Source organism: Hemibagrus wyckioides, linkage group LG11, assembly GCF_019097595.1.
Source record: "Hemibagrus wyckioides isolate EC202008001 linkage group LG11, SWU_Hwy_1.0, whole genome shotgun sequence".
NCBI classification, from domain to species: Eukaryota; Metazoa; Chordata; class Actinopteri; order Siluriformes; family Bagridae; genus Hemibagrus; species Hemibagrus wyckioides.
In genome coordinates, this window is record NC_080720.1 from 21,402,070 (window position 1) to 21,546,248 (window position 144,179).

General features: G+C 36.9%; 9 protein-coding genes across 10 annotated transcripts in view; 2 read left to right on the forward strand and 7 right to left on the reverse strand.

Annotated features, from left to right (window-relative positions):
- Positions 1-9,227: 9,227 nt before the first annotated feature.
- mst1ra (macrophage stimulating 1 receptor a) lies at positions 9,228-31,066 on the reverse strand. The gene is made up of 21 exons (XM_058403403.1): positions 30,677-31,066; positions 25,280-26,552; positions 21,873-22,043; positions 21,658-21,783; positions 21,040-21,210; positions 19,529-19,689; positions 19,303-19,438; positions 18,859-18,995; positions 18,598-18,774; positions 17,230-17,323; positions 16,945-17,154; positions 16,658-16,804; positions 15,906-16,059; positions 15,475-15,552; positions 15,000-15,206; positions 14,773-14,853; positions 14,260-14,441; positions 12,876-12,985; positions 10,821-10,986; positions 10,557-10,693; positions 9,228-10,192 (listed from the first exon to the last, which is right to left on the reverse strand). Exons 2-21 carry the CDS (start codon positions 26,471-26,473, stop codon positions 9,946-9,948), a joined length of 4,086 nt encoding a protein of 1,361 aa, XP_058259386.1. The 5' UTR covers positions 26,474-26,552; positions 30,677-31,066; the 3' UTR covers positions 9,228-9,945.
- A 2,860-nt stretch (positions 31,067-33,926) lies between these two features.
- On the forward strand, positions 33,927-37,343 carry gnat1 (guanine nucleotide binding protein (G protein), alpha transducing activity polypeptide 1). Its single transcript, XM_058402537.1, has 8 exons — positions 33,927-34,032; positions 34,861-34,903; positions 35,027-35,168; positions 35,303-35,460; positions 36,098-36,226; positions 36,411-36,540; positions 36,658-36,811; positions 37,153-37,343. Exons 1-8 carry the CDS (start codon positions 33,927-33,929, stop codon positions 37,341-37,343), a joined length of 1,053 nt encoding a protein of 350 aa, XP_058258520.1.
- A 3,717-nt stretch (positions 37,344-41,060) lies between these two features.
- Positions 41,061-55,465, reverse strand: edem1 (ER degradation enhancer, mannosidase alpha-like 1). Its single transcript, XM_058403547.1, has 12 exons — positions 54,839-55,465; positions 52,317-52,389; positions 51,948-52,051; positions 49,992-50,163; positions 49,436-49,619; positions 47,120-47,294; positions 46,501-46,621; positions 45,742-45,912; positions 44,748-44,821; positions 44,544-44,640; positions 43,894-44,049; positions 41,061-42,908 (listed from the first exon to the last, which is right to left on the reverse strand). Exons 1-12 carry the CDS (start codon positions 55,294-55,296, stop codon positions 42,819-42,821), a joined length of 1,875 nt encoding a protein of 624 aa, XP_058259530.1. The 5' UTR covers positions 55,297-55,465; the 3' UTR covers positions 41,061-42,818.
- A 5,269-nt stretch (positions 55,466-60,734) lies between these two features.
- arl8ba (ADP-ribosylation factor-like 8Ba) lies at positions 60,735-77,149 on the reverse strand. The gene is made up of 7 exons (XM_058403386.1): positions 76,922-77,149; positions 67,897-67,977; positions 67,709-67,782; positions 65,099-65,192; positions 64,939-65,006; positions 63,645-63,715; positions 60,735-62,947 (listed from the first exon to the last, which is right to left on the reverse strand). Exons 1-7 carry the CDS (start codon positions 77,042-77,044, stop codon positions 62,898-62,900), a joined length of 561 nt encoding a protein of 186 aa, XP_058259369.1. The 5' UTR covers positions 77,045-77,149; the 3' UTR covers positions 60,735-62,897.
- Positions 77,150-80,169: 3,020 nt separating this feature from the next.
- Positions 80,170-84,416, reverse strand: tnfrsf18 (tumor necrosis factor receptor superfamily, member 18). 2 transcript variants are annotated; one of them, XM_058403557.1, is made up of 6 exons: positions 84,223-84,416; positions 83,681-83,848; positions 83,328-83,415; positions 83,167-83,237; positions 81,617-81,644; positions 80,170-80,854 (listed from the first exon to the last, which is right to left on the reverse strand). In XM_058403557.1, exons 1-6 carry the CDS (start codon positions 84,347-84,349, stop codon positions 80,815-80,817), a joined length of 522 nt encoding a protein of 173 aa, XP_058259540.1. In that variant the 5' UTR covers positions 84,350-84,416; the 3' UTR covers positions 80,170-80,814. The 2 variants fall into 2 exon arrangements, with proteins under 2 accessions (XP_058259540.1, XP_058259539.1); XM_058403556.1 differs by having other exon boundaries at positions 81,617-81,751.
- Positions 84,417-92,213: 7,797 nt separating this feature from the next.
- si:ch73-361p23.3 (tumor necrosis factor receptor superfamily member 9) lies at positions 92,214-94,873 on the reverse strand. The gene is made up of 7 exons (XM_058403498.1): positions 94,716-94,873; positions 94,505-94,609; positions 94,057-94,191; positions 93,867-93,942; positions 93,541-93,743; positions 93,352-93,441; positions 92,214-93,263 (listed from the first exon to the last, which is right to left on the reverse strand). The coding sequence occupies exons 1-7, from the start codon at positions 94,807-94,809 to the stop codon at positions 93,205-93,207; spliced, it is 762 nt and encodes a 253-aa protein (XP_058259481.1). The 5' UTR covers positions 94,810-94,873; the 3' UTR covers positions 92,214-93,204.
- A 5,285-nt stretch (positions 94,874-100,158) lies between these two features.
- tcta (T cell leukemia translocation altered) lies at positions 100,159-103,147 on the forward strand. Its single transcript, XM_058403514.1, has 3 exons — positions 100,159-100,584; positions 101,904-101,958; positions 102,280-103,147. Exons 1-3 carry the CDS (start codon positions 100,374-100,376, stop codon positions 102,320-102,322), a joined length of 309 nt encoding a protein of 102 aa, XP_058259497.1. The 5' UTR covers positions 100,159-100,373; the 3' UTR covers positions 102,323-103,147.
- A 37-nt stretch (positions 103,148-103,184) lies between these two features.
- On the reverse strand, positions 103,185-106,314 carry glyctk (glycerate kinase). Its single transcript, XM_058403513.1, has 4 exons — positions 105,971-106,314; positions 105,491-105,642; positions 105,178-105,353; positions 103,185-104,321 (listed from the first exon to the last, which is right to left on the reverse strand). The coding sequence occupies exons 1-4, from the start codon at positions 106,312-106,314 to the stop codon at positions 103,440-103,442; spliced, it is 1,554 nt and encodes a 517-aa protein (XP_058259496.1). The 3' UTR covers positions 103,185-103,439.
- Positions 106,315-133,308: 26,994 nt separating this feature from the next.
- lrrn1 (leucine rich repeat neuronal 1) overlaps positions 133,309-144,179 on the reverse strand; it is a 16,964-nt gene continuing 6,093 nt past the window's right edge. Inside the window, exon 2 of the mRNA XM_058404178.1 lies at positions 133,309-140,189. Coding sequence (XP_058260161.1) covers positions 137,822-139,969 — 2,148 coding nt within the window. The 5' untranslated portion in view covers positions 139,970-140,189 and the 3' untranslated portion in view covers positions 133,309-137,821. The remainder of the gene's footprint in view (positions 140,190-144,179) is intronic.

The window sequence follows — 144,179 nt, forward strand, 5'->3', positions numbered from 1 at the left end:
TAGCTGCCACCAAAGTAAAAGGTCATGTATTGGATTAAGATATTTCAATATGACAGTGGTAAAAACATTTTAGTTTGAGTTACAGATCAAAAGGTTGTGAGCTCCAGCACTAGCAAGCTTCTTCTATTTGACCATTATGAAAGTGCTGTATCACTTCTGACCCTGTGCTTTGACCCCAACTATCTTACCAACAAGCTAGGATATGCAAAGAAAAAATATGAATTGTGAAGATTAAAACATAATGGCATGCACTGTTATTTGAATATAATCACCCAATCATCTCAGGTTACTTATGTCACCTGGTTCCCTGAGAAGGGAATGAGATGCTGCATCATGGCTTGACGCTATGGGAACGCGGAAGTGGTGTCTGAAGCCTGTGTGAACATGTGCCTATCTATTGGCTGAACAGGGTCAGATGACGTAGTGATGCACATAAGCAAGACCATAACAGGGCATCTTCATCACACACCTCCAGCTTTTAATTGTCTGAAGGAAGGCACTAGAAATGTCCGAGGTCTAGCAAGCAACACAGCATCTCGTTCCATTCTCAGGGAAACAAGTTACATAGGTAACATGAGACGTTCACTTTGAAGGGAACTCAACACTGCCTCATGGCTTGAGGCTGTGGAAACATCAATACCAACAGTGCTACAAGTGGGATGCCTGTCAGACAACTGATTAACCCAACCAATATTATCCATTGTTCCAGGCGCTGCTTGGTGACCAGATTACCCTAATTATGGTCACCAAAACAGACAAAGAGTAAAAAGGGGAGTTATGCCACTGGTCAGAGAGGTGGATGTAAGCAAAAAGGGTCCAAACCAGGCATAATAGGTGAAGTCTTTCCTGCTCCAGGGATTCATAAGGTCGAGGGCAGAAGTCATGCAAAATGACCAGCTGACCAGTTGCTGTGGGCACCTTGGGGTTATAACCTGCCCTGGGTTAGAGGACCATGGAAGGACCAGGGACTGGGAATTTAACCATCCAAGGTGCAAATTCCAGGCACAAGGAGGCTCCAGATAAGGCCTGCAAATCTCCCACATTCCTGAGGTCAGTTAAGGCTAGAAGAAGAGCTGTCTTTATTAGGATCAGAATATACAGAGCTTGAAGGGGGCTTCCTATAATCCCTTAAGGATGATTGAGAGATCCCAGGAAGGAATCTTTAGTCTGGAGTAAGGCCTCAGCTGTTTGGCACCATGCAGGAAGCAAGAGAACAGAGGGTGCCTCCCAAGGAAGGCCCCAAGGACAGGTGAATGGCTGGCCATGATAGCCGCCACATACAGCTTCTGAGTGGAGGGTGCTAGTCCCTCAGAGAGGTGCTCTTGTAAAAACTCCAGCACTTTACCAACTGACAAGTGGACTGGGTTTTGATGGCACTGTTCACACTATGAGCAGAAGAGCCTCCATTTCAGGGTGTATAGTTTTCTAGTGGAGGCAGGCCTAGTGAGAGATCACTCGCATGATTCTTTAGGCAGAGCCCCATTCACATGTTCATGCAGGCCCATTTGCCGAATAGTTGGATGGGGTAGGGGGTGAAAAGGCAAGCTGAGAATGGGTTATTCTAAGACCTACATACCTCAGTGTGAAAGTGCGGGGAAAACTCAGTACAAAGACATGATGTCCTATGATGGATTGGCACCCTGTCCAGAGTAATCCCCCATCTTGTGTGCTGAGTCCTCAAGAAAATGGATAGAAGGCAGAAAACATATCACTTAATTAATACAGGCAATCATTTCTATATAATAATGAATTCATTCATTAAATTACTACACTGGACATAATACAAGTTAAGTGTGATGTATAGACCTTGGGAAGGTCCACAAATTCACATTTGTCAGCTGTGTCCAACATGCCAATGTGCTTCTGTATTTATAAACTATATTCAAGCTTGTATGTCTTCTAATTTGGATATGAATATCATGGAAGTAAATGAATGCAGATTCATGGCTGACACATTTGCTTGTATTTAAACAGATATCCCAATTACCTACTCTTGTAGTTTTGCATTCATATTCTATTTTCATACACACGCACACACACACACACACACACACACACACACACACACACAAGCTTCAAACGTGAAGAAGAACACAGCATCCTATACATGACAGGTACCTGCAATTCCAAGCTCTGGGCTTAGAGTATTAAGTGCACTTGAAACTAAAATCATATTTGGTAGTTATTTCCCCTTGAATTCAGAGTACATTCAAAAAGGCAAAATGTCAAGCAAAAATACAAAAATTTACATATAAGTAACATCATATTAATACTAGATCGAAGCCTCAATTCTACTCAGCATGGATTTCTCAAGGTGTTGGAAACGTTTCTTGTCCATGTCGACATGATTACATTACATAACTGCTACAGATTTGACAGTTGTACTTTTATGCACTCTGTCTACCACATACCAAAGATACTAAGATTTAGATCGGGTAATTAGGGAGGTCACTGAAGTACGCTGAACTTATGGTCCTGTTTATGGAACCACTTATGGTTTGTGACATGGTGCATTATCATACTGGAAGTAGGTACTATAATATGGGAAAATAGCCATAATGGGGATGCAGATAGTCACTTACAGTTCTCAGATAAGCTTTGGCATTCAGACAGTGCTTAATTAGTATTAAGTGGCCCAATGAATACCAAGAAAACTTTCTCTACACTATTACACCACCTTCACCAGCTTGGAATGTTATTCATGCCATCCATTCATCTCCATTTACCTTTATCTTGGTCATGGTTGCAATCATAAAAAATTAAGGCCATAACCAAAAAGTCTGTAACTTCAGGCTCAGCATCAGAGCTGGCGATGTAATGAATGTGAATCCAAAAAGCTGACTACTTTCTGGGCTGCAAACTGGAGGTGCTGGTGGGTAAATTGGGACAATCATGGAGAATAACAAACACGCTTTGTTGGCACGTAAAGATGAGGGGGTGGGCATTCTGGGTTTGGGGGCTCACCACCCTGGGCTTGTTGAATCTCTACCATGTGATCATATGCTGAAAGATGAGGCATCAACTTCTATTACAAATGGCCATTCTGGGTCGGGGCGTCGCAGGATGGGTGCTTGAAACTCTCGTTGAACAGTTCAAATGCCTCCTTCGCATTTTGAGACCAGTGAAGTCTCCTGGGCTTGCCGCATAGTAGGGTAGTGAGTGGGGTGGCCACTGAGCTGTAGCCCTGAATGAAATGCCGGTAAAAGTTCGTGAAAAGTTAGTAAGCATTAAAAAGTTAGTAAGCATGATAACACTACTCAGACCTGGGTGATGTGTTGTCAATATACACAATCACATACACATTCAGCAAGTCTCTAAAGATTTCTGTGATGAATGATTGAAATACTGCTGGAGTGTTAGCAGTGGTGGGCCATGAATTTCACACCTAGGCCTTCACTGGTGTCCTTCCTGAATTAATACACCTCTATACCATCATTATAACGCCACGTCAATAGATACTAATCAACTGTTAAATAGCAAAGTACCGCTCGTAGTTACTGATTTGAAAGTGGCGGACAAACCCTTTCCCCAGCTGGGATAGGTTTGCTAGCCTTGAAAATGCATTTGTAAGGATGTCTGTGACCAAATCGATTTCTTCTGCTCTGTCAGCCATTATGAGTTGAAATATATATTTTTTATTTAGTTTGTGTGGTTTGCTGCCTCCAATTATCCAATCCAAGATTTGCTGATGTAATCATATGCCTGCTAGATGGCCCCAATGACACCAACTCGAAATCTGATTGGTTAATGTAACAATTTCATTGCCACTTATTTTACGCTACGGGCGGCTGCACTATTGACTCTGAAGGCCTTAAGGAAGATTTCTTTCACCCTGGCAACACATGATGTCAGGCACTAGCTGAAATATGATTGGATAAATACTCTTATCATAAATATACACTACTGGAAGCAGCACAACCAAGAGAAAAGCTATGAAATGTAGAGAATAGACTATTGGGAATAATTTAATACACATTCATGGAAAAATATATGAAATATATTAAAATGCAAGTCAGTGATACAGATCACTGACTTTTAGGTCAGCAGAGAAGGCCTTGCTGGCCCTGATGGCCCACCACTAAGCGTTAGTCATCCAAGTTATCTAAATAAAGATGATGGGATTGCTGGGTGAGAAGTAACATACTGTATAAGGTGAGCTCCTCCATATAGAACATGCTGCCCTGCAGGGTGATCAGTGTGGTATGGTGGGTAATGTATCCGTCCCTGATGGGTTGATTATCCACTGCAGTGATTTTTTAATGAGAAGGCACACAGTATGGTGGGGATCTGGAGGTCTTGGACCAATTGGCAGTGGATAATGTTGACCGCCGAACCGGAATCTATCAGTTCTGAGACAGAATAATCCTGATTAGCATGACGTATCTGAACGGGTAAGAGCAGATTAAATAGACAATTAAGGTATGAGGCTCACCTTAGTAGCCCGTGGGGGTTTCTCTGGCCAGGTAGTGCAATGGTGTCCTGATTGACCACAGTAGAAACATAACCGAAGAAAAAAGAAGGCAGTGTTACAAAAATCAAAATGTAGATTTAGGCATTTGACCTAATGAATAATTTATAGCTAAATTGAGCAATGATTGTCAGATTTTTAGCTGTTTTTCTGCTCAGAAAACACAACATACCACTAAGGTTCAACAACCCATGCTTTGACCATATTTCAGATATTTTTTACCAATATTTTAATAATCACTCCAACATTAATTTCTGTGGATTTATTTTATATCACTTTATCCAAACATATACAGTAGTATAACCACAAAATATATATAAATATATAAAACATTGAATGAACTACATTTCCAGTTCTGCAGTTCAGCAGCATCTGCAGAGTTGGCCATGTAAAGTCATTAAGTATGAATTAAGCAAAAGCTTACCCTGGAGAACTGCTGTCAGCAGTATCCTCGCCTGAGTCATTCTCAAAAGTTCACCACAGTACACAATAGAACCACAAAACAATTTCTGGCAAACACAGAATGTTGACAGTAAATGTAGCAAACAGTCTTTGGCAGAAAGCTCTCCTCATTCGGCTACCCAGGTTATAACAAAAAATGTAATAATAATAATAATAATAATAATAATAATAATAATATGAAACACCAGTAAAAGTTGGTGAATCCCAAAAACCTCTGCAATTGCTAAATGCAATTCCAGGAAGGTAACTGATGTTTGGTGGAAAGCAAAAATAATAATAATAATAATAATAATAATAATAATAATAATAATAATAATAATAATAATAATAATAATAATATGAAACACCAGTAAAAGTTGGTGAATCCCAAAAACCTCTGCAATTGCTAAATGCAATTCCAGGAAGGTAACTGATGTTTGGTGGAAAGCAAAAATAATAATAATAATAATAATAATAATAATAATAATAATAATAATAATAATAATAATAATAATAATAATAATAATATGAAACACCAGTAAAAGTTGGTGAATCCAAAAACCTCTGCAATTGCTAAATGCAATTCCAGGAAGGTAACTGATGTTTGGTGGAAAGCAAAAATAATAATAATAATAATAATAATAATAATAATAATAATAATAATAATAATAATAATAATAATAATAATAATAATAATAATAATAATAATATGAAACACCAGTAAAAGTTGGTGAATCCAAAAACCTCTGCAATTGCTAAATGCAATTCCAGGAAGGTAACTGATGTTTGGTGGAAAGCAAAAATAATAATAATAATAATAATAATAATAATAATAATAATAATAATAATAATAATAATAATAATAAGCATGTTCCTATAGTCACAACATGGTATACTGTAATTTTCTGGCCACACATTATTATCCTGGACATTTGAAAACATGGTCATTAAACATGATAACATTGTATATTGTAGATGTACAGAATTTACAAGCTTTTCACGATTTAAGTATTCACTAAGCTACACACTACACTCATTTGTCAGTGCAATGTTCATACTGCAGAGCTCACTACTGCACGAGTGCATTAATACTACATATCTCACTGTATTAATGCACCGCTACTTTATATCAAGTCAAGTATGAGACAATATTGAATCAGCATTTTTAAAAATAACCGATTTTACATGGACCGGAACCATTACAAAACCATTACTCACTACATTTTCTCTCACCCCCACATGACCCGGGTTCGATCCCTGGGCAGGAATGTGACCCAGCCACTGGTGGTTAACTCTCAGTGACGGTCCAACTGCCGGATCAGGTGATCAACTATGGCGACTCCGAACAGGAAACAGCCAAAGGACAACAACTTAATTTCATCTTGAAGTGATGCATGTAAACAAAAACTCACTCACAAATAAATAAACTCAGTTCTTATAATGTATAATTATAAACACAACACACTCAGCGGTACACACATTGTTTAGTCTTTACTGACCTCTGTTGGTGTACAGAACAAAGATATTAATAATAAAAAAAATCCTCAATGTCAATTACATCTGAAGAAAAAAATTGTTATTCCTGACATTATACAAATGTACATCAGATTCCATTTGGAATTTGTAAAAGGTCTTACAATTGCATTTACAGCTTTTATAGTAATCAAGCTAATCATGTTGCATCTACCTATTCAATAAATAAGTAGTCTTCTCTTCTCTATCACATTCATCAAACAATAATAAAGATCTTGAAGATCAATGAAGATCAGTAATGAAGGCTTATTCTATACATTGACTGGCAAAACTATATTTCTTTAGTTAAACACACAGGGCTGGTCTCTACAGGCAGGTCTCTACAGTTCCTTCCGAAAGTATTGGAGCGGCAAGGAAAATTCTTTTGTGCTTGCTATACACTGAAGATTTTTTGGGTTTGCCTTCAATAGACGAACATAAGACGATATAACAGAATTTTAACTGATGTTTACATCTTGGTAAGAATGATTTATAAAAACATTAAAAAAGAAGGCTGAACAAAGAGAAACCCCCTGAAACAAGAAAAGAATTAAAAGTAGCTGCAGTACAAGTCTGGAAAAACATCCCAGAAGAATGCAACAGGTCAGTGATGTCAATGGATTGCTGACTTCATGCAGTCATTAAAAGCATTAAAAAATCTGTTCCAATATATATATATATTTTTTTTTGCTAACTTAAGCTTTCCTACCAAAAGTCTGTTCTGAGTTGGTTAACACATGTGGATATCAGGAAATGAGAGTTGATATTCTGATCTATCATCTAATGGATTTTTTTATTTTATTTTTTTTTATCTCAAACCTAAACGTTTTCTGGTAATATGAGGACAAAACAACTAACATTGCTGGACATATACTTTTGGAGGGGGCTGTATAAATTTACTTTTCTGTTTGAGATGCCAACAGCACAGGTCAAAAGGTTTACATAAACTAGGCTAAAGAAATCCAACAAATCTTTTATTTTATTTTATTTTATTTATTTTTTGCACCTCCACATTTATCGTGTCACTAAACATTGTGTTCAACACAATTCAGCGTTAAGTCAAATTAGTATAGAACTCAGGCAGCTTTGTGGACCTCTTTACTTAAGACAAATCTTTGATGGGATTCCAATACTTTGTTTGTCTTTAACCCGTTTTACTTATTCAACCTATCTAACCTAATGTACATTTTCAATCAGAATAAACAAATGAATTATTTTATCACCATACCTCTGATGAACACGCACATGGGTTTGATATCACCGTTTACTTTGAACATGTGTGTGAAAATTGAACTTTTCCATTAATTCATTTCCCCTAGTAGTCTAGATAAAAATAGAAATACTTCGGAAAAAAAAGCCCAGAGATGAGCCATTAACTACCACTGTGACATGGCAAAAAAAAAATCAATGCTGAATATGAACAATATAAAAGAGGTACAAATTCCATTTTCTGGCCTCCGGTAAAAAAAATTAACTATTTAGTTACATACTGTATTTGGAGGTCTTCTCAGGATCATTGTCTTGCTGAAAGACTTTGGAAGAAGTCTTGCTGATACTAATGTTTTGTTTCAGCTTTTTAAGATAATTCTCCTTCAGTATGACACTGTCTATTTTCTGAAGTGCACTGGGCCCTTTCCCAACCCACACCATGCTTCAGTGTTGGGATGCTGTTCTTCAGCTGAAAATCCTCAGCCTTTATTCCTCTACACACTGCTGATCATGAAGCCAAACAGTTCAGTTTTTTGTCCTTGCATTTCAGTTTTTAAGCCATGACAATGATGTGATGCCTCCAACTCCTTTTTTCTTTTTTTCCGTTTTGTTCTTTGGGTTCAGATGAACCTTTTGGACAAAAGTTTGTTCATCCAAGGGAGTTCCTTTGTGCCACCTTCCAGAATAATGCAATGTCTGTATCATGCCAAGCTTTTTATATTTTCATACAGTCGTTTATATTGATGCTCTTGGTACCTTCAGTTATTGGGAAATTGCTCCTAAGAAGGATACAGACTAGTGAAGGACCACATTTTTTGCTGAGGTCCTAGCTTGGATTTTCCCACAAGGTCTCTAAAGGTAGGGCTTTTCAGTCATAGGTGCAAAGCTAATTAACTCCTAATCATGAAAATGACCAATTCATAGCCTCTAATTTTAATTCCATCAATTTCTGGAATCTCTCAGACTGTCAAATTAGTGTATGTTAACACTTGACCTTCTGATATAGTGAATTAAATCTGAAATGAATGTCTTTAATCAATTGTTTTAAAATGACCTCTGATTTGGGCATAGTAGATATCCTGAATAATTTTTCTAATTAAGAGTAACATATGGTAACATGAAATGCTTGCAGTTTTGAAAAATGGAAACTGCATACCTTTAGCCTAGGTCTATGTAAACTTCTGGTCTTGACTATAGCTCTTTCAAGGAATCCAAGTTTAGGAATAACCTCAAATAAGCATACAAAATTTTGAAAAGCTTATTTTAATTTGCTCATATTTTCACTGTATTATTTCGAACAATACGTAACAGATTTGATCATCAGATACTTAGAACTGGCCCAGGAGAAAAGTGAAGGTAAAAGACAGTGACATAGATGGTGTCATTGCCAAAACAGGACAGAACAGTAGTCTCATAATATTGTATTGTGAATAAAAATCAGGTTCATGTAATCACTGGCTATTTCAGTATGCTGTAATTGCACTGTGCTTTTACATTCAATAAACATAAAATCTCTTTTTATGATTTAGTCGCATGTGTGATAATGAAATGCATGAAGATGTTAATGTTAGGTATTTGTACAAACACAGTCAGAAAACAATGCTAACAATAACTTTATATATAATATACAATATAAAACAAATGAACTACCTGGTCAGTGCAGCACAAGATTATATACGTCTTCCGAACACAGTAAACATCTAGTCCAGACTGAGTAGCGCTAACCTGAGAATAAATGTGGTACCATATTGCAGTTTCAGTGTCAGTCTGGTGACTCAGGCATACGATGTTACTGTAAACTGTAGGGCGGAGTTAATCTTTGTTACAAAAATAAAACATGACAGCATGACAGCAAATTAAATACGGTCAAAATCATTACCATGAAAATCTTGCAAAATTCTACTAATAAGAATTTATTTAACTTACAAAAGAAAAGAAAATTATTAGAGCCCTCAACTATTGATTCTCTAATTTTCTTTTTTGTGCTTTTTTTTTTTTCTTGAATCATGTTTTTATATTTTGGCACATTTTCACAGATACGATTATCTATAAGCAAGACACAATAAATATCTAATGGTCAGTTTTTGGAGTGATTTGTCCTCTTAATCTTAGCCATGCCCACTCAAGGGACCGCTGCACCCAGCATGAATGATCAATCTGGATTTATTTAATACTTTTGGCACAACAGTAACTCCATACTGCAGACTGACACACTGCTGGATTCTTTAGTGCCGCAAACTCTGTCCAAATGACACTGTGTTTCATACATTCCTCAAGTGTCTTTAAATGAACCCCTCAGTGATGTTGGCTGAAGGTTAGGTTTCTCCGCTGGTCTCCAACCGATCCAGTGTTTCAGTGCTGTGGCTCTCAGGAAGTGATGGAGAGGCCCAAGCTATGGAGGGGTAAGGACGTCCTTGGTCCAGGTTCACATAAGTCAACTGCAGGTTCACATAGTGTTCTCCTTCCAGCATAGAGTGAATCTCCTGCAACTTCTTCACCAGAATGGAGAAGGTTGGCCTGAATTCAGGCTCGGGGTTCCAGCACTGCAAAAGGATACACCAGCTGCAAGGATCCAAGAAACAGTAATAACACTTAACATAGAGCCAGTAAAATGCACTTTACATAAACATATTGAAAGAATGTTATGCAGAGATATATAGCAACGAGTGCTGACGTTCTGAAAATTGAAGTAGTTTAATATCTTTCATATCCTGCCCTGATCTAAACAAAAGTCTTCTGATAGCTAAATAAAAGTTTTAGTTATTAATGTAACAATAACTGAAGAAAGCAATTTTATAAATTAGGATAAATGGCCATCCACTCAAACATTTGGACATGTGAAGATATCAAGATAGCTCATAAGAACAGCATTTGAGAGTTAAATTCTTATGAAAAATATTAACAGCAGATTGGAATTTTCTCTTACAGGGAGTCAAGGCAGTATTGAGGCTGTGGCAGTCGCCGTCCTTGTAATAGATACGGTGTCATATCATACGGGTCAACATCAGGATACGGACTTGCTCCTCTGGTCAGCATCTCCCACATTAACACACCGAATGACCACTAGAGAACACACCAGAGACAATTTATGAAAAATGAATCTTGTTTAAGAATAATAAAATGATCTAACTATAGAGTTAGCACTAATGTATTGCTCACAGTGACTTACAAAACTATTACATTGACTTACCACGTCAGATTTGGTGGTAAATTTTTGAGTCTGTAAACTCTCAATGGCCATCCATTTGATAGGTAGTTTGGCTCTTTTGTGGTCCTGAATACTGTAATACTCTTTATCCAAGATGTCCCGTGCCATGCCAAAGTCAGCCACCTTGACTGTAAACGTCTCATCCAGCCTAGAACAACAATTTTGAGAGACTTTAAATATACAGCTTTGTTTAATCTGTTTAGCATCAATCACATTACATGGGGTAATTCTAGGTCCAGCTTAGCCACATATTTTTCTTTTCCTTCTCTGAGAAAATTACACACTGAATTACTCAATTGTCTGAAAATTTGATAAGTATTTCTCCAAATACACATCTCTGACTTTCTATGCAGATGTTGGATCACTGGAAAAAAAAAGAGATTTTTTGGCTGCAGGAAGTCATTTAGCATGCTTATCAGTAACCATTCCCTAAACAATCCCCAACTGTGGAATGCTTTACATGAGGCACTCAATCATATAGGCTACTTCATCTTGGTCATAAAACCTGGACCACACAGACAAGCTGGGAAAGCATTTAAAAGTTTAAAGGCTAAAGCATTACAATATATTTACATATGCACAATATTATCAGCTTTTTGTTTACTATAAATAATGACAAGTTGTATCCTTTTCAGTTCCTGAAATATCTAATGTTAAATGCTGATAAATTAACACCGAATATTATGTGGCTCAAAAGTGTGGCTCATATGACCACATGATGCAAAGTTTTATTGCTGTCCATACACAAGTGTTGTATCACTGAAGAAAAGTACAATAAAAGAATTATTACAGATGTCCCCCTGATAAACTAACCCAATCCAAACAGGGCTAATTTTCTTTTTAAAGAAAAAACACGAAAGATAAAAATATAAAGTCACCACCATTGTAGACCATGGTGAGAAGTAAATACTGAAATTAAACACATCAATATTTAGACCTCAGCTGGAAATCCAGTGTGTTTAGTTATGCATGCAAGGTGGAGTCGATACAGAGGGGTATCGATTCTAACCTTCTAGTCTACTGCTATTGTCTGATAACTTGATGTAACCACAATATGTCACACTGAAAATGTTTTAAATTAAATAATAATACATTTTTTGGCCAGTGTAAATACATTTATAAATCTGTGAAATGCCATTTGAGGCCAAAATTAAATGCACAAATAGGGCACTACCAATAATTTTGTACTTTCATCATTTTAAAACACAGGAAAAGGTTTTTTTAAGAATGGAGGACACATCTGAAGAGACAGTATCTTTGTCAGACATTATTTTATGGACTGAATTTTTAATAACCAAACAATGTTATATTTTTAATGAATATGACAAATCAAAATAGAAAATTAAGCAACAGTACCATTTTGTGACTTATCTGTTATCAAAGTCCATAGTAGTGGTCAGGTTAAAACATACAAGGATAAACTGATATCAAAAACCAAGGATACTGGGACAAGGATCAATACCAGGAAGCAGCATTTTGAGAGAAGAAAAAAGTGCATAACTTAATAAGGCAACTAGACATGCCAACAGGCTAGACATAAACAAGCTAATCACTGACTAAACCGAGAACACGTGAGTAGAATCAGGAAACACACCAAGGATGACATGACCGGAGCAGAGACTCAAAACAAAAGCACATGGACAGACAAGCATATGAATTGAATGAAACCTCTTGACATAACTAAAAACATGAATGCACTGCTTGTCACACTCAGAGCTGCACTGCATGCTGTGATGCTGTGTGCATTTTAAATTGTTTCCCATTTTATGCTGCATTGTATCACATTTGAAAAAGCACAAAAAAGGTCCACATTTTCTATCCCTTAATTTTTTCTGCCTTATGAGCAAGTGCTCATGTTTAAAGACGAAGTTCTAGATTCTATAGAAACTATACATATCAATATTATTTTAACTTTGGGCTTGATTCACAAGTTTGTTTGTTTTTTCTTAAGCCTGAACAGCATCTCATTTGTACCGGTTACTCGTCAAGAAACAATCCATCTCGTTACCACATTGAGAAAAAAAAATAGCCACTCACATGCAGTTGCGTGCTGCCAGGTCTCTGTGCACAAACTTCTTCTGTGCTAAATATTCCATTCCCTTAGCAACCTGAAGCCCAAAACCAATCAGGTCCTTCACTGTTGGATTCTAAAAACAAAGCATATGAAAATAACGTGGATATATTTGCAGTATCAATCAACATATGATAAAATGTACATTTAAACCCCCATGTTCTCTTCACTACATAGTGGTGAGTGTCCATTTAACCCAGGTCACCTCTTTGGTTTTATAGCAATACAACTGTGCATATTGTATATATGTGGTAACCTGGAAACTATATTAAATACAGACTTTCCTGAACATACATTTCTTTCTCTTTTGCATGCATTTCTATTTACAGTTGAGCCCAGAGGTTGATATAGTAAAGACATCTACTTTATTTATACTAGAGATCATTTCAAAATATTTTATTAACCCTAACATTTTCAGTAGGTCAAATATTTATATACACTTTGTTAGTGTTTGGTGGCATTGCCTTTTAATTGCCTGAACTTGAATCAAGCCTTCCACAAGCTTCTCACAGTACATTGCTTGATGATTTTTAACTCAGTCAGGCATGTTAACTTCCTTGCTCAGCCTTGTTTTTTCCATACAGTCCACACATGTTTTATGCTATTAAAATCTGGGCTTTATAAAGACCACTCAAGTACTCCCACTTGTCTTAAACCATTTTGTTAGAACTTTGGAGGTATGCTTAAGATAGGCCTGGGTTTTTTTGCGGTGTTGCTTCAGTAATTATAGAGAAACCTCTTTCCTCATTGTGCCATATCCCTTTTCCAATAAAACACCCCCACAACCTGATGATGCTTTATACCTGGGATGGTGTTTTTTGTTTTGTTTTGTTTTTTAAGACTAAAAGCCTCAGTTTTTTCCTCCATATATACTGCTGATCAATTCTGCCAAACTAGTCTGACCAGAAAACATTCCTCCAATAAGCTAATAATCATCTGCAAACTTCAGTCTGTCTTTTAATGCTAGCCCTAGAACAGGGGCTTCTTACTTTCATAGCAGCCTTTCAAGCTCTGGCAATATAGGATTCTATTAATGGTGGATGTACATATGATGGTGCCTGATGCCTCTAGTTTTTTTTCACCAGTTCCTTTGTTGTTGTCTAAGAGTTCAGTTGAGCCTATTGTTCATCCATCTATTCATGTATGGCTTATCCTACACAAAGAAACCTGGAGTCTAAAGTGGGGAACATCCTGAACAGGCTGCCACCCCATCACAGGGCACAGCCGCACACACTCATTCACATAAGTCATGTATCGGCAATGTGTGGCTGCTCTTAATTTACATCCTTACTGTTAAAAAAAAAACAACAACAAAAAAATAAAATAAAATAAAAAGCTAGCCATACCTACCCTGTGTTTAGAGCGGATAAAGTGCCGGAGATCTCCGTGTTTCATGTATGGCAGGACAACAAATGGAAGACCATCAGCAGGTAGCAAGATTCCCAGCAGTGAGAGCACATGAGGGTGGTGAAAGGCTTTCATCAGAATCCCCTCTTTCAAGAAGAGCTCCACTTCCTCCACATCTGTAATCCCTGCCAGTACAGAGCAAAATCTGTTACAGCCCATACGTTTTCACTAAAACAATCAGCTATTAAAAAGTAAAAGGAACTTTTCCTTGGTTGATATTTAATAATGAATAATAGGTTTATTAGATTAAATTGTGCAATATTATTGTTACATTGGTAATTCATTGTTTTGTTTTGTTTTTAATTTTGTAATATTGAATAATCTGACATGCATTATACTGTATTGTAGTACAGAATAGCACAACAAACAATTTTGAAACCTAATGTAAAACTAAGACAGTAACACAGTAATAGTGTCTGTAAAGTATCTAATGACATAAGGTCTGAATTCACTCACTGTTTAATGACTTCACTGCACAGTGTATTTCATGGTTGTTGCTGTCTTTAAGGAAGCCATGATAGACTGTTCCAAAATGACCTGCAGATCAAAGAAATAAGGAAATGGGACAAGATTTCAAACAAAGATAAGGTTTCAGATAAGAAGAAAGAATGATGAATCAATATAACTAGATAAATTGGAGAGAAGGGTCATAATATATTCCATACAGGTATGTAGATGTGTACCTTTGCCAATGATGTCGTCCTGCCGGATAGTGAGCTGCTCAGGAGGGATCAGCACATCCTTTACCTCCTCAAGCAGCTCGGGCCGCAGAGCCGACAGAGAGATGGACTGAGGCGAGACCAGAGGATGAGCGGCAGGGTCTACACCACTGGCATACACCAACCCGGAGAATGCTATGCCTGATCCACGTGAGGTACCAATGGACAAATCTACATGACAGAAAAAACTGCTAGCTTATAATATATAATTTATGACTCTAATCATCATATACAGATGTTTGTGATAATGCATGTGCTTACTTATAAAATGCAATGTATTGTTCTTACATTGGTTTCTGACACTTTTGTCACCTTTTTTAATACTTTTTAACACTGTGTCACAATCATGTTCAATTCAATTTTGAATTCACTCTTCAATCTGAAATCTAGTAAGGTGTAACTAAGACCTAAATGACCATCATAAAAATGTCTACTTTACCTCGTCTGTAGTCTCCCACTGGTGACACTTCCCCATTTCGCATGGAATACATCGACAACCGAAGCTCTGCTTCCCTAGCTACAAGATTTTTTTTTTTTTACAAAGAAGTCTTTGTTTATTACAATTGAATTATTACATAAAAAATTCATAATTTCAACATTAAATCTTAAATGCCTATCCTGGGTCATAAGTAGCCTGTAACCTCATTCCTATTTTTCGTTGATTTAAACCTAGTTACACATTTCACTGTAAATATTTTTTATATAAATAACTACATAGTAAATTCATAGTAACATTTTGATTATTTGACATCATACAGTCATATAAATCACATAGTTATATAATATATATATATATATAATATATATATGCTGCAGATGCACATATAATTAAACTAAAATCATTTGTAGTTACCAAATATATAGCCTCACCTTTCTTCCTCTTGTGCAACTGGGTCATTAGTGCAAAAGCTAAAGCAGCCCCTACTGCCAGTGCTGCAAGTATACCCAACACAATGCCAAGAGGGAGGTTGCTGCTGGAATATGCCACCCGGCCAATATCGTAAATCTCCCCATTCACTGACACCTGTAATGATCAGAACCATTTTATTGTGAAATAATGTGTTTTGCTTTAGGTTAAAAACAAATGAATGAAAAAAAAAACATGAATTACACTAATCATTATAATCTGAAAACAGTGAACTAATGGGTCAAATTTTAGGTACTAACAAGTTATTTGACTTTAAAGTCCTAAAAGTGGAACAATGATTAAACATATCTTTCCAGCATGATACTTCATGTGCTTGATTCAGTTTCTCTAATGAACACGGAAAAAAAACTGTATTTATATTACCTTTTAATAATAATAATACCTAAAGGTTAAAAATTATTCAAATGGATGAAATATCAATCCAGGAATGTTCTGTTTAGACCTTTTCATGTGATCAGCTATAACTTGCACATATACCTATTATAGGAAGATGCATATTTATTCCCATACATACTGTTTGTATTACTAACATGAATACTACTAGCTATTGAAATTTTGTATTGTAAACACTTACAACTGCACTACTGTAAAATTAATAGAAATGGCCTAACTTGCTGGAACATCTGTTGCTAAGCAATGTAGAGAGGATTAAAGCTAAGCACAGCAGAAGTTAAATAGCAGCTGTTTCTCTCACCATGACTGGTGCCCCCTCTTTTGGGATCAGAACATGTTTAGGGATTCGGCAGGAGATTTCATTTTCTCGAACTTGAGCGTTGCAGTCCACACCATTTACTGTCATAATGATGTCCATGCAATGGCTCACCAAGCTCAGTCTCTCGTGCTGAGGTCAATAACCACAATCATATTTAGTCAGAAGCACTCTTAAGAAATAATGCACATATTTACTTTCACACTATGGCTGATCAATATGATCAATAATAAACATTCATATCTAGAAATTAGAAGCAAATGCAGACACACATGTAGTGAGACTCTGTCCTTCCCAGGTTCAAGTAGAAGCATGTTGTCATCATGTTCAAAGGGGATTGGCTTGCCACTGGGATAGCAGTAAAAAGGCAGTGAAATAAGATTTTTAGCTCCATCCATGTCCACTGAGAGGACACCTTCTGAATCCTCACATGCCGGACTCATACACTCCATCTTCGATGGGCTCACAGGACCCACACACACCTGAGGGATTTCAGGTGAATTAATATTGGAGGCACCAAACACAAAACATTATGTAAAACAGACTAAAACACTTACACTTTGGGTGGGATTCGAGTTCTTTCCTTTGTAATAAATTGTAGTCTGGGATGCAGTGTCCAGATTTTCCCCCAGTATGATGATTTTGGAACCTCTGCATAACAAGACAGCCAAAAATCATATTTAACGAGCTAAAACTCACACACTATATAGCCAAAGGTTTGTAGACAACTATATGCTGTTTTTCCCCAAAATTCTAGCATTACAATTTCCCTTTGCTAGAACAAAAGGGCTCAAATTTGCTCCAGCATGCAGAATGTGAGGACTGAAGCTTAGAATGAACTGTCCAATGCCCTGACCTCATCCATACTGAACACCTTTGTGATGATCAGGAACGCTGACTGCAACCCTAGACATCACGCCCAATATCAGCGCCTGACCTCAGTAATGCTTTTGAGGCTAAATGAACAAATCCATAAAACCATGCTCAAAAATCTTGTGGAAAACCTTCCTGGAAGAGTGGAGCTTATTATAATGGCAACAAATGGGAAAAAAACCTAAAAGGTGATGTTCGGTAAGCACAGTATGGGTGCGATGGTCAGGTGTCCACATACCTTTGGCGTTATAATTTACAATGTAACTGAATTTGATTGAAAATTGGTTTGTACAGTAAGTACAGTTGCATGCCAAATGAACCTATGTGGATCCCATGGCAACAAGCACCTAAGTGGTTAAGTTGGTTTTGGTTGCTATTTTTGTCTTGTCTCCACCCCATCTTATCATTATTTGTTCATCTGTTTTTCATTTGTAGAAAGTACTTCGGTCCAAGCATAACTCGACAACATTGAGGCTTAGAGACAAAATTCTATTCAGTGGCTTCCCCTTAGGTTTTGAGATTATGTACATAACATAAATGATGTAACTTTACATTTTGTAAATTATTACATCAAACTTGCTTTTTCAGATTAATCTTATGATTTTTGCCATATAGTCATAAAAGTTGTGTTAAGGCATTCAGGAGACTCTGTAAATGAATCATTATGAAAAACATGTAGAAATTTATAAAACTTTTTTTTTGCTGAAAGAGATTTATCTCAGGGCTTGCACAAAATTGGAAAGTCATGCTTAGAACAAAGTCAAGCTAAAATCTGTAAAAATTTAAGTGGATTTTTTCAATGATGATTGGGTGATTTCAAAAGTAAATCAGCCCCTAAGCCTTTACCAGGCATTTCACACAATAAATAAAATTTACATATACAAATCTTGCAAATATAATCTATAAAAGGCAGTATGTGTCTCTAAAAAATTAAGGCCAGATCAGCAATAAACAGCAAATGAATAGGGAATGATTAGCTCGTACATTATACATTATACAATACACATACATATCAAACATATATGTATACACAGTGCTATTCTGGGCCTCACCTGCTGAAGCTGCAGTTAGGTTTCAGCTCTGTAACTTTAGGATTCTCCCTGTAGCTGAATTGCTTGGTTGAAAATATAACTGATTTGTCAATTAGAAGTGTCACATTCACCTCTATCAGATCCTCCACTCCCTCAGACATAAAGACTACAGAGGACCAGGTCCCATTGCTAGAAGTGCTGTAAAAAGATGGTTCAGTTTAAGGTAGAAGAGCAAGAGTAGGGTATATTATATAACCACAAACATACTGTATTGCTAAAAACCTTTCAACATTGCAGATCTTATCCCCCATCTGGACTGTTCTTGTTTGTCCAGCATCCAGGTGTTTTCCTGATAGTGTAATCCTGGTTCCCCCAATCTTGGGCCCAAAGTTGGGACTGATATCTGTGACAACTGGTGTCTTAATGTGAGATTAAAAAAAGGCAGACTTACATACAAATAAATCATATGTAGCAAAGTGAATAAAAATTCAACTAGATTTGATTTACTTTCTATTACATTTGATATGTGTTAAAAGCCAATCTTATTCAGAAAGAGCTGGTGTTGGTGCATGTTTTCATTTCAATCCAACAGGAGCCACACCTGATTCCACATGTTTAATCAGTTTATCTTGACTTTCAATAGATCAGGTGTGGCTGCTACTTGGTTTCTAGCCACACCGGTGCTTTCTGGATAATACTGGACATCCCTGCCTTGCAACATCTTACCACAAAGCTGAAGCCTTGTATGCGATCCTGTCCAGAAATAAAGTAACCATGCTCCACTCTCTGCTCATTCACATTCAGGTTAATTTCTACATCTTGCATCACGTCTGAGACTTGTGGAAGAAGCCTGCATACCAACCTGAAAGAAAAATTTGCTCATGGATTTATTGCTCGGTGTGCATGTATGTACATGTTTGTGTGTGTGTGTGTGTGTGTGTGTTCCACTCACTGGGTGCTTGTACTCTTTGCTGGTATTATGTTGCAGTTTGTCTGTCCCACGCTGATTTGGTGAGTAGATGGAGTGATAGCTGGTTTCATGGGAGACTGTAAATCCCAGCCACATATTGTAATCTCTGTTTCACCATCAGGTGGTGCACTGATTGGGAAAAACTAAACAGACATGGTAGGAAACGGTTAAAGAAAGAATAACAGATTTCGGGATAATTTAAGTTGTAGCCACAACAGCACAATTCCCAATTAAAAGAAAACAAAATAAAACCAACACCAAGATTTGGAATCACAAAGATAATCATTGACCATTTCTGAATCAGTAGCTTTAACTTTATAATTGTCCTTGCTTTATAACAGAAACTTTGTTGAATTTTTGAGCTCTGGTACTTTTCAGCTGAACCAAATAGACATGGATATATGAGAGCATGATTCACTCCCACCTAACAAGAGCATGCTTCTTTGCAATGCAATGACAACATGGTTCCCTCCCACTCAATAAGAGCATGATCCTCTACCAAGTAAAATCCTGTGAAAAAATAATTCCTTTCCCCCAATGACGGCATGATTCCCCTCCCCTCAATGAGAACAAATTTTCCTTCCCGCAATAAGAGCATGACTACTACCCAAGGAAAGATTCCCTTCCAACCAATAGACGTATGATTCCACACTTCACAGAGGCTATGATTCCAAGAGAGTTTCATTCCTGTAATTCACACAACCGTCTTAGCCAGTGAAACAATAATACACAATTTTTTTTGGCACCCCTAAAGCAGATAGAGACTGTTTTGTACTCTGTAAACAGTGCTTCGTTTCCACTGGTCTGAATTGTCTGGCATTCCTCTAATGCATTTTAAGTGTCTGGTTTTTATCTATTTGTGTGATGATATAATAATAGAAGTTACAGGAACAGAACTTTTCAACTTACTTCCTGATTAAAGACAATCTTTCTTTGAGTTTAAACTTAAAATTTGTTTGCATTTACCATTGTTAAATATACCAGTAGAAGTGGATTTAATTCTAAGAATCACTACCTATCCCACTATGGACCATGTATTAACAGCATGGATACTTTATGTATGGATTTATTTATTTTCCATCCATCAATGCAGTCTCTACACCGCTTATCCTCCCGGGTCACAGGGAACATGAAGCCTATCCCAGGAAACTCAGCACACCAGGCAAGGTACACCCTGGACAGGATGCCAGTCTATCGCAGTTTGTCTAAGTTAAAGTGTTTTATTTCTTTGTGGGTGTATGACCTGCTCATGGAAGAGCAATGAGTGCATTACATTAACATGACTAAATCAACAACCTGGTTGTTTTGACAGGCCTCTTGCATGTTTTTCCAAATCTAAACAGACGCTGAATTTGAGTCATTAGTTTCCACTGCAACATTACAATTTAAACATCTGTTCAATAAGGTTAGAAACCATTTCCTCCTAACATTCACAATATATAGCAACACATTCACACAGAGCTGTTTCAAGTCATTTGAGAATTGTGAATCACCTTGGTGATAATTGGAGGGCAAGAGTTATTACGCCACTTGCCCTGGCATTCAGTCATTTTTGAGCAGACCCCATCACACCATCCACAGCCCATAAAGCGAGGGGCCTGCACACACTTTGAACAAGTCAGCAGATGTTTGCAGCCTGGTCCTTTAGGAGACACGGCCACAATCTAAAGACACACAATAGAGACAAACACTTACATACATCTTCATACATGACAACTACATAATAGTTGTGGTTGGACGAAAGAGTTGGAGAATAGGGGAGAAATGACAGCAGAAACTAAAAAGAGGTTTACAAATAAAGCGAAACAAATATGGCAACTTGACTTTTACAGAAATGTTAGTCACCTAGATATTGTACATATTTAAAGCTTAGTCACTTTTCTCTGATGCTTGCTTGCAAGTTAGTCAAATTACTTACAAATTACTTTCAAATCCTGTTTAATCAGTCAGAGTCCACAACAATAAGTATGCAAAAGAGAGAGGAAGAGACAGACAAAGAGAGCAAAACACAGCATGACCTTAGTATTATGAGTATTATGAGACAGACAGAGAGAGAGAGAGAGAGAGAGAGAGAGAGAAAGAGGAGAGAGAGAAAGAGAGAATCTTTGAACCTTGTTTCCAACCACAAAGAGCAAAGAATCCTCAGACTGCACTGCGGCAATGCGGGACACTCTCTCTTCCTCATCCACAAGAGAGTAGTTGGCAAACACTACAGGGCTTGACTTTGACAGAATGATCTGTGTCAAAAATGAGTACACTTAGTATCAATTCACAAAGGTATAAAACCTTAAATCAATAGACTATTCACTTCAGATTGTGTGGTCACCTGTAGCAGTCTTCCACGTTCAGTGCCCATGTGAGCTATAGTGTCACTACCAATAGTGGTAACCAAAATGGAGGTGAACATGTCTGTTATCTGGACACTGAAGAAGTTTTCTCTACAGTGAGGAGCAGCTACCATGGTGGGCATAGCTTCACACACCTGTCTGTTCTCTCCCTACAGGGAAACATGGAACACACAATTAAAAAAAATGGCATCACCCCCACAAACCTAACAGTTTTACTTTAAAACATATTAAATATTATTTTGCTGAAGAAATACTTGCAGCCAATAGCCTTGCCTATTCCCTAAAGTATGAGAACTGATGATGATTATACAGCACTAAATACTTGCACAGCTTCCCAAAATGACAACAGTTCCTCCACAAATGATACAATTGAACTAATAAAAGGCCTTAATTTTTACTGAGAGAGAAAACGACAAATAAAAGAAAAGATAAGATTGGCTTACAAAATTACTTACAACTCAATGCATTTTTGCTCACTACAATATGTCCCAACTGAACAATAACAGTTTCTAATGTTTTGAAAAGATTTACAGAAATGGAGGAAAAGCAAGCAAAAGTCCTGGGATTAAAAGCATTTATAAATTTTGCATTTAAGCCAACTGGATAGTAGCCACTAAAACAGGATGAAGCAACTTTGTAACAGGAAGTTTGCAGATGCCAGATGGCTACTTTTCAACTCCTGAACCTAATAAGGTTAGGACAGAATGGATATAACGCATGACTATATCATTTATTTTAGAGGTTGTTGTATTACATTAAAATCATTTATGGCTGTGCACTATACAACGATCAGCCATAACATTAAAACCACCTGCCTAATATAGTCTAGTTCCCCCCTGTGCCACCAAAACAGCTCTAACCTATCAAAGAATGAACTCAAGAAAGAACTCCACAAGACCTCTGAAGGTGCACTGTGATATCTGGCACTGAATTGGATTGAGATCTGGGGAATTTGGAGGCTAAGTGAACACCTTTGTCATGTTCCTGAACCATTTTTGCACTGTGGCAAGATGCATTACACTGCAGAAAGAGGCTGCTGTTATTAGGGAATACTGTAACCATAAATTGGTCTGCAACAATGTTTAGGTATGTGGTATTTGTCAAAGTAAGAACTACATGAATGCCAGGACTCAAGGTTTCCCAGCAGAACAGTGTCCACCCCATGACAGTTGCCACTTTAACAAAATATCAATAATCAGTGTTATTCACTTCACTGGTCAGTGGCTGTAATGTTATGGCTGATGTGTATCCAGATGTTGTTTTACATACCTTGCTGTGAATGTGGTTTTGTATCTATAATTTTACTTCTCATTTATTTTCCTTTTGTTATTTTTATATTTGCTTCTTAGTTAAAGTTAGTGCTATCATTTATGTTGTGTAAGAGTCAGGGCTAGAATAGCAGTCCAGTGTCCTGACCCAATGTGCTTGCAGTAGCATTCACAGGAAGTACACAATATCACTAGAATTGCTTATTAGGCAGAAAACACATTGTTCTGCTTACTTGTCAAACATCAGCAGCTGGACATGAATAATGTGTTAAATATGCACTATAGGTATTGATATAGGTATCATTTAAGTATAGGTACTGATTTCCATATCACATTGCAGCACAGATTTTTATTTAGTAGAATCACACACGCACACACATAATTTATATTGTTCATTACTTATTGCACTACCTCTACCTGTCATCCGCTGCTATAGTTATATTTATGTTTATTTCTATTTGCTCTCAACCGCTGCTGTTGTACTTTTGCACAATATTTTTTTACATCATTTCATTTTATCTTATTTTATTTCACTTACATTCCATTACACATGTTCTTTTCTTTCTTTTTCGGCACGTCTTTCTTGTAGTTATTGTCTTTTGCACTGTCTTGTCTATGCTCTGTTTGCACCTAGCTGCACAATGTGCACTTTACGTGGCTAAGACAAACTTCTGTCCTAGCTCTGTGGTGTTGTTTTGTGTTGAACTCTTTGTTGTTGTATGTTTATGTAGCACCAGGTCCTGGAGAAACGTTGTTTCATTTCACTATGTACTGCGTCAGCTATATGTGGTTGAAATGACAATAAAGCTTCTTGAATCTTGAATCTTAAAAAAGTTACATAGCTAATACAACTGTATAATCATTACAAGAATAAATCTTTAAAAATGTAACTTAATCAACAGCATGGGTCTAGTAAAACAAAAACCCAGCTACAAATCTGATTTCTATAATCTTAAGTATGACTGTAACAAATTATTATTTTCATAATCTAGTATGTTTGAGCTTATTATTATTCAGATTATTAACATTATTCCAAAAACACACAAATCACAGATAGAATCTAACAAAATGAAAATCTGTCCACTGATACTTAAAATGAAAAGATTTCAACAAATTGTGTTTATCATTATTTTATCTTTTCATCTATATGGTACTAAATCCCTGAGCCTCCATTCCCTTACCATTAATCTTACCAAGCAAAAAAAAACCAGCACATTGACCAAACTACCAAACTACTTTGACCAAACTGTATCAGATTTTTCAAGCCACTTTCCTAAGGGTTATGTTATAGCACTCCAAACCTCTTCAATACAATCTATCCAGATATAAAGCTTTCTATGTTCTAACATTACAGCATGTTGTAACATGTTTTAGTGCTGCTTATGTAAACATCCATGCATCCTATAAAAATCCATGTTGATCAGCTGTCTAATTGTTGCAGCCCTATGCTTAAGAGGTAAAAATCCTAAAACGGCATGTTAGCCTAATAGACCTCTACTTAAGCACTTCTGTTTTCTAAGACAGTCTCTGAATACATACTTTCAATTTTGAAACAAAAAATGAACAAATTCAAATGAATTATTTCATCAATTTCCAGATGCAGTTATATATTTTATATATATATTTTAACATATATTTTTCCTGTATGTTTGTTGGATTTTTGTGACCTCAAGATTAGCATGTTGTATGGAATCCCAGGAGCCATATATTGTTATCAGCAGGTGTGATGCCTTGCGCTTGACACCACATTCAAATATTAGTACATTCATAAAGCAACCTTGTGTCTGGGTCTGTAAGCAATGATCTAAAAAATCTGACTGGATACATTTAATATAAAATCTTGAATTGTGGGAAGGTTTGGTATTTTATGACACAATGATGCACAGGCGCACATCACTTTAACAAATAATAAAATGAGTAATTTCCTGGAACTGGCCATAATTTTATCTTCTCACATATCCAAGTGGCAATATTACTCTTCTTTTTTCCAGGTCTGAGCAAATGACTATAAAGTCAAGTAGAATATCAGAATGTGGCAACCTATATGGCAGCTGCAAAGTCTGTTAAAAAAAACATATACATTGTCTAATGAATAAGTGGTCAAGAGATCCATTTACCTCACCAGGACAGCTAGCGCTCGGCTGGAAGTGATACAAGCCCCGGGAGAGTCGTCCGGTGTTATTGCTGCAGCACGTATCCATACCTTTTTTGATGGCTAGGTTTATAGTCACTATAGGAAATGCGCAAAGGGCAGACTTTCCAGTAGGATTTCTGTCTTTATCGGTAATAGTAAATACTATGTACAAAACGCTGTTCTGTTTCTCATCCAGGCCTAGTTCATTTGCCAGGTCCTTCTCTGCTATGCTGAAATGAGCTGCTTGGGCTACATTGTACACAACGTTCTCAGAGCTCCTCCTTTTCCGCTTGGGCCTGAAGTGGCACTCTAAGATGACCTCTCTATACATCCAGGCCTCGCTATCCTGGTTTGGCAGCCGACCTAGATGAGTTTGAAGATCAGACGTTTTGTCTAAAGGGTTCGCTCTCTGGACAGACAGAAAGTATGTATACTGCTGTGTGGAGAATGTATAAATATATTCAATAGGGTAGGGATCCTGGAACATAGGAAGTACTGTCAGGCCTTTGATGTCTGCATCAAATCCATCTTCTGTGGCAAGCAGACGGCGCATTGAAATAGAACGTCTGCCATAATCTTTTGCAATTGTGCTGTTTATAGTGGCAGCCACATAGAAGTAAGAGGTCTGACCTTCTTCTACAATGCTGACTTTTGTGCCTAGAGGACTAGCAATGCAATCCCGACAATTTGTGGGTGAGTTACTTTCTTGATTGAAAAGACATTTGACTTCAGATGGTTTTACGTCTTTTTCAAGTTCAACAAAAGTACAGATCCCGTACTGATTACTCCCACATATGTACAGGAACGGCAAAAATGGATTAGGGTCCAAAAGCAGAACTTGATTGTCTGTGTCCGTTGACGCATTTGGATCAGCCTCGATGCCACAGTGACATGTTTGACAATCTGGATTGCCAACAGGCCCAGTGCGTAACTCCCATATCTTCTCAAGATTGTTGTTCAGGGCCTCGATGACGTTCTCTGAGGCTATATATATCTCCGACAAATCTTGGTACACTGCAATGTTCTGGATGGGCTTCGTGGTTTGGAAATGACGTGAGGAATATGGCACAGTAAAATCAACAACTTTCTGTTGGTCTACAGGACAGGTTTCAGCATTCGAGGTCACATGAATCTGGAGCCAGACGCATGCTAAGAATGCCCAAGCCCTGAATAGCATCTCTGTGTCTGCTCTCCTTTGTGCAGCCTAAGGAAAACAACAGTCACTGTTCCTCAAATCCTCTTGATCATCATAGGTTCTATGAATAAAACAGTAGGACAAAGTCAGTGGAAGGAAATACAAGTCACGTAGTACATGTTTTTGTTTCATTATTTTATAAGACTTGCAATCGCAGGTCACCACAATTTCTGAAATTAAGAAAGTCAGAAATGCCACTGAACAAACACTATTATCACGTTTCTACGTTACAAAGACACAATGCATATTTTAATGTGCTACTCTAAAGCGCACATTTCTTTACTTTTTGGCTCAATCTCCCTATTTACTTTAAATATTAAATGCATGTTTTTTCTTATTTTCACATACAAATGGTCACATACAAAGTGTCCTGTGACCTAAAAATTTATATTTTTGATATTTTGATATATGTGATATGTGTGATCAATTTGGGCTAAGCATTTGTGCTTTTTAAGTCATTAAAAATTTGACTGACATTAAAAATAAATAAATAAATAAATAAATAAATAAATAAATAATAACTACCTAATGCTGTTACACTATGTATAAAGACTCGAAGTAACAAAGTGGCTGAAGATTGATTTTCAATGAGAGCTAGTGATATCCAGCGACATGAGTGACAGTGACCATTGGCCACAAGATGTGGACATGTCCAGCTATGAGGCAAAGTTAAGAAACGTTAAACTTTATGCAAATATGGAGTGACTTGGTGACTTGGTGCGACTTCAATGGAAGTAAAGACTGTACAGAGTGTATATACACTGGTGAATTTTACATACATAAAAGAAAAGTTGCACCACCCACTGATAAACAGTTATACTACGGCAACCAGTAGCAGAAATACCTACAGTGACTTTAAAGTACAGTGACTGGTGATAAAAGTGCTGTATATGTGAACACAGCTTTGGCATGAACAATGCCACCACGTATTTCTGTTACTAGTTATGTATATATAAATAATATATAATATATATTATATAATATATAATAATAATATATATAAATTCTTATAATAATGTAAACCAATGTCTTAACAAAATGCAATTTGTGAGTATGCCTTTTATTTTTATTAATTTCACATTTAACATTTTGCTGGACAAAATGTTGTAAGTGAATTTCATCTACCTGTTTTAGAATGATCTATTATACAATTACACCGATCAGTTATAACATTATGACCACCTGCCTAACATTGTGTTGGTCCCCCTTTTGCTGCCAAAACAGTCCTGCTGTATTGAAGCATGGACTCCACTAGATCTCTGAAGGTGTGCTGTGGTATCTGGCACCAAGATGTTACCTTTAAGTCCTCTGAGTTGCAAGATGGGTCCCATGGATTGGGCTTATTTGTTCAGCACATCCCACAGATGCTTGATTGGATTGAGGTCTGGGTAATTTGTTCAACACCTCAAACTCATTGTTCTGTTCATCAAACCAGGCCACCTTCTTCCATTGCTCTGTGGTCCAGTTCTGATGCTCACATGCCCATTGTTGGTGCTTTCAGCAGTGCACATGGGTCAGCATGGGCACCCTGACTGGTCTGCCGACTATGCAGCAACATACGCTACAAACTGTGATGCACTGTGTATTCTGACACCTTTCTATCAGAACCAGCATTCACTGCTTCAGCAATTTGAGCAAAAGTAGCTCATCTGTTAATTTGTATCACAAGGGCCAGCCTCGCCACGTGCATCAGTGAGCCTTGGCCACCCATGACCCTACTGCAAGTTCACCACTGTTCCTTCCTTGGACCACTTTTGATAAATACATTTTGGAGATGCTCTGATCCAGTTGTCTACGATTTGGCCCTTGTCAAACTTGCTCAAATCCTTACGCTTGCCCATTTTTCCTGCTTCTAACAACTTTTAGGACAGAATGTTCACTTGCTGCCTAATATTTCCCACCAACTAACAGATGAGGAAACAATCAGTGTTTTTCACTTCATAATGTTATGGCTGATCGGTGTATCTGATAAATAAGAATGTCATATTTTCTACATTAAACATTAAATTTGATGTATTTGTTGTTTTTCAAAGAGTGGTTCTATTACAGTAAAATTACATTCATCATTAATGCCAGTTGTCAACAACTGTTAAATCAAATTCTTAATTCGTATTAATTGATCATTAAAGCAAGACCTGCAGCTGAATATGAATAACATTTATTAAACAAACCATGAAATTAAAATAAGTTTAAATGGTGAATCATACAGTGTACATCAATCAGGCAAACATTTCCTAAAGAAAAAACACCTTACAACCTTCGATGCTACAATGCCTGTATGTATTTAGACAGTCATGCACATGTGGAGTTTGACCTGGTCAAAACACAATATGCCAGACAGAAACAACTCTAATGTAGCTTTGCTTGTAATGTTTATTTTTAAGTTCACTAACCTTGTCTGAACTAAATACACTATCATTATCGTTATTATTAGAAGTAGCTCGTTAGGTTAGTTTGTTGCTAATCTTGCCAATCTTGTATTGCTTCTACTAGAGACACATCTAATTAAAGGCATTAGATAATAATGCTTGACATGTTCACATAGGCTTGTTAGAGTATCCAATCACATGATCAAAATCTGACATGCTGGAGTTCATTTTCTGTGTACATTTAATTATAATGATTTAGTTCATTTGTCTCTTGTAGACAGATGCTCCAGTTAAGCATTTATTTGACTTTGTCTTATCTGGCTATATATAACAATGTCAAGGTATATTATTAATATTAGAGTCAGCTGAATAAACATAGTAAGTAAACAGACTATCTACTAAATAGATATAGTAGGAATTTTGAGGTCAATGTCTTAAAGTATGTATTGTTTTTTTTTCTCACTGCCTTTCAGCCGATGTCTTTTCCGCATTAAATGTGACCAGATTACCACCATCAAGAAACAGTCTACTGTAAAGCCAATAGAGTCTGCCAATAGTCTGCTTAGTGGAAACTTAACAGTGTAATCTAATATATAATGCACACATTCAATGTGAAACCAGCAGGTCTGTTGAGTTGAGCTGAGTTGAGATGTTAGCTTCTTTCTCAAACACCATGTTTCTCAATACCATTATTTCATTGTGTTGATTTTTTTCTGACATAATCTGGTTGTTTTTTTTCCACCAAGTTTTTGGTGACGTTTTTTCAACCTGTCTACCTGTCTTCTTTTCTGTTTACTGCTTCTGTATCACATATATGGTTGCCAAGATTTGAAAAATTGTACATATTAAACTAGTTCGATGCATGTATGAGTTTGTCTTCCTGAAGGACTGTTTATTTGTAGGACGTTTGTTTGGTTACAAGGTCAATAGAAAATGAAAACATTTCGTTTTTAATGAATATTAGTGTTATTTTTTATGATATTTGAAATGACAAAATATTAATGAATAAATCGTTCTAAAATATATAAAACATATTGCTCCAAGATGATTGTATTTCATAGCGACTACAATTTAACAAGAGTTTCACTAACCGGCCTAAACCGGTTACTAGCCTCTCTGTGGGAATTTGGCCTACCTGAAGCTTACGTAGCCTGGTGATTGGAATTCTCCGTGACTCAAATTATTCGGTTCATTTCACCAATAAGAACCGACTCCCAAACCCCGATGCCATTTTGTCCAGAAGTGGTCAAAGTTTGCGGAGTGCTCCCGAGCGAGTTTTTTCGAAGAAATTGTGACGTAGGAAAAATATGTCTTAAAATAAACATTGACGAAGCTTATACGCTGATTTGAATCGTAAGTTTAGTGAATCTTATAACCAAACGACACCGCGACCCTGACCGGGGTGAAGCACTTACTAAAGATGAATGAGTTACAGTAATAAATGAGTCACAATAATAAATAGCTCAAACATTGTATATCACACAGATTGTTTCTGTGAAAGCATTTTAATGATACTACACTCCCAGGAAAACGCCATGGCCTACATCTACAATATAAATAAGAAGGGGGGGGGGGGATGGGGCTCATGTATGTGACTCGACTCTTAACGTTCAGCTGAAAGAGCCACTTTAAAGAGCCGACTCATTCGACACATCACTAATGTACACTATAACCCTAATCTAAATAAAACAAACAGTCGAGTTCTCCCTGATCTGATTTGTGTCAGTTGTGTTATTATGGTTAAACACGAGTTACGTGATGAATAAGAGTATAAATAAAATAAATATTTGTAGTTTGAAATCAAAGTCTGACTTACCTGTAGAGCACCTATGACAGCTCGTGAGACAAAAAAAACCCTCAGTCAGTTTGTAAGGACAACATCCGCTGGCTTTCGCGTAGCGGTTTCAATAATATTCCACATAAAGAAGTAATATCAGTCAGATTAGTTGCCCGATAAATGTCCGCAAACTCCGCAAAGAGGCTGTACGTGTGCTGTAAAGGCTTCTTCACTCGTCCGCGTTTTTCGAAAACACTCATTGACTGGCCCACGCCTTTACTAAGCTTCATAAGGAAGTAATGCCGAGATTGCGTAATCTTCACCTCCACTCACTATTCCCCACTATGAGCGATACTAAGTGACTTAAACATGTCCCACATTCGTTTATTCTGTAAACCTGCGATTTACTAGCTCCAGGATGTCCTAAGGCTGTAGCTTTCAGTGCAATAAAGTTCTTCCTACAAGCATGAATGGAATGTGGTTTGGGAAGGAGGAAAAGAGGAAGAAAGAGAGCTGCATGTACTGTATACTATAAGGTGGCCAATGTCGTAAACACACACACAAACACACACACAAACACACACACACACACTTCACTAGCAACTTCAGTAGAAACACCTGCTTATATATGCAGTTTTTCATTCAGCCAATGTGGTGTATAAAATTATGCAGGTACTGGTCAGACATCAAATATTTGAGTAAAGGGAGAAAAAAACATTGTGTCATGGTTGCTGGTGTGGTGCCAGATGGGCCAGTTTGAGTTTTTTTGCAAATCTCCAGGGATTTTCACACACAACAGTCTACAGAGTTTACACAGAATGGTGTGAAAACATCCAGCCAGCAGCAGTTATATAGGTAGAAATGCCTTGTTGATGACTACAGTGAGGGGGGGGGACTGACGTGAAAAACATAGTCTGGTCTTTTATCTTTAATGTTCTGTCAGTTCAAAAGATGCTGACATTTTCTCCTTCTGAGAGAGAGAGAGAGAGAGAGAGAGAGAGAAAGAGAGAGCATGTTTTTTTGATCATTTACACTTAGAGGACATTTAATGCCATGTTTCTGGGAGTTGGAAGGAAAATGGAGAACCCAGAGAACAGTAAACCAAGCTCAATAGTGAAGAAAGAACCTTGGTGCTATGCCTCCAGGTTGCCTCCTCCTCCTAATGCTAGCTTATGTGCCACCATGATAGTGTATATATGTATTTATATTTATACATGATTTACATACTGATTTGTCAAGGGTAGATATAAATATGTAATAAATAATAAGTAACTATTGTGCTCATTGTTTTTCATTGGGAATTTTCACTTAAGAAGACAAGTGGGCTTGAAACACATCAGCCAAACGTGCCTTACAGCATAACACTTTACAGCCGTTTTTTTCTGTCATACAACTGTATACAGGATATGGAAAACTCCACCTGCTGGTTTTCACTATTAGTTCTTGGAGGCCAGAGCAAGCCAGAGTGCAAACACCTAAAACACATGGTTCAAAGATAGTAACTGTAGTAAACCATGCAGTACCAGACCTCATAAGGCTTTGAAAGGCTGCAAATGCAATATACATTCAATCTAATTTGTGTGGATCCCAGAAGTAAGGAGAATCACCAAATCACTACCACTTTTTTTGTTTATTAGCAAATGACCAAAATCACAGAAACCTATTTAACTTTTGATAAACTACTTAAGGCTGAAATTGATCCTGATCTTACCTTCTTTGTTTAAAATATTCGAGCAGTCTCTCTACCAAATAACCAAATACATCCACTGCTGTTGCAGTGTTAAATGTCATTAAAAAATGTGTAAGTATACAAACACAAACACTGGGATCTTACAGTAGTTTCAGTTTGTAGAAAATGAAACAGTACTGTGGTCAAATAAAACAAATACCACGAATGGATATAGTGTAAGTATACACTCACAGAATCAAGAAAAGCAAATACGGAAACAAGGACATATGTATAAACATGTTATATAAAGCTTTCGGTAAAGCATGTCATTTAAAGCTTTGCCTGAAGTTTTAGGCAAGTTTTGGTCTCGATGTAGTTTCATAGTATAAACAAAGCAAAATAAGTGAATAAACATATCAGAGGAAAAATGACTGCACAAGTTAGAAGCAGCTTTTCAAAAGCCAGATTGCTTCAGGGAATTTTGTATGGCAGGGACATGCACTGGCATTGAATCTTCACTGTGATGGCAGTTAAACAGTGAAATAATTGACAAGTGAAAAGAAAGCTGTACAGATTCTCACAGGCCTTTTAGTTATAGAAAGACAGCAGGATCTTAAAAAGGGTGAATTCATATATAGAGATTTATTAAATAGAAGGCTTTCATTGTCACTGTCTTGCAATCAGATATTTTATTCCTGAACAATGGTATATATATAATTAACATATGCTTGAAATGACTAGGAAGGAAGTAGCTGAATTTTATTGTAAATAAAAGAAATAGCTGTGCTAATATCCACCTCTCTCTCTCTCTCTCTCTCTCTCTCACACACACACACACACACACACACCACGCACACTCTTAGATTAAGGCCAATCTGAAGTTGTGAAAGTAGTCTGTGATAAAAACCTGTTAAAGTTTAACTTTAACTTTAATGGCATAGTTAAAGTTAGACCTTTTTAATAACCTTTATTTCTGTTTTTATAATGCCTAAACTGATTCTTATTTTATGTAAATAATATCGATATTTTTTAATCAGATAGATAGATAGATAGATAGATAGATAGATAGATAGATAGATAGATAGATAGATAGATAGATAGATAGATAGATAGATAGATAGAATAAATTACTACTTTTGGTACATCTTTATACGGCTGATTAAATTACACAATGACATGTTATGTTAGACTTCATCATTGTTTCTCAAATATGCTCCATCAAGGAATCAACATTTCTATGAACACTGTTACTAAGACCTACAAACATGTAGTATGTATAGGCATATATCTCCTAGCCTGTCCTCAACTAGCCTTGATGTGCCCGAGAAGACAGTATTCAGATTAGCACCTTTCGCTGACCACATCATATTCTACCTAAATCTCAGGTGACCTGGTGTCAATCCCCCACCCAGTGTGTCTCTGTCCTTGTTCCTTATTGGCCATCTTCCCCAGGTGGTCAACCACATCCCCAAAATCCAAAATCCCTCTAAGACTTGAAACAACTGGTCAACTCACTATAGAGTGGCAGCCAGTGTAGGTGAGAACTGCGTAGTTGTCCGCACTCGGTGGGCCTCAGTGGCAAGTTAGTGGTTCTGCATTCACACTAACTTTTTAGTGAACATGGGGGCTGGGGCAAGCGCTGAGGAAAAACACTCCCGTGAGCTAGAGAAGAAGCTGAAGGAAGATGCTGACAAGGATGCCAGGACTGTCAAACTGCTGTTACTAGGTAAAGATCACTGAGCTGAAATGCATGGGCATAGAACAGCAACAGCCCGAGTTTAGGGAGATACAGACACTGATAGATGTAAAGATTATACTGTTGAATGATATTGAAACATTCTGTAAACTTGATGTGTTCGGATATTTCCACTGGTTATTGTTAAAACAGTAAGACTTTATCAAATATAAAAAATTTATGATGTATATTATATTGGGCTTTATTGGAGAATCCATCTTAAAAATGTCTCAGGACAGCCTTACCATTATTTTTTCAGTATATTTCAGAACTACATTGAGTTTGACTTTGTGTTGGATCTGGGTCAGGGATAAGAAACTCTAGGAGTTCTTGTGCACATCAGCTTTGAGAGGCTTAGTGTTAAAGTAATGATCCTCAAGCTTCTTATTGTAGTCCTGTTAGAGATGTACTGTAGATGAGAAGGAAGGAGATTGGATGGATTCCAAAAATGATAGCACCAATAATATCCCAGATTTTTCTTTTATTAATATTGATGGGGTAAAAAATCACAGACACCAGAGGAAGCTACAGACATGAATGATATAAATTCACTGCTTGCAAAAGATACCTTTCTGTGTAAAAGTATAGTTTATTAAATAAACATTATTATGAACTTTATAAAATGACTTCCAGTGTGAGGAACATTGTCTTTCAACATAAACCAGGGAACATTAAGGAATGAAAAAGCCCTGAGACATGCTTAGTGTATTTGACGGATCTCTATCTCTCTGTCTCTCTCTCTCTCATGACATCATTGAATCTGTCATGAAATGTCTTCACTCTCGAATGCCTTCACTGATTTCTGTTACCTGTTTACAGGTGCTGGAGAGTCAGGGAAAAGCACAATTGTCAAACAGATGAAGTAAGTGTTAAGGAAAATGACACTTGGCTAGAATTTTTTTTTATTCATCATTTTTCCACACTGTTGTAAAATAATCACACATTTAATCATTTTACATAATACATGCGTCTGTTTCTACTACAGAATTATCCACAAAGATGGTTACTCGCTAGAAGAGTGCCTGGAGTTTATTACTATCATCTACAGCAACACCTTGCAGTCGATCATGGCTATTGTAAAAGCTATGAACACGCTCAACATTGGCTATGGAGATGCTGCCCAGCAGGTACTGGAAATGATGTGTCTGAATGTCATCTCATTATGATTAAAGCCATCTGAGATAATACATACAGCATGCTGAATATCCTTATGACTGTATACTGCTTTGCCAGCTTTGTGTGTATGGGTTTTGTTTTACAGGATAATGCCAGGAAGCTGATGCACTTAGCTGACACTATTGAAGAGGGCACCATGCCCAAGGAGCTGTCTGATATTATCCTGCAGTTGTGGAAAGACACTGGCATCCAAGCATGCTTTGATAGAGCTTCAGAATACCAACTCAATGACTCAGCTGGATAGTATGTTCCAATATGTCTATCTTGTAAATTAATAAACAAAAAGTCTCTCAAGCATACACTATATAGCCAAAAGTTATGGACACATAACCATCACGCCTTTATATGCTTTTTGAATGGATCTTTCCAGATTTAGTTCCAATTTACTGTTATAATCACCTCCACTCTTCTGGGAAGGCCTTTCACTAGATTTTGGAGAGTGGCTGTGGGGATTTTGTTCACTCAGCCTCAGGAGAGTTAGAGAGTCCAGGCACTGATGTCAGGTGAGGAGACCTGGTGTAGTGTCAGTGTTCCAGTTTATGCAGCACAAAGGTGTTTAGTGGGGTTGAGGTCAGAGCTCTGTGCTGGACACACAAGTTCTTCAACTCGAATCTTGCCAAACCATGTCTTCATGGGGCTCGTTTTGTGCACAGGGGCATTGGGAACATGTTTGGGCGTCTTAGCTCCTGTGAGGGGAAATCTTTATGCCACAGCATAATAAGACATTCTACACAATTGTGTACTTTTGCACCAATGTAGAGAATATGGTGTGATGATCAGGTGCACATAATTTTGGCCACTTTGATTGGTTCAGTAGCAAATGTCTCCAAAAATTGGTTAGCAGTAGCATAAAAACAATAAACCCTCCTTTGTCATTTAGCTATTTAAATGATTTGGAGAGATTGATCCAGCCTGGCTATGTCCCCACTGAGCAGGATGTACTACGGTCTCGAGTTAAGACAACTGGTATCATAGAAACCCAGTTTTCCTTCAAGGACCTCAATTTCAGGTATGAGCTAACAAAACAGTATCAGTTTTGCTTCTAACCATGCTAACAATGGAGTTAACATGGTTTGGTTTGCATTATGTTAATGTTTTTTATTAGCAACGATTACACTAGACATAACTGAATAGCTTTATAAGACTATTGAGAAGAAATAATTGACATCGCCATAAACTTTATATCCTCTCAGGATGTTTGACGTAGGAGGCCAGCGCTCTGAGAGAAAGAAATGGATCCATTGCTTTGAAGGTGTTACCTGCATCATCTTCATCGCTGCTCTGAGTGCTTATGACATGGTGCTGGTGGAGGATGACGAAGTGGTGAGATTATGTGGCGCCAAACTGAAAAGCTTCTGAGATTGTGATCTGATATCTGATCTGCTGGAACGTCTTGGTGTTAGGAAAACAATTCCACTCTTTCTGTTTTGTCTTTTAAAGAACCGAATGCACGAGAGTCTCCACTTGTTCAACAGTATCTGCAACCACCGCTACTTCGCTACTACTTCCATCGTACTCTTCCTCAACAAGAAAGATGTCTTCCTTGAGAAGATCAAGAAGGCCCATTTAAGCATGTGCTTCCCTGAATATGACGGTAATTCCAGAAAATACTCAATTTCTCAATCTTGTAGATCTTCTAGATGATGGAGATTTGTGCTTTAACTGAATAATTCCTGCTTTTAGCATTCTCATAAATGGTGCATTCAGCTTAATTAAGTTGTATTGGGAATGCAGATGTAGAAACACTGACCAAAAACTACTTGCTAAGATGAATAAAGATTGAGGATCCTTCAAGTATCTTGTTTCACCTTCTCTAATGATGTAGCATCTTCTAATAAATCATTTAATCTGATAGCAGGCTTAACACAGATGTGGGCTGTACATCTTAATGTGTTCTTAAATTCCAACGTGTTTTAAAATTGTATTTCTGTTCAGGACCAAACACGTATGAAGACGCTGGTAACTACATCAAGGTGCAGTTCTTGGACCTGAACATGCGGCGAGACGTCAAAGAAATCTACTCGCACATGACTTGTGCTACAGACACCGAGAACGTCAAGTTTGTGTTCGATGCCGTGACAGACATTATCATCAAAGAAAACCTCAAGGACTGTGGTCTCTTTTAAACACATCCACTCTGGAGAGAAGGTAAGATGCTTCTAAACTCCAGCTGTTAGGATATAACCAATAAAGCAATGTGGCTGAAAAGGAAATTTAAAATAGATGTATAAAAATGTATTATTTGTGTGGTTTGGTTGCTTTTATATTTAATGATACTTGGATATACTGAATAATAATAATAATAACAATAATAGGACAAAATAATATCTGTTTACAAATTAACATTTTTAAAGTACATCACATGAAATAATATACAGTATTAATAAATATTCAAATCTTAATTTAATTTAATTTAATTTAATTTAATTTAATTTAATTTAATTTAATTTAATTTAATTTAATTTAATTTAATTTAATTTAATTTAATTTAATTTAAACCTGCTAGGTGTATGAATCTTAGCCATCAAAATAAAAACAGTTGTTTTTTTTGTTTATTTCTTTGTTTATAATCTAATGATTTGTTACAAAATCGATCATTTATAATGTTATTATATTTTATTTTTAAATACATTTATAAGCAGCAATTATTATTATCGAGCAAACTGAACGTTTACTTTTATACTTTTTTGTTTACTGTTAAAAACATTAGAAACATAAGACCAGAAAATCAATTGATTTTGATAGTTAAGAGTGACCCCACCTAGGTAACAGGTCTAAATAATATTCTATTATTTATTAATACTGTATATTATTTAATGTCATGTGTAAATAATGTTAATTTGTAAGCATATACTAAAAGCTGTTTATTCTTGTTATTGTCTCTTCTCTTCTTCTTCTTCTTCTTCTTCAGAATTCAGTATATTCAGCTTCATTCATCATTAACTATAAAAACAAACCACACAAATAATACATTCTTTGTACAGCTATTTTCAATTTCTTTTTCATGCCACATTTCCTTATTTGTTATATCCTAACATAATATGTGCATTTGTGAACAGATTCTGTCTGGTACTAAATGCTATTACTAATATTTAAAAGTAAATAGATTCAGGTATCTTTAAATATACTTAACCATGCAAATTATATAAATTCTTACTCTGCTTTGCTCAGATAACTTTTGAGCACCATGCAGTGATCTATAGATCCATGTTGTATGTGCCGTTTACAAGCTTGTAAGATGGGAAGCTGTGGAAACACTTCGAATCTAAATTTATTCTTCTTCCCTAGGCGTGGAGAGAGCCGATATTTTCTCTTTCTCCAAGATGATGAAGTATTCTAAATTTCACACAAACACCTAGAACCTAGAAAGAGGAACTGGTATATATACTGCTGCTAATGTCTTTTCTTATGCCAATTGATTAACATAGAAAGATGCTGCACAGGGTCACATGGTCCCAATATGGTGTCTTAACGGAAAGGGATATAATTAAAGCAGCATTTCATCAGCTGTGTGATAAGGCTCTGTTGAAATGTTAGCTTTCAGCAGATTATGGGAGTTTGGACTATGTGATTCAACTGTTATAACTAAATGCAGTCTTCTGTATCTTAGTGTTTGATTTTGGTGCATGGTATCTCTTTAAAACCTGCATATGCACTTCATTGAAATAAAAAAAAGTAATCCACATATAAACATAGCTACATATAATATATGGCAAGCAGCATAGGTCATATTTATTGGCTTCTAAATATTTCCCATTTTTCAATTATGTATTTTGCCCATTGAGCACAAGGATGAGCTTCAGATATAAATGATTAAGTTCTAATGAAGCTTCGCTCATGAAGAACTCATCTTACAGTGTAGTTTGAGCTGAGGCATTGCGCTGGATATCAAGGCTTCCCTATTTGGCTTTATATATAAAAATTTGGATGAGAGCATAGGAATGTATGGATAAACAATAAAGCTTCTGTAGACACAAAACTTGCGATATGACTTTCCTTTTGCACACGTCTAGCTGCCTGTCTAGCTACAGGTCTATAATACGAAACAAATGCAAATCTATAAAAAAACAAACATGGCTTGCGTTAAATTTTCAAAGCCTTATTAGTTAGTAAGGTGATAAATGTTAATCGTGTCCTGCGTTAACAGCAAAAGGTAGAACTTAACATTGTTTAAGTTACAAATTTATTAGGAACATCTATACATTCATGCAGTTATCTTATCAGCCAATCATATGGCAGCAGCACAATGCATAAAATCAAGTAGGTAATGTTCACAACACACATTTAAATAGAGAAAAGCTCTGATCTTTGTGACCTTAGATGCGGCATGGTTGTTAATACCCGATAGGCTGGTTTGAGTTTTTCCAAAACAGAGAATAATCTCTAGAGTTTACACAGAATGGTAAATGGTGGAAAACAAACAAAAAAATAAATGTGTGTGTGTGTGTGTGTGTATATATATATATATATATATATAAACAAAACAAAAAGAATGACTGAAGTAGAACCTGATGCGGTCTTCAGCTGTTGTAGTCCAACCACCTCAACGTTTAATGCGTTATGTGTTCTGTGATATTTGTCTGCTTACCACGAATGTAGTGATTATTTGACTTACTACAGACTTCCTGTCAGCTCAAACTAGTCTGGAAATTTCTCCTCTGATCTCTCTCATCAACATGTTTCGGCCTGTAGACTCTGCACACACAGGATGTTTTTGTTTTTCGCACCATTCTGTGTAAACTCTAGAGACTGCTTTGTGTGAAATCCTCAAACCAGCCCATCTTGGTACTGACAACCATGCCTCAGTTAAAGTCACAGAGATCAGACCTTTTCTTCATTCTGATGTTTGATGTGAACATTAATTTAAGTTCTTGACCTGCATCCATATCATTTTATTCATTGTTCTGCTGCCACATGATTAAACAAATAGATAACTGGATAAATGTATTAATAAATATTATATAAAATATATATATCATTACAGAACTGATGCCACATTGATTTTCTTCCCTAAATCATTCAATAGGCTGATAGCTCTACAAAAGAACAAATCTGCAGCATGTAAAACAAACGTGTACTGGAATGATATGTTTATTTTACTACAGTCGTCTTATAAGCAGACCAACACAAGATTTCCCTGAGTCTCATCAATAATATGATAGAAAACAAACCACAGAGTTGAGTCAAGATTTTTAAACAAAAGTTTTGCTTATGCAATTACAATTAAACCAAATGAAATGATGTTGTTTTCAAAACTTTAATTGAAGTTTTTAGAAATAATAATTCAATTCCAGCAAAATTCAATTCCTGGTTCTTTAACGTACAGACGGCTGACACATTAAAGGCAAAACCCAACATAAAAGGGTGTTTGCAAGGTGTTGGGCCACCATCAGAGCAGATCCTGCAAGTCTCCGGAACTGTGCTGAAGGGATGAACATAATTCTTCCTAAAGTTATTCCCTCAGCACTAATATTTCAGTCTAAAATCTTTCTTTTATCGGTGTTCATTGAGGAGGCTCCACTGGCTTGAGGTCTGGTGACTGTGAACTTCCTAGCATGCAAGTTAGTTCATTTTCATACTCATTAAAACCATTCAGTAAACACTCATGCCATGTGGATGGAGACATTAAACACTGTGGAAGAGAACGCTCCCATCAAAATAGAGATGTTTCATAAGATTGATTTGCAGTACCTGGGCAAGAAAAAAAATGAAACTGTTTCCTAAAAATTAATTAGATATAGAATACATTTTTCAGTTGGTCAGACTGTATGTAATACACAAAGTAATCATTGTCCTACACTTTCTTAAATTAATAACATTTCAGAAATGAATAAAACTCAGTGTCATGTTAGTTTCAGGAACTCTTACAGTCCTTAAAACTTCTCATTGCACATTTAATCAACTCCATTTGAAACATCACACACTGATTTTCACATATGTAATCCATCACACCATTTGGTGATGGTCTTGGAATCATGACAATGAAATAATCCATTAAGTAAAATCAATCAAGATAAAAGTCCACCTACAGTAGAGAACTACAATAGAAAAGTTGTTCTCTGAGCAAGTTTTGATCGGTTAGCCCCTAAAGAAACCCCAAAATCCTGTTTTATGGCTTTTGTTCTGAAATCACACATCAGTACAAACCATGACATCTTTACAAATACCTTGCCAGTTACCGCGTGTTTTCTACGTTAGTTGTCTTTAACACAACATTCACGTCAGTCTTTGATACCAAATATTATTGTATGAATACATCATGAAAGAAAAAAAACCCCCCAAAAAAACAGTTGATCCTGAGGACTATGCAGAGATTCAGAGCTGTATAAGGCACACACTCGCGCCATGACGTGGCTATTCCATCATCATGAATAGAAGTGAGAATTAAAAAAATGGGATTGCTGAAAAGAAAAAAGAAAAAAAAGAAATGAAAAGAATAATACAACAAAATAATGTCACTGGATTACCAGCAGCAGTGCAAAAGAAATATAATATGGGGGTAGAGTTAAAAGATACTCAATTGGCTGCAGTGAGGAGGAAAAAAGAAGAAGAAAAAAAAAAAAAGGTTCACCTTGTCTGTGCTGTGGCACTGCAACACAACACAAGCTAAAATTCATCAGCAAAAGCCCAGAACAACAAGGTATTGCTGAGTGAATGAAGATCCTGTAAACAGTTTCATTCATTGCATGTTTCTGGAAGGCACACGGTGCAAGCTTGTCAGCACTTCTGAACAGGAAGCTCGAGCTAAGACCGGTTACTCACGAGGAAGCTCAACAAAATATCACAAAACCGTCCAGGGTCCGTCGCATACGATAACATTTGGCACTGAAATACTGGTTATAAATCATGGAATAAGAACACTGCTACTCTCAGAGCACCAGTCAGACCCTGAATAAAGACACAGAATCAAATGTTGGAAACAATCTTACAGAGCTACAGTGCTACGAATAACGTTCTTAATCACGCTCTCAGAGACTTCCTCTCATGAGTCAGATGTGCGTAACCTGCATCACATGATGAGCTTCTTACAGATCTATGTAAAAATTTGAATATATTTGTAACTAGTATGATGAGCAGTTTTTGTATGTTTGAAAAGAACTACGGATGAGATGAAGTCTACTCTGATGTTGAGTGATGATCCCTCAGACTCCCAGGGCATTCATTATCAAACTTCACTTGAGATAAACTACTGGAATGACCCTTAAAAAAGGTGACAGAATGGGAACTGGTAAGTGGACAAAAGTGTATTGAAGAGTGGAATGCAGCCCAAATTTGTGGTCAAGCTTTACCCCAATTCACTATTAACAGTGTTAAAATGATTGAGGAACTGTACTGATTTGTGTCACGTCCCCTGAAATGACTCCTTGTAAAAGATTCTTGCACTGAATGCAGCATCATCAATGTTGATCCAGACTAACCAATCAGCACAAGGAAAAGGTGCTGGATCACTGACCTGTTAAATGCATCCTATGAGGTTCTTGTGCAAACAAACAATAATACAAAATAATAATAACAATAATAAAAAGTTCGCAGTTTGGATAGCCACACTACTAAACCTCTCCGGAGGGTTGAGATTTTGTACTAAACTCCAGCTGATGACGTCACGAAAGTCCAACCATGTGGTCAATCTGCCTCATGTACACACTCTTCAGGGGAAGACCGAAGCGGCGCTCCTCGGGGATCCGCTCGCACTACAAGAGACACACGATGAGAGGCTTATCATCTCAATCATAAAAGAGCAGAAAATTCTTCACAAGTGCTTCAACTCACGTTAAATATCACAAATGGTTATTAACATAAATGTGTGTGCTTAGTTTAAGTTTTCTCAGGGATATTGGGAGAAGATAAGCGATATTTTAATATTTTTTTAAATAACAGAAACGATTATTTCCCCCCTCGCATCTGCAATTAAGACAATACTCAACACTGTGAAAGTGATTTATGATTTAAGCCATGAATACTTTTCTTTAAAATTATATCACTAATAGCTGGATGTAGAACTGAAGTAATGAACAAAACAACAGATAATAAAGTTCAAAACATTATTCACAAACACAGCAAAAGAATGCTCACAGACTCTCTGCTGCATGCCATGATCTAGATAAAACTCTGGGTGTCTTACCTAATCTGTCTAATCGGACCTAATATACCTTAGTTAAATAAAAAAATCCTTTTAGGGAACTAGCAAATATTTTTAGGCTATTTTTCTTCTTATATTTTTCCACGCATTTTTCCATGAATATAAAAAGTCACATTTGGCACATTTCACAAGAATGCTTTGACACTGGTTTAACTGCTTTAAATTCCACGGATCCTCTCGGGAATTATGAACATTCCATTCATGATTTATGAACATTCCATTAAACATGGAGAAAAACTTGTTGAGATTTATCTCACTGAAATCAAAGAAGCAGTAAACAACTGGCTAAGAGCTTTAACACTCAACTGCAAAATAATACTAGCTTGATTTTCATTACTGTAGCTTAAAAACAACAACAAACAAATAAATAAAAACATAGACTTTGTTGCTCTGCTTCATAAAACCTGACTGTTCTAGTACACAACACTTTGTTATTGCCAACTGCTGATATCTGACGGTTGTAAACTTCAGCCAGTGAGCAGGTGTGTTTAACAAACAGATCCCAGCATTAACCATCTCACACACTGCATTCTTACATTGCTGATGTTGGCTGGAGGATCCTTGGTGAACTTGGGGACCTGTTCCTCCCACTTTTTCTGTCTAAAGCGTGGGTCTATGGGCACTACGTGACCTTCTGTTGTGAAAATGTATTTGCTCCCAGACTTGTGCAGAGGGTTGTCTTCATCAAAGAGCTGCGGAAAGTCAACAGAAATCAGTGAGTAGCTGCAGACATGTGGGCTGCAGACCAGATTTAAACCTGAGAACCTAATTCTCATTCCTAATTCACTAGTCTTTTATGGTGTCTGAGAATGGAGGCAGGTATAATCAGAAAAACACAAAATGTGCTGATGTGTCTGGAATTACTTTAGTCTCAGCATTTTGTGTTGCAGGAAGAAAAGAAGATCAAGAATTTCCCCTTTTCCTAAATTTCTGGAACTGGGAAGCATTTATAAAATTACCTTCCTTAGTTCCAAGGCCAAAAGAAACACATGAAATCTATTTGTGGATATTGTTATTTTAAACCTGTCTGGTACTGTCGTATACTTTTAAAGGTTATGTGCTGTGATGTTAAAAGTATGAAATGGTAAGTGTATGGTAATGAACATAAATATGCAGATCAACGAACTTTATCTTTAAAACTAAGATTAAGAAAGACACAAATATATTGAGAAACAGATGCACATACCAGGTACAGGTATTTGCAGGTCTCACTGAGAAAGAAACTCTCCATGCGATCCTCCTTGGACTTGTCTACAACATGATGGAGCGTGGCATAGCCACATCTGCAAAGAATAGTCAGAAAGAAACATACTGTTGGATCATCCAGATAAGATTTAAGGGCATCACATCATCACGCTTGTGCGTTATAAAGAATCCCACTGACGCTTACTTGACTTTGGTATTCTTTTCAAGGCTCTGGAGTATGTCCATGCCGACATGTAAATAGAAAGGATTCTTGGTGGCCTGTTAAAAAAAAAAAAATCAATTATATTCAAGCAGCTTTACCAAAATATATAAATGCAGGTTATATATTTAAAATTAATATTTATCGCCAATGAGCAAACCAGAGACCACAGTAGCAAGAAAAAACTCCCTGAGATGATATGAGGAAGAAACTCTGAGAGGAACCAGACTCAAAAGGGAAGCCATCCTTATTTGGGTGATACCGAATAATGTGAATATAAATCATTTCCCTTGTGTACAATATGGTCAAAAAGTGCAAGTGTGTAACCAGGAAATTCACTCTAGTTTTAACATGAAGTCTATCTTGTAGTAGTTATTAACCGTTAACTGATGAAGACTTTAGTGCAAAACTGTTTGTGGCAATTGCAATCCAAAGCCATCGCCATGGTTTCTATCCACAGCAATCCCATGTATCACCAGGCTGTCCACCCTCAGCAGAATTCAACTAAAAACATTAATCTGACAACAGATTGCTGCTTCCTACTAGTTTCCTAACATCTCAACTGTTCCAACATTTTCCCAAAATTATTTAACTTTAATTATATTAGTATATTTCCTTTAAATATAATGTATGTATTCTTATAAAAAGTTAAGGGTAGCTCTTCAACTGATTTACTGGTGTTAATGGTGCAGTGTTAGGGCTTATTTCGTCTGATTGTTCTGCATCTGTGGTGAAACAGGGTGTACCACATTCATATAACATGCAAATGAAAGACAGATTATTTCCACATGGCCAAACAGACTCAGCAGACTGGGTTCAAATCACTGCTCATCTTATGACATGTTTAAGGTTCGGAAAAAAATTAGTTCATACACTGTTTCCAATGCTGAAATCCACCATTTTTACCATTCATAAATAAATTCCACAGAGAGCAACACAGACAATCTAACAAAGAGAAAATGAAAGCAGGTGTGTGTACCTGATATAACAGGTATGTAGATTCAACTAGCTCAGGTCTTAAAGGGTAAAAGAGCACATCTGGAGCCTGCAGCTGCCAGTTGTATCTTTCCGGCAGTGCCCCGAAACGCCTCCAGATTGCATAGTAGAAGGCATGAAGACAAATGGCGTTTTCCACATCTCCATTTAAAACCTGAACAAAAAAAAAATCAACAAAGAATTAAGCGTGCTTGTGAGAACCTTTTTGAACTCCTAAATATGCACTGGGACATCATGCAGCTCTACAGACATCCTGGGTACACATGCAAATGAGGATCCCAAGACCACAAGTGCACCAAACCAATAATAATCAAATGACCTGCCTACAAGATATCCAAGGTTGCCAGATTCTACTCCTAATCACCAACCACAATTTACTTTAAACCAGCAGCACAATCTCACTATGAAAAACACTGAGATATAATAAAGACCCATTGTCTGGGGATTAATTTTGGAACTGTGAATACAGTTGGTGCTGGTCAGAATGTGTCAGCAATTTTGTTGCATACGAGATAACAGAAGAAAGATAACAATAATCAGCTTTTCTTACACCACTATCTCCAATCCTCAGTGTAATTAAAATGGACCCATTTACAATGTATACGCTCCTGTTACTCCTTTGGATAGAAATGGAATCATTTTAATTTTTGGGGCAAAAATGTCAGTGAAAGTTTACTTTTACTAAGTTGGGATTTCAGTGCATCCATCGCGCTAGAAATGAAAGAGAATCAGTGTAACACACCTGCAGGCCTGGAAAAAATGCCTGAAGAGAGTCGATCCAGGTGTTCATGATCTGTCCGTTAAACATGTTCACATTTACATAAAGGGGAGGGTCACCTTCTCCTTCATTACAAGCCTCTCTCCTGTACAAAAAAACAAACAAACCAACAAACACACAGTCATGCGTAATTATTTTCTTTCTTATATTATTCTTTCCTATTGTTTAATAAACCTCTATATTTGTTTAAGAGTAAAGCCTTCCAACCAAGTCTAATTTCAAATCCATCCTGGGGTTAGTATGCTATACTGACAACTACCAGCACATCCACCATCTCAGAGGCTGTTAGTATATAAATATACAACATATGATTCATCCAAATATTGTATTCCATTAACTTCTATAAGGCAAATATTCTGAGGAGAATTTGATTACATAATCGAAGGCAAGCAAGTGACAAAATCTCGACACACCATGGGTGACAACTAGCCAACTGGTAATTAGGACTAGATCAATGAGAATCAGATAGGTCCATAACTGCTAAAGTACTGACTTTATAATTTATAATACCATTATATGGTATTATTCTTTTATATACACTCACTCACACACACACACACACACATCAGAAGCACAAACACACCCTCTCCTCAGATGGCTCTGAATGCTGTCATAAGCAGCCATGAACATCTTGTAGTCTTCTTTTTCTCCAAAGAGGATGTAAGACTTCAGCAGGTATTCATAGAAAGAGTCCATGCCTGCACCCAGGCCACTTTGTTTCCCAACCCACTGACCCGTCTGGATGTTCACCACATTCCCTGAAATCAAGAAAAGGAACAAAATTAAACACAGAGTCCAAGCTTATCCTTCCCCACACTGCAAATTATAAACACACTGCTTTATCAAGTGCATCCACAGCTACCTTGCACTTACAGTCAAAGATCATTTTACTGGGTAAACAAACCACACAGGTATACCACACTGTAGATATACAATTACAAACTAAAGCTCTGTCTGTTGTTATAGACAGTATGTGTCATACCTCTTCTTGCTTTCAAAATCAAATCTCCTCACTCTTCATAACTCCCACTGATTTATTTATTGTGTGTAATGGGAGGTACACTCAGCACCTACTGTTGTGTACAACTATAAGACCAAAAATGTATAAAAAAATGAAGGTGTATAATAACAAGCAATAAGAATATAAAGTGCTTGGGGGCTCCCGACTGGAGCAAATAGTGTTGTTGGTATTGTAGGAAAATCCTGATGATCACTGACCACCACTAAGAGGTAAGAGAGCAAAGAAAATTGGCCATGCTGTCAATCACAGTGATACAAGCCAATCATGGGTTGTGTAATCTGTGAATTCATGTATGCATAAGAGGGCAGATTCCTCCGAGTGTGTTGCACTGCCCTGTGATACGGAACATGAACAGCAGCTCAAAAATATGTGCCGGTTGGCATCTCATGTCTTGTTGAAAGGTTTGACTCTCTGCATGATAGGGGAGAGAGCTACACTATATTGCCAAAAGTATTCGCTCACCTGCCTTGACTCGCATATGAACTTAAGTGACATCCCATTCCTAATCCATAGGGTTCAATATGACGTCGGTCCACCCTTTGCAGCTATAACAGCTTCAACTCTTCTGGGAAGGCTGTCCACAAGATTTAGGAGTGTGTTTATGGGAATTTTTGACCATACTTCCAGAAGCGCATTTGTGAGGTCACACACTGATGTTGGACGAGAAGGCCTGGCTCTCAGTCTCCGCTCTAATTCATCCCAAAGGTGTTCTATCAGGTTGAGGTCAGGACTCTGTGCAGGCCAGTCAAGTTCCTCCACACCAGACTGTGTCATCCATGTCTTTATGGACCTTGCTTTGTGCACTGGTGCACAGTCATGTTGGAAGAGGAAGGGGCCAGCTCCAAACTGTTCCCACAAAGTTGGGAGCATGGAATTGTCCAAAATGTCTTGGTATGCTGAAGCATTCAGCGTTCCTTTCACTGGAACTAAGGGGCCAAGCCCAGCTCCTGAAAAACAACCCCACACCATAATCCCCCCTTCACCAAACTTTACACTTGGCACAATGCAGTCAGACAAGTACCGTTCTCCTGGCAACCGCCAAACCCAGACTCGTCCATCAGATTGCCAGATGGAGAAGCGCGATTCGTCACTCCAGAGAACGCGTCTCCACTGCTCTAGAGTCCAGTGGCGGTGTGCTTTACACCACTGCATCTGACGCTTTGCATTGCACTTGGTGATGTATGGCTTGAATGCAGCTGCTCGACCATGGAAACCCATTCCATGAAGCTCTCTGCTCACTGTTCTTGAGCTAATCTGAAGGCCACATGAAGTTTGGAGGTCTGTAGCGATTGACTCTGCAGAAAGTTGGCAACCTCTTCGCACTATGCGCCTCAGCATCCGCTGACCCCGCTCCGTCAGTTTACGTGGCCTACCACTTCGTGGCCGAGTTGCTGTCGTTCCCAAACACTTCCACGTTCTTATGATACAGCTGACAGTTGACTGTGGAATATTTAGGAGCGAGGAAATTTCACGACTGGATTTGTTGTACAGGTGGCATCCTATCACAGTTCCACGCTGGAATTCACTGAGCTCCTGAGAGCGACCCATTCTTTCACAAATGTTTGTAAAAACAGTCTGCATGCCTAGGTGCTTGATTTTATACACCTGTGGCCATGGAAGTGATTGGAACACCTGATTCTGATTATTTGGATGGGTGAGCGAATACTTTTGGCAATATAGTGTATCTAGTGGGTGTGAGTTGGCATGACTAAACTGGGAAGTTAAAAAAAGAACATATAGTACTTTAAAAAACATAACAAAAAACTATTCGTTTGTGTTTGATACTCTCGTACCAGCACTACACAAAGCTCTATAATTTGCAGATTTACTAAAAATAACGTTTACAATAAAAGATTAGTAGCCTGCACTTGGACTTACCCAGCAGCCCTGTCTGGTTGCTTCTCAGGTTCCAGAGAGCTCGGACAGCCCTCCTTGCCACCCACTCAAACGTGGAGTCACCAAGCAGTCGGCTTAGGATGCCAAACTCGACCAGAAGAGAGCCTGCACCTGCTGTGCACGTCTCATTTATGCTGTCAGGAGGCACGCCGCTTTTCAGATTCACCTGTACACACAAAATTATTTCGATTAGTAACTCATTCAGAAAATCCTTCACAGTAGTAATGCGAGAGGAAAACATGGGCAAAATTACTGTTACAGCAACAAAGTCAGCTAAATTTTGCAAAGCTTGATAAATTCGGATGATACTACTCTGTATGCTCAGTACACAGTGATAAATAATCCAGGCTGCACACTATTAAGAATAATAGCCAAACAAGGGGAAGAGAAATGAGAACAGCAACAAAAAAGAAAACCATCAAACAAAACATGGAAGTAAGCTCCAAAGCAAACACAAACACAAGCTGTGTTACTAATACAATCATTAAAATAAATAAAATAAGCTAATATGAGATGGTTTTGTGAACAGAGGGCTAACCCTGGGGTAGGGGATGCCAGTGCTGGTGTTTTCGAAGGCAGGTAGCAGCCGTACAGCCAGGTCATGGGCCAGATGCAGCAGCTCATTATCGTAATCTTCTAGCCCCACGTCTCCGAACGGGTGCCGGGAATCAGTCAGGAGAATGTGAGCCGAGATTAGACTGCCCAGGATTCTGAGGGAGGAAAATGAAGACCTTTACAGTTGAGCCATATAGTAAATATGGAAAAAGCACCAAGTTATTATGTTGGAGATCACTATTTGGTGTAATGAAAGTGAAACAACACTATATAACTGATAATAACAAACACTATATATTCTATTTAGACTCGCTTTGCACCATACATGCTAGGATGCACTGCCAAAAAAAATACATCTTCAGGCAGGACAGAACAGAACAGGACAGTTCTCCCTGCCTCCCACTCACACATGAGTAAGAGCTCACACCCTACAGCAGGACATTCATGTACAGACTTTGCTTGCATTTGTTCATACAAGAGGAATGCAAGGCTTTTCCCACAGCTGTATCTCAATACCTGGGTGAGAATCATAAAAGACAGGAAATCACAGACCAGGTTTGAAGCCAGAGTTGAAAATGACGACTTTCAAATAAAACTCAGTTTGCTATGTTTTCAATGAAATGTCATGGTGTGAGAACTGGTTGAATAAATCCAATGTCTGTAATCACTGTAAGCTTTTAAATTTTTTCATCAAATACAGTGATACCTTGGTCCTCGCCCACCCTGGTGTTTGAATTTTCGGTATTCGATTCGAATTTTCGAGTCAATTTGACGTACGTCTCGACCGCCAGGAACGCCGGTTCTTGTTTCATACAGGGTTGCAACGAATATCAAATAACGAATTTTCATTTAAGGGGGGCTCAGTGCCCAATGAGGGTGTAGTAATAAATAAATAATTAATAAAATAAAATAAAATAAAATAAAATAAAATAAAATAAAATAAAGGTTTGACTAACAGGGTAGGATGGTAAACTTATTGCAGCATTCCACTGTATTGCATAGACGTGTATAACATTTGAGTACTGAACAAGCCAAATACAAGTCTTCCTGATCACACACACACACACACATATATATATATATATATATGAAATTTAAAGGGGACTGAGGCGATTATGAATTTGTGTACAGTTTATGGAGAATCGCAAAATTTTTAGGGGGGCTAAGCAGAAATGTTAAAGGCCCCCTAAAAATGGCCTAATGATGCTGCACACGCTTTCCATGTGTCGTAGACAATAGAGATGAAGCAGTTTACTCGGGTCATCCGTTCTGAAAGCATCATCGGTGACTGCTTGTGTTATAACCCCACGCTATCTTTTGTGGTATCATTTCAGTAGCCATGTCTCTGAAAAAGGGTAAATCAGGCATCAATGTTGTCAGGAGGAAAGTTGCAAGATCAACCTTCGAGTTGAAACAGATTAATTCGTTTTACATTATTTCCTAAGGGGAAAATTAATTTGGTTTTTGACCAAATCGGTATTCGACCAGACTTTTGGATGAATTAAGGTCAAACACCGAGGTACCACTGTATGTAAAATGTGCAAATGTAAGGACATTAGTGTGGATGACTCTGTGTGCACACAAGCGTACAAACACACTTATGAGTTAAAAAATCCTATTCAACTTGTGAGAATTGAAAAAGATTACTCATTCTGTCTGATAATAGAATGGTGTAACCTTACATTTAAACAGGGACTTCCTCCTGCCTCTCAGGCACAACCTCAAACACACACCGGACGCACTGCATCAGTGTTATTGTACAGGCCTGTTGGGGCTGTTCATTCAAGACACATGGCACTTGTTCCAAACATGCTCCTGGCATGACTGAGTGCTTGTTAAAAAACAAACAAAAAAAAAAAAAACTGAGTAGTGCATCTTCCTCTGCAGCCATTTTTGCTCTTCTTCACAATGCAATGAATCAAGCATATAAAATGTTCACCTGATGTTGGCCTCAAACACTTGCACTGTGGAATCCTTGTCAAAACTGACAGTGTCTATAACCAGCTTGACAGCACGATGAAACTCGGACACATTCCCCAGCACCTGTAGAAGGAGCACAGTCCCAACCTTGTCATTCATAGCAAACTTGCACAAAATTTTGCATTCAGCAAACTCTAACTATCAATGATTAACAGAGTGTAATACTGAAAGGTACACCATGGTAAAACTGGTCAAAATTGATAAACTCCAGTCTACAGAATTAAGGATAAGGATATCAGGATATAAGGATATCAGTAGCTTACATTTAAAGCCCATTAATGTTAGACCTTTGTAACAAATGTCACTTTGTTTCATAACCTGAACTTACCAACAAAGTATCAAGAGTGTCAATTAGTGTCAGGGAGTAGTTGCCAAGCACGTCATTGATGTTGATGTTTGACCTAAAATGAAAGCAATGGGTGTAAGTGAAAGCGGTATAATCCAGATGATGAATCATGTGACTTGAACATCAGGTGTTCTCCTATTTCAAGCTTGCAATCGGCAGAGAAAGAGTGAGATCAAGCACAAGGTCTTCACGATGCTTCATGCAAACAAAGCATTAAAAAAAGTGTCTACCTGCAGAATTATAGACGCCGTCTATCATCTCGTCCCAGGGCATGCCATGCACTACATAAATGAGTGTGTTTTCAGCTCGAACAAACGTGTTCTGAGAACCCTGAGAACCAAGGCTGGCTTGTGAGTTATGAAAAATTACAAGGTGCTGCAAGCTTCAGATTTATGGTGGTGGTTCAGTAGGAATAATGGGAAAATTGTGGCTTTTAATCCTAGACAAGCTGAGTCACATGTAAGAGCAAGGAAAAAACAAGTGCAAACCAGTGTCTTAAGGGGGAAAACAATTACCTAAAGAGAGTTACACTGAAACAGAGACATGCAGTCTTTGTCCCTTTGGGATAAAAACAAAAAACAAAAAAACACAGACACTACACAACAGCCATGATGGGTAGAAAGAAGGTTATGGAAAAATGTCACTGTGGTTAATTAGCTTCATCTCACACTAGAAATAGGAGAGAACTCTATTGTACTGCTGTGAAAATTAAAAATCCTTAAAAACTAAACACAACGTCAAAATTATTGGCTTGGAAAAGGGGTGTATAAAGTCCAAACCAAGAGCCAGATCTAGCCTGAGGACACATGTCAACTGCCATACAAAGCATGAAAGTTGGCCTGCCTGCAAACACGTCGCAATTTGTCCTTTCACCTGACGATAGCAGCAGACTGTGTTAACACAGTTAACTTAAATGCAAGAGCCTCGTTTCATCTGACTACCTACTAATTCATTTACAGGATGATATTTAGTCAAGCATGGAAAGGAATACCTTCCTGAATCCTTGAAAAGTCCTTAAGTAAAATAGATATGCAACACAGTATTAAAAAGGATCATTTAATTTACGATATGTTTTCTTTGATTCAACTAATTTGGTTCCAGTAATGGAGGGAACGACATATAAAACTGTCTCACAAAGATACAATCAGATGCCACCTGCGTGTCAAACACACAGCTATCTTGAAGATATGCCGGAAGACAGCTTTGTGTTTCTTCTAACCACAAACGTAAACACCTGGAGTTCGCATGAAGCTACTGAAAGTATCTGCATACAAGAAAAAAACAACTGTCTGTTAAATACAGTGGGTTATGTGTAATATTGTGGGGATGCTTTTCTTCCAAAGGCACAGAGAACTTTGTTATTATTAATAGCATCATGAACTCCACAAGGTATCAGAAGATTTTAAATGAAAAAATTACAACAAGATTGAGTAAATGTTCCTGAAGGACAATGGTACAAAAGATAAAAATGGTTCTTCAATGAAAACATGACTCCTGATGTCTCATTAAGCATTACAGGAAAAGATTTAGCGCTAAATGAAGGGATGTTACACGTATCCTGTTTTTTGATATACAGCGATCAGGCATAACATTATGAGCAGTGACAGGAGAAGTGAAGAACACTGATTATCTCCTCATCATGGCACCTGTTAGTGGGTGGGATATATTAGGCAGCAAGTGAACATTTTGTCCTCAAAGTTGATGTGTTAGAAGCAGGAAAAATGGGCAAGTGTAAGGATTTGAGCGAGTTTGACAAAGGGCCAAATTGTGATGGCTAGATGACTGGATTAGAGCATCTCCAAAACTGCAGCTCTTGTGGGGTGTTCCCGGTCTGCAGTGGTCAGTATCTATCAAAAGTGGTCCAAGGAAGAAACAGTGGTGAACCGGAGACAGGGTCATGGGTGACCAAGGCTCACTGATGCATGTGTGGAGTAAAGGCTGGCCCGTGTGGTCCGATCCAACAGACGAGCTACTGTTGCTCAAACTGCTGAAGAAATTAATGCTGGTTCTGATAGAAAGGTGTCAGGATACACAGTGCATGAAGGGTCAGGGCTGTTTTGGCAGCAAAAGGGGGACCAACACAATGTTAGGCAGGTGGTCATAATTTTATGCCTGGTCGGTGTATGTAATTGTTCGGTTTTACCAGTATAGAGATGCTTCATTTTAGTATGAGATTAACCACAAAGACATTTTTTCCCCAGTAACATTTTTACACCGATCTTTATCAAGGCCTGTGTGTATATATATATATATATATATATATATATATATATATATATATATATATATATATATATATGTATATATATATATATATATATATATATATATGTATATATATATATATATATATATATATATATATATATATATAATAGCTTTTCCACACACCACAGTGCGCTCTGGATCTGATCACCTCACTGTTGGTTGTGGGGAAAGTAGAAGGCTCTAAAGCCTGCCATGTGTTCCTCACACAGGTGAGGTTCCTCACACATCTAACTTACGGGTTTAGTACGTCTGGTCCTCTGCCCTCACAGTCGATGGGGTTAAGCTCGTCTTCAGGAAAGGCATATTTCATGTAGTTGTCATAGCCGAAGTAGAACATGTCCCTGGCCATTCCCTTCATTTTAGTCTTGAGGGCGTCAGGAAAAGAGCCATACTTCTTATCGTACTCGTCTCTGCTGGCCTTGAAGATACTGAGGTAAGACTTCTTTGGCGTGTTCTCGCTGATCTTTGAGCAGGTTCCTACTGGATGGTCCCTGTTTTCGTACACACGCTGCGACCAGCTGTTGGTCCTCTGTTCTCCATCTGTCGGAGGCTCGATGTGTTTGTGCAGGTTGAAACTGAACTGGAGCGGGAAGTGAAAGCCCCAGCTGGGTCCGAGTCCAAAAGCGAGCCACAGGATGCAGTTCAGGGCCACCCGTAGCACAAGAAGACCCACTACTATTGACCTCCATTGCATCTTTGCTTAACGGCGGCTGTCAACGTCATAATTCACGTCGACGGTGTTTATTTGACCGACGATCCGAAGCGCAAACTGGACACAGTAACCTGCTTTTACTTTTTCCTTTGAGCTTTTCAAACGCACAGTCACAGTTCCTGTCAACAAACCGAGCCCTCCTAGACTATCAGAGCTGATTGGGCCGCCGCCTCAGTCGTCACTAGGGACGGCGGTGATTGGCCGATATGAATGTCAATCAAGTGTGAAACTACATCACGGGTGTCGTGGCGTTGCTCAGTTTTGGGCCAAAGAGAATGGCACAAGTGGCTCAACGTCTCGCGAGATTACAGAACAACGTGAGGCTGGGTCTGAATTAAAGTTTAAGAACAAGAATTTGAATTTCTATTTCCCCCATATTTTTAATTTTAACAAATAATAAATAAAATAAAATAAAATAAAATAAAATTAATTTCTTGCCTGTCTATTTGATCAGCATCTAATATGGAATCTAACAAATCGGGTTTTGGACAAATCGGGTTTTTAATCGTTTTTTTTTTTCAACATTTTTTAAATGAAAAGTCATTGTATGCATATATGAAAAAAGTAATATGTTCTGAATACAAACTCATTTTTATGAACTTTACAATACATAGGATAGGACCCCCAAATTTCATCACAATCGGCCACTAGGGGGCGACTTTATAACTAGAAAACCGCACATACACCATATTGCCAAAGGTTTTGGGAATACAGATGTTGTTTTTCAGGGGTGGGTTTGGTCCCTTAGGTCCAGTGAAAGGAACTCTTAATGCTTCAGAATACCAAGACATTTTGTACAATTTCATGCTCCCAACTTTGTGGGAACAGTTTGGGGATGGCCCCTTCCTGATGGCCCCACAGAGTACTGACCTCAACTAGACAGAACACCTTTGGGATGTATTAGAGCGAAGACTGTGAGCCAGACCTTCTCGTTTAGCATCAGTGCCTGACCTCACAAATGCGCTTCTAGAGGAATGGTCAAAAATTCCCATAAACACACTCCTAAACCTTGTGGAAAACCTTCCCAGAAGAGTTGAAGCTGTTATAGCTGCAAAGGGTGGTCCAACTCCATATTACATTCATGTGTAGTAAAGGCAGACGTCACAGTTTTGGTCTAGCTCACAGTCTCCACTCCAATTCATCCCAAAGGTGTTCTCTCGGGTTGAGGTGAGGACTCTGTAAAGTTCCTCCACACCAGACTCACTCATCCATGTCTTTATGAACCTTTCTTTGTGCACTGGTGTACAGTCATGTTGGAACAGGAAGGGGTCATCCCCAAACTGTTCCCACAAAGTTGGGAGCATGAAATTGTTCAAAATGTCTTGGTATGCTGAAGCATTAAGAGTTCCTTTAGCTGGAACTAAGGGGCCAAGTCCAACCCCTGAAATATAACACCTGAATTCAATGACTTGGAGGGGTGTCCCAAAACTTTTGGAAATATAGTGTATCTCCTGAACACCTGAACATTTCATTATCCTGAACACCTCTCTCTCTCTCTTTCTGTTTGTGAGCCCTGCATTTCTGCATGAATTTGACCTGAAACATGATCAGAATGTCACCTTCTAACAGCAAAGTGGGACAGAATAGTTTTATTTCAAATGATCCAAACAAGCCATGCCTTGAGCCACTCAAATGTAGTTTTATCAAATTGTTACAGTGAGACAGCAGGTTAGTCAGGGGAGTGGCATTTCTAACTCCACACACACTTGAGTTTGATTAAAGTGAAAAGCATATATTGCATTTGCATCTTTCATTGGTCAAGGTATTATTTCAAAAGATTCACTTTACTTAAATCCACTTAGGTTGTCTTTAATCAGCTTAACTCTGGCTTTAACAAATGTGTGTGGGTGAGATTGAAATGACTGAATGATTGTTTGCATTCCCCAGCCCTCCTCCTCACTTTATCTTTAACCACTTCAGAAATGTGTGTAGTGACTGGTGTTCGCATTAGAGAGAAAAAAAAAAGCATTTAGGCAAGTATGATGGTACATACTGAATTATACAGCTAAATGCACATCAACTACAATATAACACATATTAACAATAAGATATATAACGTTAATTTCAGGCTTCAATAAGCCCAGGAATTAGCTTTGGTACCTCACAGCTCCAGGGTTCAATTTTGAGGTCTGGTTATGTGCTGAGTTTTAAATTCCCCAATAGTGCATGAATTTCCTCTGAGTGCCTTTGAAATCATGCTGAATAAACATGCTGAAACGTAAAAACATAAAAGTAACTTCTCAATTTGTTGGATTTAAATTGACAACAGTTTAGCATGCTGAGAATCTACTGTTTCAACACAAGACCTATGAAGAAATAATACCTCAAAATGACTTCTCTTATTTATTTGTTCACTACAGAACAATTATTTTTTAGCAGGAAATAAAACAGAAATATTGATATTGCTGAATAACTGCATTCATGACAATCCATAGTAATGTACAATGGTCAGAGATTTTGTTTTCACTCAAATGACCACTCAGTACTTATTGTTTATTCATAAGAGGCAAACTGTAATCACTGGTACATTGTACAGTAAATGTACAGTACATTAATATTATACTTACTATATTTACACTATACTTACACTATATTGCCAAAAGTTTTGGGACACCCCTCCAAATCATTGAATTCAGGTGTTGTTTTTCAGGGGTTGGACTTTACAAGTATTTACAATACTACAACAGTAGTTACAACTTTACAATACATAGGATAGGATCCCCAAATTTCATCACAATCGGCCACTAGGGGGCGACTTTATAACTAGAAAACCGCACATACACCATATTGCCAAAGGTTTTGGGAATACAGGTGTTGTTTTTCAGGGGTGGGTTTGGTCCCTTAGTTCCACTGAAAGGACCTCTTAATGCTTCAGCATACCAAGACATTTTGTACAATTTCATGCTCACAACTTTGTGGGAACAGTTTGGAGATGACCCCTTCCTGTTCCAACATGACTGCACACCAGTGCACAAAGCAAGGTCCATAAAGACATGGATGAGTGAGTTGGTATGGAGGAAATCGACTGGCCTGCACAGAGTCCTGACCTCAACCTGACAGAACATGTTTGGGATGAATTAGAGTGGAGAATGCAAGCCAGGCCTTCTTGTCCATCATCAGTGTCTGACCTCACAAATGCGCTTAAGGAATGGTCAAAAATTCCCATAAACACACTCCTAAACCTTGTGGAAAGCCTTCCCAGAAGAGTTGAAGCTGCTATAGCTGCATAGGGCGGGCTAACTCCATATTGAATTCATGTGCATGTAAAGCAGATTTCTGAAAACTTTTGCCAATATAGTGTATATAGGTATTTTTATATGGCAAGCAAGAGGAGATGAGGAACCAGACGCAAAAGGTAACCTTTCTGGGTCTAAGCAGATGAAGAGATTGTGAATCATTACTCAACCACAAATGCATACCATACAGTCAAACAGTACTTTAGCTTAAATATCCAACGGAAGGTAGCCACTAAATAATGAAAGTGCAAGATAAGGTGATTTGAAGCAGCAAGTGATCCACAAGCAGAAGATGGATCAGGCATTTCCGGCAGGAAGATTGAGTCATGATTACTGGCATTTTTTCCATGCAGTTATTTATGCAGGACAGTATTAAAGTAGTTGCTAGAGTATTTCAGGTGGTTGTAAGAAACGACCCATGACTCGAAATTCATCATTAAGTTTGCTGATGACACCACAGTCATAGGCCTAATTACCAGAAATGATGAAACTGTCTATGGGCAGGAAGTAGCTCTCTATACTGTATGGTGTGCTGACAAAAACCTCTCCTTTTATGTCAGCAAAACGAAGGGCATCATTGTTGGTTTCAGAAGAAGGAAAGGAGAGCATGCCCTATGCGTATATAGGGCACTGCATCAGAAAGAATGAGCAGATACAAATTCCTAAGAGTATACATTACAGAACAATTTACTTTGTCAAACAATACCTCATGGCTCATAAGAAAAGCTGCGCTTTCTAAGCAGATTGAGAAAAGTTGACCTGTCTCCTCAGCAGATGCATAATCAAAAGAAAAAAAGAAGCCTTCATTTGTCACACATTCTTTACAGCACTGTAAAATCTGTATTCTGTATGTATCCCAGCTTCTTAGGAAATTAGGGTCAGAGCACAGGGTCAGCCATGATACAGCATCCCTAAAGCAAAGAGGGTTAAGAGCCTTGTCTAAAGGTCCTACAGAGGCAGCTTGGCAGTGCTGGGGCTTGAACCTCAACCTTCCAATCAACATCACAGAGTCTTAACTGTTTGAGACAGATACATGTCCTGCATAGTGACCAGAGGGATTCTGAGCCATTTCTCTTGCAGAACAGTGGTCAGGTCGCTGGTGGAGGATGTTTCCTGACTCGTTCCTCCAAAAACCCTCAAAGGGGCTCAATAATATTCAGATCAGGTGACTATACAGACAATGAGAAATCACTGTCATGTTTATCACACTACTGTGTCACCAGTCTGTGTGTATTGATGCATTATCATGATGCATGGCACAACCTTCGGGGAACAGTGTTTACACTATCTGTCCACTTTTGAGCTCTGATACGTACCTCGTTATGCTGTGTGGACTGCAATATTTTATGTACAGTTGTGCTATTGCTTTGCCATTTCAACCTTCACAATCTGTTCTTACTTATGAAATGTGAAATCAGCGAAGTGAATGATTAAAGGACATAATGCCTGCATATGTCTGGTCTGGTCTTTGCAGGTGCTTCTAAATAGACAAGAAGCAAACTTTACAAAGTCATAGATTTTTGTTCACAAAGCAGACTCCAGAAACCCAAAAGGTTCCTAAGAAAACCAATCCTCTTTCACTTGTGGTGCAAGCTACCTCAATACTCAGGCAAAAAAAAGTGATAGTATGAATCTACATAGTCCTACAGTGTGTAATCAATACTTTCAACTGAAAACAGAGTGCCACCATTTTGGTGAAGTTAAATGTGTCCGTTCTGTGTGTGTCTCTAGTGTCTGGGTCTTCCAGTGTGATGGTAAGGAAACATGTCTGGAAACAACATGGACTATATTAATCAACTGCCTTCATTCTTGTGTATTCAGGACAAGGCATACCACTTCAAATACTTTCTCGAACTTTCTACACAGGTCTTTGCAAGTGTTATATAACCGATGCAAATCATCAGGAGCTCTTGCAGACATCAACTGTAAAAATCACACAGTTGTGAATTTAGTGAAAGAGCCAGAAATGTAGAAGCAGTATTAAATACAATGTGAAAATGTATGGGCAAAGAGTCCTCTGCTTCTTACAGGCACAAATATCTTCAGTAGCAGGCTAGTGCAGTGTCCATTAAAGTGTCTCAGTCTTCAATAGTTTCCACTGTTTGAAACAGCAATTCAATATTTTATTCATCTTATTTATTTACAATAATGTTTTTTTTTTATTGTGTAGCTTCATTTTACATTTCTTAATGATCCTAGTAAAATCTGCCCAGTTGAAGCAAATCAAATGGTTTCCTATTCAGTTTCTTTGTACCCTAATGTCATACCCCAGACAAGAAAAGACATTATAGAATTCAGCCACAGAAGACACACAGCTGCTTGTGTGTACACTTATATTGCCAAAGGTATTGGGACACTCCTGCAAATCACTGAATTGTGACAGTGAAAGGAACTCTTAATGCATCAGCATACCAAGACATTTTGGTCAATTTTATGCTCGAAACTTTGTGGGAACCTTTGTTTCAACAACTTTTCTTTGTTCTTCTGAAGTTCCTCCACACCAAACTCGCTCATCCATGTCTTTATGGACTTTGCTTTGTGCACTGGTGTGCAGTCATGTCAGAACAGGAAGGGGTCATCCCCAAACTGTTCCCACAAAGTTGTGAGCATGAAATTGTCCAAAATGTCTTGATATGTTGAAGCATTAAGAGTTCCTTTCACTGGAACTAAGGGGTCAAGCTCAACCCCTGAAACACAACACCTGAATTCAATAATTTGGAGGGGTGTCCCAAAACCTTTGGTAATATCGTGTGTGTTGGGTCTGTGTGGGTTTCCTCTCAGCTCTCAAAAAAAGTCCATTAGTGATTTGTGTATGTTTTTGTGTCCCATCTATTGTATATCTCAATGCTGTCAGCTCTGACCAGGATTAAAAGATTACTGAAAATAAAGGAATGATTTGTATGATCAAAGTATTGGCACACTTGGTTAACTGAGAGCTTGGACAGCTATTAAACTGAAGCTTTGTAACATCAACTGAGATGCCTGGTTTCATTTCAAAATCATTTATTGGAATTTCATGTAGTATTTAACTACTTGTGCCCATCAAGTCACCACCTGATACCCTTCAGAAGAAATCATACTTTTCACAAGCAGATTTATGTTTAATGTTAAAGCAACACGCATGGCCAGAATATCTACAGTCCTAGGCTCATGCATGTTGCCGAGCCATGACAAGCTGTGCCTTTTGGTGAAGAAGAGCTCTAAACTGTATGAAAAATTAGTTCCCATCTCATGAGACTTTTTAATTCACATGTACTTTGGGATTCAAAATCTGAACATATTAGAGTTATACGAGACACTTCCTCAACATGTGTTGGACTATTAAAATAGAACATTTTAAACAATCTCAAAGAAACACATCTTTAATTGTGTTAATTTGGTTCTGTAAGTCAATGTAAGGGCTGAGTTATTTTACAAAATATGCTTTTCTTTCAGATGTCAAGAATTATTTATTGGTTCATATTTACAAAAGTGCATTGATATTGAGGGCTTCAAATATTTTTCTCTTTACAGAGATGCTCAGAATGGCAAATGGTACAATAATCTACCTTAAAAGCATGCCGATTTTATTTGTTTCAATTTCTTTATAGGTGAATGGGGTTCTAGGCAGACCCACCTAGCATACTGTTCCTCTTCAGGGAGACGTCTGCTGCACAAGGCACTTTAAACTTCGCTGCCTCTCTCTTCCAGCTTACCCACAGCAAGACATCACTGAGTTGAAGGAGAGACTACACCTAACCCTTCCATACATTCACTTAAATAGATTTCTGCTCAACATAGTAAAAAATAGTTAAGTGATCAATATTTCTACATATGTGTCAAGATATTTTTAACACTCCTCAGTTAAATATTACAAACTGCTTTCTCAGAAGAAATCTTTTGGCCAGTAAAAGAGAGAGCAAGACAGAGAGAGGCAACAATCATACACAATTACATTCTCACATGAGCAAGGCCTGGCATACTTTAGTGAGGGGAGGAAAAAACAGAAATGTCTTCAATCAATTTCCAAATCCATGATTTGAAAATAGGACTGACTGGAGGTTAAAACCCTCAAGAAAACGAAGCTAGTTTGTAGAATAGAGACTGCTGAGCTTTTGTTTAAGCAGGTGGGAGATCTTCTCAAAGGAGTAGTAGTAGGAGGAGGAGGAGGTGTTGGCTGGAAACTGCAGGCTTACATCATTTAGCGATAGGTTCAGAAGGCTGGCTTTTGGTAATGACGGGTGTGACAGGGATATCTGTGACCAACAGTGGTGGAAATAGTGTGATGGGACGACTGTACAGTTTCACAGAGTAAGCAGGATGGGGTGTAAGAGGAACGTGTCAGCACGTGAATCTCCAACACGGCTTTCAACTTCTCCGCGTTTTCGAATGCTGGATGAGCCATTGCAGTGTGATGTCTAAGAGGAACGAGAAAAAAAAAGAGAGAGTTACAACTGAGACGCATAAAGACTTAAAAGTCAACATGTTATAATGAACATAAAGCATAAATAATCAATTTTACATTTGCATCAGGGCATTTTTCTTCTATGAATTCCAATTTTCCACAAACATGCTAATGGTGTGCATCACCAAAAACAAAAGACTAACCACAATACAAAACTTCCTCACGTAGTTTGAACGAGGGCTGCAGAGAGCTGCATTTTGTCTATTTCTCTAAAGAAGAGCTTACAAAAGTGATTTGTACTACTGTTATAACAAAGATAAATCAAGTTTTCCTTATTATCTAAACCAGGGTTTTCTGGTCCTGGAGTACTGGAATACAATTATTTGAGGTTGCTGGATATAACAATGACAAAGATCACCTTCTCTGGTTACAAAATTCTATTACAATATTCTATTATTACCTATGTGGTAGAACATTTTATAACGGAACGTTCAGCTCAGTGGTCAGTGACTGTGGTTGGGGTTTATTGAACTTCTCTCAGCTAGTATATGATGCATGTATACAAATTCTGACACGCAACCAATAAAAAGGATAGCTGATTAAAGCAAGTGTTTCTCTACAGTCAATCCAAGCTATTCTTAAGAAATTTCTCCAATCATCCTGTCTATGTCCTTAAGTGGTGGCAATAATACTGAAGTATACCATCTTACCAATGTTATCTTTCTCTTTGCAGGAAATGGAGTAGCAGCAAATCTCCCGATCTTGAATAGCAGCCAAATTCCTGGTGGGGAAAAAAAATTATCTATTTAAACTTATATATTGTATATGTATTTGTAAGATCACTCAGGCCAGTATTCTTCAATTGATATAAATAACTTTTTCAAATATCTGAAGCCAAAGCATATACAATACACCGTACTGTTCCTATATTCCCGCAGAATATTCTGAGCAGTCTATGCAGAACAAGGGTTTGTCCAGGTCTATACTGTGGCATGTGGACATTTTGTGCAGAAAATCGAAAGCATGGACAAGTTTTAAGGAACTGAACATAACACTGCTTTAACACCTTCTCCTTCTTCCGTCTTTTTTATATACCAGATTGGAAACCCCAGCAGAGTTAAAGACACACAGCCAATAGATGGCAGTACTTCCTTTCAAAATAAGAGTTTGTTTCTGTGTTAAAAACATACAATGGCTGAGAGTCACCTTAGTGTGCTTCAAGGTGCTGTGATCAGACTCACCATTCTCACCATTATTTAAATGTCAGTGACAAAATATTGTAAAGGGAAAACATGAAACCAAGAAGCCCTAGAATGGAGTATCACAACAAACATAAATGTGTTTACTGTTGTGAAAACCAACAAAAATGTCAGTGTTTCTGGAAAAAATTATTACACACACACAGCTAACTGACACAGAATTAGATACATCCAGCTTATACCTATATTCACCGGTCATTTTCAGGTGCAACTTCCATATAAGTGCAATATTTAAACATGCTTCGTGGCTGTAGCTTGTGACAGAATTTGTCGGTGCTACGCTACTTTCCGTTTTAGTGAAAAGTGTGTGCGCCACTGGAATATATTAGTCAGTCACAGCAACAACCATGGTTCTAAGCATGCACTAAGAATTCTAATTAGCACTCCTTATTAGTCCACCTTATTCTTTTTAATGTACAAATTGTGCTATTCAATCTAACGTGATCTAGATATATTTGGTTGGAAGATAGTTCTCACCTAAGAAGTGACACTGTTTTTTAATAACCCCAGCATCACCGTGGTAACCGACAGACTTTTCACTGACAGAATGGATAGTGGAGTAAAGACAAACTGCTCATGACACCAGACTACACTCAGTGACTGCATATCCTACATAGGGCTTACATTTTGTATCAGTGTTAATGAAGATAGACCTGTGAGAACCTAATAAAGTGTCCACTGAATGTATACATGAAGCCAATGTTAAAGCTGGTTCAAAATAGAAAGAAATCAATTTTGTACTTACATTTTTTCAATAAGCTGTTTTTCATCCAGTGCATTAGGTAGATCCCTCTTGTTACCAAGTACCAATACCTGAAATACAACATTTTAAAGATTAAAAGCTTGGCAGGAGGCAGAATCCTAAACGTTTGTTTCAGCTGTGAAAAATGTAGAACAGGACTTACAGGAATTCCTTGTAACTGCGGTTTGTCTAACAGATTATGCAGCTCATTCCGGGAAGCTTCTACTTTATCTCGATCTGCTGCATCCACCATGTACCTTTAGTAGGAGAATAAAACACTGTAAAGTGTCTGAAGTACACTAGTATGCAAGTACATTTAAGTAATCCTAAACTATTCAACCCTCCCTAGAACTTCAGATTTGTCTGAATAACAAAATGACTAATGTACATTTGTATAATTTCTGTCATTTTTGTATTCAACCCTCCAGGGTTGAAAGGCACTACTTAAGAACGACACACTCGACTAATAATTGGCCTTAATTTGTGAAATATTAAAACAGCTACTATTTTCTGACACCCAGGCTGAATTAGCATTGACGTGACAGTCAGGAGAAAGAAAGAAGTGAAAATTAAAACTAATCAGCATTCAAAGGAAATTACTTGGTAATAGAATTTCATGACTTCATAAAAATTCATCTATTTTCATAAATAGAATCGGGCATAATTCTATCTAAGAGGTTGGACAATTGCTGCTAGATTATTAGTGAGAAGTGGAAACTGCCTCACACCATCTAAGACAATAATAAAAACAAAGACAGAGACTGGTGAGAGAAAATACAGAGAGCAATAATCACCCTGAAGGGGTTACAGAGGTGCACCAGACAACAATGTCAAGAGTTGTATATAACTGATTATTGTAAGTGATGGTGGCTAGAAAGAAACTGCTATATTCTGAATTATATTCTGCTGTTCAAAAAGTGCCATACGGAAGCACAAGATTCAAGTCAAGTGGGTTTTCATTGTCCTCCCTTATAGCTGTATACATTGGAATGAAATGTCTTTCCTCCTGGACCAAAGTGCAAGTACAGTACAGAAGGCCACAATAAAGTGCAATACACAAACATGTGAGATGCATTCAGAACAATAAATGCACACAACATGGGCTGTAAACTGTAAACCACTCAGTTATTAGTTCCTTAATAAAAATTGTCTGATATATATGCTTTGCAAAGTACTATGTGCAGTTGTATTGATTCACACTGGTTTATGGCTTTGACTAGCATGCTGCTGAGAAACCAGACTGCCTCAAGAAGCAAACTGTTGCAGTCTCTACTGGTGATGGCATGAAGCTCCTAGAACTTCTACTACCATTCACAATATGATGGTGGGTAGAGAGACCCTGATAATCTTCTCAGCTGTTCGTGTAGGGCCTTGTGGTTGAACACTGTGCAGTTCCTGTACCACATGTTGAGTCATCTGAGAGAATGCTGTCTATTTTACCTCTGGAAAAGGTTGTGAGGATGGGTGGTGGAAATTTTGGCTTTCTTCAACTTCAAGAATTAGTGGAGCTTCTGGGCTTTTTTGACTAGGCAGGTCTTGACAATCTAGGAGTTGTCATCAGTCACGTACACACCAAGGAACTTGGAGCTTTTACTCTGACATTTACATTTATGATGTATGGAAGATGGCCTTATCCGAAACAAATGATCTCATTTAATCAAATGAGCAGTTGAGGGTTAAGGGCCTTGCTCAAGGGCCCTACTGTGGCAGGCTGGTGGTCCTTGGCCAATGTTATGAATTTAAATGTAAAGACAGACTATTGTCGGTACACCATGCTTGCTGAGTCCCACATCTGTAGTGTCAACAGCAAACTTGAAGTGATTTGAACTGTACTCTGCTACACATTCATGAGTCAGCAGTGTGAACAGCAGAGTATTGAGCAGACGGCTCTGGAAAGTACCGGTGTTCAGAGAAAATATTTGTGTGTGTTCAGACCAAGACTGAAAAAAAAAAAACCTTAACGCTAAGGAGAAACTCAACCTTTAAAGCAATATGCTGGTTCCAACCACATGGTCAAAGCAAGGCAGAAGTGGTTAAAAACAAAAAGATAAATGTTCTACAGGGGTCCAGATCTGAATCCAAATAAAAAACTTGTGGCTCTGTTCAAAAAATGCAGCCAGCAAACAACATCCAACCAACCTGTAGAATCTGGAGTAAATCTACCAGGTAGAAAAGACAAGACAAAAAAAAAAAAAAAAAAAAAAAAAAACACGTCACTGTGCAAAGCTGGTAGGAACTTTCTCCAACAGACTTAAAACTGCTACTGCAGAAAAAAAGATGATTCTACCAAATACAAGTCTGAAGGGGTTGAATAGTTCTGCAAACAACATTTTTCTGTTACGAAAAATGAATTTTGTTTTTGTTTTGTGATTAATGACTGGAATACAGACAAATCTGTTAGCTGTAGGTTGAATAGGTTTACAAGGCACTGTAGGTATTTCTTTCCGCAGATGGCCCTTACTGCATCACTGCCACTCACCCAGCATCTGGTTTAGAACAGGAACTAACAAGCATTTTTCTGTGAACGCCTCATCTTCTGAGTAGTACTACATAGTGCACAGTACCAACGAATATATGACATCTTCTTCTTGGAAGTTGTTTTTTTTTTTTTTTCCAATAATACCTCATAGGTGTTTAGAACATTTTTTAAGATACAGTGGAATGGCAAGCTATGAATAAACTTATTCAATTAACTGGTACTGCACTTTAAGAATCCTAGCCATATTTTTAACAGTATTTGCATAGATATTAAGGAAGAAAACCAGACACTCACACTATGGCATTTACTCCTCGACAGTACCGTTCCCACATGCTCCTAAACCTGGGTTGTCCCCCTATATCCCAAATCTGGAGAGAATGACAATATCAGATTAGACGGAAGCATACACATCATCTAAGTCCCAGTCCTCCATTCATTAAAATAGAGATTTGCTACAGGAGACAGGAAGTGGGAAACTGTACCTTAATTGTGACGTTTCCTTTTGTGACCTTTCGCATGTTGAATCCAACTGTTGGGATCATGTCTTCGCTGAATTGTCCAGACTAAAAATTAAATTGAGGAGAAAGAAAAAAAGTTTCTGATTACACATTCCATTAGTCTTAACACTGTTGTATTTCTCGTTGACTTATTTTCATGATTAACTTCTTGAACATACAACTGCAAGAGAAAGAGTGACTTTGTATTTTCAGTCATTTTTGTGAAATGTCAGCTGCCAACTTTTACTTCAAACAGGAACACAACACCACTTCATCATGATTTACTCAATCTCTTTTCAAGACTGAATAACTATGATCTTATCTATATCCTGTTAGCACAGAGGTACACATGACAAAGTGCTTCTCTGCATTTTTGTTTAACACTGCAAATTTGAAGAGAATTAACACCATATTGGCTTTTTAAGGTTTCTATTTGAACATTTTCCATTGTTTTTAGAATACTAATAAACATTTAAAAACCATATCATTGCAAATTTAGTTTCAATCCTCACTAGACCCCAAACCCTTGACAAGTGTATGTTCCTACTCTATACATTCTATACATGGCCAAAAGTGTGTGGACCTGACCATTAGACCCATATATGCTTGCTGAACATCACACTGAATTTTGGAACACTGAGACTGGGGATTTCTGCCAATAAAGCCACAAGAGTTTCAGTTCATTCGAAAGCTGTTCAGTGGGGTTAGGTGAGGGATGTGTGCATTAGTTTGTCAACACAAACTTTGGCAACCCATGTCTTCATGGAACTTGCTTTGTGTAGTGTTATGCTGGAATATGTTTGGGCCTTTAGGTTCCAGTGAAGGAAAATCCACAGAGTACTAAGACATCCTAAACAATTTTGTTCTTCCACCTTTGGGGCAACAATACGCAACAGTATACAACCAGATATGGGACATTGTTTGCCAAGGTTAGTGTGACCTGTACAGAACCTTGACATCAACCCCACTGAAAACTGCAATGCTGACTATGTGCCAGGCCTTTTGTAGCTGAAAAAGCAAATGCCCACAGCCATTGGTTCGAATAATTCATTTTTTAGAGTTTAAGGATTTGGGGTGCAAGAGAGCAGATGAACTAGAGTTTCTCTATGCAAATGTATCAACAATAAAATCAGAGATGCTCGAAAATACTGGAATATTAATAAAGCAATGTACGTCACTAGCCTTTAACAGGGTTGCTGAAGAGTCTTTAAAAACAAATTCGGTATTTTTAACAAACCTGGCCAAATGAAGAGTAATTTTTGAACTGAAATGTTTTAAAGTTTCCCCAACAGAAAAAAAAGGAGAAAATTCGATTCACTTAAAATCAACCCCATTCCACTGAAACACTCCCTGATGACCTCTACATTTATAAGTCTACTTATAGTAAAACAAGAATTCTTATTCTTAAATTTATTAGATTTTGATTTCCTTAAATGATAAATTCTTAATATAATACAATAGTAAAAAGCAACAGAATTAAGTTTTTAAACTTCTAAATGTACTTTAAGAAGTTTGTTAGATAAGTGTGATTTCCTCATACAGTGAATAGTGAATTTATCATAGCATAAATGGACATAATGACCTAATAAAATTATGAAATTTTTCCATATAACATACTGGGTTAATTGCTTTAAAATGAGGTATTATTCCAGTACTGAAGAAGCAATAAACAGTCAACAGTTTTAAATGCTGTGAGCGACTTTTACCTCAGCTGATAAGGTACAGAGCCCAAGGTGGATGATGCTGATAAAAAGAGTGAGTAAACATTTCCCATTGCAGATTCATTATCTGTCTATTGGTGTCTTTCAAGTGGAGTTTGAATGGAGACTTTATCTAGAATTTCACTTCTGAAGTGTATTTTTTGAAGTATTTTTGGCTACATGCAAAAGAGAAATATTGTTTGAGTTCCGAAAAGACAAAAAGAGTGAGCATGAAGCTATACATTTGTGTCCACTTGTCCCTGTACGACTTAATCCCATTACAGGTAAAACATTTTATCTAAACTCCCCAGCTCCAGGGAACAAAAATATCTTTGTACATGTATAGATTTTTTTTTTTTTTTTCTTTTTAAAAACTGGTATGTCAGACAATCAACACGGTCATGGTGACAAACCATAGACCTGTACCACAATTAAAGGTCTCAGAAAACTGCTGGACAATGAAGGCACACAATAAATCTACACATTTATCATTTGATAATTCAGTTGAAGATTGCAGATTACAAAAGGTGAACACATGAACATCCATCATGGCAGAAAATACGCTTGTTGTGCACCCAAGACTTCAGAGAAATCTGACTTTCTAATCGCAACAACATGACCGAGTGGTTTTTTTTTTGCAAGTGTTCGTATAGATGGTAACCAGATGCCAAACTGCTGCAAAAAGAAAAAGAAAAAAGAAAACAAGGTGCGCGTTTTAGTTAGAATAGGCATTTATCATATACTTCTTCCTCCATTATCAGTGCAACAGAACAATGGTATGAACAGCAGTGTGTATTTTCAGACAGAGTGATATTTTGTGCCATTGACATCTACAGTACTCAGGTGTGGAAAAAATGATGTAAAGCAAAAACATATTTTAATTGTTTATTTTCATGAATTTATAAAATGCAAAGAGAGTGAACAGAAGAAAAATCTAAATCAAATTGATATTTGTTGTCACTACCCTTTCATTCCAACCAGCATTTTGAACACTTTGTACACTTGCACAAAATCAGGGATTTTGTAGGATCCAGTTACAGCAAGCAGGTGCTAGTGATCATCACTTTCATATGTAGGTTGAAACACAGTCATTAAGTCAAACAGAAACAGTTGTGTAGGAGGCTTTTAGGTGAGATTTTGGAAGACAGTTTCATTTCATAGGTTATACACCATTGCAGGTTTAAGCACAGCAACAAGACACAAGCTAGTTATACTGCATCAGATTTCAAAGCAGACTGGGGTTTCAAGATGTGCTGTTCAAGCTATCCTGAAGTGGCACAAAGAAACGGCCAATGCTGAGGACTGTAGATGCAGTAGTTGGCCAAATAAAACTTAATGCAGCAGATGGAAGACACATCATGCTTACTTTCCTTCCACATCAGAAGATGTCCAGCAGTGCCATCAGCAAAGAACTGGCGGAAACCAGTGGGACCCAGGTACACCCAACTATTATCCAGAGAAGTTATACATTTGGTGTGGAAACAAGGCTAAGCAACTCAACTATGCAGGAAAACATAGGAATTGGGGTGCAGAAGACTGGCAGCAGGTGCTCTGGACTGATGATGCAGAATGTGAAATATTTGGCTATAGCAGGAGGCAGGTTGTTTGCAGAAAGGCTGGAGAGTGGTACAATAATGAAAGCAACAGTGAAGTATGGTGGAGGTTCCTTGCAAGTTTGGGGCTACATTTCTGCAAATGGAGATGGAGATTTGGTCAGGATTAATGTCCTCAATGAAGTTGAGAAATGCAGGCAAATACTTATCCATCATGCAATACCATCAGAGGCGCATCTGATCGGCCCCATATTTATTCTGCAGCAGGACAACGACCCCAAACATACAGCCAATGTTATTAAGGATTATCTTCAGCGTCCTGGAAGTGATGGTTTGGCCCCCACAGAACCCTGATATCAACATCATTGAGTCTGTCTGGGGTTACATGACAAGACAGAAGGATTTGAGGCAGCCTTCCTCCATCTGTGGTTAGTTCTCCAAGTTGTTTGGAACAACCTACCTGCTGAGTTCCCTCAAACTGTATGCAACTGTACCTAGAAGTATTGATGCTGTTTTGCAGGCAAAGGCTGGACACAACAAATACTGATGTGATTTGGATTTCTCTTCTGATCATTAATTTGCATTTTGTTAGTTGATAAAAATACTTCTATTTTTTTTTTTTTTAAAACATAGCCTTTTTCCACAGCTGCCTGTATATATTGTGCCATCTACAGCTGTGGCCTAAAGTTTTGAGAATGACACAAAAATTCCTTACCATGTACTAGACTTGCACCCTTCAATAAAAATCAAACTTTTCGACACACAATTTCAGGTGAGTTAAAATAATTTTTTAATGTAAAAATAAAAATTCCCTTCCCATTTGCTTTTACTGGTGTTTTAAAAGGCAGACTAAATGCATTAAATTACAATACAATTTTTAATAAAAACAGATGTTTTTCTTATAATACAGGGGATCTGACAATCCAGAAGAATACACATAGTCCCTCCTTCCTAAACAGTACATCAATACAGCTTGGGTTTGTGGTAAATACGGCTAATTCGTCATTAAGTTCCCCTCCTCTGTAGAAAGCTCAGTAACGTGAGCCCTGTGACTGCTAATGCGTATAATACCACATGACAAAGACATCACATGATTCACACTGCCTCAGCCGAGCTGAGTGCGTCTTGTGACTAATAGTAACCTCCCCCTTGCCTGGTCTGAACGTAAGCCAATATGTGCGTGTACAAATGTGAGTGCGCACAAACACACACACACACACACACGCACAAACTCCTACAGTAAAGGCATTAAGGCTACAAGGTGTGACTGAAAACGTCAGGTTTGAAGACATCACATGATTCTTCATCCACATGATTATTTATATTTATTATATTTTATTCTGTTTTTTATTCTATTATATTTTTTGCTACTGTGAACTTGTTTTTATATTTCGTATTCTTATTTTTTATATTTTTGTATTTTATTTTTATATTTTTTATCTTGTCTTTGTTCTGTCCTTATTCCTTTTCCTAGGGTCATAACAGTCATGTAAGCATTTCACTGCATATCATACTGTGTACGATTATGTATGTGACTAATAAAATTTGAGTTTAGATCAGAGACTAAAATGTTTAATATATATTTACTTTATTAAGTTGTTAAGTTTCTTTTTACAAAACTGAGTCTCAATTCAATTCAGTCTAATATTAAAATATACACTGCTGCGTTATTCGTCCTGCAACAACTCAGGATGAGTAAAGTCCTCATCTAAATACTGTGCACAATATTATGGCCTTTTAAATCGTGGCTATGAGCACTAAGAGGAGACTGGTTTAAGCCTCTACGTTACCTCAGCACTACATCACAAATGCTGTCCGAGTCAGGTGTTCTGTGGTGAAATTCAAGTAATTTTCCCTTCACAAAAGAGGAAGCTTAGAGGGGCCAAAGGGTATGTAAGAGACCAGAATTGCTCCAAAATCATTTCGCCATATAGGCTTGTTTCCACATATGATGCACAGTAACAGGAACTAGTCACAACTGATATTCACTCTCAAGCCAATGTCTGTAGTCGGTAGCATTGCAATTAGATATTGAAAGTTTCTTCGGTATCTTTTCAACACTGCATGGGAAGTATATAATGTTCAATACTTTCAGCACTGATTTGATGATATTCTGCCTACGGACAAATCAAACTGCTCGTGTTAGTTTGACTTTCCTGGTCACATACTAGGGCTACAGATTTCAAAGAGGGAGATTTAGTGGGCAGCGAAAAAACTCACCCAAACCAGCATACAAAAAGGTGTATACTCCATTACAAAAACAGGCAGAAAGAGGGTCCTGGGAATTCACCAGGAATCCAGAGGAACCCAAAAATACAAGGTGTCCTACTAAACAGGTGGTCAGGTCCAAAGTTTGTCAGCTATCAGCAATGCATATAGTGTTTGTCTTCATTCATTCATCAGCAATTGCTTTAACCTAGTTTGTCATTTAAATGACCAATTTTTAATATTTTGGGACTTAGGCAGAAAGAAAGAAAGGCAGAAAGAAAGGCAGAAAGAAAGAAAGGCAGAAAGAAAGAAAGGCAGAAAGAAAGAAAGAAAGAAAGAAAGAAAGAAAGAAAGAAAGAAAGAAAGAAAGGCAGAAAGAAAGAAAGAAAGAAAGAAAGAAAGGCAGAAAGAAAGGCAGAAAGGCAGAAAGGCAGAAAGAAAGAAAGAAAGGCAGAAAGAAAGGCAGAAAGGCAGAAAGAAAGGCAGAAAGAAAGGCAGAAAGAAAGGCAGAAAGAAAGGCAGAAAGGCAGAAAGGCAGAAAGAAAGAAAGAAAGAAAGAAAGGCAGAAAGGCAGAAAGAAAGGCAGAAAGAAAGAAAGGCAGAAAGAAAGAAAGAAAGAAAGGCAGAAAGGCAGAAAGAAAGGCAGAAAGGCAGAAAGAAAGAAAGAAAGAAAGAAAGAAAGGCAGAAAGAAAGAAAGAAAGAAAGGCAGAAAGAAAGAAAGAAAGAAAGAAAGGCAGAAAGAAAGAAAGAAAGGCAGAAAGAAAGAAAGAAAGAAAGAAAGAAAGAAAGAAAGAAAGAAAGAAAGAAAGAAAGAAAGAAAGAAAGAAAGAAAGAAAGAAAGAAAGAAAGAAAGAAAGAAAGAAAGAAAGGCAGAAAGAAAGGCAGAAAGAAATTCCTCCCACTTCACAGGCACACCACTTTATTAGGGCTTTAACTCAGGCGCATGATTAATGGATATTCCTGTGAATCATGAATCTTGTGACACTGAATTCACTTCCACACAACTCCCATCCCAACAAATGGTTTTTACTTAACCTAATTTTGAAGGAGCTTGGTGATCAAACCAGAGATGGGCGTTAAAGACGAGAAACACATTACTGTTAGGAACTGATGCTGGTAAGCAGTGTAAGCATGCTACACAGGGCATGGCTGTCTCTTAGCTGCATTAAATGGCATGGCTCACAGTCATACATGATTGGTTTATAATTATATCTGCAAAATTTCATTTTTACACAGGTCTTTAGGTAGAGTATTTCGCTCAGCTCAGCAACTCGGCTCCTCAGTCCTGACTGACGAGCAATCAATGTCTATAAACTCTTAATTTCTAAACATACTAAAAGAATACATCTGTATTCATAAAAAGCCAGAAATGATGAAATTTTATGTGTTTTATACATTTCTGCCCAAAGACATACACTTCGGTATAGAAAATCGTAACAATTCACCTGATATCAAAGTCAACTTATACTGCGAAATCCTACATGATGTTACAATGAGTAACAATAACATATGGTGTTACAATGAGTGAATCATTTAAGCAACGTTTGACATTTTAAGCACAATGAATTCTTACACCCTGCTGGTCTGTCTTGTAGATTTGCAATGACAGACTGCTGCTTCTTTTATTTCTCATCTCATTTTTTGGGAAAAGAAAATGGACTCACAGCATTTACATAGACATGCACCTGATAACACTTGTGCCATCGCTACCGTACCACTATAACCTGTGTCAATGTCTCTGTTATGTTAAGAAAAATCCAGCACCCAAATATCATCTGGTTAGTGGTTGTCTAGTGGTGGTCTCTTTCCACTGACAAATGTGGCAGGGAAAAGTGAGAACTGGGCTACAGCTCATATGCTCAGAATTTCCAACCTCTAAGTAGATCATAAACACAGCAAGAAAAAACGTCCTCAACTGAAAATTCCTATTCAGAAAGATCTCCTGAACCCCAGCAAACGATGTTGAATTAACACGGCACCAACAGCAAAAAAGTGTTAAAAAAAAAAAAAATCACTTCTTGATTTTTCTATGGAATTATCAGCCACCATACAGACATGTAATGCTCTTTCTGTATAGTTCACTGTATACACATACATCACTAACCATCGCTGCCTAGATTGTTGCTAACAAAAGAGGAACATGGAGGTGCATGTTTTTTCCTTCACTTTATAGCTCAAGCTCACGTGTCAAAATTAGCAGAAGTTATCGTATATGTGTATGGTTGACTAAGCATCCACGAAAGCAGCCCAGTGTTTTTATGATGACTTTTGTGCTTGGTTTTAACATGCCACTCCTTGCATTCAGTTGCTTTCACATTTTCATGCTGTGCCTTCAGTATGTAGTTGTTGTGTCTTGTACCAGTATTTTGGCTTCCCCATGTATCCTCTGCATTTACACTTCACTTTTGCTCAGCCATTAATTCATTACTTCTCTGTTTATAAGATTCTTTTAGTTTTCTTCCTGACAAGACAATTTACAGCATAAGCAAAGGATAACATTATACTGGAAGCATTAGTAGTATTCTTTAAAAAAAAATGTTGTTGTTATGGTCAGATCTTTCAGTGAGACAGGACAAATCACCTGTGTGCAAGTGTATGGATTGGATGAAGGCAGATCGTAGTTTCACTTTGTTCAGGATCTAAAAGCTTAGGCATTACTTCAGCTTGTCTCTAAATACAAGGCTGGCAAACCGGCAGAACATGTCGATTATTTGTCGTGGACTGACAACACAGCTAGACGCAAAACAAACAAAAGAATGGTGCAAAACTGGGACACTAAGATCATAAGTTCAAATGAACATGAGCGAGATACTCGGAAAAACAGGGGCTTTACGCCAAAAACACACACACACACACACACACCTTCTGCCGTCTGATTTACCCGTGATTTTTTTTAGCTAATTTCCTAGCTGATAACGAAGATGTCGGGGCTGATGAACAAGTTGTTTACTTAAACACCGAACACATTACGTCACCCGGCACAGATGAACGTGTCATAAACAAGTATTAGCGATGCATTTCCAGTAACACAGCTGTGTCCAGGGCCCTGTATGATCGGTTCGGATTAGCTAATCAGCAGCATGACACTGCCTGTTCGAAGCTAGCTAGCTAGCTTCACGTCTAGCTCGATACTATCTGTGTAATATCTGCTATCTGCGAATGACTTAGAGCTACTAAGCTAGCTGTGGGGAAAGCGAATATATATATATATATATATATATATATATATATATATATATATATATATATATATATATATAGCCAATAGCCAAGATGACAGCTACAAGCAGCTTTAGGCCACATATAAACCAAGCTAGCCAAATTCGCTGGCTAAGGCTAGTAAGTTAACTAGCTGATAGTAAAGACGTGTTACTGCTTCTTTACCGACATTCTGTGATAGTTATATATTTCAACGTTTTAGATTTGTCAAATATATCTAGTAAGCTTCATGAAAACCTGGATGACATTCGTAGACATGTATCAACAGCGGGTTAGCAACTGCTAGCTAAGCTAAGCTAAATTACAAACGGGATGATGAAAACACTTACAGCTATCACATTGACAAACGTGGTTTTGCCCGAATACTGAAGCCCAACAAGCGTTAACTCCATCTCCTCCTTCCAAAACAGGGACTTAACCCAGTCTAGGAAACGATTAATCAGCGCCAACATTTCCGCGACTGATAAATTCCACCACTTTGGCTTTGTTTTTCTCGGCGCACTCGGGCTGTGAGCGGCTTGCAAGAGCGTAATGTTTGGGAGGAACTGCGCGCTTGTCATATGACCCTGATGCGATTACTATTACTGCTGCTCCACACTGTTGCTCATTAAGCACCCCCATCTCCTCTGGAAAGAGAACAAACACTTTTAAGTTGCAATAAATTCGTTCTGGGAGACACAGAGCAAATACGTAGAAATAAAATGGAAAGAATTTAAAGTAGTTGGAATAATACTTGTGTCTTTAACACAACATAAACAGTATAACACACGATACATACAGTGTCATACATTAGTAGTCACCCTTTTTTGTAGGTTTACAACCTGGATATGGTTCCATCACAGTGTAAAACATGTCTCTTAGGAAGAAGCACGCATACATTATACAAATGATACACATACAAAATATCTCAGTTTGTTAAGAAGATGGGGTCAGCCATGATGCAGGGCCCCTGGAGCAGAAAGGATTAAAGGTTTTGCTCAAGGGACCAATAGTGGAAGCTTGGCAGTGCTAGGGTTTGAGACACCAACTTATAAATAAAACTTTCACCTTTCAGCCACTGAGTCACACCTGCCCCTTAAAGAAAAAAAAAATTAAGGTAGTTCCCAACTACCACAAATGATGCAGTCAAGATTCCCACATATGGGGAATTTTTTAGGGGTCCGCACAACCAGAGTAAATGGAATCAACAAATGTTTTGTGAGATGAGACCACAATTGAAATGTATGGCCTTGGCTCAAAGTATTATACACCGATCAGGCATAACAGTGAGCACTGACAGGTGAAGTGAATAACACTGATTATCTCCTCATCATGGCACCTGTTAGTGGGTGGGATATATTAGGCAGCAAGTGAACATTTTGTCCTCAAACTTGATGTTAGAAACAGGAAAAATGGGCAAGCGTATGGATTTGAGTGGTTTGACAAGGGCCAAATTGTGATGGCTAGACGACTGGCTCAGAGCATCTCCAAAACTGCAGCTCTTGTGGGGTGTTCCCGGTCTGCAGTGGTCAGTATCTATCAAAAGTGGTCCAAGGAAGGAACAATGGTTAACTGGCAAAAGGGTCATGGGTGGCCAAGGCTCAATGATTCACATGGGGGGCGAAGACTGGCCCATGTGGTTCGATCCAACAGACAAGCTACTGTTACTCAAATTGCTGAAGAAGTTAATGCTGGTTCTGATAGAAAGGTGTCAGAATACACAGTCCATGATGGGTCAGGGCTGTTTTGGTAGCAAAAGGGGGACCAACACAAAATTAGGCATGTGGTTATAATGTTATGCCTGATTTGGTGTATTTGATGATCTCAAAAATCAATAAAGCATGATGATGGTAGCATGGATGGTAGAATGGTGAATTTCCATTTGGGATGAATAAATTATCTATCTATCTATCTATCTATCTATCTATCTATCTATCTATCTATCTATCTATCTATCTATCTATCTATCTATCTATCTATCTATCTATCTATCTATCTATCATGTTATAAGGATGCTTTTCATCTTATAGACTAGAACAGGTTTTGAAGTGAGAACATAGGCTTCACATATCTTGCTTGTCAACCCTAATACGTTTTCCTGGACCCAGCAAATTTAATTCAGAGATATAAAGAAAACCCAAGAGCCATCATGTGAGCCACCCAACATCATGTGACCCACAGGACCTAAAGTACATTATAGGTTTATGTTCATGAAAGCACAATCAGAAAAAGAAAAAAAATATGAGTGCATGATTATGTTTGCAAAATTTCCTCTGAACAAACCACAAAAGTTCTGAAACAATATCCTGTGGACTGATGAGACCAAGGTGGAGATGTTTGGTCATCATGCAGAGTGCCACGTTTGGCAAAAAGAAACAGACACAGCATATCACTATAAAAAAAAAACATACTAACTCTCAAGCATGGTGGTGGAGGGGTGATGATTTGGGCTTTTTTCGCAGCTACAGGGTCAGAGTCATTGAGACGTCTATGAACTTCACTTTATATCACAATATTCTTGAGACAAACTTGAGGCCATTTGTCCAGCAGCTTAAGCATGTCCTGAATTAAGGAATGCAACAGGTAAATGATCCCAAAACACACCAGCAAATCAATCTAAATGGCTAAAGAAGAAAAAAATCAAGGTGTTGGAATGGCAGAGCACCTAATGCTGCACCACTGTGCCCCATTTTTTATGGTGCTAGGCAGAATGTTTAAAGATTGGACTATTTCTTTTTGTAAACCAAACCCTGATTGATATTTTTCCAGAACTTTGTCCTGGAATTTTAATACTATATAAATACTGTATATTTATAATAATAATCAAAATAATAATAATAATAATAATAATAATAATGATAAAATCATATCATACTTTAATTGCACACAGGTAGACTAATTATTTGACGTCTAATGACACAAGCACTACTACACAAAAACTAATTCAGGCATTACACAGAAAGAGGGGTTAAATACTTACACAATCATAAGTATTGCCTTTTATGCGATGCAATTCCAAGTAAGTCCATTTCAGTTTGAAAAACTGTGAAAAAGTGGGAGAGTGCACGATATACGCTGTGCACTGTAGCTACAAAAAAGAGCATTATAAATCTTACATTTTTTAAAAACTAAACTTAAATTATATTAATAAGAAGAATGGAAAGTTTCAGTGAAAGATAACACAAGTTTTATCATTACCAACACAGTAGCTGATATCACAGAACTATACCAAAAAAATGAACGAAAAATTAGGGTTAGATTGGGGTTTATGGGGTGGTGAGCACTTCATCCTTTGTTTGTGCCATGTACAGTATTTAAATATTTACGGCATAGACCATTCTCAAGTATTTCGAGTATTTTTTAACAGTTATTGCACATATTCTGGGTAATAACACTACAGCATTTTAAAACACTTTCTGTTTTATCTGTATTGTTTCAACTAAAATAGTGTAAGAATTCTGCAATAGCTTCCTTTTCTCCCAGTGCCGAATACTGAAAATAATGCAAAGGTACAACTAATCACTGTTTAATAACATTTATTGAATAACTACAGTCATACATACATTACATTTTCAATATCATTATCATTGTAAATCATATCTGTTATTACTACATTATTATTATGTTTATTCCACAGACACAGTTTTATTTAATTTATATAAGTAAAGCAATATAATTCAGTTAGTTGCACAGTGAAAAAGTGCATTAGAACAAATAATTAATCAACCAGAAGCAAGTGCATGAGAACTTTAAGTAGAAAATTAAACACAATAATGGGGTGGTAAGTGCTATAGTACTGTATGTTCGAATGCTACAAATGTTCACAGTGAAAAAATCATTTCAATCATATTCCTTTATCTGATGATGGATATTAAGTTTGCATCTAAGTCAAAGGAACCTGGTTTACATAAGAAAATGACCAACAGAAACACACAAGAGGAGAGATAAAGGCGGTTTTGCATCAATGTTCATACGTGGTCAGATTAGTTACATCTTCAGGGATTTGTTGAAGACTGTGAGGCAACATGCTTGAGAGTTAATAAGTCTATTGCAGATCCATGAGTGAAATGTTCGGCTTAAGGTGTAATGCTTACACATTCCACAGTTCCTACCTAAAGTTTCAGAATGATTGGTTCCCTATTCAGGCTGTGGATCTATTTCTGAGCTGATGTAGCTGAAACTGCAGAGGTTACACATTTACACTCCCATTTCTTCTTTAGATAGCTTGCAGCTTGTACATTCATCAGAGGGCACTTTCAGGGAACTTGAGGTTGGAGCACGTTCTGCCAAATGAAGTCAAAGATTCCATTTAACACATTTTACATCTGATACAAACGCACACAAGATCTTTTGACATTTTGTGGTATATCGGCTATGATACTATCATGGTACATATGTTTCCACTAATCTAAGAGAGTCTTAAATGCCCATTTTCATAGAATGAGGTAGTTTGACTGAGACAATGGCACCTCCTTCTTTAGTTTGTCAAGTACAAAATCACTAATTGTTCTAAAATTCCATGAACTTTTTTTTTGCATCAGGTATTAATCGTTCCTAAATGCTTATTGTGTCATGCTGCTCATGATTTTGTTTTCCATCTAGGAACCAGAGCATAGATGTTCCAGATCCTAAAATCTATAGCCAGAATGGTGTACAAAATTTAGAACTGTCCCACATCTAAAGCTGAGATTACATTTCCAATGGAGCGTTTTTAAAAAAATGGCCTGAATTAGAGTTACACAGTTAATTATATATATTTTTTTGTTTGCATTTCTACTACCCATGATTTGCAATACCTTACGAATGCAACCAGCAGTACAGCTAAGCCATTTGAGAACATTAAAAAAATCCATAAATACTAAAATTAAAGTAAACAGAATTACATTAAGCATCATATCTAAAACACAGACTGTCCCAGAACAAATAACATCTATAAAAACTGTAAATTCTCATTTTCTATACTATCCAAGATGTGCCTTGATGATACAGAATATTGTATTATTTGACTGTGCAGACTGGCCAAATAAATGTTTGATGTCACTTACTTTTCTTCATTCCCTGTTCTCTGGTCCTCTGAATACATAGATAAATAAGCATTATCAGGAAAGCCCAAAGAGTGATGGCTAAACACACCACTAAGCCATTAGTAGTCATCTTTACGCCATCATTATTGTTTGTGTCTGTTAAAATAGGGCAGTTAAATATGAGTCACAGAATTAATAATAATAGATAACGAAAAAAATATGCCATTGTTATTTATTAATTTGCTAAAATTACTCACCATTGAATCATTCACCATTGAATCATTTACAACTGTCAGACTACATGTGGAAATTGACATTGACAGTGATCTAAGACTTCTAATCAGAAAAAAAACCTTATTAAAGCATATAGCTATATAGTTTCAGAGTCTTGTTCACGAGCCCAGCTATATCTCTGTGTCTGACTGCGATTTGTAGTAGAGTAGGGAGTTTAATCATTCCAGCCAGATGAAGGTGTACAAATCAAGCAAAACAGCTTTCTCCAAAGCCTTGGGGTTAGGGTTAGGGTTAGGGAACCCCTTACTTCCCATACAATTTAGTAAAATTTCTTATATTGAAGAAATGTCACAGCAGTGTAGTACAAGACAATCAGCAGAGCAGTGGATTAAGTGTAAATTAGGACACTAGTACACAACCTTAAGTACTGTGCTGAAGATCATTTGAGGTTAGAAATTTGCATCACAATGGATGTTGTTACCTTATATATATATATATATATATATATATATATATATATATATATATATATATATATATGTCAAAATAAATACTGACATGATGTAAGAGTATCTTTAACCTTCACAAAAAATGTGAAAGATTTATGAATATCAACATAATAATACTGTAATTCCTCCTCACGTTCCCACCCCCACCCTTTTCCCCTGCTTAGCTTATCCTGTAATACAACACTATGAATCTCCAGTAGTGTACTATAATATTATATATAATAAAAAAAAACACTGGAAAAGTATATTCCTATGCATACTTATTTGGTCTAGGTATCTGAAATTGACCAAAGTCAGGAAATATTTGATGCATAAGAATGGTACAAGCATTAATTGACCTTGATTAACTGATATTGCTTGCTGGTACTGCGTAAATAAATGTATCATACAGTAGAGTATGGAGTATGTGGGTAATATTTGTAGATATATGTACTTATCTTCCTAGTTAACTACTGGTACATTCTTGTTTGTCACGGATTGACACAAGCAGAATTTCAATTTGCCTCATGATATTCCAAATCATTTATTCTATGCCACCATGCAAGCTTACTTAAAACACATTTCTTTTTATAGGATCGGACTAAAACACTACATTATATCATATATTATATTGTTATAACACTTGCAGTACAAAACCCAGGGTGGTTGTTTACATGAATTAAACTGTGCAGATTATTTTTTTGAGCAGTGTTAACTGAGGTTATACATTTGCAATGACTATTTCCGCAAGAATATTACATGATAAAAAAAAAAACTGCATGCTCTGTGTCTATAAAGGAAATTGTAATGGCACCAGACTTGTCTGATTGACTGATAAAAAGCACTGACCTGAGCAACCACATCTTGTATTATGCGTCCTGTTTCCAGGAAATATCACACGCAAACCAAGGTTTCTGCAGCTGATTTTAACAACACAGGATCAGTGATAAGTGTTTGCAGGAATTTAGCAAGAGAAGTGCAATTCTGGTCTGAGTTGTAAATTGACTTACTCTAATAAAGGCTTGCACATTTTGTCCTCCTCATCATTGTAGGTTTGGTTCCGACATGGCTCACATTTATATGTAAAGTGAAAATGACCTGTCAAAAGTGCAGACAATTTTTATAAACATTCTGTTATTTTTTTTTTTTTTTATCATTGTTTGATCAAAAATATTTTTAACCTTTACATTTACATGTGCTCATCTACATCTACTCAAGTATGGTATGAGTCAAAAAAAATTTCCATTTCAGAACCACAAATTACAGCTTGACCACAGCCTTATGGCCTCAGACACCCAGGCAGTGGAAAAAAAAAAGTTAAAGCATGATACAAAGTTGTGAGGGAAATAATGTCTGCTCTCACCTATTCTCCTGAGTTCTTCTCCCTGTTTGCAACGTGGACTGGATACACATTGGGAACATGTATCATCTTCACACAAACTATTATTACAGAAGCAGTGATCACCTGTTCTTGTGCACTTCTTACATAGACTCTCATGGTTTTCACTGCAGTCTAGTATGGGAAATTCACCTGTAAAACCACACACATATCAGAGATGATTGTCACTTAAAAATAATAAATAAAAATAAATTACTGTAAAATGCTGATTTCTAGTAACAGTGAATTTCAATTGAAAGGGTTTAGTTGAATGCTTTGGTTTAATATAACACAAACATAAATAATTAATCTAAAAGACCAAATTTGACCTTCTTATGTAAAGAGAAAAAATGACAAAGTGGACTGAATACATGTTGATATAGTTGTTAATAACCACAATAACAATCAACAATTGACAATAATGAACAACAATTCTTGTTTTATAATAAAGTATTATTATTTTAGCATTATTATCAATTTGACAAAATAAGAGCAGGATTATAATAACAGTATAATATCTACCTTACCTAAATGGCAGGTTTCACATCGCCCTTTGTATATGAACTGTGTCTTCCAGTCACAGTCTAAAGCCATGCACATGGATAAGACACAGCCTATGGCAAACAATATCGCATAGAGTTTCACACTGTCCATTTTAGCATCATACTGAAAGGTAATGCTGTTTTTGCTGCTTATATAGTACTGTGTGTCACTGGTTTTTCTCAGCCCACATAGCTAGACCAAGAGCTATCAGGAACTGTAGAGAGAGAGAGAGGGAGTGATGAGCAGCTGTAGGTGGGGCTTATGAGAATATGTAGAGATGGCAAATGAGATGTGACTGTCTACCAGAGTATAACTGATGAAATGACTGCTAATAGATACAGAAGTGAGTCAGCTTATTGCTATATGTACATCAGTGGCATGTAGCAGAAAAAAAAGTACACTGAATTTGACTAGAAACCCAAGTGTAGTTCCTAGAAAATAATTTACACAAATGTGGCAGTGGATTACAAAATACAAAATTTTAAAATATGTAAATAAATGAATGAATGAATGAATGAATGAATGAATGAATGAATGAATGAATGAATAAATAAATAAATAAATAAATAAATAAATAATGCATGCTTATGATGAATGAAAGAAAGAATTGATGTATGAATTAATATCAAACACCACTTTGAGATAGCCCCATCAACTCATCTCATTATTAGCTTGTTTGTGTATGAGTGGCTTGTGGTGAATCTGAACAACTTTTTCTTTGTAACCAAGGTCACAGTTTTATTTTTTGTTTTGTTTTAGACTAATAGTTCTTCTGTGGTCATACTGAGTAATTCAGCTTCATGTTTCTACACAAAGGAATGCTCAAAATGTCTGTACTATAATTAAAATAATCATGATTTCCACTCACTACTGTTGGAAAATATTAGAAAAGAAATAAAAAATTGATTATTTTTTTACAGCTTGGAAATCTTTCCTAGTTTACCAGCAAATCTACTGAGTCCAAATGGTTAATAAGCTGCTTGCTATCATATGTTTAATAACAGGGCAATGAAGGTCAATTTAATCTAGCAGGAATGATGTGTTGATTCAATATGTTATAGTAATATTTTGATCAATGAATTTTTTAAACCTAGATGTATAAAGAAAGGTGCAAGTGCATATTAAAACACACAAAATCCTACCAGATTTTGCCTCTTTATACCTGAAACAAGCTGCAAGTAATTCACAAAACACACAAAATACACCAACACACCACACAACCTACATGACTAATATGTAAATACAAAAAGTGTTACTTTCATTCCGACAGGCTAATATTTTCTGGCATGAGCACTTCAAGAGTTGCTTAGGTTGTCAAGGAGATTCAACTTGTCACTGTTATGTATTGTGCACGATATGTTAACTAGATTTTACATTATGCAACCTATTCTGATGCATAGAAATGGCATGTTTTTTGCTGTACATTTTGCTATGCGTTTGATGTGCTCATGACATTTCCCTTAAAGGCCACAAGACTATTACTTCAATGTCTCTTATGTCACGTACCTTCAGAAACCACAAGTTTAACACATTACTTAAGTTTTTCAGAGACAAGCTGGGAATACCCAAATGTTACAGATTACTAGCACTGCAGCTTCTTTGTGGAAATTCTAATTCTGTATAAAGATTTTTATATTGTTAGATGCTAAATGGTAGTTTCACTGTCAGAAAATATCTTGTATGAATATAAATGACTGCTCTGTCAGCTTCAGGTTGACTCAGGGTTTTTGTGTGTGTGTGTGTGTGTGTGAGAGAGAGAGAGAGAGAGAGAGAGAGAGAGAGGGAGATAGAGAGAGAGAGAGTTCCTGTAAACTGTCATACATTCTTGATGTACAACATACTGAACTGATACATTATTTGAAAATGAAACATGACCTATTGTGCAAAAACAAGAAAATGCAAATAAAACACTTTTCTGTAAATCTTGAACTGTTACAAATATTAGACATGTTTCACTATGTGTGGATGTCTCATTTACACTTTTTAACAGCTCACAAATCAAAGTCAGTATAATATGGTGACTTAGTGGTTAAGGCTTTGAGGCAGAAGGTTGGGGTTAAAGCCCCAGCACTGCCAAGTTTCCACTGTGGGGCACTTAGATAATGCCCTTAACCATCTCTACTCCACAGGTGGTGTACCATGGCTGGCACGTCACTCTGACCCTCTGACCCTGACCCTGCTGTAATGTATATGTGACAAATAAAGGTTTCTTTTTTGATTAGAATTGCTAGAGGTTGCTTCTGTGTACTGGGCTATGGTCTGTATTGCTAGTTAACACTACTAAACTAAAAATACTACTAAACACCACTTAAAGTAATTTATAAACAACTTCCGACCCCAACTATGATGCATGATTTAGTACAATGAATTTTCATATTTGCACACACACACACACACACACACACACACACAAAACAACAACATACATTTTGTAAATAAAGTAGAATCCCTAACCCAATTTCCATTTACGGTTGTCTAACAATGGAAAACCCAAGATGAAATACTCTAATCTACCATTTATGTATACGAGATGCATACAGAATGCATTATAGTGAAACATCCTCTTATGTAAATAATGTACAAACACCGCCCCCCCCCCACATTAAAGGGGCTAAACACTTTCTGTCTCCTCTTCTTAACAGTGGAGAAAGACAGTTCATAAGTTATAAGCAGTTTTACTAACTTGTAAATTATAGCACCACCTACAGGGGATTTAAACAACTTAATGGAGGTTTTTAAGACATGATTATTTAGTTATCTACAAAATTCAATATACATTTAACCATTGCTGAAATATGGCCTCACTTCTTGTTTAGTGACTTTACCATCAAATTAATTTAAGCTTTTTCGGACCACATATTTTATTGTGAATCGCTGTCAGGTAAACATCTTAAATTAAACCTACATGTTTTAGTAAAGAGGACCAGAGGATCACTACTGAACAGAATAAGGGTAACTTGGCATTATCAATGATACTCAAAGCTCAAAATTAATTAACAGGACTCAATTTACCACCACAAACAAACAAACAAACAAACAAATAAATAAATAAAACATTTTGATCTACTATCACTATTACAATTATTAGGATGAAGTTATAACCACCAGCAAACATTGTCAAGACCATGGAGTCAGCATTAGCAATCTATAAGACACATGAAAAATTAAATGGCCACCAGTGGATAACATGAGAGGACAAATCTTTTCTGAAATAAAAAGAGAACTGTTCTCTTGGGTTAGTAATGATAATTACTATAAAAACTGAACTGCTGTGATGTACTCTCTGTATTTTGGACATTTTCTGAAAAAGTCAACAAAACATTTTACACAGTGGACTCTAATATAATGACAAAGGAAATCCAGCACAGTGTATTTGATATTAATATCACTGAATGAGTTGGACATTTCTAAGCTTTGTTAGTGGGTCTAGGGTTGGCAAATATTTGTCATAAGATTTCTGATCGGATTTTCACGTGATTTCTGGAGAGTGACACTGACTAGTTGAACAACAAAAATTGAAATGAAAATGATCTAAACATAGTTCTCAACTGTTAAAATAATAAAAATTCTTTATGTAATGGCATTCAAATAAAGAAAACGTCAAGCTGAAAATAAAGGAATTGATTGTGGACTACAGGATGTACAAATCGATTGAGTTGTCCTGACATGAAAGAGTTACTTACACAGTCAAGTCAAGTCAAGTCAAGAAGATTTATTGTCATTTCAACCACATATAGCTGACGCAGTACATAGTGAAATGAAACAATGTTTCTCCAGGACCCTGGTGCTACATAAACAACATACAACATATAATTACAAAACAGAACAACAACACAGAGCTAGGACAGATGTTTCTCCTAGCTTCATAAAGTGCAACGTGTGCAACCAGGTGCAAACAGTGCAAAGACAAGATAGTGCAAATACAGGAAGTACAAAAAACAACACAATACAGGACACATAGCGTTGAAAAAAAAAACGTGCAATGAAACAAAATGGAATGTGATGTGCAAACTATATATATATATATATATATATATATATATATATATATATATATATATATATATATATATATATATATATATATATAGCAGCATGACAATGTGGATTGTGCAAAAATGCAGTGGCAGCGGTTGAGGTAGTGCAAAAAAAGAAGTAAATGGTGTGTGTGTGTGTGTGTGTGTGTGTGAGAGAGAGAGAGAGAGAGAGAGAGAGAGAGAGAGAGAGAGAGAGAGAGTTGGTATAGTTTCAATTCTGGATGTTCTGGATTGGAAAGAAACTGTTACACAGTCTGGTTGTGAGGGCCCAAATGCTTCGGTACCTCTTTCAAGATGGCAGGTGGATGAAGAGTGTGTGTGAGGGGTGTGTGGGGTCATCCACAATGCTGTTGGCTTTGCGGATGCAGCGTGTGGTGTACATGTCCGTGAAAGAGGGGAGAGAGACTCCAATGATCTTTTCAGCTGTCCTCACTATCCACAGCAGGGTCTTGCAGTCTCAGTAGTGAAGAGCACAGTATAGACAGAGACAACCACTCAGCTATGCTAGAGGCATACATTTGGAGCTATCACCCATGCAATCCTGACAATAAAACTATGAAATATTACACTCAGCACAGCTGAAGAGACAGCAGGAGATGAAAGGATGTCAATTATCAGTTTAAAAATACAGGGTACCTGTAACTCTGACCCTAGAGACAAGCTGTTTAATAGTGCTGAGGCTCTTCTTTAAAATCTCAAAATAAGGTTGGAGATATTTGTAAAGGGATCTTTGTCCATGTCTTAATGCTATGTTCAACAAGAACTTATGGATGTCATTCAGATGTCCTGACTTAAGCCACAAATCCTGGCTTCCACCATCATGGGTGCCTCTATGGTCAAAATACTGGCTTGTGAGGGTGCCTACAAAGTAGATAAAAATGATACATTTCCATTTAGGTTTGGTGACAAAGGAAAAATCATGATGAAATACTCTAATGCACCACTAGGAGATACCCTTTATATACTGTATATACAGCTCTGGAAAAAAAATGAGACCACTGCAAAATAATCAGTTTCTTATGTTTTTTTCTTACAGGTGCATGTATTGGTGAGATGAACAGTTTTGTTTCATTTTTTGTGAACTGCTGACCATATTTCTCCTAAATTCAAAATATAACTATTGTTATTTCGAGTGTATATTTAAAGGAAATGATAACACATCAAAAATAACCCAAGATCATGCAGTATTTGCAGAGCTTTAATAACTCAAACAAAACAAAATGCAAATAATTTGTAAACAAATTGTATTAATGCTTTGGCTAAATAACATTAAGAAATCAGTATTTGGTGGAATAACCCTGATTTGCATGTGTTTTGGCTCCATGATCTCCACCGGTTTTTCCACATTGCTGTTGGGAAACTTTATACCACTCTTTTTGCAAAAAAGCAAACAGCTCAGCTTTGCTTGATGCTTTGTGACCATATATATACACACACACACACACACACACACACACACATATATATATATATATATGTATATATATATATATATATATATATATATATATATATATATATATATATATATATATATATATATATATATATATATATATATATATATATATATATATATATATATATATACACTACCGCTCAAAAGTTTGGGATCACTCAAAAATGTTATTGTTTTCCAAGGAAACACGCACAAAATTAGTCTGAATAACTAACTTTTGAGCGGTAGTGTATATATATATATATATATATATATATATATATATATATATATACATATATACAGTATATCACTTGCATATTTTCAGCTTGATTGTGGAAGATGTTCCAGGAAGCATGGGGTGAAATCTCATCAGATTTATCGTGAAAAATTCACAGCTAAAATGTCCCAGCTGTAATTGCTGCAAAAGCTGTTTTTTTTTGATGAAGGCAAAGTTTGAAGACTTTGAAGAAAACATTCATCATTTCCAACAAAATCATAATTTCTAACTCTGACATGTCAGCATGTCCTGTTCTTTTGCTATATTTTCTATTCAGACTAATAAATATATATAATGTTTTGAAAAGCAGGAACTGTAATTAACTGTAATTTCTATCATTAAAAAAAATCATTTCTTCTTCTTATACTAACCTCACCAACAGGGGTTTTCAGACTGATAGTCACACACACACACACACACACACTTGTCTTTTACTATGTATTTGTTGATACGTTACGTTCATACGTTATATGACTAGACAAACCTTCATATATACCACACTTCACTGATCAAGATCAGATCACTGATTTTACACTTGCATATTTGGATGAGTCTGAGATTTGGGTAGCACTTACATAAAATTCCAGTATATGTATAAATCCATAGCTCATCATGATTTGCCAGTTATATGTTATTTCTAGTCTGTATTGTTTATGATCAAATATGATCTGCTTGATTCTTAAAAAAATATATATATTGATATATAAATACACATTTCCATCACTATCCTTTATAAAACAAACAATTCTGACTTGATCACAGTATGAGTCTGATTCTTTGAAACAGCAGGAAACAAAATCAAGAATTGCTCTGAAACAGCAGGAAACAGTGACACCATTTTGGAGACATAAATGAGGAAGTATACAGCACTGACTGTGCTTGATAATCACATGCTATTTGAAGTGTGAATGTCAAATAACAAAACCCCTGTCTTCATGACTGACTTTTTACCACCATAAACTGTTGTTTTTGTGGTTTAATAAGGAATGAACTATAAAACCACTGGACATAACACTTTAGTGGTTATTATCTTTAAATATGGTTATTATCATAGCTATTAATATTTGTCTCCATTTATAGGCATAAACTAATTATTCCCATACTTTTTTTTGGATTGTGATAATATAATGTGCCTGTTACTTAATAATGACTCATTAGCCTTATCTTATCTTATCTTATCTTATCTTATCTTATCTTATCTTATCTTATCTTATCTTATCTTATCTTATTAATGCATAAACTATATATAATAAATTATTTTTATTAGATTCTGACACTCTGTCCTCATATAGAGTATAAATGATTTGTTAAAAAAAAGAAAGAACAAATGTCTGTTGCATGCACAATTAGTCTACTATTGGTTTAATATTTTATGCTTTGTTTTTGAAGAAACTTTCTGCATTTCAGGAGTTGGCTAATGGTTTATTATCTCTTATGCCAATAAGTAAAGTGTAGAAAAGTGTATTCTTTGTAGAATTCTTACCAACTACATCAACATCATCCTGTAATCAAAACTCTTGAACCTTGCATGACTTAATGATTAAACATCTAAACTTGGATATCATTCCAGATAATAGTCGGTTCTTAACCATAAAATAAAGGGAAAAGACAGTCAAAAGTTTTGAAATATCATATCACACAGTAGGAGTAATCAGCTCTGCAGTTAACTACCAAATCAACATTGGCAAAGTGCTTTGTACGCTTTATGAACTTCCTGTTTGCTGAAAATTTAAAGGCTTTGGCAGCTTCAATAGAAGACAAAAAGCAGAACACCCATTCACATTTAACATTCAAATGAAACCGCATATGTGGCTGGAAAATTACGAGCACTAAACCATGATTAACTTCTGCAGTTATGAAAGAGGGAGGTAAGTAACTCAAAAAAAAAAAAAAAAAAACTCACTGTAGGAGGGGATAATACCTGAAGTAACGGAACACTGAGCCTCCTACTGTGCTTTGAACTCATATTTCTGCAGGAAAGCTGAGTCTGAAATATGATTTTGCAGACCTTGACAAAGTTCTGTGGTTCACAGGTATTGTGGCTTTCCTAATAAAACCTCCACCAAGGGTTATTCCCTTTGTTATTAATGTTATCATTTCCCAACCAATTCTTGTTCACAGACATACAGCACCATATGGTGAATGTTTTAGACAGTTTAATAAAGAAAATGATCATTTAGCACACTTAAACATACACACACACAATATGTAAGACACATGCCATGTTTTAATGGATTTTAATAAGAAATACTAAATAAAAATAGAAATCCGTTCTATAGTCAAACTGTAAAAAAAGATGTACATATGATGTCAAAGAAATGACAAATAATACCGTAGAACATAATCCCGAAGAATACTTGAACTGTGCAAATACTTGAATACTTGATCTCTCCAAATAACAAAAGAGCTTTTTCTTTAATCTATTTACATTTAAAAACACTTCTTCATATCAACAGTGCAGTCCACTTTTACTAATATCCATGAAACAAAACAAAACAAAAAACAAAACAAAACAAAACACAAAACACAAAACACAACACAACACAACACAACACAACACAAAACAAAACAATACAATACAATACAATACAATACAATACAACTAGACTAATCGTTCTCAGTTTGTCCTAAGCCTACATATTATCCAAGTTTGGTTTCTCAGGAGCGTGTGAGTCATCACAAGGCACAGAAACATTTTGTGGTAAAATAGAAGGGCATTTTGGAAACACCAGTAAAAGGTCATAGCTTCACAGTAATGTTTTCAGCAGCTACACACTAGTTTCAAAGATGGTTCTAATAGACAACATCTTCCTACATGACTTAGTATGTTCTAGCATTTCTAGTTAGATTTATATGTAAAATAAAAGACAAACTTTATGAAAGAAAAATAAACATTGCATACAAAATAATGAAAAGAACAACACTTAAATAATTCCTATAAAAGGATAACGTAATCACAATGTTCTAGGCAGACATTTAAATGAAGTGTGGGGAAAAAACACCACGCTCTATGATAATTAAGTTTCTTTAAATGGGACATCTGATAATCATATCACTCCCTTTCAGTTTCTTATAGTCATGGAACAGACTGAATGTACCAGAGCTATTACAATGTAAAGTGCAGTTAAAACACTGTGGTCTCATTGGTATATAATACCTACTGCTGATTTTTTAGTCATTGCACTGTTTAATTCTGGCATTAAGAAAAGGGTTAGATGGCAGGAATGAATTTCTCGCCTGATTCTTCAACCGGCTTTCCACACTCGCTACCTGGAGACACACAGAGAGACAGTGGGAGACTGTATCTGATACACGCACAAACACGTCCCAATTTCAATCAAGCTCAGTGACTTCATACCTTGTCGTACTATGTCAGTCTTTTTCTTTGGACACCTGCTGAGCTTCAATATGAGGATGAGAAGCAGAAAAGCTGCCAGAAACGCCAGCCCTGGAATTGAACATTTTTTTTTACCATCAAAATTCACTACAGAATATTCAGCAAGTGTATTTAAAGGTTGTTAAGTAATGTTAAAGCAGTGAAGATTACAGAGGGCATGCTTCCTGCTGTGATGCAGCTCAGTAATGGAATTTGTGCTGGTAGTTAAGACACTGGTAGTTGTAGCTGCTGTAGTCGATGTGCTGGAGGATGTCTGAGAAAAAGCCAGAGAGGAGGAAGGAGGTACTACTGTTTTCTGTTCGTTTCCGCAATTGACTTCAGAAGTGGCATTTCCTGGAATTTTCTGCGTGTGCCTGATACCGCAAATATAATACACAAACTTCACATTTCATAATGAAAAACTTCATAGCAGTGAATATTTTTAGCCCTGTACTCTTTGGTTTGTATAACATTATTGATATCTTAAAATGACTTACTGTGGCTGACACTGAGAGTTAATTTCAGAAGTGGCAGTTTTAGGTGGACATTTCTCACAGACAGGTTTTCCTTTTCCTATAAACCAAACAAACAAAGAAAAACTTCAGCAGAATGACAAACGCAAACAAAAGTTAATAATAAATAATAATAAATCATATATTGGTGTGATATTACAAGTATTATTATTACCTGACATCTTTATCCCTGAACCAATTTGGCATTGGCATCTTCTCCCCGTTTTGTCGTAAGGAATAAAACCATCATAGCAATGACACTTAGTATTATTTTTTGGTGTGCAGGACATAACTTGATAACTGTACAATCCTATAGAATCAAAAGTACATACAATAAAGAAAAGTTAATACAATAGAGAATCAAAGCATAGAAACAATATTTTGCTATAATCCAATTTATTATTATTGTGAATTCAAATAGTAGTGACATAAACAGGCAAGACATTCTCAGTGCTCCTCATATGAGTAAACACTTATAACATATAACAGAAACATATACCTGACTGTAAATTGTCCTTTAAGGTAGGTTTGTTAATTATAGGCAGTTGCTGTTATTTCATGAAGCAATTCATAAAAGCCATGTAACCCATCCAAAGAAAAAAAACATTGTTTTGGTTACTTACCACAAGGTTCACAGTTTCGGCACTCTGTACTCGAACTTGATTTAGGGTTGTATTGGTTAGGAGGACAGGGTTCACAACTGGTCTTTGAGCGTGTGAGCCTCTGACCTGTATCACATACACACATACATACACACATGTCAGTCAGTTCAAAGTATATGATTAACAATATCAAAGGTAATAATGGTTATCTAAAATCAGAGAAGCAATTTACCTGGTTGACAAATGATTTGAGACGCAGCATGAACTTGATAAAGTGTTAACAAAGACATGAAGCTCCAGATGAAGGAAGAGCTGTGACAGAGCATGGCAGTACAGGTTAAGAGGTGTGCTGTGTGTGGCTGTTTGTTCAGAAAGAATCAGATAAAGAGACAGGAAGAATGATCTTCCTATTTCTTTCTGTGAGCAAAGAATGACGTTTCTATCCACCCACATTTTGGCACATTGTTAGAATGAAATCTAACAATGAAATAATTACATTTCATTCATGTGTTTAGTAATGAAATTACAATATTCATTGTTTAAAAAGTAAGTTTAATGTTCCCTAATAAACCATATACTAAAAGTGAAAAGTAGTTTTTCACTTTTCAGTAATTAGCTACAGGATGGAATAATGGAAAGAGTAGGCTACTTTTAGACATCAAAGGCAGAGACCTAATAATATGTATACTTCTTATTTAGTCTCTGAGATTTGAAAAAGATAATTTACCCCAGTTTTTTGTTTTAGAATTACATGTACATCTGCGTACTTGCACAAATTCATAGTGAGTTTACCTCATCGTACTACTTTTATGCTCATTTTACAAGAAGCCACACAGGTCTTAGTTGAAGAGTTGAAGTTTTATTGTAAAGGAGATTGAGAGAAATTGATGAGAGATTCAATCTTTTTCATTTCATTCATTTCCAGTGTCTGAATGATATTTCTAAGAAATGGGTTGCAGTGCCTGACTTGTTTGAACTAAACCTGCTTTCACAATTCTAGTCCATCATTATCATCATCTTCATTCAAATTCATTCATCAAATTTCTAATTTTCGTATTATTCCGCAAGGGCTACTGTTCTGTTCTAAGCAGTTTCTTTAGCAGAAAACTTAATAACCAGTTATTCCTAGGCATATTATAAAACTACCAATACACACAGATTGTTTGCTGGATCACAGGAAATGATAAATCATGAACAACTTCAGTGACATATTTGTATGTTTTCTGAAACAATATAATGTTATAATAATCTGCTATTCCAAATGGAATGGAATGGTTAAACCTTTAGATTTAAGTCTTGCATTCAATTCTCTCCTCTTTTCAACAAAGAGGCAACAATTATTCATTATATTCATTCAAACACAGGAAATCCTCAATAGGCAGAACAAACTGTGCCTTAAAATAACAGTATAAGAAAAAAAAAACCTAAATCTTAAAACACTTTTTTCCCCCCAAGGTTTGTCAAGGTAAATATTTTCCATTTAGATTTTTTTTTACTGTAAATATCTTTAGTTATTTCCATTGTATCCTCATTAATAAAAATAGCCTTTAAAAGGCTCCCCATTTTCCTGTAACAAGTCACAAACCCTGATACTGGAAAAGAAGAAAAAAAACACGCCTCTTTACTCAAAACAGCATGACATTATGAAGCTGCAGTCTTGCAGAGCTTCCGCCCTGGTTTGTTATGATGGTTAGAAACGACACACAAAAAAAAAAAAATGTAGGACAGGTTACAAATGTTTTGTAACACTATACATTTCTTAAATCCATATTCATTTACTATTATTAACTTATAATGGCTGCTCATATGTATGCTTTTTGTGGTGGAAGACAAAAAAGTCAGTTATCAGAACTGGAAAAAAAAATAAAAGGTTATATTTGAAGGGGAAAAACCAACTAGGTTTTGATGGATTATTATAGCTTCAATAGTGTAGATTTTATCTGAAGAATTATTTTCTGTTCCACTGCTAAATGTTGAGATGAAGATTAATAAAAACCAAGAAAACATACATTGAAACAACAACAACAACAACAACACCCGAAATACAGAAAATAATAATCTATTACTATTAATTAATTAAATTAAACTATTTTGGGTACAGTAAGAAGACAAATATTGTTTTGTTAACAGTAGCAAATATTTCTTACATGGTAAGAGAAATTTAGATTTACAGTTTGCTCACAGTTTGTTTCAGTCTTGAGCTCAAAGTTTCTGAAGCCTGCAATAAACAGGCAGGGAGAGAAGCGAATACCACTTTATTGAACACAGGCAGGCAGAAGGTAAAACGTAAATCAAGCATCAGGCAAATAAGGCAGGCAGGCAAAACATAACTTAGGCAAAAGGGAAACCAGGCAAGCATCACAGGATCATGAACTCACGACACATGAGCCTAACAGTCTTAATACTCGCCGCAGAGGCTGGCGAGTGAGGGCTTTAAATAGGCGCCCGGAAATTGGGTGCAGGTGGCTCGATCAATAATTAGGGTAATGAGAGCGAGGAAGTGCTGCTGGGGCCGGTGTGCCCGTTACAGTTATGTTTTAATATCAGAAACTGGAACTTGTCTGACACATATTACCACAAAAAATCCCCCCTTCCCTCACCCACCCCGACGCTACAGTCTCAGAGAGATATACATTTGAGACATGTTAAGACAAAAAAAAATCTATACATATAGGTACACAGCAAACAAAATATAGTATTAGTAATGTCAACAGAAGTAATGGCAGTAGATTAATGATCTCATTGTCTCTAGATGCAGTTCTTCCACAAAGATAAAGTTACAGATTTAGCATGAGTAATCCTCACAGATGACAGCTCCAGATAAAGTATCTCCATGAGTTATGTCATGAGGAGGTTTCCAGTGTTGAACTAGTACCTACTTTGCAGCAGTATTGGCAGCTAACCAAAATTTCTATACCTTCTCATTTAGGGGAAATACAGGATTGTCATTCAACAATAAAATAACAGGATATTTGGGAAAACAAAGCCTAGTAACCATGCAAAAAACATCAATCACCATTTCCTAACATTTTTGCACATTGGGACAGTCCCAAAGCATATACACTATATTGCCATATTGCCTTTACTTGTGCAAGAATTTAATATGGAATTAGCCCTTTGCAGCTATTTAACCCTTAAGCTATTTTGCAGCTATTTAAGCCCTTTTAACAGCTTCAACTCTTCTGGGAAGGCTTTCCACAAGATTTAGGAGTGTGTTTTGGGGAATTTTTTACCATTCCTCTAGAAGCGCATTTGTGAGGCACTGATGTTGGCGAGAAGGCCTGGCTCGCAGTCTCCGCTCTATTTCATCCCAAAGGTGTTCTATCGGGTTGAGGTCAGGGCTCTGTGCAGGCCAGTCAAGTTCCTCCACACCAAACTGGCTCATCCATGTCTTTATGGACCTTGCTTTGTGCACTGGTGCGCAGTCATGTTGGAACAGGAAGTGGCCATAACTGTTCCCACACCACGTTTGGAGCAAGAAATTGTCCAAAATGTCTTGGTATGCTGAAGCATTAAAAGTTCCTTTCACTGGAACTAAGGGGCCAAGCTCAACCCCTGAAAAACAACACCTGAATTCAGTGATTGGGAGGGGTGTCCCAAAACTTTTGGCAATAGAGTGTATATCAAAGTGTCTAGGCATCCATATTTATAAAAAAAATATATAGTATGGGTGAGGAGATAGAATATCCCATAGCATATTGAATGTATGTGGTTAGATGTGCCTTGTGGATAACTTTAAAATGAATGAACTGGTGGTTAGAGTTCGTGGATGCATGAAATGTATTAACCCACACTGTATCCAATTCAATAGTTCTATTAGAAGGGGGCAGATCTAACAACGCTGCTCTGGCTTTAGAAAAACAGAAGCAACATTTAAGATTACAGAAACAAAGGTAAAAAATAAAACACTATTCCTGTGCTTGGTACATTTACATTTCTGGCATTTGGCAGATGCCCTTATCCAGAGAGACTTACAGTTTATCTCATTTTTATACTGAGCAATTGAAGATTAAGGGCTTTGCTCAGGGGCCCAGCAGTGGCTGCTTGGTGATTCGAACACACAGCCTTTCAAAACAAAATAAAAAATCTTGCAAACAAATTGGTGAAATCAACTCTTTTTCTATTTGTTTCTGCAGAGAGTGTCAGCAAGGACTGAACCGTTTTGTGACCGTTTTTGAGAGCAGGATAAAGGACCAGTGATACCATTTAAAATTAGGGCAACACTATCCACTTTTTATTTTACTTCTTTATTTTAAGTATAGACCACTTAATGTGGGGATGCTTTTTGTTCCAAATATATTTTAGCAAAGAATATCTCAAATTATAGGCATCAAAATATGCCTTTTAGAATAATTTATTTTCAATCCCGACAGTGTGCCATATTTATAGCATTGCAGATCAGATAAAATAATAATGTATCATCTGCATATAGAGAAATAAAGTGGATTGATAATTGAAGTAATAAGTACTGAATAAGTACTAAGTACTATAATAAGTACTGAATTGAAGTAATAAGTTTACACTGTCTAACATCCTGCTCCAAAGGTTCTGTTGATAGATTGAACACAAGGGGGGAAAGAAGGCACCCCGGTCTCGTGCCTCTACAAATGTTAAAAGAATCCGAGATGAGTCCACCAGTAACTATCCTGGCCATGCGATTAGTGTGTATAGTTTGTATCATTATAATACACTGGTCACCAAAATGAAACTTTTTCAATGTATACCAAACAAATAGCTCCATTCTAGCCAGTCAAAGGCTTTTTCGATGTCAATAAATAGAAGGCCACTGGGAGTATCTAATTTCCCTGATTCTGCAAAGATATGTTACATTCGACAATCATTGTCTGAAGCCAAATGTCCCGTAATAAATCTTCATTAAGCTGGGTCAATTAATTTACGCATCGCTGATTTTAGACGTCTGGCAATAAGTTTAGCATAGATTTTTATATTGTCTTTAATCGGGGAGATTGGTCTATAATTAGAGCATTTTGTGGCTAAAATAACATGATGGTCTGAATGCTAAATCACTGAATTACCAAATTATCGAAATGTAAACATACTGACAAGTAACTGATGGCATACTCTTTCAGAAACATTTTATTTTTTGTAAAAGTAGGACACAATTCTACATATTGGCATTCAAAATAAGCAACACTGCAAAACTGTAATACTGTTGGATTGTTGATTCAAGTCAGAAGGTTACTTTTACACAGAAAAATGTATTATGTATAATTAGATACTGGGTAGTTTTCCGGGCTCCTGATTCAGATTACTGGCATGAATTTCCTACATCCGAGGACTGGGGTTTATTTTTCTTAGTAGATAGTGTTTTGTGTTTTTCAAAAGTCTGCTTTAAACACAACTGGATGCTGTCTCCTCCAGCATCCTCAGTGCAAGCAGTGGTGTGGACACTACTAAACTACTAATAAATTGTAAATAAAATGTAAATATGGCTGTAGTGATGGCACTGCGGTGTTTTTTTTTTTTATAATGACTTAAACACTCAGAACACTTAGTGTGTATGAACACTAGCTAACTAACACTGCAAGCTATGTGGCTAATACTAACCCTGACTGGCTATAAAATGGCGGATTATCCACATAAAACAGTGCATCATACACTCCATTCCTCAAGGATTACAGGAAAGACACTTTACAGATAGGAGGCGCTATAGCTTGAGATTATCTTTGTTATTGCTGCCCGAAGAAAAAGATGACTTCAGTTTTGTTTACGTTGGCTGTCTGACAGATTAGAAATGGCGAAATGACTTTAGGGCCCTGTTGAACGTCCATTTTCTGATGCTTGTTTATTTTGCTAAATGGATCTGTGCCCAGGCTATGTCTAATAGCAAACAGGGTTTATTTCGTTAGCATTAGCTCTCCGGACTAACATGGAGGAACCGTGGGATTTCGAGTTCCTCTCTCGCGTCGTTGACAGTTTAGTGTCATTTCTGGCCGAATTTGTGGACGACTGGCTGGCCAACGACATGAGAGTCGCCGTGTTCAAAATTCTTTTCAGCTGGCTCATCCTCAGTTTAATCGCCATACATTTCGCTTGGAAAGTTTACGGTAACACGGTGAACGATATGTACTACAGGCAAGGTGAGACTCCGGCTAACTAAGTGCATTGTGTTTTGCAAACATCTCAGTTATTCTCAATTATATACGTTTATTGAAACGTAGCTCAGCATGGTGGCCACTTGTGCAGTAACTGGCCAGCTGTCTTATAGCAAATAGCCAGTATATTGATATTATAGACAGGACCAGCTTTGTGTAAGTGATGAAAAATCCAGCTTCTCTGCCCAGCTACCAAAACCCAGAGCTTCTCAAGCTGGTAGCCCATCATTGCTAGCTGGTAAGTTATTTTCTTCTTTCTATTTGCCTTACTGTTGGTTGTGTAACTTTCTTTAAAGCAATTTGTCTCCTATGTTGTACTAGTCATAGTAATACAGGTAGCATTTTTTTTTTTTTTTTTTGGTAGCTGGTCAGAACAAGCTGGATTTGTCTGAAGGGAGGGCAAAGCTACACGCTTTTCACATATAAAAAGACATAAAAATATAAGGTTTTGGTTTTCAGATCAGATTCTTTGCAGTCAGCAAATGTTTTCAAGCAGGTTGTTTGGAGCTTTGGTGAAACTAGTGTTTGTTACAACAGTACACAGAATGGGATGAAGAAGAGGTTGGGCTGATTTCTTTCTAGCCCAAACTCTGATATTTAAGTGATTATACAGAGTGAAACACTCCCTAGGTATAGTTTTGATATTCATTTGGGCTGATATATCATTTTGATGAGAAATCCTTAAAATGTTATTAGGGGTGGTTAAGAAGGCATGCAGCACAGGTGTAAAAGATATGGATGATGATGATAATGCTAATGTGAAATGATGAGGAGAATTATTTACTGTTATCATCATCATCATCATCATCATCATCATCATCTTTCTCCACCCCCAAATACCCCTGAAGAAAGGTAGACAGGCTAAACACACATTGTCCATTCAAAATACAAATCATACAAAAGGATAAGATGACAAAACTGTCCGTTCTGTAAGGTTTTACAAATATTCTGTTTACCATGTGTGTATTTGGAGGAAACATGAGATGAACTTGCATAAAACATTGAAATCACAAATGCAGCTCTGTATTTGCCTTTGTATGGGTGTCATTCTTATTACGCCATTATGTCAGTTAGACCTTATGACATAATCATGCCAAAGGCTTAATAGTTTCATTGTTGCTATAGTCATAGGTATTAGATTTTATCATAACCATCTCATATCATAACTGTCTCAAATGACAATTGCTGTTCTCTTCATCAGTGTAATTTACAGACCTTAAAACCTTTCAGGTAAATTCTGGACTATACATATAAGAAATAGTTTTGGATTATTTGGCAATCATCATTCTTTTTCACTGATATAGGAACTGGGGGACAGAAAGGTGGCACACCAGATACAGCACCTCACCTGAGTGGATGGTAGGTGTCCAGACTTCTTTGCTTCCAGGTACACATATTCTCAAATGAAATGTATTTGTAATATTTATTTAGTTATCATGCACTACATGGCAGACCAATGATTCAATTTCAGCTTTTTCAACAGGTAATGGCATTTCTGGCTTCATTTACAAAGCGTGATCTTTTGCATTTATGCTTAAGTAAAGGTGCAGCATTAAACCTAGCATTGGTTTAATTATTCTAGCAACCAACATTTAGTGTAGTTTAGTTACTACTACAACTACTTTAAGGAGTATTGTTCCTTAAATATTGTCTGACAAAGTCATTCTTTTTTCTTTTCAGGGAGAATGCTGCCAGAGAAATCCTGAAGTCACACCATGAGTGATCAGACACCAGCAGGGTTCATTTTTTGGCTTGAGATGGGACCACGGTGAATAATATGACCCAAGGCTAACTGTAACTGCATTGCTGCAAGATGAAAAAAAAACAACAACCCAAAAATCATTCCAGAGATGCTCATATGAAGGCCTTGGGAGGGCATGGTGATATCCGTGGCACAATATTAATAAAAAAGGAACCAGTTTTGTGGCTTGATGAAAAGGATTCTTAAACTGATGTTTAAGACATCTAGGAACAATTTGATGGAAAGACTCTTTGTAATAAGTAAATTATTTGAATCCTGATATGGATTAAACTTCTTGTCCAATCTTGTACACACAGCAGTGAAGACCATATAGCTCTTCTAGTCTCGGCCTGCTCAGGTTCTGTGCAGAAACTATTACATTACCATTTATTTATATCAAGATATTTAGCATTACTTATTTTGCAGGCAAGTTCATTCCAGCTGAGATCAAATTTACCACAACAATATATCTAATTCTTAGTGAATTTGTTAACTATTTTACATTCAACAGATGACCCAGAAAAAAAACCCATTACAATGCAGTGCTGTCTTATAAGTCTTACCGAAAATACTGGGACTTCACCCTAAGTTTATTAGCAGCTCTTATTCTGTCCTTGACTGAATAAAAATAAAAGCAAGCATGTTCATAGGTGTATGCAAATAACTAATGTATTTGTCTGCACACTAACCAGGCGGTTGTTTTTGCAGAAGAACAGACTGTTTACCAAGTCACACATATGCATGTGCACTCTGAGTGAAAGATACTGACACACTGCTGTGGAAAAACAATAAAAGGTCATTCTTACAGAGGAGTTCTGTCATTATTCCCGGATTTGAAAAGTAGTTGTTTTGTGATGGTTGTTTACTGGTCATTTAGTAGGTGAATTTAGTACATTCACAATTTATCTTAAATCAGTTACACACTGAATATGTTATATATACAGAATTAATTGTTAAAACAATCATATGTAACATTTACCAAATTATGAAAATAACCTCTAATCTTAATGGCACTAGGAACATCCTGTTGGATGCTCTCACTCCTAATACACAGATCTACCTTTTATGCCTAAGCTTATTAAATCTCATAACAAGTGGATTAGTTACTGTGGTGATGCGGCAGAATCAGCATATGAACATCCATTACATTGGTACCTGTGAGCCCTGGCAGAAGCAACTTCTGTCCTTTGCAAAGGGATGAGAAAAATGTAAATGAATCATTGTTCTGAAGAAATCCATCAATGTCCAATCCTTGAATTTTGGCCTCTGTTTCTATGTTCCCATCACTAACTGCTCCAGCTGCTTCAGTTGGTCCATCCTGACCATCGGTTCCACCACTGAGGAACATGTTCCTGCTTCTTTCCTTTGCCCTGCTGAGTTCTAGCCCCACCCTTAGGGCTAGCTCTTGGTTCCTTCCACCTCTACCTTTCCCCAGTAGATGGACAGTGGGTTCACCTCCAGCCAGCAAGCATGTGGCATGCCAGCTTTCCTGCTGGCCCGCTTCCAATTCTTTCAATGTGCGACAAAGTTCCCAGCTTCCCACCCCAACCTCTGTCCCCAGTTTGAGAATCTGATCTCTGAGTTCTGTAGTCTCCTCCCCTGAGGAGCAGGCGAAGTGAGACAACAGACCATAGAATTGGGCCACAGCTTGGACATTTCCACACACCCCTGGAGATAGAATGACTGGTCGAAGGCCTAACTCTTGTGCTTTACGGCTGGCACACTCCAGAGCAATAGCGTTGGAGCCAATCACAGTGTTGAGAATGTTGATTTGCTGAGGTTGATCTTTCAGGCTGCTTCTCTGTTGGGAATCTGTTTGATTCAGAACCTCTTTCACAGATAATGGGAGAGTGGCAGAGAGGTTGTAGCGGTTCAGGATGGTCCAGACTGTCTCCAGTGATGTCTCACTCCATACTGTTGGACCACTGGCTATAAGATCTATTGGATCTCCAATGATGTCGGACAGAATCAGACCCACCACCTAAGAGAAGGGACAAAATGGAATTACATTCCATTTACAAAGTCTACAACCCTTTCTGTCATGCTGCCGTGTATCTACATTCATGGGAAAAGAAAGTACACCCTCATTCATTTCACTATCTTCTATTAAAAAAAATAGAATAAAAATAACAACAAAAAAATCCCACAACAGATCTCAATATGCAGTTTTTTTTCTGACCTTGATCTGAATTTTTTTGGGATGCCCACTTCTGGGAAGGTTGACAACTGTCTTAAAGGCTCTTCATTGTAAACAATCTTTCTCAAGTAAATTTCAAATTGTGTGAAGATATTGTCCTTTTAGAGGATATAAAAGCTAGAAGATCTCTTCTTAAATGCTTTGTGGCACTCTCCAGAATAGGGAGGAGGGATTTGTATATACAGTATATAAGTGGTCCCAAATACATGGTAAACACAACAAAAACCATGTGACTGAAACACTAGGTGGGCTGCATACAAAATTTAACCTAATATAACCTAAATGCAAACAGTGACTCATCTTTCAACATTGTGAGCAAACCACTGGCTAGATGTGACTTGCATGTAGACTTTTCTGAAATCAACAGTGGAAAATACATGACTCACTTGCATCATAAACAACAAGTCATATCTGTGAGACACTTCATCATTGCTGAAGTAATGGTAGTAAATGAATGAAAGACAAGTTCCAGGAGGTGTGATGAAAAAAACCACAACTTTATGGCTGCAATGCCAAGTATTGGATATGAATCTGAAGAAGCTTGGATTAAAAAGATTTCAATCTAATCAGTGTAATATTTACCATGTAATATGAATGTATCCTGTTCAATGGTTTTGTGAAAACAGTTACAAAGTCTTACCTGGGCAGGGTATGCGCAATGTGCCAGGCCTCCACCTTTTAACAGTGACAAAGCTCGCCTCACTGTGTTTAACTCCTGAATCGTGGCCCCTGCAGCTGCTAGACGACGTGTCACTTCCTGTTTTTCATGTAGCGTTACTGGAGGGACTGGAGCAGGTAATAAAGCCGAGCCGCCACCTACGAAAAAGGATATGCAAAACACATAAACTCCTACAATGTCTATTTCATCTGCAAAATTTTATAAAAATAATAAAGAGCATCTGGAACATATATTTAAAATAAAATTAATTATAAGTAGTAAAGATGATATGTACCTGATATGAGGACAAGCAGCAGATCTCTCTCAGTCAGGCTGCATGCTAATTCTCGGATGCTCTCAGCTGATCTTTGGGCATCTGTGTCTGGCAGGTTGTGTTTAGCTCCTTCCATCACTTTGATTTTACTGCTGCTGTCTAGCAGCATATTCCTGAAATTATAGAAAAGGTACATCAAAGGTCGTAAACACTGTGAAGTACAAGTAAATATCTGTCCTTAAGTATACACTGACCAGGCATAACATTATGACCCCCGTTTTTATTTTTAAAAAATACTAACAGAAATAGTGTCAATTATCTAAATCTAAAATAGTAAAAGCAGAAGAAACTTGTGCTTTTTATTCCAATTAATTATTTGTGAATTAATTGATTCATAATTAAAAGTAAAAGAAGCTGGGTTTTTTTCTCTAATAAATATTGAGCTGTGATCTAGATCCACCTTTTCCACCATAAAACACAATACATTCAACAGATACCTACAGCTTCCTGTGATGTTGCAGTGTTTCCTGAATTCCATGAGGCACACTAACTATCCCTCGAACCAGGTGATCTCCCACAATCCTCTCCGCTTCAGCAGCCATCCCCAGCACAGCCTTCCCGAAACCCACCAGATGCAGGTTATGACGAAGCTCAAAACAGTGCTCAGCCACGACCAGCTCATCGCCTCGACGCTGTAGAGCCCTGCGCACTGCGCTGTCCGGCTGCACTCCCTCTACAGCAGCAGCAAAGATGGCACGAGCTTGCTCTTCTACTGAACACATGCTTCTGACCCGTAGAGGGCTCCAATGAAGAACAGAGCGAGAGAGCGTTAGGACTCGGGCCATGGACCAATCGATTCATCCACGCTGACGGGTATAAGGATCCTCCTGATATTTTAAACAATAAAGGTAAAATTTAGAAATGTTTAAAACTAATCAGATGTATTATTACAGTGGTTGTGGAAACTGATGGTAATGTTAACACTTGGCAGTATGACACTATAAGAACTTGGACATTTCTGCACAACATCCACTACCTCAACTGGGTTTATATGCACATACTGCATATATTGCACAAATCTGCACTTTATTTATAATAATCATACTGTTCTGCCACTGATCTGTATTAACTAACCTTATTGCAAAAAGGGCAACAATACTATACAGAAAAGACCACAAACTTGTAAAGAAAATGTTGGAAGTTCTGTTTTTAATATTTTGGAATCACCCTGCCTAAAATGATACCAGCTTACTTTGTATGAGTTTCATTTTGAAGCGCACAAACCATAGCCAGCTCACTTACATAAAAGTTCCATCGAGTTCAGTTTTAGTTTTGTGGAACTTGTACAAACAGAAATTAAAACAAAACATGATTAGATGTAGATATACTGTACATCTCTAGAGCCATCATGAGCCACTGCTGTTATTTTTTTATTTTTAAATATCACTTTCTACTGTAAGGATTTATAATCCCAATGATTTAGTAGTTTAATTTCTATATACTGAAGGCAGTGGAGCTCCTACTGAGCAGGTGAGCAAATTACTAAGCTTCAGCATGTTACAGACATTTTGATTAATAAATGCAAACAGCATCAAATAAACCGCACTGAACTAGATAACTTTATCTACATTCATAAAACAGAAGCAAGTTCCTTATTCAGGCACTTACCAGCACTACCTGGAGTACAGAAATGTTTTTCTGACACATACAAGTAAAACTCAAACAGTTCAATCTCTCAGGCTATGTCTGAACTGCAGATCACTAAACCTGTTTACTGTGTGAATAATGATTGACTGGTGCTGGCCATAAGCCATGGAGGACAAACAGGAGGGTTGAATCATTACCTCATACTTTGAAGGCCTCTTCAACCGCTCTAGACAGACTGACTGATGGACACACACACACACACACACACACAGGCAGTTACTACAAAAGGGCTTGTGTTATAAAGGCACAGGGACAGAACTCTATATTTAATTTATATTGTACTGAAAACAAGTGATAAATCTTTTGTGCTAGACAGTGCTATCTATCTATCTATCTATCTATCTATCTATCTATCTATCTATCTATCTATCTATCTACATAAAATAGATTTGCAATGGAAGGTTCTGGACAGCATAGCATAATAACTAAATATTAAGATTATTAGATTATATTATAAGTACAGAAATTATAGAGACCATGAGTGTATAGGGCTTAAGAATGTGAAGTCATGATGCCGTGTCTTATGAGTGATCCAGCATTTTGACAGAGTTAAGCTGGTTTTCAGATTATACAGTCAAGGACCTCTAAGAGCTGTGAAAAGTAAATTAGACTTTCTGATTGTGTAATCAGACAGAAGAAGAATAAGATGTCATTTTATTTGTCACATGTACATTACAGCAGAGTGAAGTGCTTTTATTCACATATCTCTGCTTGTTGAAGCTTGGGGTCAGAGTGCATGGTCAGCCATGATATGGCCCCACTACAGCACTGGAGCAGAGTGGGTTAACATCCTTGCTCAGTAAGAGCCAGGCTTATACAGAAAACAGAACCAGAGAGAGTGGGATAATAAGCACCATTTTTTCAATTCATAAGCATATTTCATTTTTTACATTTTTTTTGTACACTATATTGCCAAAAGTTTTGGGACACCCCTCCAAATCATTGAATTCAGGTGTTGTTTTTCAGGGATTGGGCTTGGCCCCTTTGAGTTTGGTGTGGAGGAACTTGACTGGCCTGCACCTCAACCACATAGAAAACCTTTGGGATGAATTAGAGTAGAGACTGTGAGCCAGGCCAAAACTGTGACGTCTGCCTTTACATGCATATGAATGTAATATGGAGTTGGCCAGCCCTTTGTTTAGGAGTGTGTTTATGGGAATTTTTGACCATTCCTCTAGAAGCACATTTGCGATGCCAGGTACTGATCCTGGCTTGCAGTCTCTGCTTTAATTCTTCTCAAAGGTGTTCTGTTGGGTTGAGGTCAGGACTCTGTGCAGTTCCTCCACACCATACTCGCTCATCCATATCTTTATATCCATATCGTTGGACTTTGCTTTGTGCATTGGTGTGCAGTCATGTTGGAACAGGAAGGGGTCATCTCCAAACTGTTCCCACAAGGTTTGGATAATGAAATTGTCCAAAATGTCTTGATATGCTGAAGCATGAAGAGTTCCTTTCACTGAAACTAAGGGGCCAAGTCCAACCCCTGAAACACAACACCTGAATTCAATGATTTAGAGGGATGTCCCAAAATGTAATAAGTTAAGATATGTTGTAATTTATTATAGATAGATAGATAGATAGATAGATAGATAGATAGATAGATAATGTTAGCTGCATATACTGGTTTCAGTGAGTCTTTTAGATATAACATAGAAACAGCTGTATTATCAGAAGCTAGACTAAAAGTACAATAACCCAGAAATCTCTTAGTAAACCAATCAAACTGGAGGAAAGGTCCCACGATGCAGCGCGACATGACATCGATTTCTAAGCAGTTTGTAAACGCGCGTGCGTGTGTGTGTGTGTGTGTGTGTTTGTGTGTGTGTGGTGCACTACACTAATACTTGCTTACACTACATCGTGTGTGTTTCCACTTTATGTTGTAGCTGTAAACAGAAAACCAAACTCTCTGCGAACTTACCTGTAGGATTTCATCCGTTCTTCAGTTTGCAATATATCGGTTTGTAAACAAACGTCACTTCCGGAACAAAACACTCACTGTTAAAAATAAAGAAATTAATATTCGGGAAGGTTAGAGAATTGGATCGAGTTTTGTATAGGATTTGGTGATTATAATTATGATTAAAAAAAAAAAAAAATATATATATATATATATATATATATATATATATATAAATATATACATATATATATATATATATATATATATATATATATATATATATATATATATATATATATATATATATGGAAAAGCTCTAAACATATACCCGAAATGTGTTAGTTACATTTTAAGCAGTTATACGTATTGACCACAAGGCGGCACTGTTACACCTTCCCAGGTAACAAACTATACTGGCCTTTCTTACACATCCTTGGCCCAGAGTAAGTTTGTTTAGGATCTTAGGAATGATAGATTTCTCATTTCCAGTGGTGAGACACTTTAACAGCTGGAATCACGGCTTACCCATACGTCAAAGAGGAGTAAACAGTAATAAACTAAGCCAAGTCTATACTTTGTATAACCACCCTTTGTTTTAAAAAAGGAATCATTATTAGTCTCAATTTTAGGAAAGTTGGTTGGTCATTTTTTCTTAGTACACCATTGCACAGTACTGTACATTTTCTCTTCAGCTACTGTAGGACACCTAATAATCTGGTCTTACTTACCCCCCCAACCCCCCTTCTCACTTACTACTTCCTCGCTTAGCTTCCTTCACCTGAAAATGTGCTGAGAATGTTGCTGAGGATTGCTCCACATGGATAGCCTAAAGACTGCTGTGAGATTGCTATGGATGGTCTCATCTGAATAGCCTAAAGGCTGCACTTACTGAAGACAGTTTATGTTCAAATCTCATACATTATTCAGTGTCTAACTTCACTTGGATACTGTAGAATTAAAGCTAAATATTCTAATGACATTGAAAATAATAAAAGACTCTGATGCTGAGATGTGAGAGATCTAGCAGCAGTGACCACAGCCACAGCTTCACACCTTGCTTGTATTTTATGATTTGAGATGAGTTGAGTGATTAGTTCCTGTTTGGTGACTTCTCTGCTTGTAACCTGACTACTGCATTAAATTAGTAGTGATTGTGGTGTGCAGATATGGATATGACTAGGAGACAACTGATTTTCAGCTAGTGATGACAAAGATGGAGCTGTGAGTTGTGAACGCTTCAAAAAAAAAAGAAAAAAAAAAGAACAAAAGTGGCCACAAATCAGTAAGAGGCTATACTTGGCTCTCCTTCTGTAAGAGCTTAGTTCTTATTCTCCATAAATGACAAAGATGTATCACTTCCCTACGTTCAATTAGATCTCCTCTCTTTTTCATTAGAACGGCTATGGAGAATAATGGTAACTGGAAAGGATGGAAACAGAATTAGCCACTGCTAGCACTTTGTCATGCTCAGGTTAAGATTCATCTTCATGGGGTTTTTCCTCTATGGTACCAGTTTGCTCTTATTATTCCATTAGCCTACAGCAGAAATTGTGCAATCTCATAATGCTCTCCACTGGTGACCTTATTGGCTGTGTTCAGACTATTCCAAAGCTTCTACGTGTGATTTATTTTAATAAACACATTATGTATACAGATTTTTTTAACGTTGGCTCTTGACATCTCGTCATAGTTTCCTGTTTCATGTTAATCTGTTACGAAACAAAAATGAGCATGGATCAAAACTGAGAAAATGATTAAAGCTTGTAACACCTAGTGAATCTAAAAAAATATGAATAACTATAAGCTTAAAATTATTCACAGAAAGGGAGGACCACCACCATGCAGAGTGAGTCCCTGATTAATTCAGCTGATTACAGGGCCCAGGACAGCCACAGAGACATCTTATTCCTCTACTTCACTGATAACTATCTATTTTGTTCTCAAATATATTCCTTCAGCTTCAAAAGTAAGAGGGAATTTACAGAGTGCCACATTATTTCCTGTAGAGTTTCAGAAGCTTGACTATATGTAGATTTTGTGATGTAGAAAAGTGAAACTAAGATGAAATCATGTCAGATATTTTTCCACCTTTAGTGTGCTAAAGCTACCAACAAAAAATAAGTGGAAAAGAAGTAGTAACGTTTTAGGAAACCCCTTAACTGATACCTTGTTAAAGCACCTTTTGCTTGTAATACAGCATTCAGGTTTCTAACAGGATTAGATCTAATCTTTTGAGCTTCTTCTTCTGAAGCCATTTCTTTCTTGAGTTGGATTTGTGCTTTGGTTTGTTATTTTGCTGGGATGTGACATTTTCTTCATCTGCAACTATGTATGTTTAGATTGTTATTTGTAGCTACCCATGATTCCCTCTAACTTGACTAGTGCTCCAGTCTAAGATGAAGAAAACCAGCCTCATAACGTGATGCCACCACCACCAAGCAATAATAATAATAATTTGCACATAAAATTCTGGACAATATCGCAAAGCAGCTTTTCAGGAATATATAAAATCAGAAAATAAAGATAGAGATAGATAAAGATAAAGAAAACATTTTAGATTTATCCCTAATGAGTAAGTCAGAGGTGAGGGTTGCAAGGAAAAACTCCTTAAGAAGATGGAAGGAAGAAACCTTGAGAGGATTTGGGCTCAAAAGGGAACCCATCCTAATCTGGGAATAGTGTGATGGTTTAATTCTGAGTGCAGTCACATGCTTCATTATAAAGTGTGTCGACACACACAATATTACCAAAGGTTTTAGGACGTCTGCCTTTACATGCACAAGAACGTAATATGGAGTTGCCACGCCCTTTGCCGCTATAACAGCTTCAACTCTTCGGGGAAGGCTTTCCACAAGGTTTAGGAGTGTGTTTATGAGAATCTTTGACCATTCCATTAGAAGCGCGTTTGTGAGGTGAGGCACTGATGTTGGACGTTAAGGCCTGGCTCACACTCTCTGCTCTAATTCATACTAAAGGTGTTCTATAAGGTTGAGGTCAGGACTCTGTGCAGGTCAGTCAAGTTCCTCCACAACTCTCTCATCAATGTCTTTATGGATCTTCCTTTGCGCACTGTTGCTCAGTCATGTTGGAACAGGAAGGGGTCATCCCCAAACTGTTCCCACAAAGTTTGGAGCATGAAATTGCTAAAAATATCTTGGTATGCTGAAGCATTAAGAGTTCCAAGGGACCAAGCCCAACCCCTGAAAAACAATACCTGAATTCAATGATCTGGAGGGGTGTCCAAGAACTTTTGGCAATATAGTGTAATTTTGTGCAAACGTGTTGTAGCACATTCAAGGTGAAAAAAGATTGACATGGGTAACACAATTTGATATTTTTTACACCACAAACCCTGCAATTTTAACATTTTTGTGTCAATTTTTGTGCCACGTTTTGTAAACAACCTCTCTATTGTGTTGAATTGAAAGATTAAAAAATGTGTAAAACTATAAGTTGAATTCCAAATGAAGGTGAATACTTTCATCTCCATGGACAGATATCAAAGTCTCGAAGAATCTAGCAGCCAGGATAACTTCCAGTGCTGACTGACTCAGCCACAAATTACCAGTAGCACTCTATCTATAAAAAATCACTAAAAACCAAAACCTTTCTGTTTCCAGTGATCTTTCAGCTATTGGAGAACAAACATGTATTCAAAGCCTCCTCTGTCAGTCCTCATTAGCTTGAGAGGCTGATTACATTGGTTATCCCTTTGCCAATTACTCTAGCTTTTCTTAGTAGCCTCCTGTGGAGCCTCTCCTTCAAGTACTTTAAAGAACCTGGATCCTCTGCTAGTAATCCACAGGGAATATCAACTCAGAATCTCTAATCTCTAATCAGGTGCAAAAGAGAAGGCTGAAATGAAATGAAAATGAGAAATTCAATTTTATTAAAACATCACTGAATGACATTCAAGTGCACAAATGAAAATGTCTACGCAATATTGAAAGTCTACGAAATATTGATAAAATGCAAGTAGCACATTATTATAAGAACATTTAAAAAGGTATATCAAGGAAAAAAAATCAATGATAGAATTGAATCCCCAGATTAAAAAGTACAAGTGATGTTTCTGGTATGACTCAGTGGCTGTACATATTGCTTATTGTTCCATAATGAGTAGTGGCAGTTCGAGTGAGGCATGGAAAAGATGTCCTGCAGCCTGTATAATCCTGCAAAATACATTTTTTGGTGATTCAACTATTCTGTTCTTCTGTCTTGGTTTGTGCTTTGGCTTGTTATTGTAAAGGAAGGTGACATTTTCTTCATCTTCAGCTATCTAACTGCACCCTGCATGTTTTGTGCCAAAATAGATTCCCTGAAACTTGATTTGACTCCAGTCTAAGCTGAAGGAAACCATCCCCATAGCATGATGCCATCCCCACCGTACTTCATTGTGTGTATGGAGTTGTTTGGGTGTCTGTGTTTGCATCAAAAATATTTATCCTAATTATGCCTAAAAAAGTTACTCTTCTAGGTATCGGTAGACTTTGATGGGTTTATTTTTATTTTATTTTTTTCCCAGAAAGGGGTTTCTGTCAAGCCGACCCCATAGCCCAGAAACAGGTATGAAATACAAAGTATAATTCAAGAATAGCATGTGTTTCCCCATGGGAGTCTGTAGTGGGTCTACATCTTCCTTAAATACATTAGAGATTTTTTACAAGCCCTGTCCAAATGAAGGAAACACACTTCAGAAAGAGCCTTCAGCAGCATTTCTAGTAATGTTTGAACCTTCTTGGTAATGTAGGCTATCCTGTGTTAGGTCATGGCTGATCCTGACACCTAGGATTCCACTTGCTTCATACCGAGTAGATGAGTCAGGACTATTATTGAGGTTTTCTAAAACTGATCACTGTATCTTGTGTTTTAAGAGCAAACCAGTGTAGATTAGAAGAAAGAACACAAGGTTAGAAAACGCGAAAACAAATGAAGGAAGTGGGAAGGATGGAAGATAGGTGAGTACAGAGGGCAAAAACATCAAAAGAAATAGTTTTGGAATAGAAATAAACATAACACTTTATGAACTGCTGCATTGTTTTAGAAGTGCCAACAAGGGACACCCGAGGCTGATGATCTGCTTGGGTAGTTGCCGCAGGTGATCTGCTGCTAAGCAACTAATGCATCGTTTCTCACATGTCTGGCTATACAGAGTGTGCAACTGGGACAAGTCAGAGGACATGCTCTGATGTTTTTCTGGAAAAAGATCCAAGAACTTTGCTGTTTCTGAGAAATGAGATGGTTGTAAAAGTAAATTAGAGAACAGAATGTGGCTGCAAAGGATTTGCTGAAAATATATGGAGTCACTGCCTGATGAATGGTAATGATGTGCTGTAGAGGCTGCTGCTTTACTACTTTAGCTGATAATCACTTGAACATCCTTGAATTATATATGAGTAATATAAGAAATGAGCAAAATCACTGGAATCACTTCACTTTACAGGGTTATTTTAGTGTTACTTGGGAAAAGCACAGAAGGCATCATGAGAGAATGTTCTCCAGAATATATTATAACTATTTCCTGTATTATGACTATCATATTAATTTGAGAGACAGTCCCTACAGGATTTTGTGATCACATAAATTAACACAAATTCACTCAAGCCCTGCAATATTCTGAGGAACATACAATTTTTCAAAATTGCAGTATGTTTTCCAGAGATTTGAGTTGTGTGACAAACAAACATGAGTGCATCAGACATGGGTACAGCTCTCTTAGAAAGTAATTACTTACCTGTCTTCACTGGTAGCGGCTTAAAAGAAGAATCCTCTGCTTGCAATTTGACCAGTTCAAATAGTTTTCTGGAAAAAAATAGATACAGTCACAAATAACTCCCTCAATAAATCCTTGAGGGACTGGAGAGAAAGGTTTGACTATTGTGCAAATAGGGAAAATGAAGCTTATAGATAGATAGATAGATAGATAGATAGATAGATAGATAGATAGATAGATAGATAGATGTACCTAAAAAAAGGGCCTTGTTGACTCATTTTGATCATATACCAGGTACAGTTATTTACAGCTCCTTTGGAAAATTTAACACTGCAAAAGAAATAATAATTTTGCGGGGTTTTTTCTCAGTTAAGACATTTCTGAATTTTTCCTGGCTACATGCCTAAAAAGTTAATGAGCCATATACTGCTAGGAAGTTAAACGAAAGGGCGGTAAAGCTCATTTTATTAAACCAGAAGCAAAACAGATGCTTCCTCTGCACGTTGCAGTGCAATGGTCTGTCGATGGTAGCTTTTTTTTAAAAACTGTTTCTAAAGTGCACACAAAATGCAATGTTTTACTGCTCCCTGAGAGCCCCAAGTGGAAATTCCTGTTTCTGTTTCTGTATGCTTTTCTGATGCTTGTGCTAGAACTTTCTAACATTAACACCGTGTGAGTTGTTTACTTTGCTGAGAAGACGCTGCTTGTCAGGCAGCATGAGAAGCACACTCGCACCCACGCAGTACTGATCCAACAGAAAAGAAGGGCTTTTGTAGCTTTTAGCTCTAATTAATTTATAGTTAGGAATATATCTATTTTTCTGAACCTTTCATTGGTAAATGTTTATTTAATAATGGAACTTCAGGTTTTATTTTTTTATTTTTTCATTTGAAATAGCCAGAGGCTATAAGTTTCATTTTCTCTGTTGTGTGAGTGTGAAGACAGAGCCTCAGGATGTCATTGTTCTAAACCCAAACCTATTTAACCACTGTCTGACATCACGAACACAGCAGATTCTCTGATAAAAACAGAACGTCCTAAATAAATGTTTTTCAATAGACCATTTCACAGGATATGATTCAACTTTTCATCTATTATTGGTTCTCCTTGACACAGTTGCAGCAGTGTTTGTGGAACATTTAATTCCAAACTCTTAAATACATAAATAAAAAATCAGTTTGATCGTTGTTTTTTAATCCACACACACAGCCACAGTAAATACAAACCTGTTTTTAGAGATCTCACACCCTGAAAACAACTACACTGACATTATCTGTCTTCTAGTCAGAAGATACTAATGATAGCTATTTACTAACACCAAGCGAGTTCAGAACTGAGAAAAACAACAACAAAGTCAAGTAGAATTACAGTAATCAAAGTACGTATTTGAGTATTAATGGACCATTAAATGATCTTTCTAACCATAAAAAAACATAAAATGGAGTGTACTGTATATCCAAATGGTTATGTTATAATTTGTTTCTTCATATTGCTTTGTAGACTTGCAGTAGAATGATGCAGATTATTCTTCATAGTTGGAGTTGCCCTGCCCTCATGTTCGGTCAAATCAAACCAAATAGGTTTTTATTGTTATTCCTCTCTATATATCTACATTTACACATTTGTTTTTATCTCCAGGATGATTGTGCAACCAGAACTGTGTACTGGTCAGTGCTGCACTGTGAACACTATTGTATTTTATTGTACTGTCTGTCTTGCACACTCTTCTGTCTTGCTCTGTTTGCACACATGCACTTTATGTAGTACTGTGTAGAAAACTTAGCCCTGTGTTGAATTACGTAGCTCTGCATTTTATGTAGCTGCACAAGCTTTACATGGTTAAAATGACAATAAAAGATGATTGAATCTTGACTCTTGAAGACATAACAGAACAGCAGTAAAGTATACAAATCACCTAAAGTGCAAATACAACAGTGTAATACAAAAAAAAAATACACAAATTATGCAGAACAAGATTAAAGATTTTATTTATCACATACATAAACATAAAAATAAGATCGAACAGAAATAATATTAAAGAAATAGCATATTGATGTGCACTATGTTACATGCAGTACAGAACAATAGACAGAGCAGAATGTGTAGAAAATGTGAAAATCTATGGCAATGATTGACTTGAAACTACTGTGCAGTGTAGCAGCAATATTAGCATTAAAAAATTAATTCTCATGAATTATGCCACATACATTGTGTGTCATTTTTTATAGTTGGGTTTTTGCTCTCTCATAACCCAAGCCAGACTGGCTCTTGCTGTGTGAAGGCTGAAGGCTGACTTGTCAGATCTGAAGGCTGTATCTTGCACATGTGGTGATGGCACTAGAGGAAGTCACATCACCTATGCATTTACTGATGTAGTCTGTCACTCATACTATGTATTCCTCCAAGTGTGTGATGTGGTTGTATGTAGCAGTCTCTCCGAATATATTCCGGTATGTGTGCTCAAAACAGCCCTGAACTGCTGTGCTGGCTCCCACAGAGCAGGTTCTCACTGTTACAGAACCTCTTTAGCATGTATCAGAAGTGGCGTGAATGATAGAGTGGGTCCTTCAATATGATCAGGACTGGGCTTGACAGAGCCACAGCTACCAGAAAGAATAATCTAGAAAAACAAGAATGTTTTTTGTTAAAAAAAAAGAAAGGTAAACTATACTAATCAAATATGCCACACATGGAATTTGCCCATAATGTTATGCACAGCTTCCCCAACAAAGGCAGAACAAAACAAGGATACGCGTTTCCATTCCTAAATACAAAATTATTATATTATTATAAGAAAACCACACAACACAACAAATACTCAGTTGGAGTCACAACTGAATAAAATTTACACCAAACTTTTACAAAACAAAATCCTGCTTACTGCGGCTTATAGTACAGTACGATAGTATTGGAAATGATGCTGATAGATGTAAGAAATGACACCCATTGTTGACGTTGCTTCTAGCATCTCCTGCCACATATCCATGCTCCTTAGCTCTTGCAGAACCTTCAGAGTCTTTAGTACAATAACTAGATTTGTGACTTGTGTATTTGATCTAATAAATACAAAGGACATTGGTCTCTCGCATAATTGTGTGTGTGTGTGTCTGTGTGTGTGTGTGTGTGTGTGTGTGTGTGGTTTTAGGTTGGATACAGACAGGTCGTAATCAAACGAACTGATCTTGTTGATTCTTGTTGTTCAATTTTCTTTAAACTTTAGTGAGTAAGTTTTTGTCGTCATGCATGGTTCTACTTGTCTACGTGCAGTTTTACACTATTATGAACGCATCAAAGAAGAAAAACATAAAAGAGAATAGACATTTACATTTATTATACAAAAAACGGCTAGAAGTAACAAAAAGTTTGCAAATGAGACTTTAACAAAAGTCTATAAATATCTACTAACTATATACTAGTGTAGCAGCGCAATACACATTAAACATTATGAGTCCTTATAATATCTGGCCAGCAGGGGTCCTATGATGATTCCTTTCCATGTACCCTCCCCATAGGAACACATGGGTTACAGCCATTAATTACATGTATATACCTATAGAGACCTATATAGCAGGTTTTCCTGACATTGCTACATTGTGAACTCAAGTGATGCATCAGTGAAAACTACCAAGTATCTAGAAGCAGTATGTATTCAAAGAAATGTATTCAGAGGATGCATGGGCCCCATGAATATGAATGAAATCAAATTAATGGAATATCATGTACTAGGAAAAGGTGTTGCCCCACATTTTCTCCCAAGATAGAACACCTGTAGTTATTTCTAGGGTGATTATAGCCTCCAAGAATTTCTATAACACACAGCAGTAAATCATAAGGTGGACGAGTGTATTATTTTAAGCACTCTCTATTAGATAAGATAATCTTAACATTTTAACTTTGTGATACTTTAGGGAAGTCGGGACATCATCTGTTTGTAATGAACTTTATTTATTCATTATTTATTCAATCGTGTAACATATATTCAACTCACAACCTAAAAAGGCAGATACAGTGTTATGTACAAGTCCAGAAACTGTCCTTTAATACACCTTTAATTATTAATGAAGCATGTTCTCAGTCAGTGCACTCAGAGCAGCTTGATAGCACATGTTCAGCAGTACAGACATTCATGGCATGGTCTCTGGTCTAACAAATTGTTCATATTGATCCGAAGAAAGAGTGTCAGGCCGTAATTAAACCAAGGATCACTACTTTGTGTTTTATGCCAGTGCGTGGTATTAAGTCCCCTAGAGAGGTTCATTCTCCGTAGCTGGAGTACAGGATATTCTTATCTACAGACAGTGGATAACAGCTCTTATGAAGGCATTAAAACGGTATTCCAAGGGAAAAGAGGCAAACACATATACATACACGGTATCATTAAAAAAAATCATGAGTAGAAAAGAGAGTTTTCTAAGGATTTAAATACTTTTCTATATGTCTGTGATGTCTAAAGATTGCTTAATGTCGAGTTGCAAACATACACACAGACACACACACACACATACATTTGTTCCCGCTCACCTTTTCTGACACTAGTCACAGTTCTTTACTCTCACAAATTTCTTACTGTACACTGCACTGAAGGCATTGCTTGTTTTATTCTTCAGCACACAGTAAATTAATAATGTTTGTCAATAACATTTATTTACAGGCTTATTTAAATTGTAGCTGTGTAATGATACAAAATTGCACACAGAAAATATTACATAGCTTTTTAGCTGCTAAAATTTACACAAATTATCATCACAAATTTAAGCACATACATTTTAAGAGGTATGACTAGTGTTATACTGTACATCACTGGGTTTGGGGAATTAAAATGAGACCAAAGGAAAGCCTCATATGCTATTATCAGCAATATAAAAATCAGGTGCCATATTTTCTTTATCATTTTGCTTACAGCTGAGAATGTCCACGACAATTACACAGTGCGCAAGTACACAGTCACTTACAGTTTTACAGTTTTTAAGTTTAAAGCCAGGTAAATACAGTAGGATCCCCCAGCGAATGCCTGAAACCTTGTATAATAGTGAACACTTTATAGAGGATATATTGTACTGTACTTTAATTTTAAAACAAGGCACACTAAAACTTTAACAACAATAACTAGTAATAAAATGTGTGTGTCTCTCTCTCTCTCTCCTTCTTCTTCTTTTTCTTCTTCTAATGATGATGTGGCGATGACACAGTGCTTACATTTGAGTAGTGTATAAACCATGGTTACCCTGGGCAATGGGATGATCAACATCGTAGATGGGACAAGATTTCATCATGTTACTAAACAGCACACATTTGCCTCCTGGTGGTCCAGCGGCAGGCTCCTGCGCTCTCATTGCTGCGGCCTGGGTTCGATTCCTGGACGGGGCGCCACCCCAGCCGCTGAAGAGTTGACTCTCAGTGCCTGTCCCAAGCCTGGATAAAAATGGGAGGACAGTGGACCCTGCAAGTGTGCAGGACAAATGCTAAGAAAAATAATAATAAACAGCACACATTTTCATATATTGAATGACATAGAATTTTTTTTCAGAGCATGGTCAACTCCAGTAAAGTTAAACCACAGTAACTAAAACAGCAGATATAGAAGTTTTAATGTAATTATAAGTAAGTTTATTGTTTCCAATCAGCCCGCTGTTTTCCTTTTTTTTTGGCGTGGGGGTGGGGGGTGGGGGTTGATTAGGGTGGGATTGTTATAGAGTAGTTTTGAATAAATCAAAGGACCTGAATGGAAGCCCTACAGACTCAGTGAGGACATGTAAATGTCTTTTACCTGGCATATACACTACTTAAATTACTACTCTGAGCTTTTATGAAGCATATATGACAGTATATTTTGGTGTCCCGCTGACACTAAGCGTTGAAAGTTATTTTGCTGAAGCAAGTGTGAATTCCCTAAGGATAGTGTGTAAATTATCATGACGATGTCAGCAAAAGCAGCAGGACACAGCTGCAGGGTTTGAGGGCATTGTAAGCCTGCTTCTCATTGTTTTCTATTGTTCTGGTTTCATTAACACAGAATATACTTTGAGTTAAGGTTAATGTTGTTAATGTGGCTTCATTTAGTGTGAAGGTCATAACAGAGTGGAAATTTGAAATACTTTTTTAACCTAATCTCTATATCTGTCATCTGTATTGTATAGGTGACAACCACCAAAAATTACCTTTTTGTCTTCTATAAATACAAGTAAACACGCCTATCCTTTGTAATTTTCCATATACTACTGATGATAGATATTAGCATAAAAAACCCTGAAGTATGGGTGGCATGGCTATGAAATGGATAGCTTTGGAACCTCACAGCTCCAAGATGCCAAGGTTTAACTAGCTGCTCTACTCTATTTGTCCCTAGGTGTGAAGGAGAGTGCAGTTGTGTGTATGCATGGCCCTCTGTGATGCCCAGTGTGTATCCAGTTCCTGGTATACACTCCAGATCCATTGTGACCCCAACTAGGATAAATTAGTTAGTGAAAATGAATGAACAAATGAACAAACTGGAGTGTTCCACTGAGTACATCAATACCTATTGTATTATAATAAATGATACACATTACACTGTTGTTGGTTTTGTATAATCATGCCAAAAGTCTCATCCAGCATACTTCTTATTGAAAATTAATTAGAGACAATCCAATACATTTGTTGTAAATGTGTTTTCTATGAATGCCTTTTACAAGTGCAGCTATTCTCTCTGAAACAATGAGCTCTGGAATGCTGAAGTATCTGGAAAGGTGCTGGAATTTGAGTTCAGATGTTTCTGGTGCTGTGGGAAGGGAAATTAATCATAAGCAATTGGAGAACCGGCCCATGGCAACTAGGATATTTGTCATGATTTTTGAGAACAAGCAAGTCTATGACAAAATCTATGGCCACGTGTTATCAGGAACATTGAGCAATGGTGGCTCAAATGTTTAAGGCTTAGGGCTGTTGCTTGTTGCCTCTGTTGCACCTTTGAGAATGGCTCTTAACACTCTCTACTCTAGGGGTGCTGTATTATGCCTGACCCCGTGCTTTGGCCACATCCTGTGGTTGTAACTCAAGACAAAATTGATGAGTTATATCTTCATTTATGAATGATGTAATACCACATTTTGCAGAAAAGGTTTAGCAGGTGAAGAAGAAAATGAACTCATTACATTAACAGGCAGTTTGACCTCCAAACACTGTCTACACTGATTAACCTCTTGAGCTGTAGGATATGTAAGATACTGCAAGGTTTTATGGATTGGTTCTCAATGTTAAAAGCTTTGGCTTTGTAGTTGTTCAAATGGAATAAGTCAAGTGTGACCAATGTTCACAGGCTTTCTAAGTCTGATTCTTTTCTTGGAGGTTGGAGGAGCACTGAGAAAATGGCACTTGGTCTTCTCTCCATTAACAGTTAATCGAGACAAATGGCCAGGTCGATGAGAGAGTACAGTGACAAATGGCTCAGCAAGCTTACTCAACAATGACATCTTTCTAATTCTGATTTGTTCTTTCAATATTTGCTAGTGTTTGGAACTCAAGGGTGTGACCTGCTAATGTACCTTGACCTTGTTTGTAGGTTAATATTTGATTCTTTATATTGCAATCGGACAGATTATGAAACCCATTAACGATACAGCAGCCCAAAAACTAATCCTGTGGACAATTCCTAATCCTTTGGACAATTTTGATATCAGACACAAGATCTTACTCTGAGAAATATAATGAGAATTGCAGGAGAAAAATGTGACACTTCACTTGGAGTGTTGACATGATTTGGCTTGGAGAGATTGTTATGGTGGACATTGGGGTCAACTGTGGCAGACAACTAGACAGTTTGTCTAGTGTTGTATGGGTGATGCTTTCTGTTGCTGTTCCCTCACTATTCATCCTTGTTCGAACCTTTACTTACTGTAACCAACAACATCCACAGTTAGGCATTATCAACAGTCAGAAAGTTTTCATGCTTGGCTTTCTTACTAGGAATGAAAATGCAGAATTCAGCTCATAAAAGTCAAACTATGGCATACAAGTCACTCCATTTCTATTTCAAAGTCACATCCGTGTAAGTATTACTTAAGCCTTTTTATCGATACACTGGTGTTCCATTCCATGGGCAGAATGTAATATCACAGTATCAGACATTTTCAATCAGGATAAACAAATGAATTATTTAATTTCCTGAAGTCGGTTATTAAATTAGTCAGGACTCAGGCTTTCAGTGTGAGATGTTTTTTTTTTTTTTACCTCTGTTGGGATAACCTCACACAGAATTGTACTTGTTGAAGATAACACCTTTAAATTTTAGATACTTATGAACAAGTACTTGGGGCATCACACCAAGCAAAAATGGGTTTGATGTCACCATTTACTTTTGAAGAGACTTTTAACAAATGTGAGAAAAACAACTTACCTTTGTGTTGCACCAGAAAGCTAGGTAAAAACAGAAAAACCTAAGGAAAAATGACAAATTCCTAAAGTGCTGAGTGTGAATTTTCATATTAGCCATTAACCTCCACTGTGGATGGTGACATAACAAAGAAATTCAATGCTGAATTTGGCCAACAAAGAGACACAAATTCCATTTTATGGCCTCTGTTTAAGGCACACAGATACTGCACATACATCAGTTGAAAATACAACCATTCAGAAACTGAGAAAAGAGAGTTAAGAGAGAAAAGAAGATATACTCTCATCACCTTCTTCATAAGTGACATTAAAAGTTCTCTGTGTTCTCTCTGGAATTGTGGAATCATAAGTGTAGTGGAGTGGAGCCAACTCTTATTCAGCGTTCTAGCTCATAAATACTGCAGTGCAGTAAGAATAACAGGTGTGATTGACAGTTTCACAGGAAGCTGTGAGGTGAGGATTGAGTCTCCTCTCCATTTTGGCAATTTATCATCATGGGAAGGCCTGTAAAAAATTTTAACCAAAGTATTGACCATGGACCTATGGTGTCATGAAAAGTTTATGGAAAAAGCTCCAAAAGATATTGTTGTGTTATTGTGTTTGATAATAAACCTAATATTTGAATAGTCCCTGACCCTTCAACCATTTCTCATGCCATCCTGAGGCTGAAATGTTTTTTTTTTTTTATAAAGGTAAAATTTGGTGTTTTCATGCTGTAAGTTTTTCATTATTCTACATACAGTGTTGAATATTCAATGTACAATAAGCATGTAACCATCTTTATTTTCATGCAAAAGTATATTGTTCATCACTAAATAGAAATAATTGTATGCCCAATCATATTATTCTGTGTGAATTAAAGATCATATAATGCAATAGTCTTCTTGATAAGATCTTGTTCATTACATTCTCTATCAAATATGCTGCCTACCTTCAGCCTACCTTCAGCCAAATTCAGTTTCCATCATTATTAAATCATTCTAGAGAAATGCAAAATTATTCGTATCAATATAATGAGCCTACTCAGACAGTTTATTTTATCAGCTTGATCCGACAGGCAACAGTAAGCATCTCAGCAGTTGAAACAGTTTTGCATGCAGATTTACCCTGTGAAGTATGAATGAATGAAATGATCATGCCACAAAATACTAAATCTGTCTTCTGTCTTGCAGTTTTTCACATTGGATGGGAATAAATCAGGCTGTCTTACCACAGGCTGGGTATAAATGCTTGATTAATCTAAGAGTACTGGTAGGAAGAGGAAAAACACACAGCCACTTTTAATTAGACCCCTGGAGAGATTACCTCAAAAGCATAATCACAATAATGGTTTCTTAAACATTTAAGGATTTGTTTTGTCATCATCATAGGCACTAACAAATTAAAACACTTACATTTTTAAGAAACAGAAATGCATTCACTATATGAAATAATGCTGTGTCACTATATTACATTCTGTTCGCACTAATAAAGATGAGCAGTTTTAAAAACCAGCTCATGGCAAGCCTGATTTTAATGTTGATTGCAGGCTATGTCTTTGAATGTAGAACAGTACATTTAACATTTTATTTATTTATGACATTTTATTAATATTAGATATGTTTGTCAGGACCAGGTAACCCATTAGTTCCTGCACCTCATAAGGTCACCTTTATATCTAATGGCAAGAATATTTATGTACTGTCTGTGGTAGCACTCTTTGTCTTGCATTTTTCAAGCTCACACCATGGTTTTGTATTCCTGTGTTTACCTGGTGCTTGTCATTTACCCAGTGCTTGTTCATGTACCTAGTGTCAGTTTTCTATTGCACCAATTAAACAGGACACTTGCATCTGCCTCTAACTTCAATCCCTAACAATGTTTACTGAAACTAAATCTGTATGTATGTATTTATACATAAATATGTATTGCACATTTCTAGCACAAAATTTATTATAAGGTTCTACCTAGTCTATTTGGTTCTACAACTAAGTGCAAACGTCTAGATGTTCTCCTTTTCTTATTTTACAAACTGGAGTGATATTGTACTTTATTGAGGATGATAATTGCTGAAGGTTTTTGAACAAGCTTTTGAATTGGCTAAAGTGACTCTAAAGGTACTCTATCCTTTTTAGGAGGAGAAACACATGAACCTACCACAAATCAATGTAGCAATATTCAGTCTGCAAATTTTGGAGATGTGCATTTTAGTACCTCCAAGGAAGCCGCAGCACAAATGGAATTTAATTCAAAATGTGCCTCTTGAGCTTTGTTTGTGTTTGTGAGCACAACAACTTACATTAACCAGTGGCCTAAACTGTCTTTAGAAACAGCTTTGTCTTTGAACCTCCAGCTGGCAGCCACTTCTACTTAACAGTTAGGGGCCCTTGCTGGACTCAGAGCTGGCCTGGACAAAGCTGATAGGTTTATTAACATGCTGTGTTACCAAGAAAGCTTAGCCATAGTGTGACATGATTGAACTCTGGTCCTCAACACAGGCAGTGTGTGCTGATAGATAAGGCAGGCTATATACAGACTTATCTGGCCATAGTGATAACCAGGAAGAAAGCTTTCTTAAACTTCTAGACCCCATAGCGGCCTCTGCTGATCGCTCTATGTTTCACTCAGGCAACAGCAATATATCAAGGTCATTTCTCACAGAAAAGAGCAAATGGTCACTAACTATATTTTAGACAATTAAACATAAGGATTTATAGAATATTACATTACATTTAAATTTTTAGATACATTACACATACTTTAATGGGGTGAAAGTCCCAGCCTTCAGAGAGTTCTGATCTTCTGGCACTAACCCACTGCAGTGCACTTTGTGTATCATGTGCAATTATAGGATAATATACATCATGCTGTTTTATAAAATCTAAATTGTGCACCATATAGTGAATATAGTGAATGGGACATGACTTGTTTTGTTATATCTGTGTTCACTCCAAACTTCACAGTGGTGGTTAATGGCTCATATGAAAGTAAACTCTGGTATTTCTGTTTTTATTTATTTTCATAGAGAAGTTCCAAATAGTAGGAAATGTCGATATCGAACTCATTTTGGTGATTTTACGTAAGGAATTATAGAAGGAATTAAAACGGTAAATTGGGGGATCAGCTATGCTTCCTGTGTAATTCATGTTTTCCAAACTGTTTTACTTTGAATTTAAATAAACTTTCAATCATTTATTGAGTTAGCTGATGCATATTGTAATGCTGCAGAAACATCAGACCAAACACAAAGCAGTTAGATATCTCATTAGAAGGTGAAAGCTGATGCAAAGGGAACGCATCAAATGGTATGACATTAACATTACAGTGTGCATGTAGAAGGATATGAGAAATGCTTTCTTCATCAACACTTTTGGGCAGGACATGGAAAATAATCATACCTCAAGTTTGGTGATTATAATTCTAAAATAATTCTTGGAATCAGACAATGATATACAACAATATTTAACACAACTGATCTATAGTATATTAATATATATAGAATATATTCTAATATATACTATGTCCCCTGACTAACTGCACTGTTAATCAATATATAATGGGTAATGGGTCTAAAAAAGCCTAATGGGTCTAAAAAAAAAAAAGTCAGCTTTTATTATACACTGATTTATTTAAAGCAATGATCATTAACTCTTTGTGATATATGTAACTGATGTACATATTACATGTTACTTGAGATTATATACCAGTTATGTTTTTTCCCTGTTTATATGTTAAATATATTATAAACAATTTTATGAATTAATGCCATGAATCCAAGTTTAAATTTGCTTATTGCATCAATAATAATCAATACATAATCATCGCATATAAATAATCAAATTTAGAAATACCTCTGTGTTGGTGACCAGCATGATAACAGAAACTTTTTAGGACATGGGGAGGGTAATAGTGTTTTATTAATAAATTCTAAATTTTTAAAATAAAGTTTTGAAACATATAGTTACATAAACATATTATTTCATTTATTCTCTCTGTGCTGGAATTTCCCAGATTTACTTCTGTCATTATATGCACTTTATATTATATGCAAATGAAACTCCAAAATGAAACATGACTAGAACTAAACATAAACAGACAGTATGCTGTGGTGTGGTCTTGATTATTCATTAATTGATTTGCACTGTGTGTGTATATAAAATATGTATAGAATATGCATTTAGGTGCATTTTGTGTATTTAATGTCCCGTGTTGTTTAACTACTGCAGTGCCCCAGTTCTTAAAGATCATTAAAGTCTACCTTTACAGCACTGATACTGAGAGATATGAGAGCATCTCTCTCTCTCTCTCTCTCTCTCTTTCTCTCTCTCTCTCTCTCTCTCTCTCTCTATGTGCATAAGTACACTGACCTATTGGAAGGTGTCAGGCTGTGGATTGCAGTCTTGTCTCAGCCCCCCTGCTCCCAACACACACACACACACACACACACACAGTGGAAAGAGATTAAATTTTGATTAATTTCTGACATCTTGAGCCAGTGGCTTCAGCCTAGTTTCAGGAACGATAGCATAGCATGGCGTGATAGCATGGCTGTAATCCGGAGAGAAGCCAGAAGGTCAACTAAACCCTGCCTGTCTGTGAAAGTCTATACTGCTGATATATGCAGTTTGAGGAAAATCTGAGGCATGTAAAGATATGCTTTTGCCTAATATGTAATTCATGATAAATGATAGTCCACCTAGATAGTGGAGTCTTTCCTATGATGTCAAATGTTGATTATTTATATTACTTAATGTTCCATTATGGTATAGAGAGTGCCTGGTTATTTCAGCTTTCACAGACTGTAATAGCTTTTAAGTGTATGTAATCTTACATTCCTTCTTAAGCCTATTAATCCCAACCCTGGTGCAGATTTAGTATAGGTCTGTTGTAACACACCTGTCAACCCCAGGAAATGTCATTTATTATATTATATACCACATTCCCCCTGGAATCCCATTCACTGTTCATAGGGCCATGACATGCTCTAGAATGTCTAATTAGCCTTTTGGTATTGGCATTCAGGCTCTCTCTTTTGTGAATCTGTTTTTTCACAGTTTTGAAAGGATGCATGGTGTTTTTCACAGCTCCTTACCTGGCTCAAGTTGACCTTGTCAGTGATATTTCTGTCTGTGCACCTGGGGGCATCTTGCAGACATTGCTGCCAGTTCTGGCAAGTGGAGACATGAAGGGTTGCCTTGGAAACAGGGCCTCCGGAAAAGGGAGATGCAGCAGATTCTTGGAATCACAAAAGACCTTCCATCATGTCCAAAGGTAAACAAAAACTGCTGTAGCAATCATGGTACCATGTGTTTATTAAATTACTTTCACTACACATCTGCCCAGCTCTGAATATTGATGATTGCATATATGATCAGTACTGTCCTTTTATCTATAAAAATAACTGCAAAATAAAGTAATTTTAGAGTCAATAATAACTAACATTAAATAATATAGTGCAGTTTACAAAAGAAATCTATGGTAATTCTTGTTTTTTGTTTAAACTTTTAAACAAAGGGCTTTTTAATAAAGGGTTGCAAAGTCAGCTTAATGTTAACCTGTGAATGGAATGAACTGCACAGGAATATCCATTTAAATGACAGAGTATAGTTTTTGTCCTGTTTGTTTTGTTGTTTTACAGCACTGTATTCAATGCTAAGGCAAATTCTAGGCATGTTATCTTGTTTCCTTCATGACAAACCACATAAATATAATTTTGGATCGTTTATAAATAAGGATACTTATTTTTTATCAGATGGCCATGGTTTTATTTAATTGTCACCATGAAGCACGTTTGCTAAGCATGTCATTGAATTCGTATGCATTGACGTTATGAGTGTCACCAACATAGCTGAAAGTGTACCAGACAGTATAGCAGTATACCAGACACACACATAATGTCTTAAATTCCAAGAAGTTCTTTTTTTTATTTGCCTGTGTCTTCAGCCTACACTTCCATGTATCATAATAAACTCGCAGAGGCAGATGCCAGTGCAGGTATAAGCTTTAATGTCACAAAAGGCAAACAATCCAACAACATCAGTAAACAAGCACTGGTCTGGCAATCAGCAAACAACACAATATGGTTTGTATAGTGTTTGCTGGGAAGAGCCTTTTGTGCATTGCTGGGATGTGACATCATGAAGATGTGCAAACATAAAGATCTGCAATCCAACACAATGTAGCTTTAAAGTGAGCTATAACAGTCAGAAATAAACTTTTGTTATTTGACTCACACACACACACAATGTATATACCACAGTTTTAGTGAATCTGTGCTTATGAAAGCCTTGTTCTTGTGTGTGTGTGTGAGTGTGTGTGTGTGTGTGTGTTTATAGTAGCTTGTCTAATCATTTGCTACACTTCTCAACATAAGATGTAACATTTTTCACTCTTGCCCAAGCTTCACACTTTCTGCCAGTGGACTAGTTCATCATGCAAAAATAGGATGTGTTGGATAAAGTGCTTTTTAATGAGCTGCTGAAAAATAAGTGTGATTAACAGAGTCAACAGCAGTGATATCAACAATTCTAGCTGCAGTGTGTTCATTCTGTATTGGTAATATTCTCTTATATGATATATTGAATGCTTAACAGTAAAAGGGGAAAAAGTGATCAAATTTTTCAATCCACATTTTCTATCCCCTTGTCTAGTAGTTTTAGATGCTCTTGGAAACTTCTGGCAACTTCGGAAGTCGATCTGCATGCAGGCAGTTTTTAATAATCAGGTTGGCAAGAAAACTTTAGCACCTGTGTAAATGAGGTTTGAATATAAATCACTCATTAAAAAAAATGCAGTTACAGAAAACCTTACAACATAACCCAAATTTTTACGCCTGCTGTCTGTGACAAGTTTCCACAAACACCAAATAAAACTCCACACAATGCTTTATCTCACTTACATCTACTCTGCCACACATCGTCTTTTGTGACAAGTAAACCGCTCACTAATAATGACACCTCACTGGCAACATTTCCTTAAGTGTAGCTAAAACATCATTGATATGCCCATAGCTATCTTAGCAGAAATGATCTTTATCATTGCAGACAAAAGAACATTATCAAATGCTGTTGTATGTCAATATTAGTGCTAGCATTCCTGCATAGTGATGTAACTCTAAAGTCATGTGACTGTCAGGAAATGCATATGGAAGAAAAGTAAAGGCTGTGTTCATTTCTGTAATTTAACACAATGCAGAAGTAAATTTCAGTTTTATTTGTATAGCACCTTTAACAATGGACCTTGTCTCAAAGCAGCTTTACAGAACATAAGTTATATAGAATAAAAAGTTCAAGATTAATATTTGACTTATATTTATTATTGAAGTTAGACTTATATAAATATGAGCTGCAGTGCCACATTAATATTAAAAGGCATTATTTGATCAAATAAAGTGGTGCTCAAATGGCACAGCTGCCTCCTCTGGTGTAAAATAGGCCTTGAAGAGATTTTCTTAGTGGTTGGTCCATGAGCTGGTGATTTTCTAACAGTCATGCTGAATTGCTTTCATGAGTGGCTGTTGAACTGTTGTTGAAAGCAAATGTCCTTTAAAAAAATACCATTATGAGTAAGAATAGGAATGATTAAAAGAGTGAAAATTTGAGATGATGATGATGATGATGATGATGGTTTTTTTGCCATAGTGTCTAAAACCTAAAAAGTTTGGCTGCTGCCGAAAGCCTCCGAACACAGTTACATCAAGACATTAGTTCTTAGTCAGCTGTTCTTTTCCTCCCAGCTGTATTTGTGTTATTTTCTGACATTTAAAAATATCATGGTGTCTGGAGGATATTCACAGCAACACTAAAACACATAGCAATAATTAAAACGTTAAAATCCTAAACTACACTGTCAGTTTTTTCTTTTTTTTACTTTAAATGTTCACTTAATCCATTAAGACACATCAGGCTATAAGAATATTTCAAGTGGCAATTTTTGTTTTTCTTTTTTAATGAAATACACAGTCTTAGTGACATCAGATGAGAGGCTTTGATGAATTGTTGCCTAGTAATACAAACATCATGTCTTTTTATGTGCACAAATGAGCTTAAAATCTCCAAAGCTACATAATCTTATTAGTAACTGTCCTGGTTTTGGAGAGCATAAAAGGTCATTCTTTTTAAATTCAGATCCTTGGCTAGATTGCTGGATACAGCTGTCACAGGATGGCTATGGGCTAAATCCCTCTGCATGATGAAGATGCAGATTCAGGACCAGAATGTTCCATATTATCATTTAATTAAATTCTATTTTATTTTATTTATATATCACTTTAACAATACACATTGTTGCAAATCAGCTTTACAGGAATATAGTATTAGGAACCTACTATCTGTGTGTGTGTGTGTTGTTGTTGTTGTTGTTTATTTATAAAAATCTGGACATTCCGATGTGAAAGTAAGATATACCAAGCATACAGAAATATATTTTTTGATCTAGTGTTGCAGAACATTGACATCAGCACAACAGTGAGACAAATCAGCAAATATCCCTGAGGTCACATCCTCTTTTTCCTTTTCTTTTTGGCAGCACTACAAAACAAACAGCCTGGATAACCTGTCAATTAGTGTACCTCTCAGACCCAGCCAGGTGTTAGTTCAAATGTTAACAAAGCCCTTGGGCAAATGTAGCATTTCAAACCTTTCACTAGTTTGACACTCAAATGTGAGGGGAAAAAAGGCATAAAAGCAGCAGCAGTGCAGAAGCACTACTAATGCCTTGCTACTGAAACAAAATATAGAAAGTATTTTGTAAGTCTTCGCTATGTCAGTTATGATTGCTTTATCAATATTTGCAATATTGTGCTTGCAGTCTTTACAAATTCTTGGTCTAGTTTAGGATTATTTATATAAGCAGTCAGGTTCAGTGTAGTTCCAAGTGCAAGTCCTGACATCATTACTGGCCCTGGTACATTCAGCAGGTTGTACTGTAAGTAATTGTAGTCTTGAAATTATTCAGTGCTCAATTATGCGTTCTCTAAAGCATTCATGGTTTCAAAGAGCATGAAGAGAGCACCATGTACCTGCCAAGTATTTCCCCAATGATTTGCCTTTCTTCAAATAGATGTGCTGCATTGCAGCTATCTGAAGACATCAATACATGGATGAAAGTACTCTTGTTCTTGGCATAAAGTAAATGTTATTGTTCCTATCTAATAGGTCTTTCACAACAGCTTAAAGTGGAGTGATTGGAGTCAGTTCTATCAAAGATCTGGGCTGTTTCCTCTGAGAGAATTCTTTGTATAAATGTAGATGTATTATATTATTTCTCAAGCTTACTCAAGCTCCATTTTACAAACATAATGAAACTCTATAAAAAGGTGGGCAGGGTTCTGAGACATGAGCATTTCATTTGAGTTTATCACTAAATGGCAAATGTTAAAAGCACCCATTGGGCTTTCTAAAATGCTTTGTTTTATTATTTAATATTTAGGTGAGGTTAAATTGTTTTTGCATGATGTTTTCCTTCAGGGTCAACAGGAGCTTTGCTATTTTAGGTAAAACAGAAAAGGGTGCCAATACCTTTGTGCTCTCCTCTTTGGTTTTGGTTTATTAGGTTTTGCAGGGACATTTTCAAACCATCTTAAAGGAACACAACAAATTGTGAAACATTATGTAGATGACAACGGTTTTGTTAAAGATATCCCAACAAAACTGGTGTCCTTTATTAAGGTGAATCTCTGCATAAGAATATTCTTAAGAGATTTGATGTTAGGTTTAATGACATTTTTTAGTCATACTTTCACTGCAGGTATGTTACAACATTATAAATCTCATTAACTAGTGAAATTCATCTAGCAGCAGCTGCTCTAGTAAGAGGTCTGGTGACTATGACACTGAATCCTCATGTAAAACAAAAGAAAAATGACACTACATGTGAACATTTTTGTATGAAAATATCGAAATAAAGCAGTATTTTATTTTTGTTTGCACCCGCATTTGTAAATCACAGCAAATCAAGGGCCCAATAACTAACCCTAGCAAATAAAAAAGCAGTATAAAGCAGAACTTCCCCCTAATTGTTAAACAGTCAGTTTTCTATTGCTGTTTTACAATTCAGACTTGCAATCATCAGCTAATAGATAAATTTCTTTCTTGCAATACATCTTTTGAAGCATGACACTATTTGTGTCTGTATGCAGTTATTTAAATACATAAACTGACAATAATATAACCAAATTATATATTTTATTCAACAGTTATGCAAATCTATAATAAGTAGCATTTAGTGGCAGAAGTGCCAACATTGCTAACAAGAAAATCCTAGCAGGCAAATAGAAAAAAATGTACCACAAAAAGCTTTGCGTATGTCGGTGGAAATGACGGCTCCATGCTAACAGCATAAATCAAAAACAGATGTTAGTTAAACTGATATTTATAATGTTTGGATTTATAAGCAACCAGCTAAGTGTATAAGCTGACTTTGTACAATTGTTACAAAATTAACAGAAGCACATGTCCGGTCTGCAGTCCAGTCCATGTCAGATATTACACATAATAATAAACTGTCTACAACTGTAGTGAAAGATTTTTACTGTTCATAAACTCACTTTTATGTAGACATTTGTACATCTGAGCATCAGATACAGTATAAAAATTGGTATTTACACTTTTATTACTGGCATGAAAGGAAAATATTAAACTTGGTTGTCCAAATAAGGAAATTGTGGAAAATATTAAATGGTGACACACACAACACATCCTACCCTGCACTTTTATTATAGAGTGACCTGTCTAATTCACTGATACAGAAATGCAGTAGCTGTCTTCATGTGCATCTTTGCTGAACTGGATGCTATTCATTATACAATGGTGAGTTTGATCAAATTTGTGTGTTACATGATGGATGCAGAGAATCCTGGCTTACTGTATAAGCAAATGCAGCTACTAGAACTGAGTTTAGCTAAGATGGCAACAGCTTAACATATGGCCAGATCCATATCAATTTTATAGAAATTACATCAACCAGAGAGATATATACGTGTCAAGCAAGTGGCCATAAATGTTCAACTGGATATCTAGAAAATAACAAGGCAAATGTCCGGTATGCCCGCTACTTAATAATTAGTCAAGCCTATATTTATTAACAGCTGGAGAGATGACAGTCTCATCTCAAATAAAAAAATAAGCTTGCAATTTTACAGGTCAGTGTTCATCTAGAAAAAAATAATGCCAAAATAATGACTAACAGAAACAGCTTTGTCCTGTATTCTTGTCACTTCACTGAACTGCCTTTTCCTGAATATCTGAATAAATTAAAACAAACAAACAAACAAAGAATCAAACAAAATCATAGCAGTTAGAAAAGCATAGTTTTTCGATATCTCTATTTTCATAAACGCTATGGCAACAACTGTAGGTGTTGATACCTCTATAGTGACTATGACAAAGTTTATGAAATGCCAGCATAATTACTGCAAAACTTTGCATAAAAATTCCTTGTAAAATATGAATTGCTTCATTGCTTTGCTACAATCTAAACTCATGACTACACTTGAGAGTGGAACTAAGCTAAAAAGCCAAATGGTAGGTCAGGAATATAACCATGGTTTCTATATGAAGAGGACCACCAGGGTGGCTTCCTTCCAGAACTAGGTTTTTATTTTTGCTTGTTTCCTTGGTGAGTTCTGATAGAAACATGAACAAATATGATGGTACATGATCACCTCCTGATTGTGACTGTGCCCTCACATGTGTAGCCTATGAGAGGCCCTTGCTACATCAATCTAATTCACTCAGATTGCTGGATTGTCCTCCACTGTTACTCATGTAACCTATAATTCCACATCCTTTTCTTCCAGACAACCAGAACAATTTATATCTGGAATTCATGTAGGTGACGTATCAAAGTGATTTGTAACACTTCCTAAAGCATTCCTTGGAAAATGTATTTCATGGAGTGCTTTGACAGTGCTTAATATGAGTGCTGATACCACTTTAATGGTAAATGATGACTGCTGTTCTTCCCTGTTGAGAATAATAGACATTTAAGTATGATGCTGATCCTTATTCAATTCATCTATTGTTACTGTACTTTACTGAGGATGATAATTTCTCAATCAGTTTATACTGTAGCATTCTGAGGCAATATCACTCAAAGTAATATTAGATATTTTCAGCAGGTACAGGATCAAGCTTTAATTATGTACATGGCAGCCTTGATGCCCGCTCTCAACGCATTATTGGCTGATATGCTGGTTGGAGAACATGGTCCTGGAGAAACATTGTTTCATTTCATCATGTACTGCATCAGCTATATATGGTTAAAATGACTAAAGGCTTCTTGGCTTGACTTGACTTGTGTCGTGGGGTCATATTCTGACCTCCAGAATCCTCAGTTGGTGGCCAATCAGCAATCTTCTCCAAGGTGGCCTTCAAGTTTACAGAATGAGATTCAGCCATTGGAATAGTAAGTACATCAGGGTCTGTCTCTACAAGTGAGGCAGCTGTACTTAGCTCAACAGTGCTTTGCACTTGTGCATTGCTACTAAAGCACATGCAGGATATCAACTCCTCTACTCTGCTATATATAGCCTATATCATCTCCTATATATATATCCACTACTCTGTTGAACAATACAGTACGAGCACTAATTCTATAGTCTCCCTGGTGGAAAGCAGCTGTGAATCCTGTGTTGGATGCAGTTCTTCCTTTGACTGCTCCACAAAGGAGCTTGTCTTCCTTTTTCTAGTGATCTGCATTCCTACAGTATTGGGGAAAGTTGCTGAATAAGCAGGAGTTTTTTCCATGGCCTGTGAGGCATGCTTCTTAGATTGCAATTGGCATTATGCTGCACTTAGGGCAAGGCTATGAAAGTGTTTGTTGAAGATGCTTGTTCATTGTTGATGTCCATCATCCAACTTTAGTAGGGCTCAGCAGCACAAACAACTCACCATTGTGCCTTTAAATAAAGGAGATTATAAAGTTGTGATGAATCAATCTACATTAACTCCAAGCTGCTGCTTGCCAACACAGATAATCCACATGACTGCTCTCTGAATCAGTGATGAATATCAATTAATAAAGACTAAAGTTACCATCATGTGGTTGTACTGTACCACAGTCATTTACAGGGTACATCTGTGAGGTCATCTCCACAAGGTGATAAATTTAATATTTGTATTCTAGGAAATGAGAACACTAGTTCTGGAAAGATTGTACTCTGGTGGAAGTAGATCTAGACCCCTCTGACACTCAGACTATATGTAGAGAAGTAGAAAATGCTACTGATTCATTTATTTGACCTTTAATATTTAAAAATAAATAAATAAATAAAAAATAAAAAATGTAGAACTATTTGTTTAAGTTCTAAATCAAAATGTAACGTTTTATTTAAAAAAAGTTAAAATTATAGTTGATACAACATTACAGAACAATTGCTAACATCATTTAATAGACAGTATCTCAAGTCTAAAATCATTTTGTCAGCTTACACTGTAGTCCATGGACAGAATTCTTAATATATTTCAGTGCACAACAGATAAACTGTTTTTTTTTTGTTTTGTTTTTTACAAAAGAGAGAAAGAAACTTTACATTCTACATGAATACTGCCAAAGACATTTGTACAGTACTGGATCAAACTGCTACAGCATCAACTGACCCAAAAATAATCTTTGACAATATCTATGCTGTGCTATTAAAATATACTGAACATAAAAAGCACAGCTACTAACATGTCCCAGAAACTAAACAAAGCTGCAATATTGAGCTAAGAAGAAAAAGTAATATGCTCTACTAAAATATTTGAATCATTAGGCCATTTACACTGCCAATCAAAAGTTTCTGAATCCCTCGATTATAACCTTTGCTTAAACATGAAATGAAAATGGGTTCAAGGTAAATACTCTAGAATTAGAAAATCTAAGTAAGAAATAAACACTGCTAACATTTTATTTTATTTTTATTGGGAAAAACCTAGATCTAACAGGAAAAAAAGCCTGGATAAATCTAATTAGGCACTTGTTGATGTTTGGGCGATTGTATTTTTATTTTTTTATTTTATTTATTTATTTTTTTTTTAATCCACTACTGTCCACTCCTAAAGAAATTCTTACAATCCTATCAGACACTTCAGACAAATCCTGCATGCTTCTGCAGTCCACTCCAATTATTTCATTTTTTTTTTTTTTTGCACGGTCAATATTTTCTTGGACTTATTGGTTCTATTTACCAAAATATATAAATTGCTCATTAAACCACCATTGCTCTAAAGTAAAACAATTGTTAAACAAATGAACGCTGTGCCACGTGAGCACTCAGTATGCTCCCATGTTAATGAATGTGGCCTTGCTTTGTCCTGAGAGTTTCATAACTCATTTCCTGCTCCCACCCACATAAAAGTAAAAACCACCTGCTCCCACAGCTTATTTGGCTGCCTCCCACAAGATCCTCGTCTCCGTGCACACCTTTATACTCTAGCACAAGTTATATAGGTTTACAGTCTTGCAGTAACTGGTTCACCAAACAAGTGCACTTGCCTGTAATGAAGCATTATAATAAAGCAGAATGGATATTTTTAATTTTGTAAAACTGGAATAAAACATAACAAAAAATCCTCCACGTGTTCAAAAACTTTTGACCGGCAGTGTAGTTGTTACCAATAAGCAAAGCAGAGAATAAATCCACTTTTGCACAAATAAGTAAAACGTGTCTTTGTGCTCCAAAACAACAGTTTGATGGACTTCACCACATGTAGTAGCTTCTTGTTGTGTCAACCTGGCTTGGCTTTGGCTCCAAGGAGCCATCTTTGTCCTTTTCTGTGTCTACATCCCACAGATTGATGAGAGGAGGGTAGAGCTCATTAAGAGGAATAGAAGAGGTTTTCTGCATGTACTTTTTGAGCGAGTGGTGGTAATTCTTCCTTTTCCATCTCTTGGCAATGTAGACCGAGATGAACCCCAGGCTGATGATAGCCAGGATTGTACCCATGACAGCAGCAAGAGCTGTGTTGGTGCCTTGGTCAGATATTTCCACAGCAAAAGTGGAATGTTTAGTTGTGACATTTACACAAGACTTTTGAGTCTGTTGGTGAATATTAGAAACTGAGAGACAGACCTCATATTCAGTAGCTGGTTGAAGGTGTGTCAGATTATACTCATGGACATCTACAGGGACTCTGGCTGTGTAGGTGATATGGGGGTTGTCAATCTTCATGGTGGCTGAAGACCACTTGAGGTTAGAAGTCATTACGTTGGAGTTTACCTTCCAGGACACCAGTACTGAGTGAGACTCTGTCTGTTTCACATAAATTTTCATAAGCTGAGTGCTGTCCAGGAGAGTGCCATTGACCCGGATTGCAGTCACCCGAGTGTCAGCACCCTCTGTATTCTGAGCAACGCAGGTGTAGCGACCAGAATCATCAGCTTGAATGTTTGATATATGTAGCGTTCCGGCACTGTTTAGATGGTACTTATCAGACACAGTATCCATCATGACCTTGTTACCTAATGGTGTCACCCAGTATATCTCTGGTTCAGGCTCTGCCATTGCACGACAATCAAGGTCTACGGCCATGCCAATATCCAGGTTAAGATGGTTAGGGAAGGTGTCGTGGGATATCATTGGCAAGCACTGCTCAGCAGATTCATGTGAAAGTACCTCTCTCATGCGCTGCCCTCTGACCTCTGGTGGCATTGCACAGTACATTGAAAGAGGTTCCATGAATCGTATGGTCGTCTTATTTGAACTCATCCACTGGATAACACAATCACACCGCAGTGGGTTGCTGTGAATGCTGATCTCCCGCAGGTTGGGTAAGGATTCTACTGTTGCCAGGTAAACAGAATTTAGAGCATTGTTGTTGAGCATGAGACTCTCAAGAGATGGAACATCACGGAATGCGAATCGGCTAATGTACGAGAGCTTAGGGTTATTGGTGGCCTCAAGTTTGGTCAATTCTGGGAGATTATCCAGGGCAAAACGATCAATAGAGACAAGCTCTCCCATGTTATTAATACCAAGTTCTTTAAGCCTTAACATATTTTTGAAATCCCCTTCCTGGATTTTGTGAATAGGGTTTTTGTTCAAATCCAAGAATTTCAGGTTTGGTAGTTTCTGTAGTGCATTTTGAGGAACATTCACAAGTTTATTATCGTAGAAAGAGAGGCTTTCAAGATTGTCCAGTCCAACAAAAGCATTGCCTGGTATATCAGTAAGTTCCATCCCTGCTAATACCAGACTTCTAAGGTTAACCAGAGGTTTAAAATTCAAATCCATTATCCCAACCACAGGATTTTCTCCAATCATTAAGATCTCAAGGTTGGGGGTCGATTCAAACCAACGGCTATCAATAGCTTTGAGCTTGTTTGAGTTCAGGTGTAGCCTTAGCAAGTTGCGCAAACCAGCGAATGCATTAGGAGCAATGGAACTAATTTGATTGTGGTTTATATAAAGCTCTTGAAGATTTGTAAGGTCCTGAAGGCTGAAGTCAGGCATCTCAACAATCTGGTTCTCCTCCAGATGGAGCGTAGTGAGCTGGGACATGTTGGTCAGGCCTATGTCACGAATGTTGGTGAAGTTGTTCTGGGAAAGATCCAGTTCAGTCAGGTTTAGCAACTGCTCCAGTTCCTCACCAGTCCTGGCAATGTAGTTACTTTGCAACAGCAACACCTGTGTCTCACTTGACAGGTTTCCAGGGATGCGTGTAAGACGAAGGTCATTGCAGTCTACGGTTATAGCTTCCCTGTAGGTAGACTGGGGTGTGAACCACGGTCTGATTTCACATACACATAGTTGAGGACACTCTGTAGCTTTAGCAGACGAGAATGTAATTAATGCCAGCAGAAAAATGAAGCAAGGCTGAGCAACACAGAATGCAGTCCCTATAGCCATTTTTAGCCACTCTGATGAAAAATGGGTTGGATTCCCAAAGAAGCAAAAAGATCTGGAGTGTATGATAAGACTTTCATCAAGTGTTCAGAAGTGTAACTGCATCAGTCTTTTGTCCTGTAAAAACTTGAGTCACAGTGGCACAGAAATTCCAAGCGGTAGTTTCCCAGTAGATTCCCTGTAGACTCCGACACAGTCTAATATCAGGACAGTGCAACGGGGTCTGGAAGCAAAAGAAAAAGTTTCTGTCAACATACAAGATACAGCAACATGACATAACAGGTTATGTGAAATGAAAAGTTTCTATATATCAAATAAAAATGTGACTGCAGTATATCTATGTGTTCCCAAAATATATTAAATTAATATGCATGAAACAGCCAAAAGTATGTGAACAACTGATCGTACATACAGTATACAGTATCTGATTCTTCCCCAAACTGTTGCCACAAAGTTGGAAACACACAATTGCACAATTGTCTAGATTGTGTTTGTAGCATTAAAGTTTTGCTTTACTGGAACTAAAGGGGTTAAGTATGTATGGTTTGCCAATGTTAGTGTACAAGAATCCCCGACCTCAACCCCACTGAACATCATTGGGATGAACTGGAATCAGAATCTGTGAACCAGGCCTCACTAATGCTCTTGTGGTTGAACGAGCACAAATCCCTACGGCCATGTACCAAGATCTAGTGGAAAAACTTTCCTGAAGAGTGGAGACTGTAATAGCAGCAAATAGTAGATTTATTTCTATTTTTTGTGCGCTGCAAGAATTAGAAACTTATTTTTTTGGTAGGTTATCAGTTCATCCTAATCATTCAAATATCACATGCAGGTGGTTTTAAATGCTATGATCAGCATCACTTGGTTAAATATATGCTCATGCTAATGTTCATCATCTCTCAATGCCTATGCAAAAATGAATGAATTCTACACATTTAAAATAAACTGGTAATATAAAGTGTACATCAAGATTACAGCAAAAGCACTAGGTTTGGGACAGTGTTCAGTGAAATACAGTTGTGTTTATTTATATCACAAGTAGCATTCGGCATTCTCTAATGCTTCCTGGATTCCTGCTTTAATGCTTTTGCTGCTAAAATGATTGACTCAGCATCAGCACCATATGGTGAAGCAAATGTCCATGCTCACCATCCAGGTGCTTGGTCTGTGTAACACATGATAACACACTCAGGCCGTTTTTAGCTTACAAATTTAAACATTGGCTTGCATATTTTCTCCACTGATGCTTCAAAATAGCCCAAGAGAGTTTGTTTAAAATCGCCTACACTGAATTGTACATCATATCTGAACATGAGTTGCCAGTTAGTGATGAATCAGATTTTACCTAGAGGGACTTTTTTCAAGCCTAGTGGCACAAGATTTATTTTTATTGCAAATGCAAATTAAGCAGAGAAACAATAATATAGAGAAAATGCACGCAAAAAATCTATTGGTCACAAAAGGTTTAAAATTAAGCAAAGAATTTATCCTACTTTGATAGATTTCTCATAATGTTAGATACTGTTACATGCAACCAAAATGTTAAAAGTTAGACATCTGCCCAAATGGAATAAAAAGGCAAATTCAAACAAATTTATATCTAATTATACAAGATGTATAATCCATTTCATATTCAGATCTGTTACATTTTGAATTCAGATAAATAGATCATTAGCTAAATGTTTCAATCCAGTCACTTCCCCAGTCTGAATCTGTGATGAGCGTAATGGTGGAAAACTCACTTGAATGAAATGCTTTTTGCAGACACCAAGTATTTAGATATGCCATTTGGGGAAAGCTTTTATTCGTGCATCACTGTTCTGTCGATTATGGATAATTGTCTCCTGTTTATAAAGTACTGTGCAAACTACACTTAAAAAATGTCTTCAAAGATACCGGAATTCAATATTTCAACTAAATTTACTATAAAGGAAGAGCAGTAATAAACTATACAAAGTTAATATTTGGAGAGCCCTGTACTTTACTTCAATAGCTTTTATATATTTTATTTCTTGTTTTTTTATGTTGTTACCTGTCACACATGCTACTGTTCTAGCAGATTAATCCAGCCTTTATTATATATACAGTATATATACAGTTAGCGCTTTTCCCCCTTTCTCTCTCTCTCTCTCTCTCTCTCTCTCTCTCTTTCTTTCTTTTTTTTAACATTTATCAATGTTTGGAAATCTAAGATGTTTTTTTTACTTCCTCAATTCTGCAGAGATAGGTAGACAGATAGATATGTATATAGCTTAATGTCTCAGAAAGATACTTCTGTCAGTTTCACTTTTTAAAAAGCATCTCAATATTTATGTTCGCTTGTGTCTCACTGACACATACTTTTAAAATCTTGTTAAAATAATACCCTCTAGAAAACTCGGAAGATACAGATAAAATACAGACTGAATGAAACCATGAAATGGTGATATTCGGCACATTTCTTTTCTCTTTTTTATAGAATACCCTGTTTCATTTAACATGAAAATATGAAAACACTTATTACTTTTTCATGTCCCATGTTTTTTTCCCTACAGTGGATTGTTTTTTCCACCGTGCTAACTGTGTACAAGTCCAGTCTAACCTCTGCTTTTGCTGAAAATGCAGAAAGCCATAGCAAAGTGGTAAAAAATTATAAGTATAAAAAGTATAAAAACTCTGGCTAAACTGTAGATGCTGGCATCTCTGCACTTGAGTTTAGAGGTAAAAGCTCTCATGATATTAACAAACCTTTCACAAATCAAATTTACAATGCATGTAGAAATAATTTAATTGTCAGTAGAGATAGTCCCATTTACTAAAGCACTAAATTAACTATTTTAACCTGTACACTGGCTTTCCATTTGACTTATCACACATTTTCAATCTGTATAAACAAATTAGTTATTTTTTCACTGCAAGTCTGATATAAAATTAGTCAGGAGACTGTTGGGTTATAGTGTGAGATGTTTTTACCTCTGTTCAGAAACACAGTGGTTGAAGATAACACCATCAAATTTTAAATGCTTATGAACAAGCTTGTAGGCTAGGTAGAAAAGCTACAATTTCCTAAAGCCCTACTTTCTTATTTGTGCTATTTTTTGGCCTCTGGTAAAAAGAGTTAAATAAGCAAAAGATGTATACTCCACTAGAAAAAAATGCATCGAGTAAACTAAAAATAGTGCCATTGAATGGTTGCACTCATGTCACTGGTGTAAAAATCCTGATTTGGTACCTAATTGGTGGAATGATCCCTTTCTCTTGTCAAATCAGGCCACATGTTCCCGCCCCATAAATAATATTTCATTACTATTATTACTGTTATTTCATTAAGTTTATCAAACTGACTTTCAGCAGTTTCCGGCAAGCATTCGGCTACAATGTACTGCTGTGCTTTAGAGTCTCCATTAAAAATGCCCATTAAACCCTTAACCACAATGTTTTTACCGTACACAGTGATTTACAATCAGTTGTGGGTGAAGCCCTTTGGATATGTTTTGAAAACAAACTGTTTGCTTCTCCTTTTCCAACATTTATTCTTAACCACAAGAATAGGACACACCTGAAAACACAAAAATAACAGCACATATGCCGGCTCAGAAACTGGCTGTAAGAGGCGATCTTCATCCACCAAAAAAAATTCTTTAAATAGTAAGTGTTTGTAGAATCCCAAGGGGTTTTACTCTGAACCTTCTATGATCCCTCCGTAAGGCAGCCTATCAAAGTGTATCCTTAAAGAGCAACGGCCTACAGTATATGCCTTCTGTCATGTCATCAAAATCTGCTTGCGTCACTGAGTGGAGAACATCATGAAATAATCATAGCCAGGTCATGCATAGCATCTGTCTGATTGATGCTTTCTGACCAGTAGCCACTGTTGCCAGGTCCTCGGTTTTCATACGAAGCTAGACTACTTTTATGCTAGACCTTTGTTGTTGTTTGTTTATTTGTTTTTTATTTTCTTGTTGAGGATTGGATGTTTTGCAAATATTCTAAATTCATAAGTTCTTTATCTTAATCGATTATCTAATGCGTTACTGAACCTTTCTACTCAGTCTCATAGGAATTGAAGGCATTTAAGGAAAGCCCTTTTTTAAGTAATACATAAACATACAGTAAACACACCATTTGCCAGTGGAAGTCTTGATGTTGTACTATAAAAGCAGTTTACTGTATAAACATTTACAGATGATTATTTATTAGCTAATACTTGACATGTGATAATGAAGGGTCT

Coding starts and splice junctions, on each gene's coding strand:
- gnat1 (XM_058402537.1), top strand. CDS start 33,927: ATGGGGGCTGGGGCAAGCGCTGAGGAAAAACACTCCCGTGAGCTAGAG. Junction 35,169..35,302: donor ATGGAGATGCTGCCCAGCAG/GTACTGGAAATG, acceptor TTTGTTTTACAG/GATAATGCCAGGAAGCTGAT. Junction 36,227..36,410: donor TTCAAGGACCTCAATTTCAG/GTATGAGCTAAC, acceptor ATATCCTCTCAG/GATGTTTGACGTAGGAGGCC.
- mst1ra (XM_058403403.1), bottom strand. CDS start 26,473: ATGCTATTCAGGGCTTGGGCATTCTTAGCATGCGTCTGGCTCCAGATT. Junction 15,553..15,905: donor GTTGCACAAGAGGAAGAAAG/GTGAGGCTATAT, acceptor AAAATCTTGTAG/CTAGGGAAGCAGAGCTTCGG. Junction 14,854..14,999: donor GGACGACATCATTGGCAAAG/GTACACATCTAC, acceptor TTTGATCTGCAG/GTCATTTTGGAACAGTCTAT.
- arl8ba (XM_058403386.1), bottom strand. CDS start 77,044: ATGTTGGCGCTGATTAATCGTTTCCTAGACTGGGTTAAGTCCCTGTTT. Junction 67,978..76,921: donor CGTTTGTCAATGTGATAGCT/GTAAGTGTTTTC, acceptor TTTAATTTTTAG/TCTGGACAATTCAGCGAAGA. Junction 65,193..67,708: donor CGAGGAGTAAATGCCATAGT/GTGAGTGTCTGG, acceptor CTCCTACTAAAG/GTACATGGTGGATGCAGCAG.
- si:ch73-361p23.3 (XM_058403498.1), bottom strand. CDS start 94,809: ATGCTCTGTCACAGCTCTTCCTTCATCTGGAGCTTCATGTCTTTGTTA. Junction 94,192..94,504: donor CCGAAACTGTGAACCTTGTG/GTAAGTAACCAA, acceptor TTGATTCTATAG/GATTGTACAGTTATCAAGTT. Junction 93,943..94,056: donor TTCAGGGATAAAGATGTCAG/GTAATAATAATA, acceptor TTTGGTTTATAG/GAAAAGGAAAACCTGTCTGT.
- glyctk (XM_058403513.1), bottom strand. CDS start 106,314: ATGGCCCGAGTCCTAACGCTCTCTCGCTCTGTTCTTCATTGGAGCCCT. Junction 105,643..105,970: donor CTGCAACATCACAGGAAGCT/GTAGGTATCTGT, acceptor CTATAATTTCAG/GAATATGCTGCTAGACAGCA. Junction 104,322..105,177: donor ATTGCGCATACCCTGCCCAG/GTAAGACTTTGT, acceptor CCCTTCTCTTAG/GTGGTGGGTCTGATTCTGTC.
- edem1 (XM_058403547.1), bottom strand. CDS start 55,296: ATGCAATGGAGGTCAATAGTAGTGGGTCTTCTTGTGCTACGGGTGGCC. Junction 49,620..49,991: donor CTGGCATCCCCTACCCCAGG/GTTAGCCCTCTG, acceptor TTGTGTGTACAG/GTGAATCTGAAAAGCGGCGT. Junction 42,909..43,893: donor CTCCAGCCAACATCAGCAAT/GTAAGAATGCAG, acceptor TGTCTCTTGTAG/TGCGAGCGGATCCCCGAGGA.
- tcta (XM_058403514.1), top strand. CDS start 100,374: ATGGAGGAACCGTGGGATTTCGAGTTCCTCTCTCGCGTCGTTGACAGT. Junction 100,585..101,903: donor CGATATGTACTACAGGCAAG/GTGAGACTCCGG, acceptor TCACTGATATAG/GAACTGGGGGACAGAAAGGT. Junction 101,959..102,279: donor GCACCTCACCTGAGTGGATG/GTAGGTGTCCAG, acceptor TTTTCTTTTCAG/GGAGAATGCTGCCAGAGAAA.
- tnfrsf18 (XM_058403556.1), bottom strand. CDS start 84,349: ATGGACAGTGTGAAACTCTATGCGATATTGTTTGCCATAGGCTGTGTC. Junction 83,416..83,680: donor AGAAGAACTCAGGAGAATAG/GTGAGAGCAGAC, acceptor CACTTTTGACAG/GTCATTTTCACTTTACATAT. Junction 81,752..83,166: donor TACAAGATGTGGTTGCTCAG/GTCAGTGCTTTT, acceptor CTATTTTAACAG/ACACAAACAATAATGATGGC.